We start from the raw sequence: 132,250 nt of genomic DNA, 5'->3' as shown, positions 1-132,250 counted from the left end.
AAACATGGATATTTTTAATTTATATAGTCAATTTAGGTTGCTAATATAGTCCTCTATTATTTGTCAATACGTTCCGATGGAAGAGGGGAGAGGTTTGGGTAAACTCAAAAGGAGAGAAATAAATCGCTATATTTAGCCAGCTGTGAGTAAAATTTTATCAATGTTTGCAGAAACCTATCACAATATCCATGTATTCTATATCCATAAGTAGTAAACAAGTATAAAAATAAATTGCTTCATAAGAACACGAAAGACTATATCCAAAAATAGCAAATCTATTTTTCTGTCTTTTCCCCAAATATGGATTGATCTATATTTGATAAATTTATGTACCCCCCCCCCCCCCTTCAATAATAATGATGACAAAATTACATGAATGAAATGAAAATTATTGGTGGAAAAGTTTTAACACCGTTACATTGAACAATCCAAGGATTCTTTTTTTACCCCTGAAAGTTTTTACAAATTGCAGAACAAGTTCGCAAATTTTAAGGGGCTGATCATTTACAGTTTAATCCCTCCCCCTACTTTTTAGTAGCGACGCTACTCTATAATTCGAAATGTCCGTTCGTCTGTCCGTCTGTCTGAGAAAAAGTGGGGGAAACGTGATTTTCTCGGCTTCTATGACAGATAGAAGGCTGAAACTTTTTGACAACATTTCCATTTCTAAGGGGCATAATTAACGTTAACACATCCAAGGCGGTCGGACTAATTTGATTTCCCTTGGGAGGGTGGTGGTAACCTCCCACAAATTAGTTATAGACCTTCCTGGGACTTATGAGAAGCTACCCTGTTAAGGAGAACCAGATTGGTTCAACAATTAGCGAGATCCTTTGGTACAAACAAACAAATAGACAGACAGACATCGTTCTACTTTATATTTCTTTGTTATATTATAGATTAAAACCAATGCAATTAGAGACTCTTAGATATGGCATAAATGGCCTATCATTCCATACAAAGCTAAGCTATGTAGAATACACGGTGTTTATTCTACATCGCTTTTCCTTCATTCAGACATGTGGAGGATAATAAACTGTATTTACTAGTGACTGCGCTCATAGTATGTAGGGGCTCCGTATCAAAGGGAAAGGATGTACAGAAAATTAGCTTAAAACCACACAAAGACTTGCATCTAAGAATAAAATAAAATAAAACCATTTCAGGGCCTATGTGAAGCTTCGCTATAATAGAGAACTCAATCGGTTCAGTAGCTATTGCCATGGGTTAAGCTACAGATAAAACAACCTTACTGCTTTGTATAATGGGATACTTGTCTGCAAAGTTTTATAAATACAATCTTTCATTTGTTGGCTTTAAAACTTTTGACATCTTTAATAGTTATTTCTCGCATCGTATTATAAACGGCTTTCCGCGGATATAGAATGTACAATTGTAAGATTAAAACTAGTTTTTTAGCCCCGAGGTGCCGAAGGCACGGGATAAAAAAACTGGTTTTAATCTTATGATTGTACATTTTTATATTCGTAGAAAGCTGGATATAATACGATGCTAGACATAGTTTTTTCGTATGGATGAAAACCGGTTCCTATCCACCGGATTCGAATGAATACGAGAAAATTCTTTAATGGGTTATAGTACAAACCAACTTTGTCCAAATTTTATACACCAATAATTCTATTCTACAAACGGGTAATTTTATTTTTTCATAATTAAAGGTTTACATCAGTTTATTGTTCTTTGTCTTATCCCTTAAGATCCCTGGATATACTTTTCTGGCTTTTTATTCGTAAGCACGCCAAGCTACAATTGAATCAAGACAAAAGTAAGTGCCGAGCTCTGGGACTTATGTATGGTGACATATAACCATGATGATTTCAGGTAAAACCAAAATATTTCAGCGGGATCTTTTTGAGAAAATTAGATTTAAAAATTTCAAGTTCAATTTTCACCCCTTAGGAGTTGCCGCATAATCATGACAAGCAAAGATTATTAATTTAAAATTTTGAACAACTTTGCTTTTATAAAATTTTTCATAAAACCACTCCTGAAGGGAGTTAATTAATTGCCATTTTTATCAGTTGCTTTGCTAAGGTCACGGAAATTCATCCTTAAATAAATCATATATAGAGAGGTTTTATAAAGACTTCATAAAAGCAAAGTTGTTCAAAATTTCAAATTTATAATCTTTGCTTTTCTTGTCATGATTATGCGGCAACTCCTAGGGTGTGAAAATTGAATTTGAAATATTCAAATCTAATTTTCTCAAAAAGATCCCGCTGAAATATTTTGGTTTTACCTGGAATCATTATGGTTTTATGTCTAATTTCACCATACATAGGTTATAGAGCTCGGCACTTACTTTTGTCTTGATTCAATTGTAGCCTGGTGTGTAAGGTCTATCATACTTCTAAGTATGAGAGGGGTTTAACTCTTCCTCCCCCCATTGTAAATTGTTTGTATGCCCTTGCCATATGGTGTCAACATAACATCATTATTCACCCATCTATACCCATGGAATTGGCAGCTTCAAGGCTCCTTCACAAACTATGTCAAGAGCTGTAATTTTAGAGACAAATATAATAGACTGTTAATTATTGTTAATCCGATTATGATAAACAATATTAACACTGCAGTACCCCTAAAAATATGGTGGAAAAGTTTGAAAACGATTACTTTGTACAGCCCAGTCATAATTCAACTCCCAATTGTTTTAGCCACAAATGGGAGATATTGGCAAAAATAATCTTTTGTAGGCTCTGTGGGGTGCTTGATATGTTGGTTATGCAAGATTGAGCTTGTGTTTAATTGTCAGTAGAACGTTATTCTTGATTATCATGCACATCACTAAAAAATTAGATATTGAAAAAATACCATGTTGTGAAAGGGTTATCTTGAACAGGTTATCATTTTTTCTCTTAGAATTTGAAGATATGAAACGAAATAAAACTTTAGATGGTTTGTTTTCAGGGACCCAATTGTATGGATGCCATTAAGGGGAGATTACTACTTGACGTGGGGTTAAAATGATCAAACATTTACAGCAAAGTAGTATAAACTGTTTGGGTTATCATATAGAGGGTTTATTCTTATTGTTTATTGTTTAGTCATGTGCATGAAAAGGGAAGTATTTACAAGCTAAAATTAGGTTAAATAAAAAGAATAATTGCTTGTTTATGCTATGATGTTCAACTAACTAAAGTCATTAATACGCCTAACAAACGTACGAACATGTCTTAATTATAGAGTATCTTCGATAATTGAATTAGTATCTTGGTGTGTCAAACCCATACTCTGAACCAAACTAAGTGACTTTTTGGGGAACTTATTTCTCTGAATCAACCTTATATCACATCAAAATTGTTCGGACGATTCCATTATATTCAGAATATCCTTCCGCCCAACCCCGCCCCATATCCAAAAATGCTGTGTTACTTAAGAGCTCACAAATGGCAGATTAAATTTTTTAGTATTTTAGTTGCAGCTACTCAAGACACTTTATGTATGGTTACTAGCGGCTACGCCCCTAGAGGCCTCTAAGGGCACTTAAGAAGGAGAGAGTCGAATTTAATAACCCAATTTCTTATTTTAGATTTTAAAAAAAAATATAAAAAAAATTTGGGGGGGGGGGGCGAAAATTTTTTTTTTTTTTGGGGGGGGGGGGCATGCCCCCCCACTCATTTTAAATTTAAGTTCAAAAAATTAAAAAAAAAAAAATTTTGGGGGGGGAATTTTTTATTTTTTGGGGGGGTTGGGAGAAAATAGTTATGAACCTTCCCGGGACCTATGAGAAGCTTCCCTGTTAAAGAGAACCTGATCGGTTCAGCGGTTAGCGAGATCCTTCGGTACAGACACACAGATACACAGATACTTTAGTATAAGGATTTGAGGAAGGGGGGGGGTGGGCGAGCAAGTTTGACATGGTGTAAAAGGAATATGTAAATAATAATATCTTAATAACATAACTTACGGTTCATATCATAAGAAGGGAAAATTTTTATTAGATTGATAAATTAGATTTCCTATTTATTAGCTATATTCAACAATTATTAGTTCTGCAAATATACTGTACGGTATGTCAGTTTTAAGCAGCTTATAGTGCATATAAAAAATGACGTCATACTGGCCTACTATTGGTCAATTGAAATGTATACTGCCTATCATAGGTCGTTTGTTTTTTTATGAATTCATTATTTTATAGGCACTATAAGCTGCTTCTGTAAGGGATAAGACAATGGACAATAAATTAAAATACACCGCTATTACGATGAACAAACTTACCCCTTTTGTAGATAGTAAAAGTAAAAAATCATAAGAACTGGTTCTAATTCAGCCGATATTTATCGGTTTCAAAGCAATACTGGAAAATTTATAATTGTCTTACCTAGGATACAAAGAAGTCTTTTTTCGTTTGTCGAAAAGATTTGCTACTTCAAAAAGGAATTGGGGATACATTAGGTTACAGTATATGGGGAGGGGGGGGGGGGGGGGAGTGGAGTATTCCTCCCAGATATATTTCATATTTATTCCTTTTTGATTAATTTTCTTCAGCGAAGTGGTAAATAAGCTATCACAGGATTTTCATATCAAGAAGGTTTATATTTTCAGTGTGTCCCACAAAAAAATTAACTTTTTTATTCTTTTAATTAAAAAGCAACAGAAACTGAATAGTTCACAAAAATAACTCTACATTTTAGTCTAGAAAATGTAATTTTAAAGGAACACAGTAATAGTGTCTGACTGATTATGACGTAACAAAAAAAAATTAGCCAATGAGAGGCCGTTATTGACCAATGGTAAAATTTATAGTGGCCTCTCATTGGCTAATTTTTTTGTTACGTCATAATCAGTCAGACACTATTACTGTGTTCATTTTAAAGGCATAAAGTAATACAATAGCTGCATAAAAAAAAATAATTGAAAATATAGAAAAACCAAGTTGCAAATCAAAGAAAGCTCTGCAAGTGTCTTTAATAGCAAGAAAATAACAATAATAGTTATTTTTGCATCGTATTTTTGACACCTTTTTGCGGATGATAAATGAAAGATTATTTCCAGTTTTGTAGGTCCCATTTTCATCATTTCTGTGTTAATAGGAGTAAAGAAAAATTATGTTTTTTGGGTAAAGATTTTTAGAAAGGTTGGAATAAGAAATTGACATAATGTCTTCATCGTATTCATTCGAATCCGGTGGATAGGAACTGGTTCTCATCCACACGAAAAAACTATGTCTAGCATCATATTACATCCAGCTTTCTACGAATATCAAACTGTATAATCATAAGATTAAAACCATTTTTTTTAGCCCGTGCCTTCGGCACCTCGGGGCTAAAAAGACTGGTTTTAATCTTATAATTGTACATTCTATATCCGCGGAAAGCCGTTTATAATACGATGCGAGAAATAACTATTTTATTAATTTTCTTTAAATATCTAATTGTGTTTATTTTTGGTTGTAAGGGGATTTTAATAAGAAGGTAGGGAATTGAAGCTAATGTGATAAGAAGGAGAGAGAGAGAAAGAGAGGGGACAATGGACTGTCTATTACACTGGTCCCCAAAGTCTTATATTTACATTTTCTTATTCGTTGCCTCAACAACTTTGGGGACTTTTATTCTGCTTTTATTCAATTTTGATTATTTGGTTTAAAAAGTCAGGTGTTCAACTGTTTTAACCACTAATTGTAATTTATTGTAGGGAAACTTTTTGTGTATAATCTTTGGGGATGTACATCAATTTATTGCTTTTTGTCCTATCCCTTTAGATCACTGGATAAGAAGAAACACTCAAGCCATTAAATTATCAGATTATTTGACAAAGACCAAATTGCTTCAAAATTGTGTCCAAAATGATCCATGTGACATCATAAAAATGAGGGATTATCCATCTCTTTTTTAGTGGTTTTTTTCCCACTTCTCCTCTCATCTCCCTCGTTTTTAAGACGTCACATGGATCATTTTTGACACAATTTGGTCTTTGTCGATTATTTAAGCAATTTGAAAAGCTAAAAATCCTTTTTCCTTTTTTTGGACACCATGTATATTATTAAAAAGATAAACAGGGGAATTTACTTTTTATATACAAACCATAATTCTAAATATTTCATTTAGAATTTTTGAAATTTTCAAATTATAAACAATTTTTTGAAAATGAAGTCGCTGAAACGGCTATGGGGAACGGAATTACAAAAACAATTTTGTAAAAAATCTCCCAATATCATATTAAAATATCTGCAAATTTTTCACTCCATAATTTGATTTGAAAGAACTCGCCCACCCCCCACCCCTTACCGTCCTTATTTTTATAAAATTAATGAAATACAAGCAGTAAGGTAGTAATGACTAACCCCTGTAGGAGGCCAGAATCCTACGGGACTACCCAGTATAACCTAACCCCTGTACTCCAATAGTACTTTAAGTGAAACAACTGAAACCCCCGCATTTTTAAAGACAATTGTAATTGATAATAATTGTAGAAGAAAAATCACGAAACCTTTACACGAAATCCTATTAAAAAGATTATAAGATTTTTAAATCACATATAAAATTATTAGAAAAATACAATCTATAGTTTTTTAAGGGTTAAATCATTATTTCTTTATTTGTTTTATTAAAACCATTTCATGAATTTGAAGAAATTAAATTTAATAGTTTGTATAATTCTTTAATATACCAAATATATTCACGCAACCTCTGAAATATATTTTCCAAAATACAAATTTAACCTGCATATACGTCTACAAATTACAAAACAGTAGATGGATGTTTGGTTATCTGTGCGCACTGTGTGTGTCTTTAAGGTATAAAAACATAATTCGGTCATCTACAGAAATAGTATTAAAATTAAGGCAATTCAATGAAAGGAAAAAAACTTTGGATTTGAATTTGGTACTTGGTATAAAGAGCCATCCAAAATTTCCTTGACATGAGACTTGGAGGATTTTTACACTGGCAGGATCACAACTTGGAACCTTGTACATTTAAATTTTAAATTATTTGAACTTATGTAGGATACTTTCTTTCTTAAATTAAGTATTGTACGTGACTAAACGCTTTGTGGAAGTGACGACACCCTGTTTTAACTCAGTACCTGGATGGAGCAGTAATTTTAGCTGATGTCCTATGGCTGCTAGAATTGAGATATTTACAGACGTATGGACATTCTTCTAATGATTAAAGAGTTGCTTTTGCTCTCTAAATTGTGCTTAACTGTTAGATCAACTATCATGCAAAGTCTTAGATAGGAAGATTCTAAAATGGCTAAATTAACCATCAGAACTATCTGCCATAGACGGACGTAAGGACAGACCCTAAAAGTAGAAAAGCTTCGCTTTTAAAAATATAAATGTTTTATATTGTTGTTGACAAGAAAAGTATAATAAATATAGAAACAAACATTTTCTATGCTAATTTTTTATATATTATTCCCTTATATAAACATTCTTTTTATGTTGGTGCTCTTAAAAAAAGCTACTTCAAATAAATAGCAAAGTAATAATTTATTACAATTTTTAATTTACACCCCAAGCATTTAACATTTAAAAGAACTATTTAATTGTCGACATGTGTATAAAACAATATTATGTAGTCTAATATCGTAAAGAATGAAAGAAATCTTATGGTATATCCAACAGATCTATAGTATAGATTTATATACAACCAACTACCTCCCTTTCTTTTTCAAAGACCTCTTTCGTCTGCTTCTAAATTTTTTCTGCAACTTGGCAGTGTTAATATAAGCGACAGCATTGGTTGATTTTCAATGACCCAATAGAAGGGTTGCACAAATAAAGTAATAAAGTGGCTACGCTAGAGTTTCAGCTGCATGTGAGTAACACTATTCCCCCTTGCAACCACCCCTCAACTACAATTGTGTACGACTTCTTGCTGTGTACGGTTTGTAGTCACGTGTTCGCCACTTCCGGTTTTTTTAGCAGGGGTCGGGGGATAGGAAAGACACTTTACATTCAGGGATAATTCAGTTATATGGTTGGTTGTCTGATGGTTCTTATTTTATAACACCAAGCTTAAGCTTAAAATGATTCCATAAAAGTAGCAAGCAAACGAATGAGATAGCGAAATTATAAAACTTTGGGTACCAGTGATATGTATTGTCCCCTATCTCATTGAGAAAAATAAATGTTGTCTAAATAATGATCATATATTTATTTGAGGCAAAATCATTTTCTTTTTGTATGTACAATAAGTACATGCTTAATCTATTGAGAAAAATTAGTTTTACTACCAAAAAATCTTTTTCTTTTTAGAAAAGCTGATTGTTGGTCCTTTATCCCTGACTGGAAGCTTATCCCTACTTCCGTTATATTCATACAGCCTTCATTATATCTTCTTAAAACAAAATAATCAAAAATATTTTGGGTTTATTTTTATTAAGATTTCTGAAATAGTTAATAATACCTATACTATTACATTACGTTGTATCGTGTTTATTGAAAAAGACAGTTCAGAAAAACGTTCAAAGCTTTGGCACTTGATAATAGAGATGCTTTGCTTGAATTATTGTATTTTGTTGTCATAGGATTTATTGTTCCCAAAATCAGATGAATAGGATAATATTATCACACAGCAAATCGGTGCCAAAAAGTTTAACATAAGCCTATTTTAAAAGGACGTATGGACTTTCTGGTAATTATTATAGAGTTGTTACGTTTTCTAAATCGTACGGCCTGGCCTTCATAATATAAAAGCTTGGGTATAGTCCCTTTCGTAACATCGCACCTTATGGGGCGATTCTTTGTATTTCTAGCCCCTGCGGTGGGCTCTAACCCTGCGGGGCCAATTACCTAACCCTGTGGGGCACTCACCCAACCCAATATAACCTAACCTAAAATAACATATAAAAAGCCATTTTAAAAATTCGACGAATCGCCCCTTATGGGGCGATGTTACGAAAGGGACTATTCCCAAAAGCTTTACTTTTAAAAAGGGGAATTACAGGGTTTTGTGGTAATTTATCGGTATATTTACTAAGCAGAATTAGATATATTTCTATAAATATGTATTTCTGAATGAAGCTCAACTCTTTGATTTTTCAATCAAGGAGGTTGTTAGCTTGATATTGCTGCGCTACCAAAGGACATTATTTTTCCCTCTGTTGATAAATGTATATGCAGAAATGACGAATTCAATGATTTCCTGTGTGAGAGAAAAAAGTTGAAATATCATTGGAGTTTAAAATGACCAAATTACCCCCCCCCCCCCTCACATTAGTTTTAAAAAATTATAAAGGGGGGGGGGAGGGTTAGTTTTCATTGGTATGTTCATTACTCTAGGTCAGATTAGGTTATGGTATATTGTGTAGTGTTAGTGTTAAGTCCCCTAGTATATTTAAGTATATTTCATTTGTTTATGAAGGATATTCAATGCTCAATGCACGAGGCAATATGTATGAGATCACAATTTTTTTCTCGCCTTTTCTTGTTGATTTCAACCTAAAAGGACTTGAACCTGATAACCAGTGGATGAATTACACTTCGCGACAGGGTGAGGGGGGGGGATGCATGAGAGATAGGACGATTGAAATGAATGGGAAATTAATGTTGAAAATTTAAATATTATTCCCTTTCTTATGTCATCATTGTCATATATTTACATTTCATATCTTTTTATTAACCATCTTTCTATCTATCTATCATGAGAAATTATATTTCTCTTTTGATATTTTTTTTTCTATCTAGACTGTCTACCTCATATAAAAGTAACAGAATCTGTGTCTGTCTTTTTGTGACACACAGAAAACTGTCCCGAATTTGTATTAATTTTGAGGAACAAGACTCCAGTGACGTCATATTTTTCTTTCCCGAAAAAGGGAAGGGGGGAAGAAAATCTCTTCAAAAGAGATGGGGAAAACCCCCTTTTCTCCCATCTCTTTTTTCTTTCCCCCTTCCCTTTTTTTTCTTTCCCCCTTCCCTTTTTCGGGAAAGAAAAATATGACGTAACTGGAGTCTTGTTCCTCAAAATTAATACAAATTCGGGACAGTTTTCTGTGTGTCTCTTTTTGTCTGTACCCAAGGATCTTACTAACCACCTAACCGATAAGGTTTTGTTAACAGTAAAGCTTTTCATAGGTCCTAAGAAGGTTTAGTAATAAAACACATAGCATGCATTGCTAATAAGGTACTTATGTAGCCTAAACCTACTATCAGAAATACTTCAACCGCGCCCTCTCCCTTTTTAAAGATTGTTGTCTGACTATCTGAAAGTGAGCGTGTCTGTACCGAAAGATCTCGCTAACTGCTGGTTAGATAAAGCCTATAGGTTTTTTTTAGCGTGGAAGCCACTGCCCTCCAAAGAGATTGCCGTAGGAAAATCTACAATTATTCGTTTTTCTCTTTAAAACTGAAAATCGAGGAGGCTTATTCAATCCCAATTATATCCACTGTTACCTTTTCTGTAAGTAATAATAGAAGCAGCCAGAATTATAAAACTTACCATGACGGAAAGTAAAATATTTTATGTAAGATTTCAACTAAAAATTATCATTTTATTCCAATTTATGCATATAAAGAACTATATTTAAACAAAATATAGATTGCGCATTTGTACGGGCCCAGTTGATTTTGTGATCCCTTACTTTTGTGTTAGAATTGATAATAATAATCTTATTATATACATTAAACCAAGCTAAAGTTAAATAAATGTTAAATTATCTATGTATTATGAAAACAACTTAGGTATAGAAAAGGGCACACAAAAATGTATTTACTTTAAAAAAATTAAACTTCTTTTGTCCAAATGATATTTTAAGTTGAGGGAACAACGCTAGGCACACAAACCTTCCCTAAAATCAAAATATCTAGTAGAAGCGCCTCTAAAAATTAAGACTTTTTAACAGCAGGAAAACCGAAGTTTTTATCAAAGACATTTACATAAAACATTAATAATAAGAATAAAGACCACACAAAATTTAGAAGCGTAAAAATTCTGAAAGTAGGATGTGTCCGACCCCAAAATTGTAAAATAACCATTGCTATCCTATATCTACGGCGTGCTAAGGAGCTATTTTAACTTAACCTACTAAAAGCACAAAAAGGCCGTTTTTGGTCCAAAAAAGGGAAACCGCTAAAAATTCAAAATGAAAGAAAATTTAGAACTTATTGAGATATAGTAATTAGTGCCAAGACCTTTTTTCATTATATTTTAAAAAGATATTACTACGTTTTTACCGGACCTATGTTAAGCTTACCTAACATAGAGAACTCAATCAGTTATTGAGATCTAAAACTTGAGACAAAAAAACATCAATACTCTATATAATAGGATTGCCTTTTTCCTTCATATTATTATTTTTTTGCTATTGTGCCTTTTAAGTGGCATAGCACTCTGCAATATATTCTGTCTGTAACACAATAAGGGAAACATGAATATCTCAGCTGCTATTCAAGATAGACATCTGAATTTTTAAAAAGCTTCTTTTCTTCATTTTACTCCCTCTTATCACTGATCAGTTAACATCTATTCTTTAACTCACTTTGTCTGTTTGTACAAATATGATTTTTTTATTTGCTACTTTTATAATCACTAGTAGCTGCGCCCCTAAAATCTAATTGCTCTATTCAAAGGAGTAAGTGAGAAAGGGGAAAAAAAGCCTAAAACCATTTTGGGACATGCGTAAGCCTTCTCTAAAAAGGATAACTCGATAAGTCCAGTTGTTATCGAAATTTTAAGCTACAACAGATCATGAAAACCTTACTTCCTTATATAATACTAGCGACTTTGGCTTCCCCCTCCCGTATATATTTTTTGGAAGGGGGCTTTCACTGGGGCTTCGCCCCAAGATTGAGGTGGGGGTTCCCCTTCCTCACTTCTTTGTTTAAGTAAATTTTTTTTCTTGTTTGGAAGGTTGGGGGGTCCCACTCCCAAATAAAATAGCCTAAAACCACCACAGGATAGGTAGGTGTATTCCCTGAAGAGTAAAACCAAATTGGTTCAGCAGTTACCGAAATCCTAAGCTTCAGGCAGACAGATGGATAGACGGGCAGGCAGACATCGTTCTACTTTATATAATAGGATATGTGGTAATGGAAGTACACTGAAGTTGAGTGGTTGAATTGGTGGGAAAGGAAATAAATAATAATTTATTCAAACATAAATCATAAGTACAATATACAATATTTTCTTATAACTGCACATTTTTACTATATTTCTATATTTATCATCCTTGTATGAAAGTAACAGAATGTCTGTGTGTCTGTATGTAGCAATTAATCTCGCTAAACACACATTTGATGTTATTTTGCTTTACAGTAAAGAGTCCTGTGGGTCTAGGGAAGGTTTGAAATTAATTTTTTTATTACAAAACTTCAAAGTATAGGGTTAGTTAATAGTTTTATGTGTGTCTAAGAACCAGAACTTGATAATGAAGTGCATGGTTACGTAGTACTATGGTCAACAAATTTTTTATTTTACTACTTTTGTCTGTTACACCTATTTTGGTCAAAGGCATTTTAATACTATTCATGCTACGCCTCTGACATAGCAGTAGAAAACGTTTAAACGTCTTTAATTTGACGTGTAGGTGGGCTGAAATTCAAAACAATTATATACCCGAAAACGAGGACAACGAGCAGTGTACGAGAAGCACTTATAAATTCTAAATTTGCTCTTGAACTTTGGACATTATAGAATCATAGTCATATTATCCTATAAGCGTTTTTTGTCTGTAGAGAAGGATCTCGCTAACCGCTGAACCGATATAGTTCTTCTTTACAGTGAAGCCTTTTATGAGATGGTTTTAGGCTATTTAATATATTTTAGAAAATAAGTCTGGGTATGGTTTTAGGCTATTTTTCTGCCCTCAGAATATAGAGCCCCTAGATGCAGGGGCTCTATATACATATATATAGGAAATTAGGAATAGTAATAATATTGCATCCCAATATTTTTTACATAATAATGTATTCCGCTTGTAGATTGACTACAAGCTTTTTCCATCACATGCATGGATAGGTGATATGAATGCTAAAAAACAAGGACAATTATGTCCATAAGTAGCGCAGCAATAACATGTTAGAAAATTGGGAATTCCAAGCCCAACTAAAGTTTTGTACCATTTGTCAGGGATCTAAAGGGCCAATGGCCAATAGATTGATGTACATCCTTAATGATGATACACAAAATTACCCCTTCTGTAGATTATAATTAGTGATTGAAAGGTTTAGATACTCAACTTAATGAATTAACCAATTAAAATACATTAAAAGTCCCCAAAGTTTTTAAGCCAACGAATAAGAAAACGTAATAATTATAAAACTTTGGGAACTAATGCAAACAGCCCAATGTCCTCTCTCTCCCTCAATATTTGAACACACATAAGTTTTATATTTGAAGTATCTAAGTAAATAAATGCGGTTACAGGAGCCATTCAAAGATTACTGGAAACCTGGAGGATAAGAACCTGCATTATCATACCTGGAATGGATTGTTTAGTACTATTATTTGATATTTTTACCATATCAAATGAGTTGTTGAAGTAATTTTAATTACTTAATTTTACTATATGTACTTGTAAAGTTAATTATTTTACATTAACTAGACTCAAAAAAATCATTTTTTAGATTTTGTGTCCTTCATCCAACATTTAGGGAATATCTCTTATTAATAATATTATGTATGATATGATATATACATTATACATCATCTTTTTGTCATGATAATTTTTACTCAAACCACTTACTATGTAAACCTAGTCTGGGAATCTCTATATAAAACTTTGTTGCTGGCATTTTATCAACACAAATATGTATTTATGTGTATCAAAATATATTGGTAACCGCTTAACAAACTCTCCTTTTTTATAGGAAATCTTTTTATTTTATAAACTAAAGTGCCCCTAAAAAGAAAATTTGAAATTTATACTAGATTACAAAAAATAGTTATCTTTGAAAATTATGCTTTGATATAATCCCTACGCCATAGTAGACCTACTAAAACACACACACACATTATGCCCCAAGAAAGATTATTTTCCCGCGTTTCTTTTCAAGGAGAGGAGAGAGAGAAAGAGTCATCATCGGTTCCGCCCCACTGAAGACTCAAGACGTTCTGACCAATGGGAACAATTCATCCGTGACGGTGACACAGCTAATCACAGGCCGTGCCCAACTTTCTCCACCAATGGGCGCCCGGCACCCAAATTCGTCTTGCCCAATTAGGCACAAGATTTGATTCTTAGGCGTTTGGCGCATTTTTTACTTGAGTAATAGAAGATGCAATTTTTATTATTAAGTTCAAAATAAATTTTTAAATATTTTCCTCTCTTTATAACATTTTTAGAATGTATAGAAGAGCGTATCAGATAAAGATTTAAATACTTATCAAGAAACAGTCTAGTAAATGTGTGACTTTTATAGACAAACGACTATACATAACTATTTATTGAGCAACTAACTGTGCTGCTAAAGTTAAAAAAACAACAAAATCTATTTCAAATGTATATTTACAACTGATAAAAATGTTCTATGTACAAGATACAAAAATATTCTATACAAAAAAATAGTTTTAAATATACTACACATTTTAAAAGGAAGAATTAGTTTCTACCACAAAATTGATAGCTTAACAAAAGATCTACAGGAATTACTACAATTTAGTTTAAATTTCTCTCACTAGAGTTCACTGCATTATATCTAACGAGAAAAGGCATATCACAGGATATAAATACTACAAGGCATGCTTTATAATATTTTAATAATATTTAAAACTATCAAATTCATTAGCAAAATTTAAAAATAAAAAAAATAAACTATAATAAAAAAATATTGATAGAAATAAAGAGAGAAAAATATGATTATTTGTGACATAAGTAAACAGGCGTTGTTATTGAAAAAGATAGATAATAAGATAGAAAATGAATAGAGAGAAAGATAGAAAGAAACTATTGTGAAAAGATTGCACATATTTGGCTTCAATTTTGATGAGTTTGACTAAAACTATTGCAAATTTTTCAGAATTCTAATATAAAAAAAGGGAGTTCAATGAAAAGTATGTTTGAGCATAGCTTAAATGACAAACATTAAATACCCTCCCCCCTTATTTTCAAATTATTAAAAAAATCTTGGGGGAGGGGGTCTGGGATTCACTGTTAGACAAAGCAATTTGTAGGAAATTAATTTTTTGTTAAAACTGAAAAATTTGAATGTTCAACAAACTCATGATTAAAAATAAGTCTCTGCTCTACAAAAGGCCATTATTATTATTTATCAATAATATTTTTTTAAATAAAGTACATTTTACTAATTTTAAAACACTTGTTCAATCCACGATTCAAAACTTTTATAACTTAAAATCTTAAAAAAAAAAGGTATTTCTTGATTAATATTTTTATAAAAATATGGGATCTTGAGAAAATGGAGTTTGATATTTGAATTGAACAAATATTTCAAATGGAATAATGACTTAGGTAAAAGTTGCATATGTAAGCTTCTAATACAGGCGTTGTAATTAGGTCTTAAAATTATTAATTAATATTGAATAAATAAGCTAAAAAAGTTTTTTAACTTGATCTTTAATCTTAATAAAAATTCATAAGACTAATTTTTGGTTAAAGAATAGGTGCTATTTATAAATCTTTGGTAAAGGGTGAAAAAAATGCCTTTTAGACTTTGGCATTTTATGGTCTTTGAAAGGTTTCAAAATGCCTGAAAGTTTCATTATAGATATCCATGTCCAAGGTGAAGTTACATACAATTATGCAAGTTTATCTTTTACTAAAAAAGGTATATCTATCTATTAAAACATCCAAGCATCTTTTACATACAAAAAATATTATAGACTTTTGTTCAATAGAGTTTTAAACACACAATAGACGTACTATCAAGTATGTTTAGAGTGCTATAGAAATATTTTTACTGGTGCTGTATAATTTTCTTTGGTTTATCAGCTGCACGTAAAATTTTAGATTCAATAATTTATGATCTAAAAAAAATAAACAATAATTTTAACTAAAAAAATAAGCATGTAAGCAAAAAAAATATATAAATAATAAAATTAAAACTAGCAAAAAAAGACTAAATTTTTTATACATTATGAAAACTGGTAAAATTTTTTAACTGGTATGTTTTTGAAACAAAAACACTGGCATAATAAAATGTTTTTTTTGTTTATAACTTTTATTTATAACAAAAAGACTGTCCGAAACTTGGATACAGGATTGTCTGTTTTATATTCTTTTTATCACTTTGTTAGAAGACCATTGGGTGAATGGCTGCCATAGTTGTAATTGTAGTTGGGATATTGAGAATAACTAACAGGCGTTGAGTAATAGTCAGTGGTGTGAAGTCCTGAAAAAAAATAATAATTAATTGTATTCCTTAGTTTACAAAAAGCCCTAGTTACTTTTATTTAACAATGTTTTGACCGAAATAGCTTAAAACCTACCAGTAGTCAAGTTACATATAAATAGCTTAACTGAAAAATATTCCAACGAATTTTTTTCGTTTTTGAAATATTGTTCAACTTGCATATGTCTGTTAACCGAAGATATTACCCCATATTCTTTTTGATTTTAATATTTTTTCATCGCACACTTTGGAGGTTGTTATCCTTGTAATTCTAGGTGAGATTGAATAACAATACCTGTATTAAAGGTTGAAGAATCTGCCAGGATGGGAGAAAACATTGAGGGCTTCAAATCTTGCATTGTTATCGGGGTCAGAGGGGCCAGGCCACCACCTTAAAAAAACAAAAGTTAATAAAGAAAGGTGAAATAAAATGGAACCATATTATTGACATAAACTATAAATAATGTGAATATAGTTTATTTATGAAGATTTTATAAGTAATTTGCTTACATTTAAATTAACTTCAATTATTACTTTTAAAAACTCATATCTACCTAACTATATATGCCTTTGTAGAAATAATTTTAAATAAATCATTGTAGCTTAACATAATAATGAGAAAAAAATTTAATTTTCACCCAAGAAACAACCTAAAACCCAAAAAGTTGCCCAAAAACCAAATAAAAATTTAATTTAAAAAAACAAAAGAATTAATTTAAAAAGTCCTTCTACGATTGTAATGGGCTTTTAAAAGGTGTCACACTTTAAAAAAAGACTATTGAAATAAAAAAAAACAAGAATTAGTATGACCATAATTCATTAGTTTTATAATTAACTATAGCATATTTAAAGATGAATAGAGGCGGTAAAAAAAGCCTAAAACCATCCCAAGACTTATATTTAAAAAAATAACATCCCAAAGTCAACCCGGAATGTATGTGAAGCTTTCCTGAAATGGGAAACTCGATAGCTTCACTGATTAGCCCCATCTTAAAGGACAAACCAAAAATTGGGAATAGTCCCTTTCGTAACATCGCCCCAAAAGAAGCAATTCGTCGTATTTTTAAAATGGCTTTTTATAGGTTATTTTAGGTTAGGTTAGGTGATTGCCCCACAGGGTTAAGTAATTGGCCCCGCAGGGTTAGAGCCCCTTGCAGGGGCTAGAAATAGGAGAAAAGCTACTGTGAAAAATACGAAGAAACGCCCCATAAGGTGCGATGTTACGAAAGGGACTATACCCCACAAATCTTTATTACTTAATATAATAGAATATGTTTAAAATAAAAAAAAGGAATAAAAATGTTTAATAAAAAGGTTTTTGACCAAGGCTATCAGTATTTCATCCTTATGTGAGACAATTATAGAGAAGCTACACATCTCAGCTCCATGTATATCATTTGAGAATGGTTTCTAATAGTAGTGAGAATTTAAATAGTGTCATGGGAATAAAAGGGAAAATATATTCCCAAAAATTATTTTTCTTAATTTTTTTTATACTGAAACTTATAATCAACAATCTTATGATATCAAACTTAATTTTTGTTTTCGATTTAAGTTTAAGTTATTTTTACAATTAAAAAAATAATAATAAATTTATCTGAATATAATACTTCCTAAATATTAGGGGGCATATCATCCCCTTTAAAAAAGCTAAGGAAATGACTATAACAAAAATAAGATTTTTAGGGGACAAGATTTTAAATCCCCTTTTTGGATAGTGATACCATAATCGGTGATTTGGGAACTTGTATTCTGAAATTGTAATCAAATTGAAGCATTTAATATTTGATTGTAGTTTTGTAATTTTTATCCCCCTTTATAATGTTATATTATATATCTAATTTGCCTTATTTTTTGCTCACAGACAATAATTTCATTGTCATAATATAGGACTAAATAAGCATTTTTTCTTTTTTTTTAGAAAACCTTTTCTATGGAAAGTTTTTAAACGGATACTTTTTTATTCTAATCTAATGAATTCTCACACTGTACTATGGTTATTTAAATGATTTTTTTGTCTTTTTTGAACTTATTGTTCATTGTTTCAAGCTGAATTTTTCATAATGAATTAGAACCATAATGTTACTTAACAATAAAAAAAACTTTATTATATATATGTGTTCATTTGTAAAAGAAATGAAATTTTAATAGGTAAGAGGATTTTTTAGGATTCTACGATTAGCAGAAGCAAATAGACAAAAGTCAAATTTTTTTTGTCATTTTTAGAAAACAGCATTACTAATGAATTTAAAAATGGGACCTTGTAGCCTTTTAAACCCGAACAATGGCAGAAAAAAATTAACAAAATGATTTTGCACTTTTCAGATCTTTCATTAAAAGTGTCTTTGGGCTTTTTAATGGTTAATTTAGGTGTTTTATTCTTATATCTATCTATCCATGCTAGATAACTAATCCTATAATATAAAGTGGTAAGGTTTTTTTTTTGTATGTAGCGAAGAACCTCAAAATCCTCAGAACCGATATGTTTTTAATTTACAGTGAAGCTTGTAGGGAGGGTTTATACTCTCCCAATAAAAATTGATACCCCTCTAAAATACTTTTTTTCTTTCTTTTTAAAAACTTTAATTAACAGGGGGTGGGGGTCAACTTCTTCCCCACTTAAGTGCCCCTAGAGGCTTCTAGGACTGGGCGTAGCCGCTAGTATTTCATAAATTACTAAAAATATTTCTGCTATGTAAATTGCGAGACTTAAATAGCAATATGTAGATAGAACTTTTAGTCAACAGTTATGCAATCAAAGGGCTTTTACATATCTAACTTTAATGAAAACCTACCAATAGAGTATGGCTGTGACATGTTGATACTATCATACAGAATATCCCCAGTCACGGTGGTACCGCCTTGCACGGCGTGGTATGCCTCAAACGGCGGGTGCGGCGGGGGGTAGGGCGAGGTTGAGTTGGGCGGGGGCTGCCCGCCAATTTGGCCGTTGGAGTGCGGCGTACTGGGGGCGTGCAGTGGTGGCATGTCTTGGAGTTCTCCAACATTGGGGATGCGCTCCTCTTTTATACCTAAAAATAAAATCATATATAAAATTTGTTTGTTTTTAAGATGGAGGAAAAAAACATTTTCAGGTTTAACATAAAAAGGTTCTGCTTATTTATATAGTGTTATATCTGAATGTCTATCTATTCATTTATCCAACTAACTGTCTGTTTGTCAGTCCTTAAATCTGTCTAAATATACCTGGACTCTGATTGATATGATGTGTGGGGGAGGGAGTGCTCCACCTTGCTGTGCCAGTGCCCCACATGCCACCCACTGGGGTGGTGCTGTACCCTACGGGCTCGTAGTGGGTCCTCATGCGTTTCAACTCGTCCACGTCCAGGCCCCCATGCATGTCGCGGATCTCATCTGAAATTTAAACAGTCATAAGCATTACAGATATTAATACAGACAGACAAATTTACTGTAAGATGGATAGATAGTAAGATGTGTAGATAAACAGATATAGACAGAAATACAAGTAGACCGCAAGCAATATCTATTCAATTACAGATATTAATGCAGACATACAGACAAATTTAATAAAATATGGATAGAAAGATAAACATATAGACAACAGACTAATAGAAATTTAAGTATACTGCAAGCAATTGTATTGCTTTGGCCGTTTGTCATGTGTACTTATGCTAGCTGCGCCCAAAATGAATATAAATTTCCTTGTTTCTTTAGAATCAAAGTCCTTGAATTATAAAATAAAAAAAAAAGCTTAAAATCTTTTATTTATCTTTAAAATCTTGCATATTCGTTTGTTAAACTTTTAATTTACTTTTTTATTTTTCTTATTTTTTTATGATTATGATTTTTTTATATAATGAAACACTATATTTTAAAGTACAGCTGCTCTATAACTAAGGTTTATTTATCCAACTTTCTGTACGTCAAATTATCATTTTTGTAAAGTTTATAGGGGTTAATTTTTACAGTAGCTAAAAGGTAAAACCTAAGGGTGTATTTATATTCAAAGGAACAAGAACCATTTTATTAATAAGTAGCACAGTACTAACTGACTAAAACAAGAAAAGTAAGCTACTCTATAAAGTTTAAAATCTTTATTGTTGTTATAAGGCGCTATAGCTATGTGCTTTAATAAATAATGAATGTAAGTTAGTTAATAAAAAATTGGGCAATTATTTAAACATACTTTAATTTTTGAGTGTCCTAAATGCACCGTACAAAACGACAAAACGGAAAAATAATCTATAGAACAGCTTTGCTATAGAGAAATAAGGGAAAAATATGATTTATTTGAAGTAAAAGGGGAAAATAGTACATACATATATTTAAGAATAGTGCCTTTATGAAAAATCATATACCGTAGCAAAGATTTTACATTTTTAAGACTTAAACGCCCTAATTCTTACTTTCTACTTATTCTAGTGGCTTCACCCCTAGCCTTTTCTTATTTCTTAGCCTACAGACAACCAAATCTTTAATTACTTTACTTTTGTCTGAAAATTCTAAACGTTTAGCCAAAGAATTTCCTACTCTTACTAATGACGTCATACTCCGAACATATCAGCAGTATGTAATATTCTATAACAAATCTGCTACTAGTAACGTCGCGTTGGCTATCTAATTTTTCTATTTTGATGTATATGGTCATTTTGAATGTTTAAATATGTTTATTTTCTTGTTTTCCCAATTTAATAGCTATATTTCAACATTTAAATTGAAATGTTTTGAAATTTATGAAAGAATTTAAAAATAGGGAAAATTTTTTGTAGCTGTATTTTTTTTGAGTAAAAAATCTATGAAATAGCAATACCAATGAGAAAGGATACCTGCCCTAAGATCTTTATAGAGAAAATATTGGCTTGATGTAAATTCCAAGTTTGGATAAAAATGAATTACTACTTCTGTAGACTAAAATTATTGGCGTAATAGTTTGGACACTTCTAGTTTGTACCAACCAATGAAGATGAAATAAAAGTATCCAAAGTTTTTACTTCAACAAATGGAAGAACTTTTATATAAAAGTTTGGGTGCAAGCATAAATTGCATCTAATTTCATCATATTATCCAACCCATTTTTAGAGAAACAAGGATGACAACACTATTAAAGCAAAGCACTTAAACGGTAAGACAAACGGACATTAACACTTGTATAATGTCAGAACTGAATAATCATAATATAAAAGTATAAGAGTCGAAGCAAAATTGTAAGTAAATTTGTTGAAAAACTGATTGATACAGGATAATGTTTATGGACATACTTACATTTTTAGGACTTGATTATAGAGTTGCTTCGCTTACAATATTGTACTTTGTTGTCCCAGGAATCAATATACCAAAAATCAGATCAAACGGATAATTAGATCACATAAAAATTTGTTGTTAAAAAAGTAGAAAAATCAACATGTTTAAAATGGACGTACGGACATTCTGGTAATGATTATAGAGTTGCTACGCTTTCTAAATCGTACCAAACTACTACAGAAATCACCATGCAAAGTTTGAAATCGATAGGACAATTCTAACATGCCTAAATTAACGATAAAAAGCTATCTGTCTCGGACGGACGTACGGACAGACGGACCGACCCTAATTATAGAAAAGCTTCGCTTTTAAAAAGCTATTAGAGGTTAGGGTCGATGTCATCTACTTACCTATTTATCTATCTATCTCTCTACCTTTCTATCCATGTGTCCCCCGCTGGCTCACGAGACCAGGGAAGTGAGGACAGATAGTTGGCACGCGGCCGGAAGTCCAAACTACTTCTCGATTGAGTAAGATGTCGGAAATTTCCGACATTTTCGCGTCAAGGCTGTCGATTTCGGTCGGGGTAGGAAAGTTGGCCGTTATATATAAAATATTTTGCTTTTTTGTAGCAAAGCTACTTTATGACAATAGCCTGTTCCATACGTTCGCCAGATTTAATAATTAAGAAATTTTATTCTTTAAAAACCTAAAGCAATTGAAATGAGTATTTGATTAAAGTGTCATATTAAGGGATTTATTAACAATAAATGTCAAAATTAATCAAATATATTTGTTTTCTTATTTAACTGCAGTTTTATTTTCATAATAAATGAGCATAATATGTTCCTAAATGTGTATATGTCCTGGTATAAATCAACCTTCTTATAAAGCCCTGAAATTATAAGGAATACATCTTCCTGATTTTCCATTTATCTTGCGACTCTTGCTTTTATTAAAGAAGTATTACTTTTAGGATGATAACAAGAATGATGAGAACCATATACATGCCAATAATATACCCATAAGAGTCTATGGAAAGTCAGTTTTAAAATGATTTTTTCCCCTTAATTTTTAGAGGATTTATTGCACCTAAAAAAATTCTGTTTTTTTTTCTAATAAAATTGGAAATATTCTTCGTTTTGTTAATGATATTCTTCAATGAGAACATTTTTAAAGCATTCTATTTAGTCTAAAATGTTATCATAATTTCATAAAGTTAAATGAAAAACTGTGTTTTTTTTTATATAGTGAAAAGTAATAAATTGAACAATATTTATGAATTTTTTATAAAAATCTTTACAAGTATACATTTTTTTATCCTTAAAAACTGGTTTAGATGGAAATGGGTATGGGTTTGGATAGGGGGGGAGGGGTGATAAACCCCCCACTGGGGTAAAACAGATTTATAAATAACTTTTCTACCCAAAAATGTTCTCATTTATTAGGAAAGGAAAGAGTATAGCTACTCTATAATTAAAACTTGTAGTTTAATCTTGAAAGTAGGACGTATTTTGTCCATATACTTTGTCAGACACGTGACATTGATAAAAACAGAAGGGGGGGGGGGGAAATGTTTTTGCCCAGTATGAGTAAAACTACACTACGACTTTCAGACAAATGTTTCAGAGTTTGTAAATAGGGTTAGTTTTGATTAAGCTAAGCTACTGTACTCATGGATACTATCGTTTCTGTAAGTAAATTTCCCAAAATTGACGATATTTATGGCAATAAAAGACAAAAGTAGGGACATTCTTTCTAAAAAAAATAGTAAAAGAGGCTAGATAAAGTTTTTAATTGAAAGAAGCATTTTCAACGAACATCTCTCAATAGCAAAGCTACTTTTTAACTCAAATTGTCTGTCCGTCAATCCGTAACATGCTATTGCATGTTTTTTATACATACAGCAAATAAGCATCTTCTTTGTTTTAAAGAACAACCATCCTGTTAGGAAATAATAAGTGCTTAAAAATTATTGTAGTGAAAAAATAGATGTGTTTTTCTGGAGAGCCTTAATGGATATTTTTACGCTAATAAATTGATAGATAGATAGATAAATAAATAGATTAATGGAAAAAGAGTTTTAAAATTGGAATATAAATGAGAGAAAAATAGAGAAAGAGAAAACTTAGTCTTTTAGAGTGATAGATATAGATAGCGAGAGAGAGAGAGAGAGAGAGAGTGAAATGGAGAGATAGATAGAGAGATATAAAGGAAGAGAGAGAGAGAGAGAGGGACAGAATAAATAGAAACAAAAAACAGAAAAATAATTGGTAGTGAGGAAGGGGGGGGGGTGTTCTAAATCTTATCTTGAATTGAGGTAAATGACAACTTTTACCTATTGAGAGAGTGTAAAAGAAGAGATAGAATATAAAAATAAGAGCAATATATCATTTTTTTCCTTTTTTATGATAGATTTATGTTTTATTAACCAAAACAAGTTTAAAAAACAATTATTGCCGTTGCTATCTTAATATTTTAAAAGCGCAGCTACTCTATTTTTCTTTTTAAAAAAGTAACATGATGTCTGTCTGTCTGTCGCAAACTGCTTGACCGATATGACCGAGATGAAAAAATTACACCATAAAAACAGAAAAATAGAGAGATAGGATGATTTTACTCTAAAGCAAGATTACTGATTAGTTGTTTGAACTGGCGAAAATATAAAAAAATGTTAAAGAAAAGCGTTTAAAAAAGTGAGATAAAAAGAGATTGAGAGATGAAAAACAAAAGATTTAGAGGCAGCTAGGAAATGTAGTTGCGAAAATGATAGATAAACACGCGAAGAAAGGCGTTAAAAATGTTTAATAGATGGAGACATAAAAAAAGTACATAGATAGATATATGGAGGGTGAGAAGCGTGATTATTTAGCAATTAAAAGAAATCTTTGAAAACAAATAGTGAAAAAAACGGTAGAGGGGTTGAAGGGGGAAAGATGAAAACATCTATAGAAGCGAAGTTCAAATAAAAAAAAATACATTTTATCTAAAAATTAACCTAACAAATAAAAAAATAATTAAATAAAAAGCTGAAAATTGGTAGCACAATTCCTTTTTTATATGAAAAGACTATAATTGAGGCTTTTTAAATAGTGACAGACAAACGAAACCCCAATTATAGAGAAGCAATGCTTTATAAAAAGAAAGACAGAGAAAAGATGTGAGAAAATGTGATTAGTTTGCAATTAAAATAAAGAATGTGTGTGTGTGTGTGTGTGTGTGTGTGTGATGAGTAATGAATAAAATTGTTTAAAATTGGGCATGGGAGAAAATTTAAATTTTACCCACACACCCTTCCAGGAGACGAATAAGGTTTAAAGAAAATAATTATAATAAAATTTATAAAATGTAAATAAACAAGGAAGATTTCTTTCTAATTAGCGCAGAGTAATAAGAGTTTATATTAAAATAGTATCAGGTACAAAAATGTAGCCAATCTTCGTATTTTAAAACTTTCAAGAATAATTGTAAAAACTAAATTAAAATTGTATCCTTGCTTAAAAGTAGCAGGATGTCTGTACATGTGACTTTCTCTAGATCTCACTAACCGCTGGACCGATATGGTTCTTCTTTAACATTGGAGTTTTTTATAGGTTCAAGGAAGATTTATAACTATTTATAGGGATGGTACCCATTAGATTAACAATGACCACCCCTTTTTTTTCAATGAATTTTTACTTTTTCTTAATAAAACAAAAATTAAAAATGGGGCTGGGTCTTTTAGTACATTGCCGTTGGTACATAAAAGCCTGTTGGTTTTTTTTCCTCTTTAATTCTACTTTTTATTTTAGATTAACACTCCGTATTCTGTAATAATGAGGAATAAGTGTTACTCACGAACTTACCCACACCTCATTTCATGGACAAAATTAACAAAACTAACAAACATTGTTTTAGCAAAAAACTTCACAATTTATTTCGTTTCTAATAGTGCAGCAACTCTTAAACTTGGTCAGGTCCAAAGTATGTAGTCAATAAAATATGTTTAACAATAAATATTTCAATAAAGAGGCCAAAGGTTATTTATCTCGGACAATCTTTGATAGCACAACCTTTGGCATAACGTTCCAACTTGAAACAACTGATAAAAAAAACTAACCTTCTTCGTCGCGTTTTCTTTTCAGCAAATTATCATTAGCGTCAGCCTGGTGGATTCCCAGTATTCCATTAATACTGTAGGTCGGATGGCCGCGCATACCTGGATCCGACAGCCGCATACCGGTGGCCGCAGGGTCCTGGAGGCCGCCGTTGTGGTGCAGGGATGTCGGGCTTGAGCTTCCCTGACTTTGGCTTTGCTGGCTGGGACAGTAGCCGCCCATTTTGGCCCGCTCAGCCGCTTTGTTGCGGACAATTCTAAAAATTAATTAATTCAATTTCAGATATGATTGCAATTTTTCTTTATTTTGTATGTAGTCATATTGTCTGTTCTTCCGTTTGTCTGTTGTTCGACCTGTCTGTTTGTCTGTATCTCTATCTGTTATCTGCCTATATTTATTATATTTGTCTGTCTGTTTGTCTTTACCTTTGTTTTTTTGTCTGTATATTTGTTTGTTTGTCTAAATGTCTGTCTGATATCTTTGTCTGATTATAGTATATACCTGTTAATACTAGAAACGCTGGGGACTGTCTCCTGATTGCAGACACCATCAGCCAGCAGCCTATCCCTAATCTCCCAGGCGAACATGGTAGGGTTCTCCTTCTTGTATTTGCTGATTGCATCCACAACGTGTGGCGTGGCCACCTTCGGTTTGCTGCCCCCGATCACGCCAGCCTTGAAATTGCCGGTTTCGTAGTATCTGAAAATTAGTTTCATTTGAAAAATAGAACATAATAAAATGCAAAGCTAGAGAAGTAAAAATCCGTAAAAAAAATGTTGAAAAAATCTTCGAGTAATTATTTTGGGGAGAAATTTTTGTTACCTGGATAAAATTTTGGACACGCAACCATGTGAAACTCTGAGCTGTCTACTGATATCACAAGGTCTGACTCCCTGGTGGGCCAGCTCAACAATACGCTGACGGACAACGTCAGGCAGTGGTCGGCCGTTCACAAACACACCGCCAAGTTGGTTCACGCCGCCGTGACCTAAAAAATGAAAAATTTTAAATTTAAATACAATAAAAAGTTTTGAATCCAATCTTAAAAAATGATCATAACAAAGTCTTTTGGTGCTGCCAGGTACAGCTTAGGAGATAGCACAAACAATACTCTAAATTGCTGCTATCTATTGACAATTTAGAGTTTATATTATGAAGTTTAATCTCATACAAGTAAAATAATATAGACTAAGAATTTATTTACTAACTAATTATAAGGTAAAACTTTAGTGGCATTTGTTTATCCATGCCCCAACAGAAAACCAACTTCTCAGATTACAATCATTATTCTGGATTCAATTTCTTAGAAAATTTCCCAAAATGTTTATAGTGTTATCCCGCCACCTCCTTCTTAACATACACAAGTCTTTGGATAGTTTATGGCTATTTTCCTGTCCTCAAAACCCACCTTCGAACACAGACCTTCTAGAGGCTAGGGTCGCAATCGTTAGTAACTTAATCAATAAAAATCTTATAATACAATTATATGTGATGAGGGGGGGGGGAATAACCAACCAACTTACATTTATGGGAAATTATTCTCAAGATGTGATATGTTGTTCACTTTAGAATCCCTCCCCCCCCTCCCCCCTCCTCCCAATCTAATTCATTTTCTGGGCTTAACCCCTTGGGGAATTTGCAGCAGGGGGACATGGAAGGTCCATAGAAAAGTTGTATTTTCTTAAATTAATTTACTGCATGCAAGAAAACTTTTTGCTTATATTTGATTGGCAGAAAAGTTGATGAAAGTTCCCAAAAATGTATTTTTTAAATCAAAGATCTATCATAATCCATGAGATTGTTTGAATCGAGGGAAGTTTCTATTTGTTGCATCTTTTTTTCCCTGGGGAATTGACAACTTGTCTATCTATCTATTTTTAATCTGTGGGGACTTTATATTTGTCTATCTATCTATTTTTATTCTGTGGGGACTTTATATTTGTCTATCTATCTATCTTTATTCTGTTGGGACTTTATATTTGCTTATCTATCTATTTTTATTTTATTCAAGGGCACTAAATATCTATTTATTTATCTATCTATCTAATTATTAATCATATTTTTTAAAAAGAAAAGCAGAGTAAATAGAAAAGGAAAAAGTGATAATAAAAAAAAGAAAGATAAATAGATCAAGAGAGAAAGAAGTATGGTATAGGAATTAATATAACAGAAATAGATAAGGTCTAGAAGAAAGATTGAAAGAAAAAGAGAGAAAGAGATAAAAAGTGATAAGGAGAGCTAGATAGATATATATAGAGAGAAAGAAAGAAGGAGAGCTAGATAGATAGATAGACAGAGAGAGGAAGAAAGAAATAGATAGATAGAGTAAGAATAGTAAAAAGATTGGAATAGAAAGATAGAGAATAAAGAATAAATAAGAAATGCATAACCAATAAACTGACTGACCAAGCTATATTTCTATCCACTCTAGTATCTCTTAAATTATGTAACATGTTGCTAATATCAAATAATTGATGTAACACAGACATTAGTTCAATTATAATTATACAAGGATAATTTTATGGATAAGCACCGAAGCAACAAGCAACCAATTTTAATTTGAAATACATTTTGTAAATGCAGTTCAAGCCTTTGAAGTGTTTGTTTGAAAGAGTGCGTAGATACTGTAATCTATAGATCGATTAGATCAGATGTGGACGTAAATGCATACCTTAATTATTTGGTAGCTGCGCTATTGAAAGTACGATTATTAACATTTTTATCAAAGTAGAGAGAAACATATTGTCAGTTCTGTTCTACCGTTCGTTGTTTTTCTCAGAAAAATTATTCTTTATTACACAGAATTTTAGTGAGTGAGTGTATGTGTGTGTATTTGAGTGGGTATATTACCCACCCTACAAATACCACTTATACTTACAAACCAATTCAGCGGGGAAATCTATCCAAACTTACCCCCATAATATAGGGTTTTGCAACAAATGTCAAAATGTTGGTTCTAAAAACAGATAGATATTCCCAATAAATTGTATCTTAGATGACAACTCCCCCACCCCCCTCTGCCCCCGAAATGACTCTTGGACATTATTCCCCCGCCCAAAATAATTGTATTACATCGAGCAAAGGGGGAAAATTGGCAAACGCTAACTTTATATCATTACGGGGTGTCCCACCAAAAAGATAAAATCTTACTCTTACTGTACAAAGACAGTTATAACCTTAGATTTAACAATAAAACAAAATATTTTAGATCAAAGGAAAACAAAAAAATGTAATACTGTAAAAACATTGAAACATTATGTCAATTTCAGTAAATTCTTTTTTCCAAAATCCTCAATTAACATTAACTTAAAGCAAGTCTATACTATAAGTCTAAGGAAAACTTGATATACAATATTGTATATTTTTTTATAAACTGTTGTTAAATAAACACATTAAACAGTTTTTAGTAGCTAGGCTATCAGAAATATAACCAACCATATTTTGCAATTTTCACTTTTTAAAATTTTTTTGAACATCCTCTCTGAAATAATAATATGGGGAAAGAGAGGGAATTGAGTAATGAAATGGTCTTACTGACTATATTATACACGGGGTGTCCAACAAAAAAAGGAATAATTTTAAATCATTGATCTGTAAGCAATGAAATTTTTACTTTTTGTAATTTATTAATCAAAGAAAATTTGCTTTTTTATCATGCAATTCATTAACTTTAAAATTTTCTTTACTGTGATTCATTCTTTTTTGAGACATCCATTCTTCTATATATGTATATTGAATATATTAGTCAGATTCCATTAAGCTCAAAACATTAAATAAAACCAGATACTATAGACATATATGTTATATTTATAAACATAGTTTTGAAAACCTTTAAATTTTAACAATCATAAGAGTTTTGTAATGAAAATAGACATGGGGGACATTGGAAAGTTAACTACGCTGGTTTTCAAAGTTTTATTGCAAAAAAACTTTATAAAACTTTGAGGACTTTTATTAAATCCCGATTGGGTATTATAAAAATAGCATTGTCTTGGCATACCAGCAAATTATCTTATTGCTGTTGGTTATTTTGTTTATCACAAGTTTTGATTTGCTTTAATTTATCATCCATTGTCTTATCCCTTCAGAATCCTGGTTTTACAGTGAATTGTTACAATAATAATTTTTTTTTCAGAACACTTTTGAATTTGTCCTTTAAAAAGACCAACTGTTTTAGGTATCTGATTATTTTTACAGATAAAACTAACAGTTCTAGAGATTTCCCGTGACATTAGTATGACAGTACTGTATAGGCTAGTATATATAGTAGTTATGCTGTCACAATATGGCATTTAAACTACACTAGAAATAATGTTTAAGATTTTATCTCAAAGGTTTAAGACAAATGTCGCTCCTATCATCATAATATCTAAACAAGAACGATTATGCACAACATTTTTCCACCAATAATTTCAATCTAAGAAGGGGTAATTTTCTTTATCTTTATCTGGGATGTACTTCAATTTATAGTCCATTGTCTTATCCCTTTATAACCCTGATAGTAATGAAATTGATTTCAATACAATAGCATCATTATAAAACAAGTTATAGAGTTGCTACTAACATTCCAATCTGCAAATCTAAAAAAAAAACTATTATGTTCTTTATGTACAAAAATGTTAACAATTTTTATATGAGTGTAAAAAAGCTTTAATATTTTTTATAAAGCTTCTTTTATGTTCGTAACTACTCTTATATAGTTTCTAAGTGGTTAAATTCTTATATAATTATTATATTAAATTGTGCAACTTATACCTAATAAAATAATTATTTCTTTTTAAATTTAAAAAAAATGAAAAACGAGCAAAATTTACCCTAACAATAAGACACCCCCATTATCAGTTGACCATTTAAAACATGTTAAGTCATTTAATTAATGATCCACCCCCTCCCACCCTAACAGCAGGGTTCGAAACCCACCGTTTTGAATGAAAATATTTTTGAAAAGATATTAATTTGCTACAAGTTATATTTTCAATACCATATGACTATGAGTTATTAATGAGTTTTTTTTTGAAAATGGGTTAAACAAGTAGACTTACCTCCATTGGTAGTGCAGCAATATTAAATCTGTATGCGACAAATGGTTCGTTAAACACTGAACCTATTGCATTCTCCTTTCCAGAGAATCTTAATTTTGGTTCAAGGGATTTGTTTTGGGGAGAATAAACCTCCAAAAATATTGAACAATCCCAACGAAACCAAAACACTTTTAAAACAAATATTATATCAAATGGAAAAATTTAAAAAAAAATTTAACTTTAAAATTTATTGTATTGTGACAGAAGTCTAAACTACACTTAGAATGTTCTGTGATTATAGTTTTTAAATGTTTTTAAAACCATATTTTTTGTTAATGGGCACCTGCCCTAAAAAAACCTATACTTGATGATTGAGTAACTACACAGGAAGTTAGATAGATAGATAGAGAGATGGATAGTTTAATAGATAGATAGCTGGATGGATAATAGATAGATGTATAATGATAGATAAAAAGATATTTGGATGGATGTTGCATATGATAGATGGATAGGTAGTTAGATAGAATAATAGTATAAACAACAGTAAAATAAATTCATAACCCTATACCATGTTTATATGCAAAATATTCAAGTAAATTAAACAAGTCTATACAGGAGTGTTCAAGCACGCGGGACTAAGCGGAAATGCACATAAATTTACTTATTTAAATATGATACTAACATTATTTGGGACATATGGATGTATCTAATCATAGAGAAGCTTCGCTACCAACAAAAAAAGGACAATTAAAAAGAAAATAGGAAGTAGGAGAGAACAATTTGGACCCTAATTTTCAACTCAAGACACATGTAGTTTTGGTTGTAGGATGGACTTTGTGGCTTTGGTAAGAGTGTAGCTACCATATAAGTAACATTGTCCGTCAGTCTGTAACGTATACCTTATTCCGTGGTTCGGTAAAACTTAAGACTACATTATTAAAGTCTTGCAAAAGTTTCATTCTTTTCATTAAGCCAACTGTTGATATAAAACTCAAATAATTCTTTAACAGATTTATAGTACAGATGTATATACATATAACTACCTCCCCCCATTTTCCAGGGACATTTTTCGTCTGCAAGCAAATTGTTTTCTGCTACTTAGCTGTTTTAATATTACCGTTATCATTGGTTGATTTTCAAAGACCCAATTGAGAGTTGGCACAAGGTCATTGCGATAGGGAAATACAGTTATTTAACCCTTTCTCCCTCTAGTGTTTTACTCTAATAATATTTTGTGTCGTGTGCATTGGTGTTTTTTGCTACTAGCAGCGCATCTTATGTTGCTTATTGTTCTTGTTTGTGGAATGGGTGATAAATAAGGACACATGCAGCAGCAGAAGTAGGAAAGGAGGTGGTTCACCACAATACATTGTGGCTTTTTTATTTGGGCCACTCAATCAGGGTAGTGGGGATATGGCACCCGTGGTAAAAATAACAATCCCCCAATCCCTTCCAACTTTTTTTCAAATCAATAGAAAAAAAGGCCGAAGTGGACTGATATAGTGGTACACAAAGTTTTATTAACACTTTATCTCATTCATTTGACTAAACATTGGATACATTTTAGAAAACTAGGTTGGTTTCTTTAAACTATCGGATTTAAAACTTTTCTATTACAAATCTTATTCTACAGTAAGGTTAATTTTATTACTATTGGGAATGCCCATCAATTAATTGTCCATTGTTTTATCCCTGTAATCCTTGAGTTGGATGGACAGATGCCCTGGACCCACTTGTTTCCGTTTTCATAACAATCCCCCCCCCCCCATCCACTAATTAATGAAAACCCGATATTTTTAACAAGGACAACTACGTCCGATACAAGCGCAGTAAAAAACAAGCCTACGTCATTAAGCATAACCAAATATCACCATTTACTACACATTCATAGTACATACAGTGCTAAAACTAGCTGAAGGACGTATAGACACGACCTAATTATATGGTAGCTACGCTGCTAAAATTACATAATATTAAGACAACTTAAATAGGCTTTCAACCAAATTTTTACTTAATATAAAATTGCTAAAATATCAATAAGGAAGTTGATGTCCAAAGGAAACATTTTCTTATAATTTTTTTTTCAAATGTTATAGCACAATAACATGTCATAATTGATAATACAACTGAAAATTAACTTTATCTGACACCCTTATTTTCAACTTACGGAAAAATGATACAAAACTTGACACCCTATGTCCAGTTCATAGGTGATAACATATTGGTTCTGCCTTATCATAAATTATCCACTGGGAAAAATACAAATATCACACAATAAAATAAAGGCAATCTAACAGTAAGATAGAGAGGTGAATCAGGGATCTAAAGGGATAAGACAATGGCCGATAAATTAATGTATATAAACAATGATGATACACAAAATTACCCCTTTTGTAGATTACAATTAGTTGTTGAAACGTTGACACTTAACTTAATGAACCAACCAATCACAAATTCAATAAAGTCTCCAAAGTGGTTAAGCCAACAAATAATAATTATTTGGGGACTAGTGTAATAAACAGCTCAATGTCCCCTTACCCACTGTAGATGAATAATGAGAGATAAAAGGTAGACAGAAAGAAAAAAAATAGATAGATAGAAGGTTTACCAATAATAATATAGATATGAGGAGAGAAAGAAAATATGATAAATGGTTATAACTGCATTTGCAAAATAAACAAGGATACGCATGTCAAAAATTAGCGAATAGGTTAAATAATTATTTTATATTAATGGCTTAAGCTTCTTGGTCTTTGTATTCAAAATTGAAGGGAGGAGAAAAAGACTAAAACCATCACATGGTTATAATTTAGAAATAAAATGGCATAAAACCATCTCATAGGATATGTAAAGCTTCTTTAACATACAACAACTGCATTATAAATTTAACAAGTGAAATTTGCAGAGTAGCTTCGCTACTAAAAAAGAGAAAACTTTAATCATAGTTTTGAAAGCAATTTCAAATAAAAGATTAAAGAGCTTTTATTTGTTAAATTGTAAAACAAGGCAGTAAAATATTATATTGGGATGCCCTTAACTAAAATCTTAGTGTCCTTTAAAATCTCGCAAATTGTAAGATTTTCCTTCATTAGAAAAGCGTCATTTTTTTGGAATTATTAGAGTATATCAACCCTTCTAAAATAATACTCCTTATTACCTAAAAGATAATAATGTTGAAGGTTGTGATGGGGTTTAGACACCCCCCCCACCCATTATTGACAACATTTTCAAAAATGTTTTAATGTTTATTCGATTCCGTACTTTTATCTACAATTGCTAAACTGGTGTGCATTTACAACCGCATAAGGTGCCATCAGTAATATGTTTTCTTCATAGTCGCAAAAAGGCACATTAGTAAATATATGAAAGAGGATTTTTTGACAGAGGAAAAATTATCGTAAATGTAGGTTGCTAACATGAACATCACTTAGTATTCAGTACGTTTATTCAGTAGGCAGAGAGGGGATGGGGTAAAGGAGGTGGAGGGGCGGATCGTTGTTTTAGCCAGCTAAAAGTTTCACTTTATTAGAGTACATAATAATCTGGTTTAAGATCCAAGTAATAACAAATCCATTATTGTTAATGATGAAAGTAAAAATGTTAGGTACAGTTTATGCTGTTGTAACAATATTTTGGCTATTTCAGAATGTGATATATTTGCGTGATTGATGTGACACCGACTAATGTATTGTTTGATTTATCAACAAATCAAATCATTATATTATATTAATCTATTGATGAACTGGGAAAATTTTAATTAAAATCTCAGAAACGGATAGTTTTTAAAAAAAACAAAAGGTAGTGCAGGTAAGAGAAAAATCTAAATTAGGTTTAAATTTGTTTTAAAGTATCAATAGGTAGTTTATAATATGTACCCTCTTTTAAAAAAAAAAATTTTCTATTGCTTTTACTTTATCTCTCTCTCTTTTTCCCCTTTCTCTTTTTCTATCTCTATCTCTCTCTGTCTCTCTGTCTCTCTCTGTCTCTCTCTGTCTCTCTCTCTGTCTCTCTCTCTGTCTCTCTCTCTGTCTCTCTCTCTCTCTCTCTGTCTCTCTCTCTCTGTCTCTCTCTTTCTCTAATTCTCTCTTTCTCTCTCTATTATTATAGATTGAGATAGATTTATAAATAAAAACAAGGATGACAAAAGTACAATCAATGAAAAAATACCATACAAATAGATAATAGTGGAATGAAAAATCTTTAAACTTTAGATTTGCCGCCAAAATGAAGCAATCATGTAACTCCTTGTCAAAATACAAGCAGATTATTGGCTGTCTTCTGAAAGAGAATACACTTTATTGGTGCATTTCAGCGACAAATAATAATTGTGAAAATTCAAAATATGCTGAAAGCTAATTAAACTGTAATAAAATAAAATATATAAAAATAAGACGTACAGACCACCAAGGTTCCACGACAAACGTAAGAGTCCCAAACGTCAGAGTGGAAAAACATCAGAGTGGACAAACGCAAGAGTCCCAAACGTCAGAGTGGGACAAACGTCAGAGTGGGACAAACGTCAGAGTGGACAAACGCAGGATTTTTGGGACAAACGTCAGAGTGGACATTTTATAAGTAAAACGTATGAGTCTCGATTTTATAATCATTAAAGCGCTGCGGCTAGGTAGGCCAGGGTGCTGAGTGCTGCAGCCAGAGTCATTTTCTTTATGATTAGGTTAGGTTAGGTTATAGGCTAGGGGGCCGAGCGCCCGCGGCTAGGCAGGCTAGGGGGCCGAGCGCTGCGGCTAGGTAGGCCAGGGTGCTGAGTGCTGCAGCCAGAGTCATTTTCTTTATGATTAGGTTAGGTTAGGTTATAGGCTAGGGGGCCGAGCGCCCGCGGCTAGGCAGGCTAGGGGGCCTAACTGTCTATCTTTTGTCATATAATTAAAATAGCATAGACTCTGATGTTTTACTTAAGCAATGTCCACTCTGACGTTTGTCCCACTCTGACGTTTGTCCCACTCTGACGTTTGGGACTCTTGCGTTTGGGACTCTTGCGTTTGGGACTCTTGCGTTTGTCCACTCTGACGTTTGGGACTCTTACGTTTGGGGTAGGACCACCACCAAGACAAATTATAGAACAGCGTAGCTTCCAATAATAGTCGACAATAAGTAAAGTTCAAAACAATTGACAACTATTAAAGACGGTTTTGTTTGACTTTTATTTTACAATAGCATGACAGTAGAAATGCTACATTTCTTACCCCCCAATGACGATGTTAAATTACTTTACTATAGCTGTTTTAGAACCCTCCTTGGAATTAAAGTGTTGTGAAGCAATCAATTAATTATGACACACACTACGTGGAGTTATTCAGGGATCTTAAGGGATAAGACAATAGATGGTACATTTATATACATGCCTAATGATGATAAATAAAATTGCACCTTCTGTAGATTACTGCTAATTTTTAAACAATTAATCAAAAAGCAAAAAAGTACCCAAAATATTTAAGCAAACGAATGAGATAACGTGTTTATACATAAAAGTTTGGGTACCAGCATAATTTACATTACATTGTCCACTCCTTCCAAGAAGTTGTACTACAATCATATACAGTAAAACAGTAAAAAAGAGCAGACAACAAAAATTATTTTAAAATTTATTACTGTTTGATATTTTATCTTTGAGTGTTGTAATTTATCTTTGAATCTTGTCTTATACATAAACCTTATTATTTATAGATTAATTAACAATTTGGTAGATTTACGCGCGCTTCGCGCCTCTTGCTGTGCATTCCATTTATCCATCTGACAGTCATAAAACAATTCCTTCAACAAGTCCCCTTACTCAACACTCAGCTATAATTGTGTAAGGAAAGGAAAATAGAAGAAAAATTTAGCCCTATTTAAAATTGAAATGAAAAACTAAGCTAGAGGATTAAATTATCTTCAATCTAACAAACCTTTAAAAAGTACAAAGAGCTTAAAATATTGAGGATAAAATTATCTTCCATTGATCTATCCAAGAATATTTTACTGTTTTACACACGGTATCAGATGGGTAATGGTCGTATGCCCCCCCCCCCCCTGGGGAGGGAAGGGGCAGTCATTCAGGTGAGACAATAGAAAATTGTAGGGGGTTTAGGGTTATAAACCAATATATTAGTTAAAAGCAAAATTGCTATCTATCTGTCTTTAAGTATGTATCTATCTATTTCAATTAAAAATGATCAAATAAAAACATTAGATTTTAAAATTCATTGATAAACCCGTTAAATAGATTCATTTTGCGAAAACATTAAAAGTGTCGAACTATGACGTCAGAAAAAATTAACAATTAACCAATTAGAGGCCGCTATATATTTTACCACAGTGAATACTGGCTTCTTATTGGTTAATTGTTAATTTTTTTCTGACGTCATAGTTCGACACTTTTACTGTTTTCTCATTTTGCACTATTTGTTTATCATAACAATTGTCTTCTGAGTTTAAAGTGTTAAATTTTCTCAAACAAATAAAGCAATAAAATTATAAAAGTAAATTTAACTTGTATTATTTGCAGCTTAATTGGTATCAATTAATAGGAAATTAGCATTTTAGCAACAGTTTAAGTCAATAATCAAATACTTTGGTAATAAAATTTATAAAATTCTCATTATATGAAATTCTAAAAGCATACTTGACTCCTAATAATATCTTATATATTTTTTAAAAGAAAAGTAGTCCAAAATGACTTATAGGCGATATAATGATTTAAAGGAAAAAAAGTTTTACAAAAATGGTTAGGTATAGAATATATGTAGATTTTATGACAGGGAAAAAATTGTCGTTAATTTGGGTTGCTGACATGAACATCACTTATTGTTCAATTCGTTCATCCAATAGAAGGGGGATCTATGGGGTAAAGAGGATGGATCGTTATTTTAGCCAGCTACGAGTTTCAGTTTATTAGGGTACTTAATAATCAGGTGTTAGATCCAAGTAATAACAAATTCATATTTTCAAAGTAGCTGCGCCAAATTCGATAATGTTTGGTCCTTGTAGTTTAACCAATATCAATAAAGTGTGAACGGTTTTTTGCCGCCAGATGAAATTTTTTTTTTAAATCTAGAAAATTGACAATTATTCTCAAAAAAATAAAAATATAAGAGTAGTGAGGAGACATTAGATTACAATTATATACTAAAAATTTTACACACGTGTTCTCCTAGTCGTTCGCTTAAAAACTTCTATTAGATTTTGAAGGGTTGAATCAATCAAGCTGGTTCCAAACTATTCCACCAATCATTTTAATCTATAGAGGGGGTAATTTTGTTTATCATCCATTGTCTTATCCTTTAAGATTTTTGAAGAATTGTTTTTTAAAGTGTCTTTTTCATAGCATTATAGAAGTCCCAACTTTTTATATGAAGATTCATTTAAAGACCAAGGCATTCCCCCACCTCTACTACTATTCGAACATGTTTTAGAATACAACAAACGGTTTTTAACGTCATTTGATAATAAGAATACTTTTACCAATCCCATCTTAGAACTTTTTATTGGCTTATTGTGAACAAAATTTAAAGGCTGTAAATTACTAACAAATTAAAGTATATTTTCTTAAAGTGTGAAAATTTAAAGACTATCATTAAAAGAAAGGTTTCATAGCATAATAGATGGATTATATCATTTTATGTCTTTTAAAATCAAGTAATTTGAAATTGGCATATCTTACAAAACTGAAGAGAAGGACAGACCGACAGACTAACAAGTTATCTTAGATATTCACTGATTTTCAAACTTTTAGTATATAATCCTTACTTACAACTCTTACTAATAACATAGCTTTTTAGCTTTCAAATTTTATGCATTTTTTTATCGTTAGTACGTAAATTTAAGATTTTAAATCTCTAAAAACAGAAGAACACTTAATATGAATTCTAACTTAATCATTAGAAATAAAAACATAAACTTCTTGTCAGTTATGTTGTTTTACTTTTTTTGCTTTTAGAATACTTCATTTTGCGTTTTTTGCCTTTTTTTGTTTGACTTAGTTCGTATTTCGTCATTTTTTCTTAGAAATTTGGAGAAAATTGGATGTTTCTAATTAGGCGCTGAAATTCTATACACACGGACTAGGGGATTGCTTCCCGGTGGAAAAAATAAGAAAAATATTTAAAAAATATTTGATTTTTACACCCTATCTATTATTAAGGCATAGTTAAATAATAAGGCATAGACAACCCATACTTTGATTAAATGATGTTTGTCCAAAAGTTTTTAATTGTACGTTAATAAGTTGCTTCTGTTTTTTGGCCATGACATTACCTGTAAAAAAGTATGTAGACAAAATGTCATTAGCTTATCGCTATGTCGAAAATATGTCAGCTGATAACACTTTTGTTTTAACCTTGTATACGACATTAATAGTATTAATGACGTCATTTGTAAATATCAGCTATGATTACAACCCTAGGGTCGATAAAAATCATTAGAATAGTATGTCTAAACACTGTTTCCATGTTAAACAAGGTGGTATTGTATTGACAATCCTTTTCCTCCCTGTCGCCTAGTGTATAGAGTTCTGTATTGTTCTTAGAATGGAAATTTTCCTAATTAAAACAAGGTAAAGACACGGACATTACTGGTAAATAATCTTTTTATCAGTTAGACTTTCTCCTTAGCGCTGACAATTATTATACCTCAGAATTTCAGATATTTATTTCGACTATTTAATATTAAATGAACAGGGTTTATGACTGAAATATTATCATTATAATATCATTTAAATTATATAATTAGTATTGGTATTAACATTAGATAAAAATGACCATAGCTTACATAATATCAATATATATTACGATCATTCCAATGACATATTCTTTGTCAGTCCTGTTCTTCTATTTGTTTATCAGAATAGCTGTCTATGTTTAGTTGCAAGGACAGCTTGGAAAACGATATCCGGCCAAAAAAATGTTTAAACAAGGATATTCTTTTTGCATTAGTATCGCAGAAAAAAAGTTGAAATTTTAAAAGTTTTATGCTGTTATATGTTGAAAAGTTCAATTTTAGTTTAACGTAGTGATAGACAGATAGGCATATAAACAGTGAAGATAGAGATTTATAGACTAATTGACCAGGGAGGGAGGGGATATTGGACTGTATATTACAAAAGTCACCAAAGTTGTATAATTACGGGTTCTTATTCGTTAACATAACAACTTCGGGGGTAAATCTTTATTTGTTTGTTCATTAATTTTAGTGTCCAAAGGTTCTAATCACTGATTGTAATCTACAGAATAGGTAATTTTGTGTATTGTCATTTAAGATGTACATTAATTTATTAGCTATTGTCTTATCCCTTTATATTCCTGCCATTGACACACATTTCGACAACAAATTTACATGCATACAGCCAGATTAGCTAAATAATAGGAAGTCTGTTAACCTAATAACAAATTTTTGTGTGTTTAAAAGAAGCAAATTATAATTAAAATTTGGGCGGGGTCCACAATTTGTATATTTTTCCCAGGAAATAAAAAGATTTGAAGTAGGGGGGGCCGGGGGGGGGGGTATTATATTTTTCAATATCAGGGCTCTTTTACATATCTTTCTTGTTGGTCTGTGTGTCTGCTTGTGAATCCGTAATGCATTTGTGTATTATAAGTCAAATATAACCCAACAAGCGGAGTTGCCCCTAGCATGGGGGACTGAGCCTTAAATCAATCCAATTGTAAAATTTGAAAATAAAATGACTAAAAAATACTGGGCCTTTAAAAAGCTTTTTTATCCTAGTCGGTTCAGTGGTTAACGGATTAACAAAATCTAGAATTATTCACTTTTTTAGCAATGGACTAAACAAAGTTGATTATTTTACTTATTCTTTTAAAATACTTATTTATTTATTAATACAGTTTCAGAAAAAAAACAAGGATTACAACATTTACAAGTAGCGAAACATCTTATTTCATAAAGTAATGATTATATTTTCAATTTTGTTTTGAATATTTTTAACTAGATTTAAAATAAGGGGAAAGAACAAACCTATCATTTTATGATTAAAATAATAAACTAACAGATAAATTCAGTTTAATAGTACCTACCTATAAAATCTATTAATATATGTTATCATCTTTTGAGATTGGTATAAAGAGGACTCTCCCCCCCTCCCCTTCCTTCCCAATCTTACCCCCAATTTGAATAAAACATGTATACGCCCTTCCGGCAAGAGATGCTTAAAACCAACGTTTTCTCATTGTTTGTAGCGTAGCTGCTCTATATGTTTATGATTGTTTGTCAGTAAGTTCACATCGTGACTGTAGCGTAATGGGTTCGAATCTCGCCCTAAAAGTCGGCATATAAGACGTTAAAAATGGTTTATACTGCTGCTATGGTAAAAGTAGGAATAATACCTGTGCACAATGCAGATGTGAAGCATAACCATGCACGCTTCAAAACAAAGGTCATCCAATCAAAGGGATGGTTGTCTGTATCTTATAAAGTTAGCCATTCATTGTTATCTACAGCCCCCCGAGGTATTAATAAGGTAAACATATTTAATAAAGATAGCTTATTTGATATTTGCAGAAATAAACGCTATAATTTGGCAGGTATTGTGTTTAAAATGATTTATTTCCAAACTTTTTTGTAAAACTAAACCACAACATCGCTGTTGAAGCATAGTGAGTGTCTACAAAAGAGCAAAAATTTTATCCTGTCAATAATAATCTAAGTATTTTCTGTGTTCTAATTAAACATGCAGATAATAATAACTTTTGTCTGATACATGATTATTATTTAGATTTTTAAATGATATTCTTTTTATTTTAGATAAACTATACCTTCAATTTTTGCTGAAATTTTAAAAGTTTGCTTTGAAATAACACTTTGAGCTATTAACAATAAAATTGTAAAAAATGATGATTTTATAAAAAAAATTAAAAAAACTCACAAAGAGTTTCATGTTAAGCAGCTTACACTTTTTATAATCTGGCAATTAGATAATGTTTACTCAAGAAAAATAGTTTATTTAACTATTTATCTACCTATCAATCTATCTTTCAATCTGTATACACTATACATATGCATCATGCAACTTATTTATCTAACTTTATTTTGTCTATCTATCTAAATATATGCTAAACTCTGCATTAAAATGATGAATTTTCTATCATACAAACTATCTGTATCTGTCTTTCTTTTTTTCTATCTATCTATCTATATATCTGACTATTAATCTATCAATCTATCATGCTCTCTATTGAAGTTGTATATTCTAATGTTTTAAAGCGATTATGCAGTGTTTTTGCTTCAAATTTGCATCAAAATTTACTAATCAGCTTACCATCAACAAGAACTGGGAAAACAAATAAATGGGCCTACTAAACATCGACAAATATACTTCTTATTAGTCTTTAAAACTTCAGTACAACCAACCATTTGTGAACAATGAAAGTACAAAAAGTCGTGCACCATAAAAAAACACAAAAAAATTCATAGAAATAAAGCAGGTTTCACTGAGAAAGAAAATATGTTCCAAAACAATGTTAAGAAATGTTTTATTTCTATAGGAGGCTTCTTTTGCTATCTTTTTATTTGTAAAAAAAAACAAAATTGAGACATCTAACGGTTGAGTATTGAACTAAAATATTTTCTCTGGCAGCCAACCCGCCAAATATTCTACAGGATACCATGCGAAGAAATTGTAAAAGATATTTACACTCACGCTGCTTCTTCTTGTCGTCCCCGCCGCCCTTGGACGTGTCATACTCCAGGGTGGTCATCTGACCCACCATGCCCCCGTGGTGGGGTGGGGCCCCGCTGACGGGGGGGCCGCACAGCCCCCCGTTCATGGGAATCTCCATGGTAATCATTTCATCAACCTTAAAAAATATTCTTATATAAAAAAAAAGTTTCTGAAAATATTATCTGTCTTTGTCTTTTAAGTTTGTCTAATTTGGCAGACTTTAAATATCTCAAACTGTCAATTATTGTCTGTCATAGTTTCTTACTAATTTTTTTCTTGTTTGTTAGTCATTTTTACCTTTATTTAATTATTTATATATTATCATTTGAATATGGATAACTATTTCTTTTTAACTATCTCTCGAGTTATCTAACAATTGTCTATATGAATAGATTATGAAAGACCTGCCTTTCCTTTTTTAGCCCCTAACAAAACCCTGTGAACACCACTAAACTATCTACATATGTACCTGATGTATAGGGAAGGAATAGGGAGCAGGTTGTCTGTCTCTGGAGTCTGGATCCGGCTTCCAGGTATACTCTTCCGGCACCTGCAACAAAAAGATGTCCGTTAATATCCCAGAAACTTCTGGTTATTATGATTTTTTCTTTTAGGGTATTTTTATTCTTAGGTATTTGTTTGCACGATCTTTTATTCGAAGTACTAAACATGCTTTCTAATGAATTGCGCCTGTTAAAGGGCTAAACTATTCCCCTACTAATATAATTTAATGTCACGCACCTGACATTACAAAACACACTATTATAGATATACGCACAAATTTCAAAGTACATAGGAAAAACAACAAAAAAATAGTAATTACATCATATTTCATTTCCAAAATCATTGAAAATATAGATACTTTAGAAAAAGGAAACTTATATTAATAATAACATTATTGGGATAGCGTTAGATTGTAGATTGGGTTCCTGGTATTAAAAAATGTGGATTTTTTTATTACGTCTTAATAGGTTGGTATACACAAACATTGTATAAAAATAATTTTAATTGAAAGAAGGAGTAGTATTTATGGTTATTATTTACTTAATCCCTTAAAATCCTTAATAACATTTGTTAACTTTTATTAGATTTAATTTTTGATCAGGCTAACTAGTTTAGAAATAACTTTGTGTTGACATAATGAACTTTTGTAGTTAGTCACATGCAAAGTTGGCTATAAAGAGCAACTCCTAGTTTTACATTTTGAAATAAAAATTGAATATTAGATTTGGAAGGGAGACAAAACAAAAAATTATTACAAATACATACCGGTGACATTCTGTAAATATGAAATTTTAATGGTTTACGTCGACTAAATGGCTTTTAATAAACTGAGCTAGTAAGCAATGATTTAGATATAAAAGTAGGTTTAAGAGAATCTTTTTAAAGATAGCATGATATTATCAAAAATAAACATTTAAGAAATTAATTTGTTTTATCAGAAACAAAGAAATTTATAAATATGATTCACTAATAATCATTATTAAGGCAAAGTTTATTGTTTTTCTGCATGTTAGTCTCAAATAATATGCTATAAATTAAAAAATAATTATTTGATTTTAGACATAAATACGCTTTTGTCCTTTAGAAACATAATGTATTATGGGTCCTTTTTATTTTTTACAAATCTACTTTCTTATGTAGTTAAAGTCTTTTTTATTTCTTTATATTTTCAAGAAATCTATTGCTAGCTCATGTCTATTGTTTGTCGATACAATGATTGCATATTTTTTTTGTATGTATTAAAAATGTGTTTAAAACATTATAAAATTGTTGCTGCAAAAAGTTTAATTCGATAATGTATCTAAATTATGCTAAAAATTCAACAACAAAAAATATTCTAAGTGATTGATAAAGGTAGGCCTTTTATATTTTCGTGCTGTTATTGAATCAACATAATAATAAGATTATGATATGATCATTAGAATAGCTTTACGTGATGGATGCAGGTTTTTAGTAGTAATGTTTAATATTGAACATATAGCCGATGTGAAAAACAGATATCTTAGCTTATATTATATCATGTAAGATGACATGAATAAAATGCATTAAATCGACAAACAAAAGTATATATGTCAACTAAAGCCCTAAGTTTTAACCAGGTTTTTAAGATAAACGTAGCATAAATGCACTTCACTTAATAATTCTACCTCAATCTATATCCCAAAATCAAAGCAAAAAATTGCTAATCTAAAAGCAATTTGCAAAAAATATGTAACATAAAAAAACGCAAGCTATAAACATGATAGGTAGCAGTTTAAAAATACCCAGATTTTTAAATATTTTTCAATTTTTGTGTACTTTACTACCTAATAAATATACTTTATTGAATTCTTCATCTGTCCTATTTCAATAATTAATTATTTAGAAAAATCCTCCATAAATGTTTTTAAAAATATTCAAACCTGTTACTTTACACAACAAAACATGAGATAAATCCACAAAAATAAAACTAATTTTAACTTTTTTTTTAGAATTGTTGAAGTTTTTGAAAAATTATACAATTCTGTCACTTCAGCGATACGGGTGGATGGTTTTTAAGTTACTAATTTATCTACATAAGAAAGGCAAGAGACATACAAAGGAGAGGGGGGGGGGCTACCTATACATATGTTACAATAGGGTCGATGACAAATTAAATCCACGCTGTATCACGGGTTGGGGGCGTGATTGAAATGTGAAATATACTCCTTTGATTAAACTCAATTTACGGGTTTTATATAATTGCAACGTAGTTATAAGACTTTTGGTAGCAATAAATTGAGACGTTGGGTATCCCTCTAACTGAACCGATTTTTGATTAGTCAACGGTCTAAATTTGACTCGGCCAGGATATGATTAAAAGCCTAAATCGGCCAAGGAATAGCCGATTACAATATTTTTAAACTTAAAAAATTAAAAATAAAGAGCTAAATGATTTATTGCGTCTTTCTCTTTTTATCGACAGACGCACTTGGATATATTATTTTCATAATTAATTATATGTATTTCCCATGTTAACGTCACCTTATGTGTAAATTTGGTGAGCTACGTTATTGAGTAGCGTTGTTAAGTTAGGATGGAAGAATTTTGTAATGAAAGCAAAAGTGGGGTAGAGGATAAGGGATGGGGTAAAACGGGTTATCATAATGTTTTATTTTCTTGACTTTAAGTTAAACTCTATCTACAATAGAGACAAGGGGGGGGGGGTACCTATGTGACTATCTATCTATCATTAATCAGAGAGCTCCCGGTTTTAGCCCCTCCGGGAAGGGAGGGGTTTATTTATAAAGGATGGGTAATTTGGTTGCATGGCAATTTGCAGGGACCAGGGAGGGGGGGGGGGGGTAAGGATGAGACAGAAGTGGTTTAAATAGGGGAGGGGGGGGGGAGACTGATTACCTCACCTTTTCCGATTTTGTGTCTGTTAACAACCTAACGACTTCCCCTTTGAATTTTTTTTAGGAAACTTCGGTAGTTCAGTAGCCCACACACACACACACACAGACACACACACATACACCAACACACACACACACACATAGGTGGTTCCAATGGTCAAGAGTCATGTTTATACATAGAAATTAGGTGCGCATACGTTCTGAAAAAAATGTGTTTTAGGTAAAAGATTTTGCAACAAAATTACATCATTTACAAAAAGTTTAAAATACAATTGATAGAGTCTACAAAAGAATGTAGGAAGGGTTTTATTAAAAAAATACTTCAACACTGTATGTATAAAAAAGTCGTTTGTAATATTTTTTCTGTTATAGCAAGAAAAATTCTATTTTTTCCTTAAGATAAATACAGGTCTTCTCTGAAACTCTGAGTAATATTTAAATCCATTGCAAGATACTTTACTTTTGAACCAGCTCTTTCTATATTATTTGATAAAACTGATAGAAAAACGTAAAAAAAGGAATTTTGTATCTTTTTCTCTAGGTTGATTTGACTTCAACTCTAATTTTAAAATTTGATTTTTTAACAAATTGCTTTCATAATGACAAAAGTAATTGGTGTACTAAAAGTTTTAATACTTTAAAATAGGAAAAACGCCCCGTCTAATAGAACAAAGTATCTTATTTTGTTGTAATTGTCTTTAAATCTATTGAAAAATGCTTTATTACAATGCCAAACAGTTAAAGTATCTGGATATTTAGTGGGAGCTTTTTTGTGAAAACACCGAAAAAGTCGCACACACACATCACTCGTTCATAGAGTTCACGAACCATCCTAATATAAACTCACACACACAGACGGACAGGCGGACGGACAATCAGACGGACCTACAGACAGACGGACAGACATACAGACAAACGGAAAGTATAAATTATTCTATTTCTAAGAGACAAATCGTAGAATAGGGCATATCATGAATTTAAAAATTAGAAATAACGGTGGGCATATAATGAATTTAAAAATAGATAAATGCTACTTTAGGTTTTTCTGTTTGTTGTATTAAAAAATCTCGCGAACCATCGAACCGATTGAGTTCTCCATTTAAGGAAGCTTGAAATATGTACTAAGATGGCTTTAGGCTATTTTCTTAAATATTTATCTTTCCTTTTATACTATTTCATATTTAGAATACTGGATAAAGTTTAAAAATTGGACAATAAATAAGGAAAAATTGAAATAGGGGAATGCATGACTAAGCAACAGATTAAATACTTAAGGGGAAAGGTTTTAGAACAAAGGGGGAGAAAATGTTTTTACATGGAAAAGGGGAGAGAGACCTGTTGATTTCTATCTCTTTTCCTTTTTTTTTCTCTCTCTCTCTCTCTCTCTCTCTCTCTCTCTCTCTCTCTCTCTCTCTCTCTCTCTCTCTCTCTCTCTCTCTATTTCACACACACCGGATATGGGCTTTGGCCAATTCAAATGATGATAGGAAGATAGATAGATAGATAATTAAAATAGATAGAAAAATGGATAATTGCTAAATTTGTCTGTATTTCTGTAATGATAAAATAAAAATACTTTTTTTAAATTCTAGCAACTGAAATTAAATTTTATTAAAGTAAAGTAGCGAATTTACGCTATATATAAATTCTTTCCAATGGTTTATCAATTGCCAACTTGCGATTTGACGTTTTGTATCAAATTCATTAATATACTGGATATACAAGAATTTTTACATATTTACTTTTTTTATATGCAATCTTAAGTATAAGCGCAACTCATGAGCATAATTGTCCTTGTTGCAGAGGATAATTTCAAATTCTATTTGTCGGATGTCCTGTTTTATTAATAATTTGTTTTTTCTCTATTTTCCCCCTTTTTTAATAACCATGGAAGTGGTTTAGAAATTTCCTTTTTTAATTTTAAAATTATGATTTTTATATAAAAAGATTGTATAGTTTACATTTAATAGGAAGTTAAAATCTCACGAATGGAAGTTTATCTGTTGTTGATTTTTTAATAAGGTTAATGTTCACAAAGATCTCTGGAATGGCTAGAGAAATAAAATTTTTATGGCTGTTTCTTCTTGATAAAACTAGGTGATTAAATAATAATAATACAGTTTAACGTTCTTACCTAAATGTAAAATTGTAGAGATGTTACTCTTAGAATTTGTGCTTAATACTTCTTGTAAATGTTCAATAAATTTAATTTTTAAATCAATAAGGTTATTCAATTCAAGAGTGCTAATAAACATAATAATAATTTAATTGAATAATTTTAATTGAATTTAATAATTTAAACTTAATATAATTTTCTTTAGTGATAACTATAAAAGCATTCCAAAGCCGTAAGTTGTTAAAACTTTTATTTTGCTATTTTTACCTATTTTGGATGTTTTATGTGAACATACATTTTGATGATTTTTTTCGCTTTATGGAGATGTGATTTTTATAGGGAAATTTCAGTTTTTAAATCAGTCATAAGGAAAAATTATTATGTAAAGGCACTACGCCCCATGAGCAGAATAGCTATTTATCGCATCGTATTATAGACAGACTGTCGCGGATAAAAAATAAAAAGTATCAGATTAAAACCGTTTTGTTAGCCCCGAGTTACTTTAATATTCGTGGAAAATTTTCTGTAATAGAGAGTTATACATGATTTTTTACTATGGCTAAGAACCGGTTCTAATCCACCGGATATTAATTGGTTTCGAAGGAATAAGAAAAATAGATTCTAATTGAACAATTTAAATTTGGTAAATAACATATGACGTAAGATAAAATGTCATTATTAGAAAGGTGTTCTACTTATAAGATTAATATAGACTATATAAATATATGTGTTTACTTTTCCGCCATTTAAAATTCACAGCTTCAACGTTTATTTTCTTGATTTATAGCAATTTTAATGATAAAAAAGCAAAAAACATTACATTTTGTCAAAATGATGATCATTAATAAAATTGTAATATAAGTATTAAATTTAGGTGCCAGAATAGTTTTCTTCAGTTAAACTATACCTCCCAATCCATTTATGTTCATTCATTTACAGAACATGGTATTTTTAAATTCATCTTTCCCCCCGAGGCAAAAGATTTTGGTGTAGAAAAAATAATAAAAATGTTTGTGGTACTGTAATTAAATAACAAGGAAGATAATTAACAAAAAAGACAAAAAAAAATTAAATAAAAAATCCTTATATTAAATTAACAGGATGTCTGTGTGTTTGTTTGTACCAAAGGATCTCACTAACCACTGAACCGATCAGGTTCTCCTTAACAGGGTAGCTTCTCATAGGTACCAGAAAGGTTTATACCTATTTTTGGGGAGGGTACCACCACCCTCACAAGAGAAATAATAATAAATCGAAATTTTTATTTCAAGTATAGAGACTCCTACCTAACATTGCGAGGTATCGTATAAATAGACTCTTACCCAACATATAGTAGAACGCAACAAAAATCCAAACATTTAAAGTGCCACTAGAGGCTTCTAGTTATAGATAAAGAAAAGAGGATTAATTGTAAACAAATAAAGGAATATTAATATGGCAAGAGAAGAAAAAATATTTTGCATCAAACTTTTTAACCAATGAAAATGAACAATACTCTGGATACAAGTTACGTTTGCATGGCTCAAAAATAATTGTGAAATAATCCTGTTTTAAAGAACTCGTATTCGACTAAATAGAGCATGAAAGGAAGTACTGTCAGACAAAAGAATGTAAATTATAGAGTGGCTACACCCCTGTATAATAAATACTTCCTTGGTGAAATACTGATTGAGTAATGTTAGTAACTTGTAATCTACCATTGCATTCCAAAAGGTCAGAAAATAAGGAAGAGAACTTATTTTCCTCCCAGTATTTGAAATAATTTTTTTAAAAACCCTTTCTTGTATACCTTTCATTTATACTATGTTTGTGTATTCCTCAAGCCAAGTGACTATAGACACTATTCAAAAGACATCCAAGGGTGGGGGGGGTTAAGTCGGAATTCCCCCCCCCCAATTTTTTTTCATTTTACCCTCCCCCCCCCATTTAAAATTTACCCCTACCCTGGGCGTGCCGTAGGCACCCAGTACCATACAATTAAATTACCCCCCCAAAAATTTTACCCCGGGGGAAAATTTGGGGGGGGGGGGTAAAAGAAAATTACCCCTGCCAACAGAATTCAGGGGGGGTAATTACCCCCCCAAAAACGAATTACCCCCCCCCCCAAAAAAAAAAAAAAAACTTGGACGCCCCTGCACTATTCATATTTATATCTTTAAGGCCTTTAAAAAGATGCAGGTAATAACAATAAATCTCTTAATTCTTAACCTTAAGTAACACTGTCTTGAAACTGACCAATGTCTAAAAATGAATGAAGTACTCACATAGATCAACAAGAGAGAGAGAGAGAGAGAGAGAATGAATGGATATATTGTCAGGATGCAAGGACTAAGGTTAAAAAAAATTATCTTCTAGTTTTTAAGTAAAAATGGTAATTTTGAATTTTAAAAAGTAAAACAGTAGCTGGACTAACAACCTTTAGAAGTAAAAAAAATGAAAAATTACTATCCTACAATATAAAGTAGTAAAGTTTTTTATTGTCTGAAGATAAAGATCTCAAAAATTGATTGTCCGTATCGGTTGTACTTGTCATGTAAGCTTTATAAATATCTTATGTACCCTCAACAGGCTAAGGGCTAAGTAACTAGAAATTTTATAATGAGCTAGAATTGCAAGTCTTTTATATCAATACAATATCCCTGAAATAACACAAATTACTGTTGATTCGTGAATTGCGCCCTGGGGCACACCAACTCAGCTTTCATGGGAATTTTTAGAATAAATGGAATAGTTTTACAGGCTTTTTTCGGCAACTTTACATTTGATTGGATTGATCGGTTTTTTTACCTCTTTTTGTCACAATCATAAAGTACCAATGCATTTATTTGTAATGGGGAAGGTTTTGGGACCGAAACTCTTCCAAAACTGCGTTTTGACTAACGCATGATTTCTTCTGCTGCTATATCAGACAAGTGACAATATCAATGAGAGAAGAGTTATAAACCTTTCCAGGACCTATGAGAAGCTACATTGTAATGGAAACCCATATCGGTTCAGCGGCTTTGAAGATTTTTCGGTACAGACAGACTCAGATCATATTACTTTTATGTAAGGATATACTGCAAAAATGGTTTGAGGGGGGTATAAATAAGGGACACGTAGCTGTATGAGGGAAAATGTTCTTTTTTCCGCCCTTTCTGAATGAATGTGTCTCTAGATGTACTAAAAGATGGTTTTAGTGGATTTTTGACGTGTTCCCAGTTACTTTTTTAGAACCACTGTGCGTCCATTCTTATCATTTGATTTATGTTATATTTGTATTTTTTAATATCGTGATTTAACTCTTCTTATTTATATATTATTCTCATTTCCAATTCGATTTTTCATAACAAAAATATTAATGCCTTTAGTGGATCTAAATAATCAAAAGAAATTTCATTCACCAAAATACACTTTGTTGACACTTCCTACAAAAACTAAATTTACTTTTTTAAATTTCTTCACTTTGAAAATTAGATCTACATATACACATAATTGTCTATAAAATCAAAAGTTGCATCACCCATCACTTTTATGAGATGGTTGAGGATGTCAGGAAAATATCATAAAACCACCCACAGATATTGTAAACCTCACCTGAAAATATCGCCAATTTCTGAGAACTTTATCTTCAGACAAAAATACTTTATATTATAGGATATAAATTACAATGCCTCACAGTGTTTTGAATTTAATGATAGCAAAGAAATGAAAATTATTAGATTTATGCTTATTTGATAGATTAGGTACCAAATTCATAACTTAATTACACACATAAATCAAAAGAAAATACATTTTATGTAATAATTTAGTTTTAGTAGCGCCGCTTCTCTGTAACTATAGTTTGTTAGTACGTTTGATATATTAAAATTTTCTCATTACATTTCTCGTTAAAGCTTCTAAATTAGCTTTAACTGTCCTTTTTCCATCGCCTGCTATGTTTTTTGTTTGTTTAAAAAACGAGCATTATCTTTTTACAAAAGTAACATAATATCTGTCTGTCTGTGAGTCTATTTTGAGTTTTACAGAAAGATCTCACTAACTGCTAGCTGTATCAATATTGTTTTTATTTTTATTTATTAAAGCTTCTTATGTGTTCCGGGAAAGATTTGTTTTTTTCCTTTTTCGTAAAACTCTTTTAAACCAATGTGTACTTTTTTCCCATTTAACCAATAAACAAAAATAGTAGATTAGTCACGTTAGTCTAAGCTTGAGAAACTACTTTTTTTCGTAGCGCAGCTTTTCTACAAGAGTATTATTGTCGTCCATTGCTATACCGTTAATAGTTATTTCTCGCATCGTATTATAAACGACTTTCCGCGGATATAGAAAGTACAATTATGAGATTAAAACTAGTTTTTTTAGCCCCGAGGTGCCGAAGGCACCGGCTAAAAAAACTGGTTTTAATCTTATGATTGTACATTTCTATATTTGTAGAAAGCTGGATATAATACGATGCTAGACATAGTTTTTTCGTATGGATGAGAACCGGTTCCTATCCACCGGATTCGAATGAATACGAGAAAAAATATTTATGTAAATTTGATATAAGCAAATACAAAGTACACACAGCTGAACAAAATCGTTCGTCCTTTTGGTAGCTTAAAAACTAGATAGGTCATTAACCCTTACAGATCGGGGTGGGGGGGCTCTAAAAGCACCCCCCTCTAGTTTTTTCAATGTCATTTTTTTGTAGGTAAGATAGAGAGCTGTGACTTCATGACTTTTTAAGTTTGGTAATTATACGTCGGCAAGAGTTGATCTTATAAGGATATCTGGTCTGTGTCGGTCGTGGTGTCAGGTCAAAGTCGGTTAAGTAGCACCAAAATTAGAAAAATTCTAAATAAATCTTATTTTCTATAAGATGACTCTACAGCTTTTTTAATATTTAGCGGCTGGCCGCTAAAGGCGGCTAAGAAGCGGTCTTACCGCTATGACTAGAAAATGTAATTTTCTCTGCAAAAATTTCACATGAACCACCAGAAAAAAACCGATCTGTAATGGTTGAAATCGCCTGAAGCCTTTCACAGGCATTTACAAAGCATCCCTGAAAAGTACAATCAAATCGGACCAGCAGTTTTCGAGATCTTAAGGACGTATTAATTCATTATTCTCTAATCTAATCTTCCTAAGGATATAATTGTTCTTGTTTACCCTCGTACTTAAATTACTTAAAAGAAGACATACAAAAATATCGACTTTCGGGTAATGATTATTTGAGGAGTAGCTTTGCTAATATAAAAGTATTACAACAAAGAACGGATATATGATAATATAATCTTGCTATGAGAGGCTATTTAAATAAATTACCAATAATGTACCTAAAACTCTGTTAGGGAGAGAAAGAGAGAGAGAGAGAGAGAGAGAGAGAGAGAGAGAGAGAGAGAGAGAGAGAGAGAGAGAGAGAGAGAGAGAGAGAGAGAGAGAGAGAGAGAGAGAGAGAGAGAGAGAGAGAGAGAGAGAGAGAGAGAGAGAGAGAGAGAGAGAGAGAGAGATAATTAGAGAAATGTAAAGAAACAACGAAATAAAGACTGAAGGATACGGCTACTTATAGAGAGGCTTCGGTTCTAAAATATGCAACTACTATTGCAGTGTTTAAAAGATATCCTATAACAGTAGTAGAACATTAGAGTAGTAGTCTAGTACAGACTGGGATTATACTGTCATACAGTAACATTTATTCACCTCAGGAACGTGCTTAAAAATAATTTAAAAACTACGATAATTAATGAATTTAGGAAATTAATTCATTAGGCAAAACACAGCAGTTATTTTATTGCAGATTTTTTTATCACTAGGGTTTTTGTTTTAAATGCTCAAAGAAAGCTCGTTATAGCCAGCTTCGAAACCGATTGATATCCGCAGGATTAGATACGGTTATCAGTCATGATGAAAAAAACATGTATAGCTTCGTATTACAGACAAATTTCCACGAATATTAAAATAAAATTATAAATTAAAACCAGTTTTGAAGGCATAAACCTTTAGCACATCAGGGCTAACAAATCTGGTTCAAATCATATAATTTTGCATTTAATATCTGCGGAATGCTTTCTATAATACGATGCATTAAGTTTATATTATGTGGGCTACGAACACTGTATTTAAGCCATAAAGTCAACAAATTACATAACGCCAGGTTACATTTTAGTCTGATGTTGATATAATAAATGCAACAACGTTCAATAGGGGTACAGTGTCTTTCTTTGCATGAGAATGGATAATTCAAAATTTCAACAAGAAAACTTAATTTCCATAATTAGCGTACATAGGAATAAAATCTGATATTTTTAGAACTGGTGTATGCATGTACTGGTCTGCAGGGGTGCGTACGGGACAAAGCGGGATTTTGTAGTTATAGAAAGGTTGAGACGTTCATTAATAGACGGACGTACGAGCATACATTAGTTGTATAATAGTTCAAATATTATAAAAATTGGCTATATATGGATAATTAAAAAGACACAAAATCACCAAATAAATTAACCCACAACCACGGAAAGGGTAAATTATTCAACAATTTAAATCATGGGATATTTTTCTTGTCCCAATATCCAAAAATCAGATCAAACGGATAATATAGAACACTTGAAAATTTGTTGTTAAAAAAGTAGAAAATTCAACATGGACGTACGGACATTCTGGTAATGATTATAGAGTTGCTACGCTTTCTAAATGGTACCCAACTACTACAGGAATCATCATGCAAAGTTTGAAATCGATAGGACGTACGGACGGGTGGACGGACGGACGGACGGACCCTAATTATAGAAAAGCTTCGCTTTTAATAAATATAAATAGTTAAAACTTGTCTCTTTCCGTTTAACCCACAAGTGATAGACGCAAGACATTAGCAAAAGTCATAATTTTTAAGTTTTATTCGTAAGTTGTGAAGCTTCTCTAAAGCTAACTATCATTGAATTACATTTCAGATTACCATAATACTGTAACTTGTTGTCGGAGTAGGTAGAGGTTTCATATCCCAGTAATTATCTATGAATTATTAAGGTATCTATGAGCGATAATAGTTATTTCTTTCATCGTATTATAAACGGCTTTCCGCGGATATAGAATGTACAATTATAAGATTAAAACCAGTTTTTTTAGCCCCGAGGTGCCGAAGGCATGGGAAAATAATTTCTCGTATTCATTCGAATCCGGTGGATAGGAACCGGTTCTCATCCATACGAAAAAACTATGTCTAGCATCGTATTATATCCAGTTTTCTACGAATATAAAAATGTACAAACATAAGATTAAAACCAATTTTTTTAGCCAGTGCCTTCGGCACCTCGGGGCTAAAAAACTGGTTTTAATCTTATAGTTGTACATTCTATATCCAAGGAAAGCTGTTTATAATACGATGCGAGAAATAACTATTTTTTATTTTCAACTATTTGATCTACTGTTCTTACTTTAGCTCCTTTGGATGATACAATCCTTGTTATTTATTTGTCTTTGTCTTCTTTAAATTAACGAGTAGATAGATAAGAAAATAGAAAGATAGATAGGGAGATAGATAGACATACATATATACAAACAAACAAACAGATAGATAGATAATTATTTGTTAATCTATGAATACGCAAAATCCCGTTATTGTAAATTGTCATATTAATGAAAACATAGACATAGAATAATTATGTTGGTTGAATAAAAAACAATAAGACTTTAAATGAATCTTTCCTGAAAAGTTTGAAATCTAGTTTCAGCCTTTGTTAGCTGAAAATTGTTGGATAAATTTATTCAATTTCAAAATAAAAATCTTAAAATTTTCTCCTTAGTAGTTTAAAACACTAGAGGGGATAGGGTTCAATAACTGTATGACCCCATCCCATAGACCTTGTGCCGACACTCAATTGGGTTTTTGAAAATCAACCAATAGTGTTTGGAATATTAACACAGTCAAGTAGCAGAAAACATTTTGCAAGTAAAAGAAAAAGGTCCTTGGAAAGGGAGGCAGGAAGTTATCTGTATATACATTTATACTATAGATTTGTCATTAAATCTACCAAACAATGAATTTAGCTTATCATAAATTGAGGTGAAGTTTAATTATTTATCTATTGTCCTAGCCCAGTTTTAAAATTATTAAAATGATATTTTGAATCTATAGAAATAAATAATCTATGTTAAACATTATGAAGTTGTCTCACTAGCTTATTAAACAATAATTAGAGAATAAGAAAAATATTCACAAAAAAAATTATTGAACTAAATTAATAAGCCCCCGCCCCTATGATCTAAAGGGATAACAAAAATGGCAGATAAATTGATCTATAACTCCAATGGTGATAAATAAAATTACCCCTTCTGTAGATTACAATTAAGTTTTGAAACGTTTGGGCAATTAACATATTAAACCAACCAACAACAAAACTAACAAAACTGGTTTAATCTTACGGCGGAAAGCTGTCTATAATACGATGCGATAAACAACTATTCTTTCTTGTTTTACTATTTGTTTTTAAGAATACTTATCTGTATATGATTAGAATTATGCAATATAGCAACTACAATAAGGAAAAGCAAGGGTTTATTGTAGCTAATTAAAAAAAGCAATTTATGCTATGTAGCCCGCAAGATACGTTAAATTTTGATTAGGGTTGGGCCGGATATAAGTACAGGTAGGCCTGTTATAAATAAATCCTTTTTCAGATAAAGTCATGACCTCTAAGGATTATTTAGTCTAATCAATGTGGAGACAATGAAGTACTACCTGTGCTGGTTTATGAAACCAGGAACAACCCCATATCTTACTATAAATGTCATGCTTCTGACAAAGCAGCAACATGTATAATTTAAATACTCTTACTGTAAATGTCATGCTTCTGACATAGCAGTAATAGGTATAATTTAAATACTCTTACTATAAATGTCATGATTCTGACAAAGCAGCAATAGGTATAATTTAAATACTCTTACAATAAATGTCATGATTCTGACAAAGCAGCAATAGGTATAATTTAAATACTCTTACTATAAATGTCATGCTTCTGACAAAGCAGCAATAGGTATAATTTAAATACTCTTACTGTAAATGTCATGCTTCTGACATAGCAGCAATAGGTATAATTTAAATACTCCTACTGTAAATGTCATGCTTCTGACATAGCAGCATTGGGAACAATTTTGAGGTCACTAGTATGATGCAGTAAGGTTCGGACTCGACCCCAGAACCTCCTCAACATTTTTCGCTGTTAGTTATCAAGCTATCACATTCCCAGGATATGATATAACAATTGAATCATCAATTATCGACGATTTTTATTGTCATTTACTACCATGAAATCACAATATACTTACAGTCAATAAATGCTTGACACTGCACTGTTATACTAGTGTCACAGAATGATCATTGGAATGGCGTTATGTGTCTCTGTAAACTAAGAAACCACACTTAAATCATTTCTTAAACCGTTTGCAATTGTCCAAAGGGAAAAGTGTAATAATAGATATTTCTCGTATTCATTCGAATCCGGTGGATAGGAACTAGTTCTCATCAATACGAAAAAACTATGTCTAGCATCGTATTATAACCAGTTTTCCACGAATATAAAAATGTACAATCATAAGATTAAAACCAGTTTGTTAAGCCCGTGCCTTCGGCATCTCGGGGCTAAAAAAACTGGTTTTAATCTTATAATTGTACATTTTATATCCGCGGAAAGCCGTTTATAATACGATGCGAGAAATAACTATTATCTCATCGCGTATCATAGCAGTTTTTCGTGGATATCAAAATGAAAAATTTTAAGATTATAACCAGTTTTGTTTGCCCTGAGGGTCAGAAGGCAAGTGCTGACAAAACTAGTATTAATTAGTATGATTTTTAATTTAATAAATGTGGTAAAGTGTCTGTAATACGATGCTAACATGATTTTTCAGTATGACCGAGAACCGGTTATAATCCAGCGAATATTAATCGGTTTTGAAGCAAAACTGGAAAAGTAATTAATGAAACTTGACAGACGAAGATTTAAGTAGAAAAGCTCATATAGATTTAGCTGCATATTAAAAGTTTTCATAAAAAAGAAGATGATTAAAGTCCCTCCACAGATTATGACGTCATACGATAGAATAACCAATGAGAGGCTAGCATAAATTTGAAATTGGTCAATTACAATGTATACTTGCCTCTCCTTGGCTATTCTATCGTATGACGTCATAATCTGTGGAGGGACTTTAATCATCTTCATAAAAAACTTAATTGATATTTAGTAGAAAATTGCATAATGAAAATCTTCAATAAGAGATATAAAAAATCTTTTAAATTTTACGTAATTCCGACGTAATAAAAATCATGAATATAAAATTGTTAAAAATCTATTGAATTTTGAGAAAAATTCGTTATAAATAATTTTATATTTGATTTTCTTTTGAAATAAGTTATGATTTCAATAGCGGTTCAATTTTTGCATAAGTTTAAATTGGGCCTTATTCAGGAATCTAAATGGATAAGACAATGTCCCCAAAGTTGTCAAACCAACGAATAAGAAAACGCTATTCTAAAACTTTGGGAACTAGTGTAATAAACAGACCAATGTCCCATCCCTCCCAAGATTTATTTCTAGACGAAATCTTTTGTATCAAAGCTACTCTAAAATTCTTTAATCAGAGAGGGAGAGGGGGGACTTTTGAGGGCCATTTTAACTTTGATAAGATAATAAAAAATTAGTTCTATATCTCAATTAAAGTATAAATAAGCAATTGCAATAAATAAATAACAGTAATTAGTATAGACTGATCAAATATTATGCTACATTATATGTAAATTCAAAAATCAAAATTTTATTTACTGACTTTTTGTATCTGTAACAAAAAGCGTAGCTACTCTACTACTATGGTTTCTCTTTACGTCAACTATACTGTAGTAAATTTATCAGGAATGTCATATAAGACTTTAATTTTTTTATTAAACTTTACTGTTATTTAAATAATTTTACTGCTTTGTAGCCTATTTTATTTTGGTAAAATAAGGTGCTTTAAAGGTTTCAGATTATATAATGTATTTTCTTTAAAAAATTTAGGGGTAAAATGAGTGGTTTTAAAGTTTTCGGGGGTAAAAACTACTTAACCCCCACCCTTAGAAATCTATGATTTGGAGGTTATTTAAACTTTAATTTATAGAAATAAAAATAATAAGTGTATTAGTCTAGTTACTAAGTCTAATGTTAATAGAAATTGATCCGTTTGTCGGTTCTATTGTTTAAATTATAGAGTTGCCTCCGAATATTTTTAATTCATAGTAATGAATTTATTATTACTTTACACCAGGTTATCATGTACTTTAATGAAGTGAAACTTGTAGCTGGCTTAAATATCGATTTGCCTCGATTTCCAACCCTTTTATACCATCCTTTCTCCTCATACTGCATAAACGAACTGATCAATAAATGTGGTCCATGTTAGCAACCTAAATTGACGACAAATTTTTCCCTGCAATACAATCATAATGGTTCATTAAAAATGTGCATGCTAACGGTATCGAGAGGGAGGGAGGAAGGGGATAAAAGATAAAAGAAGATAAACTTTATCTTATTTGCCAATTATTTTAGAAGGGGGAAATTTAGTTTATCACTTTTAATAATGCAAAACAATTTATCGTTCATTATATTATTCCTTATGAAATTTATGTTAGAAAGGAAGGACGTAATCATCATTTTAAAAATCTAATGTGACACTTTGACATTTCTTGACTATAGGATCTAGCATTAGTGTAATTCAAAAGTAAATGTTTTTAAATAGCTGCCAAACTATAGTTTTCATATGTCAATGGTTAAACAATTGATATATACAACATGGATATTGTACCAGGGAAATTTTTACCTTAATTTGATATAGTCCTCAGATTATGGCCGGTACGTTCCTCCATGGTAAAAGAAGGGGATAGGATAAAGTCATAAGGGGGAGGGATATCGTTATATTAGCCAGCGGGGAAAAACATTTTAGTAGGATATGCGAGATCCTCCCACAATATCCACGTATTCTATATCCATTTAGATGAATAGATAGATAAATGAAAAGTAAATAGTTAGGTAGATAGAAATATAGATATATAACTAAAAATTAGGGTTGGGCCGGATACTTTTTTGGCCGGATACCGGATATCCGGCTGATTTCAAATTCCGGATATCCGGTAACCGGCCGGATATCCGGCCAAGGCCGGATATCCGGCAAATATCCGGTTATCCGGCCAAATTACCGGATTAGTAGGGTTGGGCCGGATATCCGGTGTGGCCGGATATCCGGCCGGATATCCGGCCATTTTCAATATCCGGCCGGATACCGGATATTGAAACTATCCGGCCGGATATCCGGCTCTATAATTTTTTATACTTTACACCAAAAATCTCTGCTTTTTAAAATCTTAAATGGCTATAATTTTCTTATTATTGAAGCTAGAAGAACATTTTTTCTGAATAAGTTTAACTTTATGTAAATTTGTATAAGATTTTTGAAGAAATTTTTTTTTACTACTTTAATATCTGGTAATTTGGCCGGTTATCCGGCCGGATATCCGGTAATTTGGCCGGATAACCGGATATTTGCCGGATATCCGGCCTTGGCCGGATATCCGGCCGGTTACCGGATATCCGGAATTTGAAATCAGCCGGATATCCGGTATCCGGCCAAAAAAGTATCCGGCCCAACCCTAATTTTTAGTTATATATCTATATTTCTATCTACCTAACTATTTACTTTTCATTTATCTATCTATTCATCTAAATGGATATAGAATACGTGGATATTGTGGGAGGATCTCGCATATCCTACTAAAATGTTTTTCCCCGCTGGCTAATATAACGATATCCCTCCCCCTTATGACTTTATCCTATCCCCTTCTTTTACCATGGAGGAACGTACCGGCCATAATCTGAGGACTATATCAAATTAAGGTAAAAATTTCCCTGGTACAATATCCATGTTGTATATATCAATTGTTTAACCATTGACATATGAAAACTATAGTTTGGCAGCTATTTAAAAACATTTACTTTTGAATTACACTAATGCTAGATCCTATAGTCAAGAAATGTCAAAGTGTCACATTAGATTTTTAAAATGATGATTACGTCCTTCCTTTCTAACATAAATTTCATAAGGAATAATATAATGAACGATAAATTGTTTTGCATTATTAAAAGTGATAAACTAAATTTCCCCCTTCTAAAATAATTGGCAAATAAGATAAAGTTTATCTTCTTTTATCTTTTATCCCCTTCCTCCCTCCCTCTCGATACCGTTAGCATGCACATTTTTAATGAACCATTATGATTGTATTGCAGGGAAAAATTTGTCGTCAATTTAGGTTGCTAACATGGACCACATTTATTGATCAGTTCGTTTATGCAGTATGAGGAGAAAGGATGGTATAAAAGGGTTGGAAATCGAGGCAAATCGATATTTAAGCCAGCTACAAGTTTCACTTCATTAAAGTACATGATAACCTGGTGTAAAGTAATAATAAATTCATTACTATGAATTAAAAATATTCGGAGGCAACTCTATAATTTAAACAATAGAACCGACAAACGGATCAATTTCTATTAACATTAGACTTAGTAACTAGACTAATACACTTATTATTTTTATTTCTATAAATTAAAGTTTAAATAACCTCCAAATCATAGATTTCTAAGGGTGGGGGTTAAGTAGTTTTTACCCCCGAAAACTTTAAAACCACTCATTTTACCCCTAAATTTTTTAAAGAAAATACATTATATAATCTGAAACCTTTAAAGCACCTTATTTTACCAAAATAAAATAGGCTACAAAGCAGTAAAATTATTTAAATAACAGTAAAGTTTAATAAAAAAATTAAAGTCTTATATGACATTCCTGATAAATTTACTACAGTATAGTTGACGTAAAGAGAAACCATAGTAGTAGAGTAGCTACGCTTTTTGTTACAGATACAAAAAGTCAGTAAATAAAATTTTGATTTTTGAATTTACATATAATGTAGCATAATATTTGATCAGTCTATACTAATTACTGTTATTTATTTATTGCAATTGCTTATTTATACTTTAATTGAGATATGATAACAAAAATGGCAGATAAATTGATCTATAACTCCAATGGTGATAAATAAAATTACCCCTTCTGTAGATTACAATTAAGTTTTGAAACGTTTGGGCAATTAACATATTAAACCAACCAACAACAAAACTAACAAAACTGGTTTAATCTTACGGCGGAAAGCTGTCTATAATACGATGCGATAAACAACTATTCTTTCTTGTTTTACTATTTGTTTTTAAGAATACTTATCTGTATATGATTAGAATTATGCAATATAGCAACTACAATAAGGAAAAGCAAGGGTTTATTGTAGCTAATTAAAAAAAGCAATTTATGCTATGTAGCCCGCAAGATACGTTAAATTTTGATTAGGGTTGGGCCGGATATAAGTACAGGTAGGCCTGTTATAAATAAATCCTTTTTCAGATAAAGTCATGACCTCTAAGGATTATTTAGTCTAATCAATGTGGAGACAATGAAGTACTACCTGTGCTGGTTTATGAAACCAGGAACAACCCCATATCTTACTATAAATGTCATGCTTCTGACAAAGCAGCAACATGTATAATTTAAATACTCTTACTGTAAATGTCATGCTTCTGACATAGCAGTAATAGGTATAATTTAAATACTCTTACTATAAATGTCATGATTCTGACAAAGCAGCAATAGGTATAATTTAAATACTCTTACAATAAATGTCATGATTCTGACAAAGCAGCAATAGGTATAATTTAAATACTCTTACTATAAATGTCATGCTTCTGACAAAGCAGCAATAGGTATAATTTAAATACTCTTACTGTAAATGTCATGCTTCTGACATAGCAGCAATAGGTATAATTTAAATACTCCTACTGTAAATGTCATGCTTCTGACATAGCAGCATTGGGAACAATTTTGAGGTCACTAGTATGATGCAGTAAGGTTCGGACTCGACCCCAGAACCTCCTCAACATTTTTCGCTGTTAGTTATCAAGCTATCACATTCCCAGGATATGATATAACAATTGAATCATCAATTATCGACGATTTTTATTGTCATTTACTACCATGAAATCACAATATACTTACAGTCAATAAATGCTTGACACTGCACTGTTATACTAGTGTCACAGAATGATCATTGGAATGGCGTTATGTGTCTCTGTAAACTAAGAAACCACACTTAAATCATTTCTTAAACCGTTTGCAATTGTCCAAAGGGAAAAGTGTAATAATAGTTATTTCTCGTATTCATTCGAATCCGGTGGATAGGAACTAGTTCTCATCAATACGAAAAAACTATGTCTAGCATCGTATTATAACCAGTTTTCCACGAATATAAAAATGTACAATCATAAGATTAAAACCAGTTTGTTAAGCCCGTGCCTTCGGCATCTCGGGGCTAAAAAAACTGGTTTTAATCTTATAATTGTACATTTTATATCCGCGGAAAGCCGTTTATAATACGATGCGAGAAATAACTATTATCTCATCGCGTATCATAGCAGTTTTTCGTGGATATCAAAATGAAAAATTTTAAGATTATAACCAGTTTTGTTTGCCCTGAGGGTCAGAAGGCAAGTGCTGACAAAACTAGTATTAATTAGTATGATTTTTAATTTAATAAATGTGGTAAAGTGTCTGTAATACGATGCTAACATGATTTTTCAGTATGACCGAGAACCGGTTATAATCCAGCGAATATTAATCGGTTTTGAAGCAAAACTGGAAAAGTAATTAATGAAACTTGACAGACGAAGATTTAAGTAGAAAAGCTCATATAGATTTAGCTGCATATTAAAAGTTTTCATAAAAAAGAAGATGATTAAAGTCCCTCCACAGATTATGACGTCATACGATAGAATAACCAATGAGAGGCTAGCATAAATTTGAAATTGGTCAATTACAATGTATACTTGCCTCTCCTTGGCTATTCTATCGTATGACGTCATAATCTGTGGAGGGACTTTAATCATCTTCATAAAAAACTTAATTGATATTTAGTAGAAAATTGCATAATGAAAATCTTCAATAAAAGATATAAAAAATCTTTTAAATTTTACGTAATTCCGACGTAATAAAAATCATGAATATAAAATTGTTAAAAATCTATTGAATTTTGAGAAAAATTCGTTATAAATAATTTTATATTTGATTTTCTTTTGAAATAAGTTATGATTTCAATAGCGGTTCAATTTTTGCATAAGTTTAAATTGGGCCTTATTCAGGAATCTAAATGGATAAGACAATGTCCCCAAAGTTGTCAAACCAACGAATAAGAAAACGCTATTCTAAAACTTTGGGAACTAGTGTAATAAACAGACCAATGTCCCATCCCTCCCAAGATTTATTTCTAGACGAAATCTTTTGTATCAAAGCTACTCTAAAATTCTTTAATCAGAGAGGGAGAGGGGGGACTTTTGAGGGCCATTTTAACTTTGATAAGATAATAAAAAATTAGTTCTATATCTCAATTAAAGTATAAATAAGCAATTGCAATAAATAAATAACAGTAATTAGTATAGACTGATCAAATATTATGCTACATTATATGTAAATTCAAAAATCAAAATTTTATTTACTGACTTTTTGTATCTGTAACAAAAAGCGTAGCTACTCTACTACTATGGTTTCTCTTTACGTCAACTATACTGTAGTAAATTTATCAGGAATGTCATATAAGACTTTAATTTTTTTATTAAACTTTACTGTTATTTAAATAATTTTACTGCTTTGTAGCCTATTTTATTTTGGTAAAATAAGGTGCTTTAAAGGTTTCAGATTATATAATGTATTTTCTTTAAAAAATTTAGGGGTAAAATGAGTGGTTTTAAAGTTTTCGGGGGTAAAAACTACTTAACCCCCACCCTTAGAAATCTATGATTTGGAGGTTATTTAAACTTTAATTTATAGAAATAAAAATAATAAGTGTATTAGTCTAGTTCCTAAGTCTAATGTTAATAGAAATTGATCCGTTTGTCCGTTCTATTGTTTAAATTATAGAGTTGCCTCCGAACATTTTTAATTCATAGTAATGGATTTATTATTACTTTACACCAGGTTATCATGTACTTTAATGAAGTGAAACTTGTAGCTGGCTTAAATATCGATTTGCCTCGATTTCCACTTCAATTTTTACGTCAATATGATATAGTCCTTAGATTTTGGTCAGTACGTTCCTCCATGGTGAAAGAAGGGGATAGGATAAAGTCATGAGGGGGAGGGATATCGTTATATTAGCCAGCGGGGAGAAACATTTTATCATGGTATGCGAGATCCTCTCACAATATCCACGTACTCAATATCCATTTAGATGAATTGATAGATAAATGAAAAGTAAATAGTTAGGTAGATAGAAATATCGATATATGCCTAAAAATGCCAAAAAACATAAAAATCTTTTTTTCCTTGTCTTCTTTTGATATGAAGGAATTTGATTTATTTTGCTTTATATATTTTTCATATTTTTTATCTCCCATTCATTATTGGATAGAAGTTGTTAAATAAAAATAATAAAATAATGTTAAGCACTTTATAAAAGTATTTAATGACCTATAACATTTCATTTATGGGTCTGTAATTGAAATGAAATGGAAGGGATATAAAAATAGCTGGAAACCATTCCAGGACATATGTGAAGCATATCTCATTGATACTAAAAACCTGTATCTACTTTGATTTAACACCTTTGAATTATAACAACAAATATTAAACAGGAAAGGAAATTATAAATCTTTCTCTCTCTCACACTCTTTCTTTCTCTCTCTCTCTCTCTCTCTCTCTCTCTGTCTCTCTCTATCCCTTTCTCTCTCTCTATCTCTCTCTCTCTCTCTCTCTCTCTCTCTCTCTCTCTCTCTCTCTCTCTCTCTCTCTCTCTCTCTCTCTCTCTTTCTCTCTCTCTCTTTCTCTCTCTCAACCTATCACTTTATTTTTCAAGGATAAAGCGATTGGCCGATGGGAAATGATAATACCTTCACATATTACAAAACAAAAAGCTAATTAAGTTTTTTTGGTAGTGGTTTTCAATATATCACAATTCCGTCAAATTTTATACATAATATATATGTATATAATCTTTTACGGACTAACCGTTAGACACACATTGAGAAATACCCTAATTGTATATTGCTTCGTTGTCAAAATTTAAAAACTTAAAATTTGATTTGGGAGAAAATTTTAATCCATCCCTCTCTTCCTGTATTTTTATTCTCTTTCTCTCTCCCCTATCTATTTCATTTATATAAATAAAGAGAGATAAAGGGAGAAGTAATTTGACAAATATTATTTGAAAAATAAGGGTATTCTTTAATGAGTGGTAATCCTATTATATAAAGTAGTAAGGTTTTTTGTCTGAAGCTTAAGATCTCAATAACTAATGAATCGATTGGATTCTCTATTTAAGTTAAGCTTCACATAGGTCCTGGTTTTAAGATATTTTATTTTCCGATTTAAGTCTTGGCAGGGTTTTAAGCTATTTTTCTAGCAGCTCACTGCAACATGGAACACAGAGCCCCTAGATGCAAGGGGCGTAATCAAGGAAGGTTATAATTCAATTCTGTCTCAGCGTTTTTAAAAAAAAAACAATAGAAAATTATTAATTATCAGAACGTGCTTTTTAAAATTGGATTTTTTTCATGAGGGTGCAAGGGGTTTAAGTATGGATTTCTGTAAAAAAAAAACTCTTTGTTATCCATCTATCCCTGAATATTTCTGTCATTGACCTTGAGTTTTAGTTTCCCCTTGTTTTTTTTTTATTTGACATTATTATATAGTATTTGAAGGGTGTGAACCTACCCTTCAAAACCATTTTTTCTCACTTCCTTTGGAGGTTTCGTCCCAAAAAAGGGTAAATCCTGAATTGATGAACATCCCAGATATGATGACCAAATAACCCCTTCTGTAGATTTAAATTATTGGTGGAAAAAGTTTGAACCAATCAATCAATATCTTTATATATCTTTTATAATTAAGTATGCCTAAATTTTTAAAGAAGAAATATGATGTTTTCTAAAATTCTGTAACACCATTGAATCATCCGTTTTCGAGATCCGTTTTAATAATTTAGATCTTTCTCTATGCGTCTTTTGGCTTCTTTAGATAAATTAACAACATACCTGAAAAAAATGAAGATTTTTCTATGAATGGCAATAGCCCAAAATTATCCTAAAAGCTAAGTGAGGCTTCCCTAAAATGAGTAACTTTATTGGTGCTTTGTTTAGCAAGATATCAATGAGTAGTTCAAAGCATCCAAATGTATTCGAAAGTGGAAGAAGGGCGCGAAAAATAGCCTAAAACCATCCTACTTTTTAAATTGTCTATCTATTTCAGATCAACCATTAATTCCATACATTAGAATTATAAGAATTATATTCATTTTTCTATCAACTTATCTAAATTGCAACCCAGCTGTCTATCTAGCTATCTAATCGCTAACTATCCGCCAGCAACCACCTATTTGACCCTTGAAATTATATTTGAACCACAAATGTTGGTTTAATATTTTAGCCCGAGGACATCATATTAGTCCGTGCCATCTTGTTTGCTCCATCATAGACAAATTACTTTACTGTATCAGAAATTTAGACACCATGGTTTTCACATTAAAAATGCTTTTTTGAACCCTTTACGAACGAGTAATTATAAAATGTAAAATATTACTATAGATTAGATTAATTGCTAAATAAATAACTTATTTTTATAGATCAAACATGAGATTATATTTGTGTATTAATAAGCTTTCAATATTAAACAAAACAATTAATGTCATTCCCTCTATTTTAAAAATCATATATAGCACAAAAAAAGTAATTACATTTAAAACTAGTATGTTTTAGCTTTCCAATAATGCACTTGAAAATTTATCCTATTAATACAAACTAAGCAATATTTTTACACATTTTTGCACAACCTTTATTTAGTCGTATTTTCACAGTAGCTTTTCTCCTATTTCCAACCCTGCCGGGCCAATTTCCTAACCCTGTAGAGCAAATAATAACATTTACCTAACATAAATAACCTATCAATAGCTACTGTGAAATAACGACGAAACAAGCTACTTCGTATTCTCTCCATGATCCGAAATATCCAATCTATTTTCTTCTTTAGACTATGTTTTGTATCTCGCCTTGGGTTATTTGACTAACTTTTTATCTGCTTATTAGTGCACCAATAAGCAAAACGGTCCCTGTCATTCTAACTTAGAAACTTTAATACAAAAACAACATGAATACAATACAGATGGACAAAAATACAGATATACAGACTAACAAACAAACAGACACAATGACAAACACGCATAAAGCAAACCATTAAAAAAAACGACAGACAAACACACAAAAAACCGACAGACATATATGAATACAGCCAGCAAGACAAAAAGACAAACACTATGACCGATAAAAAAAGACAGATAGACAAACCTAAAAAACAATCAGACCACAGACAAATTAATAAAAAGACAAATGCTTTAGCAGACATAGAAAGACAAAACAGACAGAAATTTAGACAGACAAGTTATGATACTATCTTAATTTTATTTACGATTATACTAATGCTATTTTATTAAGGCCCCTATCTTAAAAAACAAGGATGGCCCTAGGCTCTTCCTATAACACTTAACTTTGTGTGTTTTATAAAGATCTTTTAACCCCAATTTTCATTGGATTACAAGACTAGTATTCTTTTAAACAAATGGAAGAACTTAAAAGAACAAGGATGAAAACATCCATAAAAGCGAAGCACAGAAACGGTAGGACAAGCGGACAATTAATAGTTGTATAGTGTCAGAACTGAATAATCAGAATATAAATGTATAAAAGTCGAAGCAAAATTGTAAGTAAATTTGTTAAAAACTGCTTGATACAGAATAATGTTTATGGACATACTTACATTTTAGGACTTAATTATAGAGTTGCTTCGCTTATAATATTGTACTCTGTTTTTCTAGGAATCAGTATACAAAAAATCAGATCAATCGGAAAATTAGATCACATAAAAATTTCTTGATAAAAAAAGTAAAAAAAATCAACATGTTTAAAATAGACGTACGGACATTTTAGTAATGATTATAGAGTTACTACGCTTCCTAATTCGTACCTAACTACAACAGGAATCACCATGCAAAGTTTAAAATCGATAGGACAATTCTAACATGCCTAAATTAACGAAAAAAGCTAACCGTTACGGACGGACGTACGGACGGACCGACCCTAATTATAGAAAAGCTTCGCTTTTAAATATATAACAAGAACAATTAACTTAGAAACATAATATAAGGGTAGGGACATAAGACTGTTTATTAAACTAGTCTCCATAAGTCTTATAATAACGTTTTCTTGGTCGTTAGGCTTAAAACTCTTGGGAACTTCTATTGAATTTTGATAGGTTGGTTCATTAAATTGAGTGTCTAAATGTTTCAACCCCTAATTGTAATCTAATTTTGTGTATCCTCATTGGAAATATGCATCCATTTATTGGCCGTTGTCTTATCCCTTAAGATACCTGAATACAACTAGTTAAAATCTAAATCTTTTAGCTTTAAATGTTATCAAAAATATATTTAATTTGCTGCTATGTCGGCTAGGTACATTATAAGTAAGTGATGCCAAAATGCCTGGGCGTACCAACAGGTCTTTAAGACTTTTGTATGATAATTTATCTAAATACTTTCAACGTTGGAGTAAGAAGTTGCTTGAAAGGGTAACTATAGACCTTTAACACCAAAGTAAGCGAAACAGGGAAGAAATAAAAGAGATATAGTTATGATTAATATTTTTCTTTGCGAATCTTGATCCCTATTCGGACCTAACACCATTTAACCCCAGCAATCAAAGGGCTCATCTCAATGTTTGTTTGAATTTACTTTTTAATTCCTTTAATTCACCTTTAACCCCATTTCATTGAACTTTTTAATCTCAATTAATTTAATTTTATGAAGATAAAGCATTTTCAATAAATGTTAATAATCTTTCATTTTCATGTTGACACGACGCTACGCTTCTTATGGATCTTGTCATACTTGTTTCCAAAAATAGCATGAAAAAAATTGTACATACAAGTTCATTTCGATAGTTTCAAAATGTAATCAACAAGTTTATTCCCGCTTTACATGCAGAGCCTCTAAAGACTAGGGCCATAGCCAATAGTTAGATATAATTTAGGGGTGAAATAATTTCTAACTTCCTCGTATTGTTTACTTCCTATAGTTCACTGAAGCATGCTTCTATTACTTCCCCTGTCCAATTTTCCCATAGCATCTTTCATTATCAGACCCTTAGATAATTTGTTAATAGGTGATTGCTAAAAGTATATATAAAGTAATAGTAGGGCATTTGGTTTGGTAAATAGTGAATAGATAGAACGAACGAAAGATAGATACATAGATAGAAAGATATTCAATGTCTATCTTATGAATAAATAAGAAGATAGATATATAAACATTTAGTTAAACAGATAGGTGGACATTTAGATAGATAGATGACTGCCCCTCCTATTTTTATGCACTGATGCTTTCAACTTAATGCTTACTAAGTATTGGGGATAAGTATTGTGAAAAACAAAATAATAGAACGAAGCAAACAAATATATACGGATAGTTGCATAGCTTAAATAAAAGATACTTTTATAAGCGACAACACACTTAAACTTTTAGGCTAATTTGGCAACTTTGGGTTGATATCATAAGGACATATAGCTCTTTGAAGCGACTTTTCTCAATAATTTACTTTGTCCGTCCGAGACGCTATGGGTGAAATTTGATTCTCTTGGGTGCTACTGAGGATAAACGACTGATTTGTAGAGTGTTGATACACCTTTCCAAAGAGGATCCAGTACCAAAATTACTTGGTCCGTCAGTCTGTTGTTCATGCTTATAAAGGTTTTTAAACATCCTTTCTTCTCGTCCTATTTTCACCCTTTTTTTGACCACAGAATATCTGCTAAATAACTTACTATGTTTGTTCAAACTTGACTTTTTGTGCTACTTATGGATTTCTCCATCCACTTTCTAATTGATTTATTTTTGGGATATTTATTCATGGTTCTGTGATGGAAAAGTAACTAGTGCTTGGAAAATATGCTATACAATTTTTCCCAGGAATAAGTCAACACACTATCCACAAGCATCACAACATCCATGAATGCAAAGCGCAACAAATCGAACAAACAAACATTGATGATTATTTTTATCTACCTTTTTAATACTCCTCATAAACTATTATTCGTTTCATTGGTGGGAACGTTTGGACACTGTAATATTGTAAAACCTAATAAAACATTTTAATCTAAAGAAATGTATTACTTGTTTTTTAACTTTGGGGGTGAGGGAAAAGGGGATAGCCTGATATCTAGTTGCCGAATGTGTACGCAGTTTCCTGAGTGTTTCCTCATCCTAGCTCAATATTTACTACTAGCTAAAAAAGCTTCAAACTTCAAAAAAAAAAAATCAAAATTTAAAAAATTCAAATTTATAATGTATATTGTATAAATCGTTTACACATTCAAATTTTGATTTTTTTAAGGGAAGTTTGAAGATTTGTAGCTAGTAGTAAATATTGAGCGAGGATGAGGAAACACCCAGGAAACTGCGTACACATTCGGCAACTAGATATCAGGCTATCGAAAAGGGATGTATATTATTCACATTCCACACCGCCCATTATTAGGGGAAAGAAAGTGATGTAGATTAATTTGAGAGCCATTGTCCCATCCTCCCACCATGGCACTGTGTGGGAATTTTTGCCTGCTTTCACGAAAAACTACGAGGGATGCTATGTTGTGGAATTATGAAATATTACGGAAACTACAGAGCTTCTAGAGTGTCAGACCCTTCATAAAAGATTAACCACTCCTGATTAGGATTAAGATTTACATAAAGCAATAAGATTTTTGTGTGTCCTTAAAGATTTTGCCAGCCACTGTCACCTCACTGTCACCATAGATGCTAGGGGCGTAACAATATAGAAGCATATATGCTAAAAAGAGTTAGGTACATAACAATTGTATTAAGAGTAGGGGGAGTGCTTGTACCATTAAACAGGCTTAACTCATTCCCCAAGCAATATGCAATATAGACAGAAAGATAAAGGTCCAACAATCGAAGAGTAATACAAAATAGTTTCCTTCAAATATTGCACTTTTTCTTTATTGATACCAATTGCAAGTATAGAAAATTCATACATTTTTAAATAGAAATGTTTCTACTTTTTGGAAAACAATAAAATTTGTCTCAATAATGAAGATATTAGAATGGTTAAAAGGAAAAATAGGGAGGTACATAGTCATATAGTCCTAATACTTAGGCAGTCTATAGTCATGTTCTTTCTAGTTTCAAAAGGTAAATAATTATACCTTTGTTTAAAAAGAAGGGGGAGGGGCCGTAATTATTATTAATATGTAAGGGGAACAAGAGAGAGAGAGAGAGAGGATACGTGATGAAAAGATAAGTCAATTTTTGGTTATTATAGGATGAGAGAGAAAGAGGTGTTTTAACAAAAAAGTAAAATTTTCATTATAGTTAAGCATGCTTGCTAGTTCCAAATTTCTAGAAGCACAGCTACTTTATAATCAGTGTATATCTGCACGTCATTTTGCAACCTAAGTATTACAAATTATGGACTCTTTCTTGATTTTTAAAAGTTGTATAACATCATCATATAACAATATGTCATATTTAATGATTTATTAACAATAACATTTAAAGTACTGTTCACTTCTTGTTCATGTAAATAATGTTATCTTTTTATTGCTGTGCTGTTATTATCAACACAATAATGTAGTTGTGTGAATAAACACTAGTTTGGGAAAAAATGAAAATACTCGGGGAGGATGAAATAATTTCATAATTGAAGCAACATACAACAAAATTAAATAATATTTTATATAATAAGCTAGCATGGATTTGGACACTTATTTTAGATAATTAATAGTTCAATGCTTTCAAGCTAAAGAATGAGAGACGGTTATTTTTAAAATTTACATTCCAATTTCTCTCCCTTTTAAAATCATAGATGTCGTAAATAATATCCTTTTTATTAAAGCCTTGTAGTCAAAATAAACCCCTTGAATTGATTACTGACAGAATGCGAACACAGTAAAAGTGTCTGACTGATTATGACGTAACAATAAAAATTAGCCAATGAGAGGCCACTATAAATTTTACCATTGGTCAATAATGGCCTCTCATTGTCTAATTTTTTTTTGTTACGTCATAATCAGTCAGACACTTTTACTGTGTTCCAGAATGCTGACAGTTTTGAGAGAGCTACATCTGGCCTCTACAACTCATTCAATTTGATTTCAAAACTCTGTTTACTAGTGGGTTTTAGAAACCAACGGTTCAAAGTAACCAAAGTTTTTTAGCTTAAGAATAAGATAATGCAGTTATAAAACTTTGGGCACCATTGTAATTGGCCTCTCCATCCCTGGTCTGTCCTGTTTTACTATTTATTTTTATGATTACTTGTCCTAGGAAATAATTATAAGCTAGTGGTCATGCGCGTATGGGCAAGTAAATTACATATTTTGGGTAGCGCAGCTACTCTAGGATTTGTAGCATGCTACATATGTATATAGAATACGTGGATATTGTTACAGGGGAGTTTTTGTCGCCAATTTAGGTTGCTAATATAGTCCTCAGATCTTAGTCAATACGTTCTTCCATGGTCAGAGGAGGGGATGGGGGTAAAGTCAAAAGAGGAATATATCGTTATATGAGCCACCTGGGAGAAACATTTTATCAGTTTGTGAGAAGAAGGGTTAGTTGTCTATTGTGTTTAATTCGTATGGAAACTAGTCCTTTTACTTCTGTAATTTTTGTCCTAACAATTTCTAGCTTGTTATTTCTTCGTTACATATAGACTTAATTGTCCTTGTTTTAACCAAAAAATAGGGAAAATATGAAACAAGTGAATTATTTTAATAAGGGAAACGTTAAGCTTCAAACTATATATATCATCTTTGTTATATAATTATATAGACAGATAATTAGATGAACATTTAGTTAGGTAGACTTGTCTGTAATTAAATAAAAGTGGTCTTGGATGACATGGTAATATTTATGTTGACTAAATGCTATTAATAAAAGCAGCTATTGCTGACATATTTTAGACATAACGTTTTCTAATGACATCATGACTACACACTTATGTTAATATATTATACTAGCGGTTTTGCCCCTAGCCTCTAGGGGCTTAGCCCCAAGAGGTTTTATTAAACTAATTTTTCGTGTTTTATATTTTAAAGAAAATTAAAAAAAATTTTTTTTTGGGGGGGAGTATTTTTCATTTTTTGGGGAGGTTATGGGTGTCCCACCCCCCAAGAAAAAAGTTATAAACCTTCCCGGGACCTATGAGAAGCTACCCTGTAAAGGAGAACCCGATCAGTTCAGCGGTTAGCGAGATCCTATGCTACAAACAAACAGACAGACATCGTTCTACTTTGTATTATAGATAAGAAATTTAATCAGGGATTGAGTACATAAAATGTTGGTTTTTACTAGCGACTGTGCCTTAAGCATCCAAGGGAATGATGACATAATATTAAGTTTGCCTAAAACCATCCTAAGGCATAAAAATACTCTGCAACAATCTTCCGAGCCCAATGTAAAGCTTATTCAAAATCGAGAACTCAATCGATTCATACGTCAGAGAAATCTTAAAGAATCAAAATAACAGAGATGTAAATTGATAAGCCATAAATTCATATACATCCCAAATTCTTTCACACAAACCCCCCCGGGTATTTACCCCCCCCAAAATAAAAAATGCCTAATAAAAAAATTTCTTGCGCGCTTCGCGCGCATTTTTAATACTAAATATCTAATCAAATTTAAATTACCCCCCCCCCTAAAAAAATTTTACCCCGGGGATAAATTTTTTTTTTTTTGGGGGGGGGGTAATTACCCCCCCCCCAAGCAAATTTTACCCTCGGGGTAAAAATTTTTGGGGGGGGTAAAAAAAATTTCGGCGCGCTTCGCGCGCCATTTTACCTCCCCCCCTTAAAATTTTTTACCCCCCCCAAAAAAATTGCTTGGACGTCTATGATAATAATAATATAATATTTTTTACAATTTAAATTAGAATGCTTTATATATTCAGTCGCAATTAGTAATAATAGTATTTTACTTATTTTTTTCCCAAAACATTACAATTTATATCTACATTTGACATCTTCAAAAACCATTTATTATACTTCCAGTACCCCTCAATTCTACCCCCACCCCCTGTTGGTTGAAGGCATCAATTTTCTATCTATCTATCTGCCTTGCTGTTTAAAATGGTATGACTTTTCTGCATTTAGGGTATGTTTGTCCATCATTTTTCTGTATTGCAGAGTTCTAAAAGTAGATTTAAATTTGTTAAAATCGCCCTAATGTTTTTACACCCAAAATCCAGTTTCAGCCATTATTATTATTATGATAATTTCATAAGTATATTTCATGTTTACCTGGTTTTTCCTATTAGAGCTTTTAAATGGCGATCATTTGGAATTTGGGTTGTACCTTTAAAATTACACTTTTAGGGCAATTTAAAGCTATAAAAATATAAGTTTTTGTTTGATTTCTCAAGAGTATCATCTTAAATGTTGAAAGCACTGCCACTCTTTAAACTTTAATGTTTGTTATGTTAATATTTCATGGACAAGGTCATCCTTGTTGAGTCTATCTGTTGATATCTGTTGTCATCAATTCAGCAGCAACTTAGGAAACCCCTTCCCCCTCATCAAATAAAATAAAAGAGACAAATATACTACAAAAATCAACTTGGTAACTATCAAATTTGTTAGCATTCTAGCGGTATGCTATATGTCAAGTTTTATGTCAGCAATACTGCGTTAAATAAAAGGCCCCATGGCTGACATACTACATTTAATTATTCAAAAAGAATGCATAGTTTGAAATAATAAAATGTTATATCTGATCGACAAAAGTCATGCAATAAAATTATTTTAGCGTTCAGATTTGGAACGTAATATGCTAAAAAAATTTATAAATATCTTTTTTTCTTTTTCATTTTTAGATTACTTTTCTCTTTCACTGTAAAAGCATCAATTTTTACCTTTATACCCCCCCCCCCCCACCCCCTAAAGTAAGGTAAAGGTAAAACAAATTAAAGGGGGGGGGAGTACAATTATAGTATGGGAACTTTTAGAGCGGATGTTGCATAAAGTGGACTACGCCTTGTCGACCAATCTACACCCCCTCCCCCCCTCCCCCCCCTCCTTTATTTTGGGAAGTATAGATAGATTTGAAACAACATTGTATTTCTTACACAAAATTGAAAAAAATTGAAAAAAAATTTCTAAGAGGATAACGCCCTTAAATCATAATTATTGAAAATACTACTAAATTTGTTATTTAAGGGTAATTTACATATTTTGAAAATCTTTAAAATGAGAAACACGCATGCAGTTATCAAATGAAGAAGCTATTATGTAAAATTTTTAAAATTTCCCATAATTATGAGAAAGGACAAGGGGCGTAAGTCATTATGGAGGGGTGGGGTTGAATTGATGATTAATACACATACTAACATGTATTATTAGTAGAGAAGCTACTTTCAAATTTAAAATGTCCGTCAGTTCGTATAAATGAAACTTGTTTGTAGAATTGTGATCATCACAGATGCTATTTAAGATGGATCCTTTTTTGGAAGATTTTTTCAGACAATTGAACATTTTTTGTTCGTCCATTACACTTTGATGGAGCAAGAAATTAGATTTTGTCGGCTGTTATTAGATGTAGATATCTAAGTTTTATGCATTATAACAATTTTTATTTATTTCTCATTTGTACATTTTTATTATTTCAATATTGTTTTACAAGTATGGCCTTCGTTAAAACATAAGTTGTCATCCTTGTTTTTATAAATAATTATTAATATACTGTTAATTACGTGTTGCTTGGTCCAAGGGGAGGGTTGGGGGAGGGTAATCCCCTCACCCCTAAATATTTTCAATTTTAGTTATTATTATTTTTTTGGGGGAAGGATTCTTATATAGAAACATACCAAGATCAATAGGAGTAATTTCTATGATATTCTTCTGGTTGGTTTAAGGCTATTTATTCTTTTCAATAAAAATTAATACAAACCAAATATGTATCTGTTTTTGTTCGGGTTCACAAATAACGCTTACCTGAAAAAATTAAATAAAATGAATATTTTAGAAAACCTCTCCTTGGTTAAATTGAAAAAAGTCGTTTGTTGAATGATTTCAAAAGTAAAGTCAATTCTTTAAATTTATTTGCCTTTATCTAATTGTATAAATCTAATCTATAGTTTCTCTGCTTTTTAGGGATTATACATAATAGTCACACGAGGGCTTAAAGCAATATTCATGGGAGGTGGGAGACCCCCCTCCAAAAAAAAAAAGCCTTAAACCATCCAATGGCTAAGATATAAAAAAACTTTAGCATAAATCAATATTTTCTAAAAAGGAAATCTCAGTGGTTAGCAAGATTGTGACGCACAGGTAAAAAAACTCGGGTATACTCCTTTTCACGACATCCCTCCATATGGAGCGATGATTTTCTATAGCTCCTTCAAGGAGCTATAGCATAGCCTCTCATCATATGGAGCGATGTGAAAGCCCCTTTTAAGGAGCGTTCATATCGCCCCTTATGATAAGAGGCTATGCTATAGCTCCTTCATGGCCTCTTAATAGCTCCTTTAAAGGGGAGTTCATATCGCCTCTTATGATAAGAGGCTATGCTATAGCCCCATAATGGCTCCTTCATAGCCTCTCCATCGCCCCTCCGTAGTCTCTTACCTTAATTTACATAATACAACCCACTTGGTGGCCCCTACATCGCTCCTCCATCGCCCATTTATCGCTCCTTCTCCAAATTTATATTACATTGTACTTTGATGGCCCCTACATTGCTCCTACATCGCCCCTTCATCGCTCCTTCTCCAAATTTATATTACATTGTACTTTGATGGCCCCTACATCGCCCCTCCATCGCTCCTACATCGCCCCTTCATCGCTCCTTCTCCAAATTTATATTACATTGCAACTTGATGGCCCCTACATCGCTCCTACATCGCCCATACATCGCTCCTATATCGCCCCTTCATCGCTCCTTCTTCAAATTTATATTACATGTACACTTTGATGGCCCCTACATCGCCCCTCCATCACTCCTACATCGCCCCTTCATCGCTCCTTCTCCAAATTTATATTACATTGTACTTTGATGGCCCCTACATTGCTCCTACATCACCCCTTCATCGCTCCTTCTCCAAATTTATATTACATTGTACTTTGATGGCCCCTACATCGCTCCTACATCGCCCCTTCATCGCTCCTTCTCCAAATTTATATTACATGTACATTTTGATGGCCCCTACATCGCCCCTCCATCACTCCTACATCGCCCCTTCATCGCTCCTTCTCCAAATTTATATTACATTGTACTTTGATGGCCCCTACATCGCTCCTCTATCGCCCCTTCATCGCTCCTTCTCCAAATTTATATTACGTTGTACTTTTATGGCCCCTACATCGCTCCTACATCGCCCCTTTATCGCTCCTCCATCGCCCCTTCATCGCTCCTTCTCCAAATTTATATTACATTGCAACTTGATGGCCCCTACATCGCCCCTACATCGCTCCTACATCGCTCCTCCATCGCCCCTTCATCGCTCCTTCTCCAAATTTATATTACATTGCAACTTGATGGCCCCTACATCGCTCCTACATCGCCCATACATGGCTCCTACATCGCTCCTCCATCGCCCCTTCATCGCTCCTTCTCCAAATTTATATTACATTGCAACTTGATGGCCCCTACATCGCTCCTACATCGCTCCTACATCGCTCTTCTCCAAATTTATATTACATTGCAACTTGATGGCCCCTACATCGCTCCTACATCGCCCCTACATCGCTCCTCCATCGCCCCTTCATCGCTCCTCCTTCACTCCTTCTCCAAATTTATATTGCCTCTTAATAGCCCCTTACCTTAATTTATATAACATAGCCCCTACATAGCCTCTCCATCGCCCCTTAATAGCCCCTTATCTTAATTTATATAGCATAGCCCCTACATAGCCTCTCCATCGCCCCTTAATAGCCTCTTACCTTAATTTATATAACATAGCCCCTACAGAGCCTCTCCATCGCCCCTTAATAGCTACTTACCTTGATTTATATAACATAGCTCCAACATAGCCTCTCCATCGCCCCTTAATAGCTCTTTACCTTTATATATATAACATAGCCCCTACATAGCCTCTCCATCGCCCCTTAATAGTCTCTTATCTTAATTTATATAACACAGCCCCTTCATAGCCTCTCCATCGCCTCTTCATCGCCCCTTACCTTAATTTATATAACATAGGCCCTTTATGGCTCCTTTACAGCCTCTGTAATTGTATTGCCCCTTCATTATAGAAGGTAGGGCATTAAGGTAAGGAAGGAATGTGACCCTCTACAGTTTTAAATTTAAGTTTTAAAAGGATGACAAGGATGACAACATTTATAAAAGAAAAGCTCTGAAACGGTAGAATAAAGTTTAATGAACATTAACAATGTAGAGTGTCAGAACTGAATAGTCAGAACATAAATTTAAAATTCGAAACAAAATTGTAAGTAAATTTATTGAGAAATTGCTTACATGCAGGAAAATGCTTAAGGACGTACTCACATTTTTTGGACTTGATTATAGATATGATTCGCTTATAACATTCTATTTTGTTGTCCTAGGAATCAGTATCCCAGAAATCAGATTAATGGGATAATTTTGATACATAAAAATTTGTTGTAAGTTAATAATTAGTATGCTTAAAATGGACGTACGGATATTCTGATAATGATTATAGACTTTCTAAATCGTACCTTTCTACTACAGGAATCACATGCCTAAATTAACGAAAAGAGCTAATTGTTACGGACGTACGGACTGATCCTTATTATAGAAAAGCTTTGCTTTTAAAAAGTTAAAAAGATTTTTTGAGGGGATGGGGTAATATTTTCTTGGGGTGAATTTTCTGGGAGGGTGGAGATACCCTCCCTCGAAATAATTATAAACCCTCTATGAACTTAAAAGAAGCTTCACTGTAAAGGAGAACCATATAGGTTCAGCGGTTAGCTTTTCTACAGACAAAAAAGATCACTTTATATAATAGGTTATGAAAAAGGAAAAAAAAGCAAGATAACAAGGATAACAACATTCATAAAAGCAAAGCTCTAAAATCAGGAGGTCAAACATAAATTTTGTTAAAATTAGCGTAAATCTATAATACAAAGTAGAATGATGTCTGTCCGTCCGTCTGTCTGTCTGTCAGTCCCTTAAGATCTCGGTAACAACTGAACCGATTGGATTCTACTCTTCAGGGAATATACCTATTGGTCCTGTGGTGGTTTTAGGCTATTTTCTTGGGGGGTGGGACACCCCCAACCCCCCAAAAAACAAAAAAATACCCCCCATTTTTTTTTTTGCTGAAGATTTCCTTGGTCCTATTAAGAATTTCGCCAAAAGCCCCTAGAGACTAGGGGCGAATCCGCTAGTATAGAATATAGTAAAAGGGCATAACTTTATTTTTAGTATTTGATTATAATACTAAACCTTGTTGTCCTAAGAAACATTACTCCAAAACCCAGATGAATGGGACAATGATATTATACAAAAAAAATGGACGTACATACTTTCTAGTAATGAATATAGTATTGTACCCAACTGTTATAGAAATCATTCTGCAAAGTTTGAAATCGATAGGATATTTATAACATGTCTAAATTAAAGAAAATGTCGTCTAACCGTTTGGACGTACGGACAAACCAATCCTTACTATAGAAAAGTTTCGCATTTAAAAAGGAAAATTATAATGAAAATATAATGAATTAATGAAATAAATATAAATAATATAATAACATAATGAAATAAAGAAAAAAAATAAACTAAGAGAATGAAATTTTTTAGTTAAATAGAATATTGAATAAGGATCATATAATGGACAAACAGACAAAGTAAGTTATAGAGCAGACTTTAAGAGAATATGCTATTACTCAAAGATTATCACGAAACCTAAGTCTTTTGAAGCATAATTGAGAGACAGACAAAATAATTTATAGACTGGATGTACATATGTCATGGGAATATTCACTAAAAATCTCAACAGTCTATCTTTAACAATAGCAGAGAAAACCACATTCTCAACTTAATGAGAAGAGCAATGACGAAAGGACTAACCCTAATTGTAGAAAAGTTTCTCTTTTAACAAAAAAAGTATTTTTTTTGGTCTGAAGCTTAAAAATTTCAAAAACTGACTAAATTCTCCATTTAAGGGAAGCTTTACATAGGTCATGGGATGGTTTTTTGCTTTTTCATTTTCAGATTTAAGCCCCTAATTGGTTTAGGCTATTTTTCTGCCTCCTTACATTAAAAAGAGCGCAGCTGCAAGTGAATAAGAAAAGAGAAATATAAAAGAAGAATACATGTTATCCTATTATATAAAGTAGTAAAACATAAACAAACGTTGGAGTGGACAAACCTAGGAATGGGACAATCGTCCGAGTGGACATTGCTTATGTAAAACGCAGGAGTGTCTTTTATTTTATTTATAAGATAAAAATCTTTCAAAACAAAAAAAATAAATCTTGAATATCTTTTCTCACAGACTGAAATTTTAAAATCAGTCTGACAGTTTTCCAAAGTAGGTAAGTTCTATCGAAAGGCAAAGGTTTGAAACAGATAGAACATTTCATTAAACTAAAACATATTTTTTTCTCACATTGTTTACAACTGTCAAATATGTTTTTTTATATGCCTAACCCCTGCAGGGGGCTTATTTGTATATTTATATCTTAACCTAACCTAACCTGTGTAGAAATAACTAAACAAATGTTGTTGAAACCTAATTTTTAAGATATTATACTTACACTTCTGCGTTTTACTTATATAATTTCCACTCCGACATTTGTCCGAAATATCCTGCGTTTGTCCACGTTAGTAAGGCTTTCTGTTCTGAAACTTAAGATCTCAATAACTACTAAACAGATTGGGCTTTCTATTTCAGGTAAGCTTAATATTTGTCTTGTAATGGATTTAGGCTATTTTATTTTAAGTCGAGGGATGGTTTTAGGCTATTCTATTTTAAGTCCTGGGAAGGTTTTAGGCTTTTATTCATTCCCCTTTGAATACAATGCCAATAGATGCTGGGGGCGTAGCCGCTAGTCGATATACAAAGTTTTTTTTTGTCTGTAGCAAAGGATCTCGTTTGCTGCTAAACCGATATGATGTATGTCTGTCTGTCTATACCGTAGGATCTTGCTAACCGCTGAGTCCTGAGATGATTTTAAGATAGTTTATTTTTTTTCCTTATAATAAAATAACAGGATATTTGTCCATAAAAAGCGAAGCAATATCTTAACTTTTGTTGTTGAAACTGTTATTCAGTTGATTATACCAAGGATCTAAAGGAATAAGACAATGGCCGATAAATTTTTATCCATCCCTAATAAGGATACACAAAATTGCAACACTACAACCAAAATATGACAAAAGTCCCCAAAGTTTTGAGCCAACGAATTAGAAAACTTCATTATAAAACTTTGGAGACTATTGTAAAAATTGCCTAATGTTTCCTTTCTCCCTGAGATTATACAGACTATCCTTAAACTAATATATACATTATAGTAACAGGATGTTTATCAGTATCAACTGAACCGATATGCTTCTCCTTTACATTGAAGCTTTTACTCGCAGGAAAAGTTTTCATTTTGGGGAGGGGACCAACACTTTCAGCCCCCGGAAGGTATCTCCACCACATCTATTCATTAAAGTACTCCTAGGGTCATCTATGGGATTAGCCGTTAGTGACTTAAAAATAAGTTTAATTCAAGTGCATTGATATATTTTCCAAATTAATATGGTAATTTTGAATACATTTTTCATGAAAAAAAAAATAATTTGCCAAAGGCAGCCAAAAAATAAGCAGCAAATATTTCAAAAATGCTCTGATAATCAGAGATCTACAGGGATAAGACGATTGTCGATAAAATGATATATATACATATATACAGTGTGTTTTTTTATGAGAACTTTTTTGAAAGCAATTTTACCATACTTATAGTTATCAGAATTTAATGATTAATGGCTTATTCTCTTCTTTTTTTATAACCATTAATAGAAAAGCAAAAAATATTTCAGTTTTTATTCAAAAAGTACAGTAAATTAAAAACTTGGGTGTCAACATCTAAAAATGGTTTTAGCGCATTTTTCTTATAATCAAATCTTCTACCTTTGCAAGAATGGCTGCAAAACGCTTCAAAGTTGAGATAAAAATTTATATAGATACTATTTGTGACATGTACTAGAACATTTTAAAATTTGAAGGCCATATCTCAACCAGGGAGGGAATACTGGCCCCCCAATGTACTCCCTCCATTCTTGGAAAGGGTAGAAGATTTGAGCATAAGAAAAATGCGTTAAAACCATTTCTCGTATTCATTCGAATCCGGTGGATAGGAACCGGTTCTCATCCATACGAAAAAACTATGTCTAGCATCGTATTATATCCAGCTTTCTCTACGAATATAGATATGTACAATCATAAGATTAAACCCAGTTTTTTTAGCCGGTGCCTTCGGCACCTCAGGACAAAAAAACTAGTTTTAATCTCATAATTGTACTTTCTATATCCGCGGAAAGCCGTTTATAATACGATGCGAGAAATAACTATTTTAGATGTTGACACCCATGTTTTGAAATTTTGAATTTACTGTACTTTTTAAATAAAAACTAAAATATTTTTTTGCTTTTCTGTTAATGGTTATAAAAAACGAAGAGAATAAGCCATTAATCATTAAATTCTGATAACTATAAGTAGATTAAAATAGCTTTCAAAAATGTTCTCATAAAAAAAACACTGTATATATATGTATGTTTATATATTAATTATTCCCATTGATGATTCACAAAATTACCCCTTCTTTAGTTTAGAATTAGTGGTTGAAACATTTAGACACTCAACTTAATGAACTAAACAATCACAAAACAATAAAAGTCCCCAAGGTTGTTAATCTAACGAATAAGAAAACGGTATTATAAAACTTTGGAGACTAGACAGCACTCTTGGATAAGCCAACTTATAACACTTTGGGAACTATCCCAATCCTCCCTGGCGAAATGACAATGAGATTTTTTGGTAAATTTGTGGCAAACTTTATTCTTAATAAATTAGCACTTGCCAAAATTATACAGGAGAGATATTTCATTGAAGAATAAATCTTTTTTTTGCCCAAACTTTTCGTCAGCCAATAATAACAGATAAGTTAAACATTGTAAAAATAATATAGTAACTTAACTCGAGTTGTCAACGGCAGAAATTAGGTCCTGAGATGGTTTTAGGCTAAGTCCTGGAAAGGTTTATAACTATTTTATCTGTATTTCTTAAAATAAATTAACAGAATCTTTGTCTGTATGTATAAATGTCTGTCTGTACCGAAGGATCTTGCTAACCGCTGAACCAATATGGTTCTCCTTTACAGTGAAGATTCCTATAGGTCCTGAGATCGTTCTCCTTAATAGGGTAGCTTCTCATAGGTCCTGGGGAGGTTAATAACTATTTTATTTTAATCCTTATAATAAAGTAACAGGATCTTTGTCTGTATGTATGTCTGTCTGTACCTTGCTAACCACTGAACCGACATGGTTCTCCTTTACAGTGAAGCTTCCTATGGGTAATGAGATGGCTTTAGGCCATTTTATTTTTAATCCTTATAAAAAGTAACAGGATCATTGTCTGTATGTATCAAAGAAGATCGCTAACTGCAGAACCGATATGTAGGAGCTATGTTATATAATTAAGGTAAGGGGATATTAAGGGGCGATGGAGAGGCTATGTAGGGGCCATGTTACATAATTAAGGTATGAGGCTATTATGGGGCGATGGAGAGGCTATGTAGGAGCTTTGTTATATAGATTAAGGTAAGGGGCTATTAAGGGGCGATGGAGAGGCTTTGTAGGGGCTATGTTATATAGATTAAGGTAAGGGGCTATTAAGGGGCGATGGAGAGGCTATATAGGGGCTATGTTATATAAATTAAGGTAAGAGGCTATTATGGGGCGATTGAGAGGCTATGTAGGGGCTATGTTAAATAAATTAAGGTAAGGGGCTATTAAGGGGCGATGGAGAGGCTATATAGGAGCTTTGTTATATAAATTTAGGTAAGGGGCTATTAAGGGGCGATGGAGAGGCTATGTAGGGGCTATGTTATATAATTAAATTAAGTGGCTATTAAGGGGCGATGGAGAGGCTATATAGGAGCTTTGTTATATAAATTAAGGTAAGGGGCTATTAAGGGGCGATGGAGGAGCGATGTAGGGGCCATCAAAGTGCAATGTAATATAAATTTGGAGAAGGAGCGATGAAGGGGCGATGGAGGAGCGATGTAGGAGCCATCAAGTTGCAATGTAATATAAATTTAGAGAAGGAGCGATGAAGGAGTGATGGAGGAGCGATGTAGGAGCGATGTAGGGGCCATCAAGTTGCAATGTAATATAAATTTGGAGAAGGAGCGATGAAGGAGCGATGAAGGAGCGATGTAGGAGCGATGTAGGGGCCATCACAGTACAATTTAATATAAATTTGGAGAAGGAGCGATGTAGGAGCGATGAAGGAGCGATGTAGGAGCGATGTAGGAGCGATGTAGGAGCGATGTAGGGGCCATCAAGTTGCAATGTAATATAAATTTGGAGAAGGAGCGATGTAGCAGCGATGTAGGGGCCATCAAGTTGCAATGTAATATAAATTTGGAGAAGGAGCGATGAAGGGGCGATGTAGGAGCGATGTAGGGGCGATGTAGGAGCGATGTAGGGGCCATCACAGTACAATTTAATATAAATTTGGAGAAGGAGCGATGAAGGAGCGATGAAGGAGCGATGTAGGAGCGATGAAGGAGCGATGTAGCAGTGATGTAGGGGCCATCAAGTTGAATGTAATATAAATTTGGAGAAGGAGCGATGAAGGGGCGATGTAGGGGCGATGAAGGAGCGATGTAGGAGCGATGTAGGGGCCATCAAAGTACAATGTAATATAAATTTGAAGAAGGAGCGATGGAGGGGCGATGTAGGAGCGATGGAGGGGCGATGTAGGGGCCATCAAAGTACAATGTAATATAAATTTGAAGAAGGAGCGATGTAGGAGCGATGGAGGGGCGATGTAGGGGCCATCAAAGTACAATGTAATATAAATTTGGAGAAGGAGCGATGGAGGAGCGATGAAGGGGCGATGTAGGAGCGATGTAGGGGCCATCAAGGGACTAAGATATATATAATAGTGAAGGGGCCATGAAGAGGCGATATTTAATTAAATAGCCCCTTGGGATAAGGGGACATACCATCTCCTCTTTAGAAGGGGCGATAAAGGAGCGATAAAGGATCATTTAATCGCCTCTTAGGGCAAGGGGCTATTAAATCGCTCCTTTCAAGGAGTCATAACATCGCCTCTTGTTATATGGGGCTATTAAATCGCCCCTTTCAAGGAGCCATTACATCGCCCCATGTCATAAGAGGCGATCAATTAAAATCATCGCTCCATATGGAGGGATGTCGTGAAAAGGAGTATACCCAAAAACTCTACTACTTTGTATTATAGCATAAAGCTAAAACCATAAATTAAAATGCTGGATTAATTATCTGTAAAAAAAATTATGAGAAAAAATAACAAGAAAATACTGTCCTTTGAAACTAAAACAGACCCTTCAAAATGGTCCATTTTAGAGCCTAAATGTTTTAATCAACATTTTAGCCGCTTGTTTGAAAAGGTGCTTATTATTCTCAACCAAACAAGAACGAAAATGTCCAGACAAAGCCAAGTTAATCATTTCTGTTGTAAATTATAACAACATTTCTCTTTGGGCTTCAATATGCCATAAACCATCAAATATGTTGATTTATATCAATATACAATTTAAAGCGTATTAAAAGCATATTAGCAACATTGTGCTTTAAAAAAAAATATTAGACAATTTTACGTTGACTATTTGACTGTAAAAAATGGTCATTGCTGATAAGATATTAACATATCGAAAATCTAATGGCTACATAACAGAAACAAAACAATTCACTAGTTTAGCTTATAAGATAATGAAGTATCAACAAAGTTTACTATAGAGGTGCTACACTTCTTAAAATTAGAAAAACACACTACTCAATTTTTTGGTTAATTTTTGTACAATTTTGTCTGGTTTAAAAACAATTTAGGAGCATCTGGACCAATTTTAACCCTTTTTTGTTTCAAACTTTTTTTATAATTAACATTTTTTACAATTAATTCAAGCTGTATAGTGCAAAACCTTGGTAACTTCGATAATGTTATCATCCTATTATATAAAGTAATAAGCTTTTTTTTCTCTGTAACGAAGGATCTCACTGACCGCTGAACCGATTTAGTTCTCCTTTTCAAGGAATCTTCAAATATGTCCCTGGATGGTTTTAGGCTATTTTATTTTCGGATTTATGTCTTAGGTTGGTTTTAGGCCCTTTTTTTTGCCATTTCCTAGCTCTTAAAATACAGAGCCCCTATTTGCTAGGGGCGCAGCCGCTAGTATCAATATAAGACTATAGTATATTATTATTAGAATAACCGTGCTTTATATAGGTGATATTAGTAAAACTATTACATTGAAAACTTCACGTATAGAAGTCCAAACAATGGGTTAAAACAGTATGCTTATAACAGACAAGAAAATATATTTATCCATCTATCTCTTTATCTACCGTCATATTTAAATACTTGTAAGTGGGTAGTTCAATATCTATTCATTTACTTATCTATCTGTATATCTGTCTATCCATCTTTCTAATCTTTTTATCTATCTATCTATTTAACCTAACTCAACAATAGATTTACAATGGTACATCTCTGTTTTATTTCAATGAGGTTTTATTGAGTAATCATCATTAAACTCACAACTATGGAACAAGTTTTCTAAAAAACAATTTGCACAACAGATAGGGATTTTGAGGGATAAGACAAGTTAGGATACATTAGTGTACATTCCCAATGATAAGGAACAAAATAACCTCTTTTGTACATAAATATTAATGGTGAAAAAGTGTGGATTAGTTTGAACAGCCAAATATTTTAATATGTGCCCAAAGCTTTAAGCCAACAAATTAGATGTTTTTACAATTTGGATACCATAATAATTTACAGTCCAATGTCCTTTCTCCTGTCAAGACAAAAACGAGAAACTTCTCCAAAGATTAACCATTTACTTTATGCATTCTGTCAGTCCTGTCCAACCTTTTGTTTAACAAAATACTCATCCCTATACATACATTTTCATCAAACATGGGTTGATGCCATTTTAAAGTAGTGTTTCTGCAATTCAGCTGGAACTGATGAATATAAAACTGGCAACCTTAAACCTAGGATGCCTTAAAACTTTATTATCTATTGGTCAAAAGGTTTCCAAATCTAAATGACAACATCAAATACTTTAATTGATGGAGTACAAAAATGTCTCCAATCTTGTAAATGATGATTTATTTATGCTATTTTTTTGATTGTTGAAATGTGTTTACACTTTCTCCCTCTCTCTCTCTCTCTTTTTTTTTCTCTCTCTCTCCTTCTCTCTCTCTCTCTCTCTCTCTCTCTCTCTCTCTCTCTCTCTCTCTCTTATATGTTTCCATTGTCTCCTTGACTCTTAACATTGACCACCTGTCTTTGCCAGGGATATAAAGGAATAAGACAATGGTTGATAAATTGTTGTACATACCCAATTATGATACACAAAAATAGGGACTCAGGTAAAGGACAATGGCAATTTTTTTCTTCCCTGCTGCTGCTATACTTTAAGCAGCATTTAAGTTTGGTGCATATATTAATTAGTCTTCCCTGAAAAGACCATAATTTTATAGTCCTTTGTTGTATCCTTCTATCCCTGAATTTATTCTAAAATTTAAGAGCACTTATTTGTTTCAAGGGCATGGATAAAAATTCAAATTCAAATGTTGTCACGAAGTTGTAACAAATTACAGTAGGGGTAATTTTGTTTATAATAATTCGGACTGTCATATCTATTGTCTTATCACTTAAGATTCCTGGAGAAAGTGGGCATTATTAGACTGTAAATTATACTGATAACTAAAGTTTACACAAATGCGTTCTCTCATTAGTTGGCTAAAAAAATGTAATTAATTAAATCTAACAATGTCCAAAGGTAGATATAAATTAAGAACAATATTTAACTACTCAATCTAAAATTTTTTTTTAGAGTTTATTCTCTATCTATGCATTTTTAGAATGTTTTATTAATGAGAAATGTTTTATTGGGCTACTGAGATACTCAACGTGTGCTTCATTAGAAAAAAAAGACATTAATGAAAGCCATAAAAAATCTTCAAAAAGTTGTATCCTTAAATAAAAGTAATAGAATGTCTTTCTGTACCGAAATATCTAGTAACCACAGAACCGGTATGTTTCTAGTTTAGAGTGCCGTTTTTAAAAGCGAAGCTTTTCTATAATTAGGGTAGGTCCGTCCGTCCATCCGAGATAGTTAGCTTTTATTTGTTAATTTATGCATGTTAGAATTGTCCTATCGATTCCAAACTTTGCATAATGATTCCTATAGTAGTTAGGTACAATTAAGAAAGCGTAGCAACTCTATAAACAATACCAGAATGTCCGTAAGTCCATTTTAAACATGTAGATTTTTAACTTTTTTGACAACAAATTTTTGTATGTTAAAATTATCCGATTCTTCTGATTTTTTAAAAACTGATTCCTATTACAACAAGGTACATTGTTATAAGCGAAGCATCTCTATAAACAAGTCCCAAAAATGTAAGTATGTCCTTAAACAGTATCATCTATTCATGCAGTTTTGCAACAAATTTTCTTAAAATATTGTTTGTACTGATGCATTAATATTCTGCTAATTCCGTTCTGACAATCTACAAGTGTTAATGTTCGTTTGTCCTTCAATTTCAGAGCTTTGCTTTTATGGATGTTGTCATCCTTGTTTATATAGGTCCTGGGTAGGTTTCATCTGCTTTTGTAAAGGAGAGCAACTCTATAACTAAAATTATTATTTGAAATGTTTGGCTACTGCTTGTTCATACAATCCACTCAACATTTAATATTTACACGTATTATTTACAGTATCATGTACAGTCCAATGTCCCCTCCCTCCTTGCTATGTATTAGAAAAACTTTGTCATAAAAAAAAATATAGCAAAAATATATAAGCCTAAATTAAAACTATGTTCAAAAGTCATCAACATTCAACACTCGACAAAATTAGGACATCTGCCTTCTTGATTTTTTTTGTCACAATTTTACATAAAAAATAGAAATATGAATTTTTACAGAAGGGTGAAGAAGAAACAAATAATTTAATGCACAACCATTTCTACTTTTCTAAATCAAAAAGAATTACTCAGATATTTCATTTTGGGAGAAGATTAAAATATCTCCAAAGGTCACATCCTGCATACAATATTTGTTTAAAAGTGGTTATAATAATTTAAACTTAAATTTGGACATTTTTAACAAAAACAAACAATTAAAAAACAAGGAAAATTAAGTTAAGTAGGAGTAAAACCTTTTAAAAAAGATAAAATAACCTTTGTTTTAGGATTTAAGGACAAAACTAAATATTTAGCTGTTAGATAATGTCCGATCTCCATTCTTATATAAAAGTAATATGATTTAATAATTATTTCATGTGATGATATCACTATAAATCAAAATATAACACAATGTTTTAACATGTATATTGTATATATAAATATATGTATTATGTAATATTATCATGTTTAATCTATTTATGATTTTTTCTAGTAAGAAGAATAAATCATTTAAAACACACAACACACCTTGAGAACGTCAAAAACCTAAAATGTGATTAAATATAATCTTTAACGTAACACAATGATGTAAAATCAGAGATCTTAAGTGCTAGAACAATAAACAGTAAATTGGTGAAACCCCCTGATTAAGATAAACAAAATTTCCCTTTCTGTAGACTAAAATTATTGAATGTTGGGTTTGGTTTAATAGTGACCAATCAATCAAGAATTTTTGTTAATACCCAAAGATTTTAACAAACGAATGAGATATTATATATATAAAACTTTGGGTACCATTTTAATTTACAGCCAAATGCTTAAAAACACAAACTTTATCGTTTCCGAAAACTCGTGAAATGTAATTAAATACGTTCAAAGTAAAATTTAGATAAGCTTCGTTCCTAAAATACATTTTTTGTTATTACTAAATTTAGGTATTAAACAATTGTTATGCAAATTTGTATGTTTTATTACGACAAAAATTAGCAATTTTAAAAACTGTATGCTTAGTTAAGACACTTAAGTTAGAATAATACACTTTCCAGTATGGCTTCGAAAACGATTAATATCACCGCTGGATTAGAACCGGTTCTAAGCCATTTCTTTGGCCCCTCGGGGCTAACAAAACTGATAATATATTTCTATTTGATAACTAATCTTAGATTAAATTCTAAAAATTTAATAGAAATATAAAACAAATATTCAAATTAGAATAATTAGATTGACAGATGAACTTACAAGCGTATAGATGGACATCTTTTGACAGAAGTATAATGGTCGAACGGACCTATTATTACTACACTATAGTGTAGCACAGCTGCTCTTTCAGAACTTTGTCTGTACAGCTTATACGATTATGTTAGTTTATTATGACGAGTAGGATGAAATGTCTTTGATAATAATAAATCGCTGATCTAATTATGCACATTTGGGACTTTCAGACAAAGATCGCACAATCAAAGAGTTGGTTGTCTCTAAGACGTTTAGCCTAGTAATCATGCACTTCGCAATTATTCTACCTATATTTAGTTTTGTTTGAATACTTCGCTACTTATGGATGTTGCTATCCTTAAAAATTACAATTATTTACTTTTCAGCGTAAAAGGAAGGGAATAGTTTTCTGAAGAAAAATGGAAAAGTAATTTTAGAAGTATATCTTCTCTTTAATTTAGGTATGAAAACACAGGTAAATTTACAAAGCCCTGGTATTAAATAATATAGGCTTCTCATTTATTTGTGTGGATTCTCACAAGTATAACCATAATAGTTAACTTTTTTATGGTATATTCAGTTTATTTAATGGTTGTTTTTGTCAGTCGTTCTATTTATGGACAGTATCATCCTTGTTAATAATTATATTGTTTATATTTGTTTATAGGAATAATTATCCAATATCTCTTATGAATGGGTAGTTATTGCTAGAAGTCAATAATTTTTAAATTGGTCATATGGTTGTTAATTGTTCTTACAATCTTACTAATTTATAGATTTAGAAAAACTGTATTTCAATTATCTCTTTTTCCTCTGCTTGTTTATTATTTTCTATTTGTTTTAGATGTTCTCTTTTGTTTTTGATTAAATTAAAGCTCTTGATCTTTTCTAAAAAAACTATCCATCTCTCTTTTCTGCTCTTTATCTCTTGCTCTTTCTCTCTTTTTCTCTCTCTCTTGTTATTTCTTTTTATCCCTCTTTCTCTCCTTCTCTCTCTCTCTCTCTCTCTCTCTCTCTCTCTCTCTCCGTCTCTCCCTCTCCCCCTCTCTTTCTCTCTCTCTTTCTTTTTTTTTTCTCTCTCTCTTTTTGATACATTTATTTTTATCAATCTGTAGAATTTTAAAAAATTATCAGTAATGCATGAACATATAGCATCATCCCAGCACATATAAATTGAGTGTCATGTATATTATTATTGACACATATACAATAGTTCAGTATATTACACTTTGCGCCGGTTTTAGGGATTTTAAGTTACATGATTATAACAATATGAGAACAAACTTTACTAGACTGTGATTAAACTGTGATTCTGAACACAAAAAATTGCTTTTTTAAGAATGGGTTAGCAGATGCGCAACGTTTAAGTGTTGATAAAATATTGTAAATAACTTTTTTCTTTTGCTAATGTTTATTTCAAAGTTTTTGAAACTAATAAAAGGTGAAAAGATTCAACTTTTTATTATTCCTAGACAGAAGACATTTCTTTTTTATGCAAAGATTTTTTAAATTTAGGTATGTTAATATCAAATGCAAACTTTGTTCAAAGATTTTTGTAACTTTTTTTTTAAATGGTAAGTCTTTGTTGATTGTTTTGCTATAATGACTAAATAGATTTTTTTTGATTAGGCAATTTATTTCTTAAACTTCCTTTATAATATTATTTTTCTTTCTTTTTAATTATTATTGACTTTTCTCTGATTATCTCAGCCTTGCTTTTAAAGATGTTGTCAACCTTTTTTTTGTAGGTGAAAAGCCTAGAAACATAAACGGGCACTTAATATTACCATAAACAGTTAATACTTACAGATAAATCATGGTTGTCTGCATAGAAATTATAACTTTGTTGTAATGTTTGAACACCTTTTAAACAATAAAGAATAATAAAAATATTTGACCCTTTCACTCTTTTATTTTATCTCAATCTATCCTTCTCTATCAATCTATCTCTCATTTTTTTGTTTTCATTTCTCTTTTTCTTTATATTGAGTTCCTAATTTCAAAATTATATTTGTTATGTTTTTCTATTCTTTCTCATATTCTTTCTTTTTTATTTTTTTTTATTCTAATTGATACTAAAATCACAACTCTTACATGCCTAAATTAACAAAAAAGAGCTTTCCGTTACGGATTAATGGGAGGCCTATCCCTAATACTACACTGTGGGCTAGAATTGAATCAAGACAAAAGTAAGTGCCGAGCCCTGGGACATATGTATGGTGAAAATAGACATAAAACCAAGATGATTGCAGGTAAAACCAAAATATTTCAGCGGGGGCTTTTTGAGAAAATTAGATTTGAAAATTTCAAGTTCAATTTTCACCCCCTAGGAGTTGCCGCATAATCATGACAAGAAAAGGAAATATTATTTATTTTCAATTTTGAACAACTTTGCTTTTATGAAGTCCTTCTTAAAACCTCTCTATATATGATTTTTTTAGGCTGAATTTTTGTGACCTTTGCAAAGCAAGTGATATAAATGGCCATTTATTAACTCCCTTCAGAAGTGGTTTTATGAAGAACTTTATAAAAGCAAAGTTGTTCAAAATTTAAAATAAATAATATTTGCTTTTCTTGTCATGATTATGCGGCAACTCTTAGGGGGTGAAAATTGAACTTGAAATTTTCAAATCTAATTTTCTCAAAAAGCCCCCGCTGAAATATTTTGGTTTTACCTGGAATCATCTTGGTTTTATGTCTATTTTCACCATACATAGGTCCCAGGACTCGGCACTTACTTTTGTCTTGATTCAATTCTAGCCCACAGTGACTAGAAAAGCTTTTCTTAAATTATAGGTTTAAACTTTAAAATATGTTATTCTCAGCCTTATAAAATTATTATGATTATTTCATTTTATATGAACAAAGTGTGCATTACACAATAGCGAATAAATCATAAATAGTTTAAGTATAAGAATAGAGTGGACATGAACTATATGTAACTCTGCGCACAGGGTGGGGACCTCTTCCAATGTTGTAATGGGTCTTTGAAATCAGCTAATAGCGCATGAAATATAAACACAGACCAGTCCTTACAAAAGAAAAGAAAGCAATTTGCTAGCCGACGTAAAAGGTCTGGATTATACATCTATACTTACAAATATATTATTTTAAGAATGAAAAAAGAATAGTTTTAATTTCTGCTGTTTTAATAATATATATATATTATAATACATTTGTGGAAGTGAACAAACATCATTACATACATACATTAATAATGATGAAACCTATTATAAAATTAAAATACATATTACCCAGGGAGTAAGGGAGGGGACAATGGATCGAATATTCAATTTTTAGGAGTCTCAGACTTTGGGGACTGGCTTAAAGGGAATGTGCAAGAATTTAGCAGTTTCTGACTGAGTTTGGGGACTTGCGATAGAATGCCGCTACTCGTTATGTATGTTTTGAATATTGCAGACGGGGAGAAGGGATAAGGGAAGTGGGGGGAAGGGAAATAAACACTCGTTGTGTTAGTTTGGAATGTAGCAGACGGGGAGAAGGGAGAAGGGAGGTGGGGGCAAGGGCCAAGGGAAATAAACAGAATAAAAAGGGGCAGTCATATTCTTGCTAGCAGCTGGCCGGGTCCAATAATCTTTTAATATAAAAATCACACCAAAAAACCTCAATATATTTCATCAAAAACAAGTTGTGATTTCACTTTACATGACGCTATGGAAATCTATTATTCATTTAACAATCCCTTAATAATTTCCTACAAATTTATTGGATTAAACTGGATTTCATGCCCTTTCTTTGATAACTCTTATATTGAATTAATTGCCCATTGTCCCCTCCCTTACTCCCTGCATATTACCAAGGCATAATGGGTTATTTGACATAGCAGCTGTTTAATACCATTTATATGTTATTATAAAGTCCTTCTATACGGTAAAGTGTTTCAACACACTAGCAGAGAAACTAATTTTTCACTATCCTATAATATAAATTAGTAAGTCTTCAGCAAAGGATTTCACTAACCGCTGAACTGATAGGTTCTCCTTTAAAACGAAGCTTCTTAAAGGTCTAGGGTAGGTTTACAATTATTAAGGAAAGGGTATATCCACCCTCCCAAGATTAATCGCCCCTAAAAAAAATTTCCCCTTAAAATTAAAAAAAGCTTAAACTCTGTGAAAGTTAAAATGAAATTAGGATCGATTTAGGGGCGAAGCCGCTAGTGATATAAAAAGGGCCAGAATACTCTACTCTTGTTTGCTATTTTAATGGATGAAGATTATCCGTGGATATTATGACAGTGGAAAAATTTTCATTGGTCATTTCATTCAAGTAAAAGGGAAAGATGGGGTGGAAAGGAGGAATCGTTATTTCAGCCCAAGTGTCTCACTTCAATAGATAATATAAATGTTGTGTAAGATCAAAGTAATAATATGTACATATATTGCTATTGTTCTTTTTGTGGATCATTTTATATGTATATTGTGAATAATGTATTTTGAAAAACTGCATGTCAATATTAAGTTAGCCATTATATTTAATGGTAAATAATAAATTCAACATTAATTTTACGGAAGTGAAAAAATACCAACTAAACAACATGCATTACAATATAATGGGTAAATGAACGTCTGTGCGTCTGTCCTTCTGCCCATTGTACTATTATTAACTTTTATTATTAATAAGTAGCGCAGCTACAATAAACTAGAGTAGGTCAATACTTCCTTTAAATAAATTTAGCCCCTCCACTTTACATTTTAGTAATAAAACGGAAAAGAAAGTAGGGCATTTTTTTAACGGGTTACTTCTCTTGGAAGGGTAGAGGTAAATTCCCCAATCATTGTTATAAAGCATAGCTAAAATGACGTCATACGATACAAATGACCAATGGTAGGCCAGTATACTATGTAAATTACCAATGGTAAAAAATATTGTATTGAATGACGAAATGTTTCATTAGGCACAATTTGATGCTTCGAAATGTTGAAAATACTTGTGGGTGGTCATTTTATTTATTAAATGACCCTAAAGATATTATGTAACAAATTAACAGAAGAGTAACAATGCAGAACAAACTGAAATCAAACTGTTATATTTCATATTTAATCTTTAAAAGAACGGTCGACTTTTAAGTCGTGATTTTGCTATCAGAATTAATCATTTAAAACCTTTTTCTTTCAATGAAGATTAAGTTTTTTTTCTTCAGTTTTCTAAGCAATTCATTTTTTACCGTCCTCTATAAATATTTTCTCTGTCAAAAATGGAGGGGGAGGGTGGGGGGGGGGGCTTTAAAAAGTACAATTCAATAAAATAGGAAAATATCTATTTTTCTGATTATCATTCTACTTTTTGTTTTTTTAATAATAAAATGACAAACATCATCGAGTTGATTTATTTATAACAAAAACAATTATATCCATAAGTAGCAAAAATTAAGAAATAAAGTAAAATATAGGATAAAGATTTAGTTAAGGTTCAAATTAATTTGACTCTTGAAAGTTGCATGTTTGTTACAAAAATAAATGAATATACTTGGGTATTATGGGAAAGGAAAAATAGTCGTCAATTTAGCTTGCTAACACGGAAATAATTCAATTGTCAGTTCGTTCATCTAATGGAAGGGGGGTGGAAGGGGTCAAGAGGGATGATGGGAGAATGGTTAATTTAGCACATTGCTTTTTTTCACTTTATTCGAGAACATGTAAATCTGGTGTAAGATCAAAGTAATACTATATCAATTATTTCAAACAGACGAACAGTAATTCTATTTTAGAGTAGCTTCGTTACTTTAAAAAAAGTCGTTCGTCATTTTAAAACAATTATTTTCTATGTAATTAGTAAAAAGAGTGTTATTCAATATAACCAAAATTTATAAGACTCTAAATAATATTTTTTTTATTGTGCTCTAACTGCAAAGTCAGGCGTGTGACAGTAATTGAAATTTAATATCTTCTATAAAACAAATACAATAAGTTCAAAATTGCAAAAACCGTATTTTTAACTGTGTTGTTGGCAGCATTTAAAAAACACCTAATTTTTCTGCTGCTTTGATTTTTTAGTTTTCATCTTTTTTGTTTATATCTATTGAAAAAAAAACTATAGTACAAAGTACAACATTAACTGTTTGTAGCAAAAGATTTCATCAACAGTTCGAACGAAAAAAACTTTGTCCTTTGTACCCATTGATAGCATTAGCGACGTCTTCTTTTTAATCGTTAAACTCTTTTTTTTTTCATTTTATTAGAAGATAGATGAATGGATAGTTATTAGTTACTAGCGACTATGCTCCCCCCCCCCCCCCCCCTCCAGAGGCCTCTAGGGGCACTTGATCAATTAGGGTGGAGGGGGGTAATTTTTTATAGGGGCGTTTTCTCTTGGGTGGGACTCTACCGCATTAAGGAGAACCCGATCGGTTCAGCGGTTAGCGAGATCCTTCAGTACAAACATACATACACACAAACACACAGACAAACAGACAGACATCCTGTTACTTGATTATAAGAATTACACAATTAGAAATGTAAACAGAAGGATAGATAGATGAATATATAAAGAAAAGATAGATGTATAAATAGATAGATAAAACGTGAATGATCTATTTGTGACAATTAGTCAAAAAGGATGATTCAACAACAATTTTGTAGACATTCAAAATCTGGTAAAATCGAATATAACGTTAGTTGTCGATTATCTACGCCCCTAGAGGCCTCTAGTGGCACTTTAAATGTTTTTATTTTATATTTAAAATATGTTTATATTTCTAGGGGCGATTTCTTTTGGGAGGGTGGTGGTACCCTCCCCCAAAATAGTTAAAACCTTTCCGGGAATATGAGAATCTACCCTGTTAAAGAGAACCCGATCGGTTCAGCGATTAGCGAGATCCTTCGGTACAGACACACAAACAAACAGACAAACATCCTGTTACTTTAGTGTAAGGATATAATGTCAATGGAATAGCGACATATCATAAAAATAATATTCAGCAATAACCACTTTTAATGTCGATATAAACCATACAAATGTATCTGGAAAGGAAATTTTTTATTTAGCGTTAAATTAAATTGGTGTGCACTCTTGACTGAGTTAATACATGAAGGGAAAGGATTCCACGGACAAAAAAATGGATTTTACCCAAATGTTTAGTAAAATCCATTGGATTTTTACTACAGTAAGACAGTAAGTTACTGTCTGTTTTAGCAGCCTACTGTACTGTTGATTACAGTTACATAATATCTTTAATACCTAATCATCTTACCCAGTTAGGGATTGGATCCAAAGTTTTCTAAACATTATCCCACTCGTTGGCTAACAAGCTTTCTTTATAAAATTAAATGTTAAATGACTAGTACACAATTGTAGTGTTCAAACCTCTCCACCAATAACGTTAATAAGTTAGGTAATTTTTATGTACAATTCTTGTGTTTACAAATAATTGACTCATTTTCTTATCCCTTAAGATCCCTGATCTTTTAGCACACCTTTAACATACCTAGAAAAGTAGAACAGTTTTTAAAAACATTATAATTAAAAAAGTTAGGATATACTATTGTATGGATTAATATGCTCACTTTACAGTGAAGCTTTCATAGGTCCAAGAAAGGAATTGTTATATCTATTGTAGGAGTACGTACATCCATTCCAAATCCCCAAGGAAATAAAATTTATATCTATTTTTTAAAGTGCACTTAGAGGACTCTGGAGTCGCTGCCACTAGTACATGTTAATATATTTAATGTTAATATTTAATATTATTAACATAAAAAATCAGTATTGAGAAGTACTAGAGACACTATTATTTTAAAAACCAGACCATCGGGCATTAACCTTAAAACTTATTCAAACTATTTACAGACGAATTTTATTATAAATTAAAAAGTCTTTTAATTAAGCAAGGTAAAACTATGTCCGATAGATATTTAATAGTTATTTCTCGTATCTTATTATAAACAGCTTTCCGCGGATATAGAATGTAAAATTATAAGAATAAAACCAGTTTTTTAAGCCACGAGGTGCCGAAGGCACCAGCTAAAAAAACTGGTTTTAATCTTATGATTGTACATTTTTATATTCGTAGAAAGCTGGATATAATACGATGCTAGACATAGTTTTTTCGTATGGATGAGAACCGGTTCCTATCCACCGGATTCGAATGAATACGAGAAAAAGATTTTTTTGTTTTTGTTTGCAGGGATTTAGAGAAAGGACAATGGGCAATTTTATTTTGTAACAATTTTAGAGGTGTTGAATATTCGATAAGTGAAATGGTTGTAGATTAGTTTTATCTACGTTTTCAGATCTCCATCCTGGATCGGTCAAAAAACTTCTAAATTAAATTTCTAAATGAAAGGTTTAGAGATGATTTAAAGATTTAAATTTAAAGACACGATTCTTATGTAATTTGTCACTTATCCCTTAATATATTTATAAAATAGTTGTTTGTCTATCCGTCTGTCTCTTCTTTGTTTGTCAGTATGTCTGTTTTTCTTATTGTTTGGTTACCTAGTTATCTGTCTGTCCAATGTACTGTCGATAAATTGATGAATTATGAACAATGTTACACCTTCCGTAGATAAAACCATAGAAACACTGCTTGTTTAAAGCCGACCACTAAACTTTATGAAAGTGCCCAAAGTTTTTGAGACAACAAATAAGATAACATGGTTATAAAACTTTGGGTACTTATGTTATTTGCAGTGCAAAGTCACCTCCCTCCCTTATTATCTTTCCTTGTTAAAATTATTACAACAGCATAAGCTGGCCCATACCAATTGTTTCCCTTTCATCATTATTTTGCTATATTTTATTTTTGCGAATATGAATTAATTTGCAGAAACGTCCTCGTCCGTGTGAGTAAATGATTGCACATTTAAAATTAGTATGATAGTATTTATAATAACTTACTGCTGAGCTATTTCCCCTCTTTTATTGTTTTAAATCTTAATTTCATTTTAAGAAAAAAATGGATAGGTTATAGAAAATAAAATTATTTATAAACATATTCTAAAAATTGTGATCCCCCCACCCCCCCCCAAAAAAAAACAAACAAAAACACCACTATAAAACTTAACTTTCATTCCATCATATATGTACTTATTACGGAGTAACACATACAAAACCTAAGCTTAATAGAACGTGCGTTGCAATGCAAAAAACGGTGTAGAAAGTTCAACCATTTACTGTTTCTTTAGTTCTTAAATTTTACATTATAACAGTAAGCTTATTTGAAAAGTTTTGCTGTTACTGTACTGTCACATTATTTTACACAAGGTCCATAGAAATAATTTCATATTGCACCTGGTTCTTATACAGGTGATTAGCCCCTGTGAAGATATCTACGTGGTTTTAGAACATTTAAGAAACTTTTAGTAGAGATTATCTATCTTTATTTCTTCATATTTTTCTTATTCTTACATTTATCTGTGTATTACAAATCTTTCACATTGGCCATTTATCAACAATCTAAATTTAAATGCATAAAAAATAAACGAAGGTTAATCTTTTTAGGGATGCTATTTTTTTGTGAGGGGGATGAAAGTGCCAACCCGCTAAAATTTACATTCAACTATACAAAGATTCATTGTAAAGGGAACCCATATTTGTTCAGTGATTGGCAAGATCCTACGGTACTACACAGACAGACAGACATTTAGTTTATTTATATTAGTATAATGTATATTTAATTTTATCTATCTATCTATCTATCCTATGTCTAAAATTAGGTAGATACCATGAATGTTATTTGCACCTGTTTATTAAGTTTGCGTGCCTCTTGAATAAAGAAACAAGAAAAAGTTCTTGGATCGTGCCTTAAAATTCTTCTGGGATATAGGGAGAGGTTAATAGATGACAAAGTCACTTTCCTCCCAAAATCTTATTCGTAAATTCTGCTTTTTTAGGTGTTAAATATTGAGAGAATAATGTATTTGTAGATTGATAAAAACCATCATCATACCCTCCCTGACTTACATATTAAGAGATATAAGTTTTCCGGAATTTTAATGTAGGGAGTAGATTTGAAATCTGCATCAAATTTTAAGGATTTTTTATAAAATTCGTTTTTTGTAAAATTCTTTATCTAAAAGCGAAAATACATTTTAAGTTAATTAATTTTGACCAATAGGATAGGTGGATTTTAAACTACCTGCGCTCTAATTGGTTGAATGATGTACGACATCCAATCAGAGCGCAGATTTTTTAAATCCACCAATCACAGATGCCAAAATTAATTAACTTAATTTGTATTTCCGCTTTTAGATAAAGAATTATACAAAAAAACGAATTTTATAAAAAATCCTTAAAATTTGATGCAGATTTCAAATCTACTCCCTACATTACAATTCCGGAAAACTTATATCTCTTATTACATATACAGAGGAAAACCATTCAAAGAAAGTGTTCATATATTCCAAACTTTATTTTTAATAGCGAAGCTACTTTAGCGTTTAGATGTGTCTGTAAATAATGATCATCTTCTGTTTTTAACTCTTTTTTTCAATCTTTAACTTTACATCTCTTTTTATGATTTAAGTACTATTTTGTCTTTATATTTTCTATCAGTGGAATCAGTTTTATTTTTAAAAAAATACTTTTTTGTAAGAACACTCCTGTTAAAAAGTAAGGTAACAAATTAAATAAGAAAGTAGGAAAAAAGTTAAGTATTAAGCATTCAAATGCTGCTTTCATACTTAAAAGTTGAATAAATATAGCGATGCATGCAAAAAAAAATTTAATAAAGTAAGAGCAATGGGTTGGACCTAAAAAAGTGCATTTCCACATTTGATTAGGATTTTAGATAAATGCCGAGCAATTAAAAAGTATCAAATGTCCAATAAATTATAAATTTCCGTCTCTAAGGACATACATACATACATGTATGTTTGACTATTAATTCTTATTTTGAAACCTTCATGTAAGATAAATAATATTTGACTGCAAATGACAGGTGTTTTTTATAGCAGCGAAGCTACTCTTTTATTGATATTTGTATGTATGACCTAGAGAACAATAGAAATATTTTTCATTCCTTCTTTATTTGTTTATTACTTTATCTATCGACCTTTTTGATCTTCCTGTCTATTTCGCATTCCCTTTCTATCTTTTTTTACTTTTTTCTCCCTTTTACCCTCTTTCTTTCTTTCTTTCTTTCTTTCTCTCTCTCTCTCTCTCTCTCTCTCTCTCTCTCTCTCTCTCTCTCTCACTCTCTCTCTCTCTCGCGCTCTCTCTCTCTCTCTCTCTCTCTCTCTCTCTCTCTCTCTCTCTCTCTCTCTCTCTCTCTCTCTCTCTCTCTCTCTCTCTCTCTCTCTCTCTCTCTCTCTCTCTCTCTCTCTCTCTCTCTCTCTCTCTCTCTCTCTCTCTCTCTCTCTCTCTCTCTCTCTCTCTCTCTCTTTGTGATTATTATGATGCTTGTTAACTTATTATAAACTCAAAAATGCTCAAATCATCCTACACATAGTTATATAAAAAGTTATATTTAATTAAGTAGAGCAAAAAATACTCTAAAATCAAAGTAGTATATCATGAACAGTAAGAAGTTTTTTTTAGGAAAGACAATTATGAGAGCTAAACAAGATGGGAATTATTGTTTTAATGAGCGCCGATAACCCCCCTCCTACTGCCCCTATAATTTCGAATTCATTTGAAAAATAATGGGGTTATCAGTGCTCAACAATGTACTTTGTGAGAAAGCACCGAATTACACTTATACATATATCTATCATGGATGATTAGTGATTACAAGATTGACAGGCACCGTAAGCATTACTGACATAATAACATACAGACCATTAGATATGACTTGTTGAGTAGCTTCGCTATTACAAAATATTTTTGTGATTATTCATCCGTCTAGTTTTTCTAAGAAAATAATGAATTGAACATTTTTTATGTTAGAGGTATTTTCATAATTTCAACTTTTTTATAATTTTGTTTTACATATTTCTAGGAGGTATTCATAGGGATTGTCATCCAGTCATTTTTAATTGTTTTTTTTGAATGGAGGTGTGCGTAAGTTGATTTTTTTCTGGGGTGATTTTTCTTGGGAAGGGTAAGGTACCCTCCAGCTCCCCTGGAATTTAAAACACATACATATGGATTCATATTAGAGCATCCCAGTTTTTGGTGTTAAATCCCTTGAATTAAAGCAATTTTAGCCGTCAGACTTTCATATGACTGCTTTTAAGAATGTCTTTTGTGATATTTTTTCTGTGCTTATTTTGAACATTTTTGTCCTTGCTTTATGATACAAATGTCAAAAGTCAAGAAATTCAAACAAAAGATCCAATGAAAAAATACAAAAAAATAAAATTTGCAAATTGCTTTTGTTTGAATAAAGATTTATTTTTTATGAATACAAAAGATATATTTTAATTCATTTTTTTCATATTTTTTGTTAGGCTTTTCTATAGCTTGGTTTGTTCAACTGACAAATTGGTGAACTAACAATAAGCTATATTTTCATTTATGCTTAGGTATATCTAAAATTTAAAATTTGTTATCTTAAATCAATCAAAAAATGATCATTTCCCGTTAATATAAAAAATTGAAATTTATAAAATTTAAGTAAAAGGACACTATTAATATTTTACTATATATGAATCAAAACTACTCTTTAAGTTTTTATATGGTTGTTTGGTTGGTAGTTTAATCTCAAGACCATTCTCAACAAAAAATCACTAATACACATTAAGGGTTTACTTTTAAAATTAATCCTCTGTATTAAGATCTGGTAAACCACTTGTTTTAGTTTTGGCTAAATTAACCCCTTGGGTAGGTTTTAAGCTATACTGAAGGGGATAGAAACCTTCCCCCTTCTCCCGAAAAAGTTTAAAATAGGGGAGTTTACTTTTAAATTCGGCTTTTTTAGCCTAATAATTAACTTAAAATATATCAAAAAGGAAGTTGGCCCAAAAATCAATTTTCATCAAATTAATTATGTATTTTTAGGGAGGGGAAGAAATAATCTAAAAAACAAAAGGTTCTTTTCTATTCAAATTATTTCAGATCACCAATCCTTTGATTTTAGGCCTTTGTTCTTTACATCTTAAGTTCATTAAAATTTGATAGGCCTGTTTTAGGTCCTGGCATTCCGCTACACTTACCGTTAGTGTCTTGCATCTGTCATAGCAGCTAAAGGTACACGTAAAAACTTTTCATTATGACGAAGTTTTGGGCTGCTGAGATTCGATTCGAACAAATAAACTTATTGATACCTAAAGGTTAGCCTACTTCTTAAAAAGTAAAAAATATGAAATAAAGATGCCTCTTTAGAATAACTATCTCTATCATCATATATATATTTATATATTTTTTTAATATAATAAGATAATGGGTTTTGTGGACAGATGTATATAATGATATATTTATAGATAGCTGGAAAAAGTTTAGAAGATAGGTCGAAAATTTAGAAATGTTTTGAGCGAGCATAATCTATACGTTCAACCGCTTGGCCGTTAGCAGCCTTTAAAGTTCATATAATTTTGGAGATAATAGTTACCAGTAACATTTTACAGTGAAATCCAAAATTGTACATCTTAAATTGATAAAGCATTAATCTTCGGATATTTTCAATTCATTTAGCAGAATTTTAGCTGTAACAATTAATTAATCTTCCATAGACCTCTTCCTGTATATCAAAACTCTTCCTAATTTCAAGTGAAATTAATGGAAACCTGTAAAAAAGGCTTAAATTGAATAGAATAAGGAAGCAAATTAGAGAAAATGTTGTTTTCTTCAAAGGACCCTTTTTGACTTCGGTTTAATTGCTAAAAAGGGCGAATCCAAAACTTTGATGTATTGGACCTTTCCAGGACAAATAGAAAGTTTTTTTATGTTTCTTTTTTTCGTTTAAACAAAACTTAGAATGTTGAATTTGGAGAGATAGAAACTAGATAAAAAATCTTCACCATTTTCAACTGCACTATTTACATCTGCCAATGACAGAATTAGTTTTATACGCATTAGGTGAAAATGAAGTTGTCGTACATTGTCCTATCCATGATAGACATGTAATAAACCAAAACACTAGTATATCTATAATACAAAGTAGAACGATGTCTGTCCGTCTGTCTGTCCGTCTGTCCGTCTGAAGCTTAAGATCTCAGTAACTACTGAACCGATTGGGCTCTACTCTTCAGGGAATATACCTACTGGTCCTGTGATGGTTTTAAGCTATGTTCTTGGGGGGTGGGACACCCCCAACCCCCCAAAAAAATAAAAATACCCCCCCCCAAAAAAAAATATAAAATTTTTTTTTTACTTTTTCTTTTTAAATTTAAAATACGAAAAATTAAGTTGATCAAACCTCTTGGGGCAAAGCCCCTAGAGGCTAGGGGCGAAGCCGCTAGTCCTTTTATAAAGTTCTTTTTATGAGAGGGGGGGGGGGTCGAATGGTTAGGTCCGGTGAAAATGTATTGAAAATTTACTTAATTACTTCCCCCCAAACCCCCACCCACCCATTCTAAATTAGCGTGCCTACTCTATGATAACAAATTTTCGTTTATTTATCTGAAAATAGACAAAAGTAATTTCTTATTGAATACTATTAAGGATATGTAGATATTTTACATATTTAAGATCATTTTTACCAACGATCATCTACTTATGAACTAACTTTGTGAATATGTCTATTGGCAATGATAGAAAAGGTTTAGGCTTCTGACATTTTTTTTTGAAGATTCCTCTGACAAAAGAGCATTTTGTCAGTATGTACATTTATATTTTTTAAGCTTCATTGCTTAGAAATGTTTTTATCCTTGTTTATTTCCCATTTTATTTTTAAAAGTATTAATTATCTATCTATCTATGTTTTCTATTATCTACTTAATTTGTTTGTATACCTTTTTTCAGCGATAATTACTCAAAAATGGCAGGGACAAGTTTTCGGAAAACAAAGATCGAAACATTGCCCCAATTATTTTATTATGTGTGGTGCAAGGACGTCTACAATTTTTTTTTTAAGGGAGGGGGGGTGGGTTGTCTTGGAATAAAATAAAGGTTTTCAATGGTTTTAACCCCAACACTTTTTTGGAGGGGGTAACCCCGCTTCCTCGCCTTGGGTAAATTTCTTAAAACTTAAAGACAAAAAGTTACTTAAACTTTAGTTACAGACAGGGGCGTCCAAGCTTTTTATTTTGGGGGGGGTAAAAATTTTTAAATTTGCTTGGGGGGGGGGGTAATTACCCCCCCTGAAATCTGTTGGCAGGGGTAAATCTAGTTTAACCTCCCCAAAATTTACCCCCGGGGTAAAATTTTTTTGGGGGGGGTAATCGCCTCATTACCCCCCCCCCCTTGGACGTCTATGGTTACAGAAATCAACATTTCTAAAGACTAAAGATATTAATTCTATTATCAAACGTCCAGGGAGTGAGGTGAAATTGGTCAGTAAATGATACTGTCACCCCATGTTTCTTTTATAGATACGTAATCTCATTCGTTGGATTAAATTTCGTCGAGAAATTTTATTAAATCTTAATTAGTTAAAAACCAACAACTTTTTAATCAATAATATTTTAAATCAGGAAGGTTAATTTTGTTTATTGTAATTGAGAGGATGTTCATTAGTTTCTTGTCCTATCCCTTCAGACCCCTGTGTTTTCTCTGAAAATCACAATAGTTCGTAAACATTATAACTACAACATACCTAAAAAGTTTAAGAAAAATTATTAATAGATAATTTCGCTGTTTTTATTGTTCTGTACGTAAGTCACAAAAGTAGACTGAAATAAGTAAAGTCGTTGTATTTTTCTTGTTTATAAAGCACAACGATCTGTATAGATCATAGCAAATAAACAAATAGTGCAATACATTGGTTGTATTATTGTAAATTTGTCAGGAGACAGATATTCAATAGTTTGAGAATGTACTAGGGCAAATAACCAATGAAATAATCATTATTGCTGTATAGTTGAGTATATATTTGGGCATAAAATATCTTTTTCTTGCACATTTGTCAAAATATCTACAGAACTCGAGAAAAAAACCATATGCATAAAAAATGTCGTGTGCAAAAGCGGACTCAAAATTACCTGCACAACTTTTAAGCATAATTGTTATCTATTTGTTCAAAATATGTACAAAATTGGAGAAAAAAAACCACACACAAAAAAAGTAGTGTACAAAATCGGGCTCCGAATTAGGTGCACGACTTTTGGCCATAATTGTTTTTTTCAGAACATCCAATCTTATCCTTGAGTCTACTTCCGATGGGCGAAGATTTCTATTCAATGATTTTATGAAAAGATAAACGGAGCAATTGTAATACAGTAGAATTTACATTTTCATACTTTACTAGTGGCTTTGTAGGTAATCCCAAATAGCTTAGTAGAATTGAAGGAGGTTGCTTCCCCCCTACCAAACTGTATTTTTATTTTAGAACAAAAAATTATTTTGTTTAAAACAGTCTTTTCTTTATTATTCTTTCTTGAGCTGATATTTTTTTTTAAACAGGAAAATTTGAAAAACCTACTAGAAAATTGCTGCAAATAGCAAAAGTTTTTGAGATACTAATGAACAAACAGATAACTTATGTAAAGTTTAGTTATATCCATTACATATAGGCACACCCACCCACCACCCACAAACACACAACCACACACACACACACACATATAGACAAAAGCACATCCTCTAATAGGCCCTTTGATGTGGTTTATTATTTATATTTCTCCTTTTGTTCTAACTTTATTATTATGATTTATCTCTAATATGATTTAATTATTTCCTTAGCTATTGAACTTTTAGTTGGGAAGGGAGGGGACATTGGACTGAAAATTACAGACAGTTATATAAACACGTTCTCTCATTCGCTCAAAGTTACCAAAAATACAAACTAGCTGTGTCCAAACTTTTAACTAATAATCGTAATCTATTGAGGGGTTATTCTGTTTATCACTATTGGGGATGAACATAATTTTATCGTCCATTTACATATGAGATCGCTAACTTTTATTAGACTCTGTCATAAACTTACAAACTCTTAAAGGAAATAAAGTAAAAGTAAACTTAAATACAGCTTAAATAAACAATAGTTAATTGAAATACAGAAATAATTTATTTGTATGACACATTCAGAAAATGTAAGTTAATTCCAGGAAAGCAATAATAAAGTTTAAGGAAAATACAAACCTTTTCAAATCCTGATATTTACGAGTTACCAAAGGGTAATACTAATAATCTGATAAACCCGTTGATTGGGGAAAAGAATAATTTATCGCCCACTGTTCTTTCCCTGTAGTCCCAGTCATATACGTGTATACCACTAGTTTTTTATATTACACCATTCGTCTTTATGGCCATACGTACTTTTATAATTGTAGCATAGCTTCTCTATATCATTTTCTGCATTTGATATATCCCTTAAAATCAACAATCATATATAACAGGCTAAAATTAAGACATTAAACGTACATAAACTAACTTGTGTCCTATTTTGAAGTATATTTATTTTCATTACTGAGCTTCTTATAAGAAGATTCTCCTTGTTGAATTATATTAGCCTCGATGATGGCTGTCCTTGTTCTTTAGTAAACCAAGTTTTTTTTGTAAAAATGTAAAAAAAAGTCTTTTAATTGCCTCTGTATGGAAAATGAGGTTTGTATACTAAAAGGTTTAAAGAATGTAAAAAAAAGCACCAATAGGTCATTGATAAAAAAAGATAGCTCAAAATATGCCAAATAAAAACCAAGAAAAGAAAACGAACAAGCAGTTTCGTATCAGGAATCATTTTTGCAAAAGTCAAATGAATTGGTTAGTTATTCAATGTAAAAAATTGATGTCCAAAACAAATTATAAAATTGCTAAACTTTCTACTTTGTACCTAGTTGTTATGGGAATAAGCATACTAAGGTTAAAATCAAAAGGCTAATTCTAACATGCCTAAATTAGCAATCAAAGCTAGCCTTATCGAACGTATAAAAGCTTCACTTTAACAAATACAGGCAACCAACTATCTTAAATTTTCTAACTTTTACTTAAATACATCATGAAAACTTCACAGCGTAACGTCGGCAATTAACATAAATTAATAAAAAATTAACTTAAAATTAAGTAAAGGTTAAATATCACAAAAAATAACAAGATAAAATTTCTACAAAAGTAACGCAGCGAATTATTTATTTTGTAAAACTAAAGAGTTTGAGAAAATAGTTGAACAAAGGTGATAGATTGATAGAATAAAACAGACCTAGAAGCATTGCCAGGAAGATAGATAGATGGATAAATAGGTAGTAGATAGATAAAAGATAGATATATACAAAAGAATAACAAGGATGACAACATCCATAAAAGCGAAGCTCTGAAACGATATGACAGACGAACATTTACTATTGTTGAGTGTCAGAACTGAATATACAAAATATGAAAATATAAGGTTTGACAAAATTATACGTAAATTTGTTGCAAAACTTATTAAATGCAGAATTCTGTTTAAGGACATACTGATTATAGAGATGCTTCGCTCATAATATTGTACCTTATTGTAATAGGAATCAGTAATCAAAAAATCAGATCAATCGGATGATTTTAACACATAAAAAATTGTTATTAAAAAAGTAAAAAAATCAACATGTTTAAAATGGACGTACGGACATTCTGGTAACGATTATAGAGTTTCTACGCTTTCTAAATCGTACCTAACTACTACAGGAATCACCATGCAAAATTTGAAACCGATAGGACAATTCTAACATGCCTAAATTAACGAATAAATGCTAACTATCTCGGACGGACGGACGGACGGACCGACCCTAATTATAGAAAAGCTTCGCTTTTAAAAAGATAAACAGGCGAATAGGTAGATAGATAGATGAAATGATATTTAGGTAGATAAATAGATGAAAAGACAAATAGAGAGACAGATAGAAATTATATAATTACAAAAAAGGATATATATGTTGATAGATATAGATAGATAGACAGGCAGAAAAGTATTTAGTTAGATAGATATCACGGGGCATAGAGACAGAAAAAAAGACACATAATAAAAAAGGAATAAAAAGTATCTTAAAGACAAAATTGGAATGTGGTAATAAAAAAGCAATTAAACAATAATACTTAGCAATTTTAGCCATTTGGCCAAACCAACTATTAGAGTTTTTTAATTTAGAGATAAAGGGTCTAGTAGATGATTTTGTACAGGATAGCCTGAACCTGTGAAACCTGGAAGCATTTGCTGCAATAGTTTATGTTTATATAATAGTTATTTATCGCATTGTATCATAAACAACTTTCCTCGGATATTAAAATTAAAATCTGAAATTAAAACCAGTTTTTTTTTACCTGGGTTAACAAAACTGGTTTTAATTTTATAATTTTTATTTTAATGTTCGTAGAAAATTGGCTTTAATACGTTTGGAGGAGTTTATGGAGAAGTTTTAAGAATTTCGACAAAAAAACATTTAGTTGTATACTGTAGGTTGTCAGGGAGGAAGGGAGGGGACACTGGATCTAAAATTCATATTTCTGACAGACTTGGACTTTGGGTACCAGAACACATGCAACTTTTATTATTTTGGCAAATTTCAAAGACTTTGGGTACCAGCGCAAAGAATGCCGCTAAAAAAATTATTCCCAAAGCAGACAACTCTTACTGAACTAATCAATACAAATACTAGCAGACAATTTGAAAAAAAATTCTAAAACAAGTTTATTTTGGTTTTAAAAAAAAATAGTTTTCTTCTGAGATTGGGTGGGATAAACCAGAAATTCTACTGTGATACTTATGTAACTATCCATTCTAATCAACCCCTTGTCAAATGCGAAAACAAACCCCATTTATGGTATTATTTTAAAAGAAACTGCCAGTACTAAGGTCATGCCTTTTATGATAAATTACAGACTATTCACAGGAAAATAAGACAAGATAACCTAATGTTAAACACTTTTCTTTTAGTGTTTAATAATTTCTTATTATACAAATCTAATAAAGATTGCTATATCTAATTTTTTGGAATTTTCCACATATATCTGGTTTTAAAGATATTGAGTTAGAACTCTAAAAATTGAATTAATTGCCCATTGTCCCCTCCCTTCCTCCCTGGTAGGTTGTAATAATGGCAGGTTCCTATTGCAACAAAACTTTAATGTATATAACGCTGTTCTTATAATGATATTATAATCTATATTTAAGATTTAAAACTTATTTACTTTTTCTTTTCTTTCCTAATTTCTTTGAATAAATTATAAAAATTGTCTTTCATTAATTTCGCCTCCAGTTTGTGTGTGTATGTATGGTATGTGTTTGTGTGAGTTTGTGACTTTAGTGCCTTAAAAAATGACAAGGTTGAGTGAATTTTAATTTGGATTATAAAAATTTACTATTTTTAACTGTTTGGTGTTTTTTCTTACAAGTTGAAACATAAAGAAAATCAAGTATCGTACAAGCTAAAGTTACTCAATGTCTGAATGTATGCTTTTACCGTTGAAACAGATCTATAGTATATATGTATATACAGACAACTACCTCCCTTCCTTTTTCAAAGACCTTCATTGTATGCTTCTGAAATATTTTCTGCTACTTGGCTGTGTTAATATATGCGACACCATTTGTTGATTTTCAATGACCCAATAGAAAGGTTGTATGTACAAGATGGTTGCGATGTGGAGATACAGTTATTTAACCCTTTCTCCCTCTAGTCATCATCATCGCCATTTATCTCTTCTTTCCAGAGCGTAGGCCACGCACAATGGTTCTCCATTTATCTTTGAATTGGGCCTCAGTAGAGGCTCCACTGAAAGCTGAAAAATTCTTTTCTCTCAGTTCCTCAAGAAATTCCCTCCTCCAGGTTGTTTTTGGTCTACCTGGTTTCCTTTTTCCTGTGAAGGGGTCCCAAGTCAAGGCTTGATTGGTTAAATCATCATGCCCTTTCCTTAGAGTGTGCCCAACCATCTCCATTTTCTCTGTTTTATTGTCAGTTTGATGTCTGACAAATCACTGTGCTCTAAAAGCTCAGCATTTGTGATCTCCCTCTAGTGTTTTACTCTAATAACGATGAACAGTTTTACAGGGAGTTTTGTATTGGTCTGCGGTAGGTTTTAGCCTATTTGGAAATAAGTTTCCCGAAATACCAAAGCTTATATAATATAAATTTTGTTGGTTCTGTTTTACTATTAGTTTTTAAAATACTTAATTCCTTAACTTTTATGTGAAGTACCTAATTTAAAACTAATGAAGTAATATTTTATTGTTTTATTTATATTAATTATCGAGACATACTGTAAAGTGTCAAAAGCGAAGGTTTTTAGTAATAAATGTATGTCTGTATGATTATGTTTTACTTTTAGTGTTTTAATCATTTTTTAAATAGTTTCCTGTTAATTGATAATAATATTATTTTAATGAAATAAAATCATTGGATTTGATAAAGATCATAATTCTATTTAGATTTTACTATTTACTTCAAAACAAAAAAAAACATAATAGAAAAATATATGATTTATTGATTATGATAGGATTTTAAAAATTCTGTTAATTGGTTTTGGAAATTGGTAGATTATTATTCTTACTTATTATTGGAATTTAAAGAGGATATATGCATTTCCTCATACTCTAAATGAGATTTTTGTTATTCGTACCCCCCGCACCAAAAAAAAAAAAAATATATATATATATATAAAACTAATGGGTTAAGCCCTCTTCTCCTTGCAAGGTTAATTTTATTTAATATTGATTGGCTAGTTCAAACTAGCAAATTCCAAGCTTTTCAGTCAATAAACAAATAACAAATGGGATAATATTGTTTATCAGAATTGGGGAAGTAAATAGGTTCATCACCAATTGTCTTATCCCCTAAGATCCCTGATTAATTATTAGAATATTGTCCCTGTCTTATTATTATACGGAGATATGTAAAATAGGAAGGTTGTCATTTCCTAACAGTTTGTTTTCAACCTTAGTAGTGATGCAAAATTTAATAAATACTGGGTGTACATGTGTCTACATATTCAGTAAGATCTCATAAACCACTGGACCAATGATCTTGATATCTTAAAATTGGCCCTGGAAGATTTTGGGCTATTCAGCAAGCTGTTAAGACCTAGCTAAACATTGGGATCTACTGCAGTTCACGGTAAAATAATGCTGGTAACGAATATTGCCAAAAATTTATGATTTTTAAAGGCTGCTAGCTGCCAAACGGCTGAACGTACAGATCATACCCGCACACCATTTTAAGCGGTATAAGAAGGCCTGCAAATAATCTGGAATAGCCAAGATCCAATGATGCATAGGGAAAGCTTCACTGAAGAAAAAACGCGTAAAATAGGTCTTTTTCGCGCATTTCTCTGCACTGCTAGATAATTATGCATTATTGATTTATGGCTATTTCAGATTATTTGTAGGCCTTCTTATGCCACTTAAAACAGTGTGCGGGCATGATCTGTACGTTCAGCCATTTGGCAGCTATCAGCCTTTAAAATTCATAAATTTTTGGCAATATTCGTTACCAGCAATATTTTACCGTGAACTGCAGTAGATCCAAACATTGAACCTTCTTCATTTCTAGGAGGCTTTAAATTGGTCATCGGATGGTTTTATGCCAGTTTATTTATAATCATAAGTTTTTTATGTCTTTTGACTTCCCTACGTCCCCCAAAACTTTCCCAGAGCTAAGAAGAACCAATTGGTTCGGCGGTTAGCGAGATACTTCGGTTCAGACAGACACAGATCCTTTTACTTTTATATCAGGATAATTGTAGCACCTATTATGTTTATTATTATGTTGTTTGGTTGTTTATCGCGTGCCACTCATTGGCTTTTCCAGATATCTTTTGCAGGATGGGGGGGGGGGGGGGGGAGAATAACATTAGACAGGTCAAACGGTTTTGCCGAATATTGAATTTTTTACAACTTGTTAAAGTCAAAGGTAGCTTTTTGAAAACCTTGATTTATCTAAATATGGCAACAAGTTTTGTAGGTATCTTATTGGACAAACATTCAACCAAATTCTCTAGCTTAAAAAAACCAGTTGTCTTTGACTTTTAATTCGAAGAATAAATCCGCTAACCATATAACAGAAAATAATCGAAAAATATTATAATGGAAGTGAGTGGGGGTAGGTATGTTAATAATAATAAGGGGTGTGTTGGGGAGGGGGTGACAATAAATATTTCGACTACTTAATGATTTTGATTTGGGGATTATAAGCAGGGTTAAGGACTCTAGGGGGGGGGGGGGGCGGAAGGAGTGATAGATTCCATTGATTGTCGTTGCAATAGGGTTAATTTAGACCTCCTATCTTCTAAATATAAAATGTGCCTTCGTCAGCTTTGGAAATGATTTGTTAAAGGGGAGAAAGCCTGATTTTACCTAACTAAACTAGACGTAGTTCTGCAATAATATTTATGGTTTTTGAGTATTTTAGAGTAGCTGCGCTACTACAAAGGATTATTTGGATGTAAGGGAAAACAAAAGGGGTGGGTGCATTTATAGGAAGCACTGATTGATTGATTGATAGATAGATCCACAATAAGTAGTAGGAGTCTAAACAAGGATGGCAACATTCATTAAAGCGAAAGGGGATATTATTAAATTTTTATTTTGTTCTAAAGTTGGCAAGAAGCTTCATTCCAAAATTTTTCATCATATAATATATGAAAAATAATTTAAAATCCCACTGGATACGCTCCTAGAGGCCTCTTAGGATTTCTTTCCGGAAAGTGGAGGTTCACTCCCTAAACTTAGTTATGAACCTTCCCTGGAACTATTAGAAGCTTCCTTGTCAAAGATGACTATAGTGGTCCAGAGGGTAGATAATAAGCTACATACTGACAGACAGACAGACATCCTGTTTCTTTCATATCAGAATATAATAAAAAAAACTGTGTGAATAATCCTAGAGTAGCTACGATAATACTAAGTACTAAGTAAGGACAGGAAGGAAAGGAACGAGGAAGAGGATAAAGTCAATCCGATGGACTTAGATAGATAGATAGACAAAGATGTTTGTCTATCGTTGTCTTATCTTATTATTTTATCTGTTTGTTTTCAATCTTAGTATAAAAACATAGTTGGTGATTTTTTTATCTGATTATTTCTCTCTGCCTTTCTCTGTCTCTCTACAGAAGGGATAATTTTGTTTATGATATTTGGGGATGTACATTAGTTTATCTCCAATGTTTTATCCCTTGCGATTACTAATTAAAACCAAAGTTTTAATCGGAAACAAAAATTTAAAAAGGAAATTATTAATTTAATGCTAATAAATATTTATGGGAGATAAGGATTCTAGAAATTAAATAGTAGATAGGACAGGAAAGCTTTTATGCTGCTGCCATGTCAGACGCGTTACAATAAGATTTAATTTCTTGAGAATGTATAGGCTTGACATAAAATTTACATGGTACATATAGGTTAACTGTCGTAAATATGGGTTGCTAACATTGATATCATTTATTGGTCAGTTCGTTCAACAAGTAGGACTGGAGGGGATGGAGTAAAAAAGTGGGTGTAGGTATCGTTGTTTTAGCTAGCTACAAGTTTCCATTTATTATAGTTCATGATAATTTGGTGTAAGATCCAATTAATAATAAATCCATTGGTAGCGATTACTTTTTATAACAGGATCATAATTTGTCAATTTTAACCTCTTTTATAGTTTTAAACATCTACACATAAAGTTGGAATTGTATGTCAACACTGAAACTTTACTCATTAACATGTTCAATTAAGAGTTAAGACTTCCAGACAAAAGTTTCGTAAAAAAATATTCTTAAAAGTACAATTATCTATCCTTGAAAAATAGTTGTTTTTATATTTATTTATGTATTGTTTTTAATAAAATAGTAATTGTTAATTTAATACTAATTTATTGTACTTCCTTTAGGTTATAAAACAAAAAAAAATACTTTTGCTAATTTAAAATTCGTTTCTTGTCCTACATATAATGCTAATATGTTCGTTAGCTTTAACATATAATAAAAAACAACCATTCCTATCCCTAGCGGATAGCTTTAGCCACGCCAGGCTCTCAGTCCTAAAAACTAAACCAAATAAATAAAAAAAATACTTACAGACGGAAATTATGAACGAGATATATGAATAACTATTTGTATGAATACATTTACTGAATAGGCTTTTATTATAAAGAAATATACCTCTATATGTATACTGTATGTATATATTGATTAGAGGGTCCACGAATTTATCATGTTGGAACATAGGAACAAGATTTTATTAGATAAAATTAGTATCCACGAGTAGGGTATCACAGAATCAGGAATATATCTTTTTTGAGAGATAAGATAAATTAATGTACACCCTTAATTGCAGTAAAAAAAATTCCAACTTTCTGTAGATTAAAACTATTGGTAGAAAAGTTTGAAAACTGTTAAGCAACCGAATCAAATTTAAATTGGATATCCTCTAATTTAGAATCAAAGAGTAACAATTCTATTAAAAACGGCTTCTTCAAATTTGGATAATGTAAATTTTGGATGTATAATTTTAAAACTATTTTTAATGTTTAAGAGTTGTTTCACTCCTAGCTTCTTGGATCTTCTTTTTCGAAGGGCTTTAAAAATAGTTTAGATCCATCAAAATGTCTTAAAATTAATAACTTAGTCTGATCTGTGGCGAGAGAGATAGTTACGGACAAATAATACAAAAAATACAGGATAGTCTGGTTTTTGTACTCAAATATCAGAAAACTTGTGGAACCTCTAATGTTTATATATATTTGTATCAGGAAATAAAATGACAGATTTCGGATATAGAATCATACAATCAACCTTTATATGTATATTTTCATCTATCTAGCTATATATTCATTTACATATTTGTCTAAATATATTTAGAATTATATTATTTTTATCTATCTAATGCTATGTATTTATAAAAATAAAACTAGTTACAATGCCCTAACATCTAAGGATTTAAATCTGCAAACATTATAGCAAAAAACCATACGGGGCCCATGAAAATCTTCCCTAAAGTGGATAGCTCAATCGTTTGAGTAGTTTTAATAATTAACAAAATTTCAGTAAAAAAACAGTTATGTTTTTTTTCAATATTGCTGTTTTAATTGCTATTAAAGCGTAATTGATGTAATTTTGGATGATTTTATCCTTGTTAAAATAACATTCTTAAAAAGTGAGAAAATAATGTCAACACTATTTTTATCAGCGTTTAAGGGAGATGTATTTATTTGATTTTTGATTGGATATTTTATTACTTAGATCTTACACCAGAAGGGATACTCGCAGAGGACTAAACGATACCCCCCTTCCAGCCCACTTTACCCTACCCTTTTCCCTTCTAATGGATAAACGAACTGACCAATAAATGACAGGGAAAATAGCAATCTAGTCAATAATCCAATCTTCATGGAGAATCTTTAAGCATAAAACATCCATAACGATTGGGCTGCTTTTTAGGCACATTTTTACAACTTTTATCATTAACATTGATTTTTAAATATCCTTCCCGCAAAAAGACCAATTATACTTTTTCCTTTTTCGATGGTTTTTGTGTCAATTTTTCTCATTTTTTATCATCATTAATTTTCTTTTAATAGTAATGAATTATTTAATTTAACACATCTTAACTCTTATCTTGTGGGGAACTAATTGGTTTAAGAGGGTGGGGCGGGGGGGGGGGTGAATCTTTAATCAAAGTAATATAAAAGAATACTAAATTCTCTTTCAAAGACTTAGGTTTTCATTAGTATTTGTTGTAATTTTTCTAGCCTTTAAACTAAACTTACAGAAAGATATAAGCCCTAGAATAATTCAATCAACTTATTTTAAAAATTTTTTTAGCTGACTGCAGAACGTTTTAGAAATAAAGAAAAACAACAGGTTTACTACTTTTAGACATTTGACTAACCATTAAGCTAGATTTCCGAATCCTGCGGTGCTATCCTAAACAAAAAAATAGCTTAAAACCTACCTTACTGGACGGGTTACCATCATGCGGGGGCGGACATAGCTCATAATATTGCCCGCCTTCTGCCATAACAATTCTCAGTACACCCCCCTAGAAAAAAAACCGCCCGCCAGCAAAGGGTTAAGTAGATTTTTCTCCTTTTCTTCAATTCTCCTTTCTTAACTTTAAAGACGATGGGAAAATTATTAAAAATTTTCTCAGATGCCTCCGAACAAAAATGTATTATTTAACAAATACACATATTAATCACTCTAAAAAATCCTTAATCAACATAAAAATCACTCTAAAAAAGTTGGATTTATTATTTTTTATATATTGTTTTAAAAATTTAACATATGGTTTATTTAATTATAAAATTTCAGGTTGTCACTGACGCGTGAATTGTGATCCTTATGACTACGTTCTATACTGCCTTACGCCATTGCTAGCTATCTATCTATCTATCTATAAAGATATCAATCTTTCTATCTGTCCCTTCAGGCGTGCACTGACTTCCGTTTAAATATCAACATTGTCAAATGCTCTTATTTAAAATGTAAAAGAAATATATAAATATGATTCTCATTGTCATAATATCAATATTAAAAAATCTAGAATGTAATCACTATTTATTCTATTGTATCAATATTTTGTTATTAAGATTACTAAATCAATATCTATGTTCAATTTCAAAGGTTTATGTTGATTATACGACTTTATCTTAAAGTGGGTATGGCTGACATTATATCGACAAAGCGGTAGTTAAATGACATTATGCCAACATATGTGCCTATGTTGTCGTAATAACCACACAAATTTTGACAATTATAAAAGTTGTGTGGAAGTAATAGCTCACCATACCTGCAGTAACTCTCAGAGGTAGAGAGAGTGACAGAGCGAGAAAGAGAGAAAGATATAAAAAGGGAGAGAGATAAAGAGAAAGAGAGGCGAGGGAGTGATTTGAACGAGTTCAAGATAATATAGAGTGTAGTGTTCATACGTTTCAGTCAATTGGTTTTAGCAAAATTAGCGTCAAAAATTTACAAAAAATATCCCAGTAATGGCAACTAATAGAAGCTCTAAATAATAATTAAGAGAAAAAAATTGAGTAAACTTGTAAACGAATTCGTTAAATGTCGAGAAGGTTAGGTTTTTAAAATTTATTCCAAACCGCGTCGTAATCAAAGACATAAAAATGTTTATTGGTATAAAGTGGGAGTGAATTCACCAGCTAAGAGATATATTTTTCTAAAATATACAGTAGGAACTTCTAGAAAAGTGTTTGCAATTAAATAATTTGTAAAGAGCATTAGAACACCGTTAGGTTTATAAACACAAAAATGAAATTAAACCAGTCTAGAAAGGTTGTACAGGTTAATTTTCTACTGCTAAAATATTACTTTAAAAATCTTCCAAATCGTGGAAACACTTTTAAAAGTATATAGCTCTCTTCTTCTCTTTAATAACGGAGGGGTTCTGATGTAACATAATGCAAGTAATATGACAGTACACTAAATGGTTATCAAACACTGTAAGTATAATGCCATACAAGCAAACTTATAACCATTAAACTAACTTTTATGAAGTAAGGGGCCTGTACATTTTTTTTTCAGAATTTCTGAATGTTAAAAATTTCGGATTTTTGGTAAAACATTATAAGTGACTGTGGTATAACGTTCGTCTGTCAATTCTTACATTTTATACTTACTTTCTTACAATAACTTTCGACAAATAATACTTTACTGTTATCATTTTATATTAAAATATACTTAGCTTTTTATCAATTCGCAACTTATAAACAAAATTATTTTTGTAATCTTATCTTTCTTAAATTTTGATATTTCGTACCAATTTGAACATTCTAACCCTGTATGCTGTTTCATTAACAATGAATTTTTTTTATCAGAATAGAGTTATTCAATTAATGTAATGCAAAGTAATGTTTTACATTGGACAAAAATACGACGTAAATCTCAATCAAAAAGAGCCTAATCAAAATCAAATTAAAAATAGTAAATAAACTCATTGACTGGAATAAAATCATTTGAATAGTCCGAAATTAATAATATTTAATTGTATCTAAAACCCTGGCGGCAAATTTTGGCGGCGACCATAGACCCCCCTTTTTAATGAGAGTACAATATGCCCCCCTTTCTTTAAATTACTTGGTTTGTTAAATCTGCCCCCACATCATTTAGAGGAGGGGGGGGGGAGGGGTGAGTTATAAAGAAAAGGAACTAATGTAATCCCTTTCAAATACTCTTGTTTACAATTGTACGGGGGGGGGGGGGGCGGACGTTATAACCCCCCCCCCTAGTAGGGCTTCTTGAATTACAAGGAAAAAGTGAAAAGAAGAATTAACACCTGTCCCCCCGCGCCCCCTTATTAGCCCCCGCAATTTAAGAAAGTAGGGGCAGACCATTTAAGAGGAGCAGGGTTAAATAAATTGGTTAGCTTTAAATTTAGCAAAAGCGTCCAGAGGACAGAAAAATCAAACTTGCTTTTATTTCTTCGATTAAACCCGATCTTTACTTAGGCATAATCTAAACATCTTGTGTAAGGTATTGTAATCAAACGGTTGGTTGTCTGCAAGAAGATGATCTTTTGAACTTACACAGTAATATATGGTTGTAAACATAGTTTCTGCTATCAAGACAGACATCAATCAAAATAATTTGGAGAATGTGTTGGCTAATAAACAGGCACAACTCAATCTACTAGACAATTAAGACTTACAGTGAAAGATCGCTAAATTTGTTGTCTGTATGATGTTGACCACAAAGCAGGAACTTCAAAAAATAAGACCTTGTGGTTACTCAGTCCTCAGGAGGTTCTCCAGGTTTCAGGTTCACCAAAATATGACCTTTTTTATCCAGGTTAGAAATAGTGGTTTTGAGGAAACGCCTTGTTCAGAGAACCATGGCAAGATTCAAAACAGATCTTACAGATTTTAGAAATTATAAACCAGGGGAGATATATAGATAGATAAATAGATAGTTAGATAGATTGATAGATAGATAGATGAAAGGTAAGTAGATAAATTAGATTTATAAATACATAGATAGATTAAAAGTAGATACTTAGAGAGTGTTAGGTAGAATGTTACAGGTATAAGATGATAGAAAAATAGATTTTATTCAAATGATTTTTAGAAAAAGATAGAAATTTTACCGAAAACAATCAACTATATTTTACCAGATTAATACCTCTGAGGACAATTAAAGAACAACGTAGGGCCAGAACTTTATAATAGGCCTCAAAGCACTAACATCCAAACTATTGCAGATATCCAACTCTCCGATAACATTACCTTTGTCTGGCAGTCCTAACTGTACATGGTAAAGAGTTGCGAATGTGTTTGGCCGAGGCATTACCCTTACTTTTACTATTAAAATCCAAGTTAATCTAACATTGAATCATTGAATCATAACATGTGGTGGTTTTAATCTATTTTCTTGGTGGTTGTGACACCCCAAACCCCCCCAAAAAAACAAATAAATCCCCACCCCCATTTTAAAAAAAATTTACTGAAGATTTCCTTGGTCCTTTTACGAATTTTGCCTTAATTTTTTTAATCACCTCTTGTGGCAAAGCCCCTAAAGGCTAGGGGCGAAGGTAGAGGCCCTAGAGGCTAGTATTGGAAAAATTACCATACACATTAATTTATAGAGTAGCAAATCATTACTATGTCCAATGGCATACCTTTAGACTAACGAGGTATGAAAAAAGGATTCCTTACAACCGCTAGGCGTTAAAAAGGCGCTATTCGACAAAGCGTAAAAAGGGCACTTAAAACCCCCAACCGTTAAAATTGCGCCTAAAACCGCCAACCGTGTAAATTGCACCAAAATTAACGGTAGATTGCAGAAGTCATAATCCTTAAGTATCAAAACAATGCTTCTTAAAACTATTGTTGTATTATCAAAGGATTCTAATTACAGAGTAGCTTCCCTGAAATACCTAAAACGTAGTCATCCATGTATCAAAAAGATTCCCAAAACCACTCACCCCCAAAAACTACGAAAACTACAAGGCGTTAAAAAGGCGCTATTCAACGAGACGTAAAAAAGGCGCCGAAAACTGCCAACCGTTAAAATGGCGCCAAATTTTAACGGTTCATGGATAAACAAGAATTAAAACTTCATAAACTTCGCAGCTAATATAGAAAGCGTTCATAAAAATATATATTTTAAGCCGTTACTGTGATTCTACTTGACAAATAAATACTAGTAAATATGTAAATTTGAGGCATTACTTAAAATCCTGTTAAGTGTGTAGTAGTATGTAGTGAGATGTCTTTAAACTGTCTGTATGTCGATGGAATGTCAGCCAGTACAACTTTACATTAAAGCCATATTGTCGACATAAGTTCATAGTATACAAACAGTTTTGACAGGGATTTTATTTCGTCTAGAAATAAATTTATTTTTCTTGGATCTTACACCAGATTTTCATGTTCTTTAATAAAGTAAAACTTGTAGCTGGCTAAAATAACGACCCCCCTCCATTCACTTCCTTTACCCTATTCCTTTAACTGCTACTGGATGAACGAACTGACCAATAGAATATTTACATGTTAGCGACCTAAATTGTCGACAATTTCCCAAAGTCATTATATCCGCGTATATTCTCTATCCATTCGTCTGGATGTCCAATGAACAAGAACAAATGAAATTAAATCATGTCCCAAGTAGCGGAGCGTTAAATTGACTTTTTCCTTCATACTTTTATAGAAACATTCTAAACAATTTAGTATTAATTGAGATACAACCGAAATGATAAACAAAATTCTCCTTTTGTAGATTAAAAATTTTAATTGAAAAGTTTAGACACTATTAATTTGAACCAATCTATTAAGATTTTTAAAAACTTTTAAATAAAACAATACGTAAACAACTTCGATTATAAGTCTTACTTAATTAGTTTAGAAAAAAATCATATTCATCTAAGTACTTAAATAGATTGGTCTCTTGTAAATTTTTAAATTATTAATAATACACGTTATGCTTATAAATATAAAACTTTATGAAACCAATATAAAATTACTTTCTATAAATGTAATTAAGAACAAGTATATTAAAAAAAATGTAATAGTTTTCGCATGCTATACATGAGTTTTCAGTATAGCTGAAAATTCCAGCGGATGTTCATCGGTTTAAAGCCATTAATTCTACGTTAATTATCATTTTAGATATTTAAAAAGTCGGGCGAAAATAAAGTTTTCTCTAGATGCATTATTCCCTTCCTTGAAAATAAGTTATAATTTTGGTTTTATAACTATTAAAGTTTCTATCTGCAATATACTTTCTTTCTACGAAAGTTAGAACGTTTGACTGTATAGATATTCAAATCTGCAAAACGTCTCTATGCATTATTATATCTTGGTATAGGTTCTAAGCAGGGAGTGAGGGGACATTGGACTGTATATTATACTAGAACCCAAATTCTATGAACATGCTCTCTCATGCTCTTAGCTTTTGTTATGCATATTAAATCTTAATTAGCTGGTTCTAAAAGTTTCCGAACATTTTTCTAATAAAATTAATCTAAAATAAGGGTAATTTTGTTTGTCATCATTGGGGATGTATATCAATTTTATCTCCTACTATCTTATCCCTTATCCCAAATTATTTTTCCCTTTTCTATTGGGCCTAGATATTTAGGGGCGCTGCAATTTCATATTGTGCGATTCTGCGATAATGAATTACGAAATTTTCGGATAATATTATATGCGGCAGTGATTGCACACCTAAAGATTATGCATGATTGTAGTGTTATGCTGTTTGATTTGTAATTGAAATGTGTAATAGATTTTTAATTAGATACATAGGTATTACTGTAGATACATATGTATATCTATAATACAAAGTAGAACGATGTCTGTCTGTTTGTTTGTTTGTAGCGAAGGATCTCGCTAACCGCTGAACCGATCGGGTTCTCCTTTAAAGGGTAGCTTCTCATAGGTCCCGAGAAGGTTTATAACTATTTTCTTGGGGGGTATGACACCCCACCCCCCCCAAAAAAAAAAATTAAAATATCCCCCCCCAAAAAAAATTTTTTCTTATTAAAACTAAAATTAAAATAGTGGGGTCGACTACCCCTCGGCCCCCCCCCCTTTTTAAAAAAATTTTTCTTTTAAATTTAAAATACGAAAAATTGGTTGATCAAACATCTTGGGGCAAAGCCCCTAGAGGCTAGGGGCGAAGCCGCTAGTTAGTATATAAAAGTAACAGGATGTCCATCTATCTCTCTGTAAAGATCTTACTGACCAACGAACTGTTTTTTTACAGTGAAGCTTTAAAAGTTTTTAGGGAGGTTCATATTTTTAATAAAAAAAGGGAACCTCAACATACCCAAGAGAAATAACCCAAAGAAAAAAAGCTCTACCCCGCAAAAAAAACTTCTTTTTAAAATTAAATTAAAAGAAGGGGTGTATCTCCCCTCCCCATTCTCAATCCCCTCTAGTGGCTAGAGGTCTTTTGGGACATAATCAATGGTAGATAGATAAATGGTAAGATTGGTTGATATAAAAAAGAAAATATGTTATAAGAATTAATAAATATATATTTAACCATATATAAACAAATATAAGGATATATTGAAATGGTTGGTGAAATTTACCAGATTAATATATATCAACAAGGACAGATATTTTCATATCAGTATGGAATTTCAGAGGAAGATTAAAGAATAAATGTATTAAGTATAGATGTGTAACCCAGACAAGTGTTGGGGACCTTTTTCGTCTGCTAGCAAATTGCTTTCTGCTCTTTTGTAGTGACTTGGCTGTGTTGATATTTCCGACGCTGATATTCAAAGGCCCAATTGAAAGTCAGCACAGGTTCCACTTCCTTATATCTTGTTTTACTATGGTGATTAAGAGACGGGACAATAAAAATTAAAAAAATATTGCCAAAAATTAGAATGATAAAAATTAATTCTTATGAAAATTAAAATTATTGATGGAAAAGTCTAAACACTTTTAGTATGTACAACCATCTCAAGATTTAGAAATACCACCCCACAGCTTTAAAGCTGACGAATAACAGAACGAGTTTTAAACTTTATTGATAAATATCCCCTCCCCTCCTTTGTGTTCAATGACTTCAGCAGAATGTGACGTACGGACAAGTCCCAGATGTATATTAACCTCGCTCTTAATAATATTTAGAATTATTCATGAAAAATTTACCTAAGCATGAAATAGCTATTTCAAACGGACAGGTATAGGTTTACTAAAACTTAAAATTTTGTCAAAAATTAGCGAATTATTAAAACAATTATATCGGTTTCTTTTTTACTGCAGTAGAAACAGTTTGTTTAATAAGATTTCTAAAACAGCTAGACCAATATATATTATACTTCAGGGTATTAATCAGCTTGAAGCTAATAGGCAAATCTACCTATGTAGAAAATATTATAGGATTAAAAATAATTTTTTTTTCTTTAATTTTAACTTATACCTTAAAAATTTTCAGGAATGCTTTGTTTGAGAGAATGTCTCATTTCTATTAATAACTAAAAAAATTTATGATATATTTCCATTTATTCAACCCTTTACCTAATTATCTTAAACCGTCTTCAATCTAATTTCTCTAATTTATTATTTCAATGTAATTGAATGTACCGTAGGAGATGTCGAATTGGGACATTGTTAAAGTAAGTTAATTTGATTTAGAAATGATATACTAATAAACTTATGTTATCCTTGTATAAAAGTAAAAAGATCTATGTATGTCTGTAGCGAAGTATTTTGCACACTGCATAGCCAATAAGGTTCTGCCCTACCGTTTTTATACGTCCAAAGTTGGTTTAAAAATATTTTGTTGTGAGAGTATTTCTATCATCCCAAGAGAGATTGCCAATTGAAAAAATTACCCTTCTAAAATTGCTTTTTTCTTTCTGTTTCGGTTTAAAGGCCCTAATGCCTTAAAAAACTAAACAATGACCAAATTGTTCTAGGAATCATTTCTGCAATGATTTCAAATATCTCAACGAAGCTATCCGTTGTGGAAGAACGTACAGGCAGTCAAGTCCTTGTTATAGAAAAGCTTGACTTAAAAATCAAATCCTAAATTATAAAGTTTTTTTTGTCTGTAGCTAAATTGCTGGTTCTAAGATTTGTACTTTTCAGGAAAGCTTCTTCAATGTCTTTGGATATTTTCCTGCTCTACCAAGCCCTTCCTTAGAGGCCAAGGGCGAAGAAACTTGTAGGATATAAACAATAATAATAGAGAAATTGGTCAAGTAAATACTAATATTTTCGAATATTTTTATGTGGCCACCAAATAGCAAGTTTTCCTATTGCGAATCATTAAAATTTATATCACAGGGTGTTATAGACAGTTTTCCTCGGATAGTAAAATGAAATAGGGTAAGATTTATTCCAGTTTTGTTGGCCTCGTGAGGCTGAAGTCCCAGGCTAACAAAACTGAGATCAAATTTTATGATTTTTATTTTATTTTTCGTAGCAACAATATGCAACGAAACATAATTTTTCAGTAGGACTCAGAACTGGTTCTATTCCAGTGGATATTAATTAGATCCGAAGCTGGAAAATGATGACTATATCTCATTAAGAACTAAAAAGGATGGTATGAATTTGTTTTATTTAATTTCTATTAGGCATTGTAATCTTTTCAGACATCTATCTTTAATAGAATCTAAGAAAGTTAAATCCTTTCCATAGAGTTTTAATAACAAACACAAAACGAAGAAAAAGACAGACAGATAAAGTTAGTTATAAACTACATGCTTATTTAAACAAGGATGACAATATACCTTATAGCTAAGCTCATCAAATTAAACTGACTAAATTAACAATAAGACATATCCAATATGAGTTTACCCACGACCAGACTAGTCACTAAATCTAAAAAGGCTTTCATATCAGAAATATTTTTAAAAAGCATAATTTAAAAAAAAACTTATAACAATGTTTAATAAAATCTAACTATTAAAAAGCAAAACTTTAATGTCCAAAAATTAAAAACAGACAAATATATTACAAAACCAAAATTGGTAATGACCACTTTTCTTATTTCCTTCCGGTCGAGTCCAGGCAGTTATTCCGGTATGGGGGAGGGGGGATTAATTCTCTACCTTTTACAAGAGGGAGGGGGAGATGGTGAGAAAGGGTTATTCCCCTACTCTTCGACTGGAGGGAGGGGGTAAAGGAAGGACATTCATTTTTCAAAACAAACCTGTCGCTTGCTTGCTTTATCAACAAGTTAGGGACGTATAGGACAATTGCGTCTAAATTTTTCTACATGATTTTTGGTATATTGATTCCTGGGACAACAAAGTATAATGTGATAAGCGAAGCAACTCTATGAGTCTATAATCAAGTCCTAAAAATGTAAGTATATCCATAAACATTGTCCTGTATTAAGCAGTTTTTCAATAAACTTACTTACAATTTCGCTTTGACTCTTATACATTTTTATTATGATTATTTAGTTCTGACACTATACAAGTGTTAATGTCCGTTTGTCCCACCGTTTCAGTGCTGCGCTTTTATGGATGTTGTCATCCTTGTTTTTCTATTATTTTTTTTATCATACTTTTTGTGTAAATCCAGACTGACAAAAAAACAGCCATAATCGTAGAGTATTTTCGCTACCATTTAAGATGGCACGCTTAAGATGAAAACAAAATTAGGTAAAGAAAGGGGTCAATTTAGAATATAATAAACAATGATACATACGACGGACAGACAGACAATGCTAACTATAGAGTATCAAGGCGACTTTTAAAAAAACGAGATGGCACACTTTAAAATCAAAAGAGAAGAAAGGGAATATTTTGGTTGATAATGAATAATGAGACGGATGGACGTACTGACGTATAGAAAGCCCTAATAATAGAGTATCTACGCCACATAAAAAAACACGAGATGGCACACTTTAAAATAAAAAGAAAAGAAAGGGAAGATTTTGGTTGATAATGAAGAATGAGACGAATGGACGTACTGACGTAAAGAAAGCCCTAATGATAGAGTATCTACGCCACATAAAAAAACACGAGTTGGCACACTTTAAAATCAAAAGAGAAGAAAGAGAATATTTTGGTTGATAATGAATAATGAGACGGATGGACGTACTGACGTACTGACGTAAAGAAACCCCTAATAATAAAGTATCTACGCCACATAAAAAAAACACGAGATGGCACACTTTAAAATCAAAAGAAAATAAAGGGAATATTTTGGTTGATAATGAATAATGAGACAGATGGACGTACTGACGTAAAGAAACCCCTAATAATAGAGTATCTACGCCACATAAAAAAACACGAGATGGCACACTTTAAAATTAAAAGAAAAGAAAGGGAAGATTTTGGTTGATAATGAATAATCAGTTTTCAAGATCTGGACTTCCTTTATCCTTTTTCATCAAGGTTCTAGAATTGGATTGGCTTTGACAGATTCTTAGAGGCTAAAGTAATGGAATGTATGTGCGTTTCTGTAAGTCCAGTAAGATATATCAAACTGTTGGAACGATCAAGAAATTCAGTGAATTTCGACTTGGGAGAGACTCTATAACCCCCCCCCCCCCCCCCCCGCCCTATTTTAATAATGTTTTTCTGAGCTGGTAATTTTTTCTTAGTCGGTCAAACCCTATTTTTCTTAATGATAATAAACGCAGCAATAATCAGAAGAAAAAAACAATATATTACAGTTATACAGTAAAAAAGTATAATTATATGTTTAAGATAGATGACATATACTGGACATAGAGTAGCTATGCTGCAATAAAAAGAAGTAAAAAGTTCTTTTGAAAAAAGTTTTTAAATTAGCTAAAACCGTCTATAAAACATTGTTTAATTTTTATTTATGTGAAATCCTTTCTTAGTTAGCTTGTGTTATATCCTATCCAATTGACAAATAACCATTAGAATAATCAGAATATGAATGAGCCAATTATGTGTAGAGATATATTTTAATGTAATTCAATCATAGCAGGGAATTATCTTTTTAAATTTTATGCCTTAATCAGTTTTCATTCATCCGTTTTAGAGAACTTACTAGACACAAACATGAAATAGGTTCTAATGCTTTTAAAAGGTAGGTATCTTACATGAATCACTAAATTTGTTGGATATACCATTAAATCAAAAGCAATGCCTTATTCCTGGGGGGTTTATAAATATTTGGGGGAGGGTTCCATCACCCTGCCAAGAGAAATAGCCCCGAGAAAAAATCGAACCCCCTTTCAAAAAACTATAGTTAAAAATGGGGGGTGGTCGACTCCCCACCCAAACCAATTTTTTTTTCCTTTTTTTTAAAATCTAAAATAAAAAAATGGGTTGTCCAAATCAAGTGCCCCGTCTTTATGATAGGGGGGGGGGGGGGGGGTGTAGCCGATTGTTGGTATTATATGTCTTAATTAAATGAGCTTTTTTATCTCGGGTGCTGATTTTCTATAATTGACTCTATTATGTTAGTAGTTTCTAGCTTGTGCTGTCTTAAATTAAAGGTTTTAAATCCGGTGATACCATCTTATTACGATCTTAAAACTTCCTTTATTTGCCCTAAAACAAGGACAAGGTATGTACATAAGTGGCGTAGCATAAGAATTTAGAAAAACAAGGACTTATATGTTCATCATTAATGCATCAATTTTACATTCGCTAATATTTGTAGAGTCGTCTTGATAAAGGAAAATCGAACACAGTAATAGTGTCTGACTGATTATGACGTAACAAAAAAAATTAGCCAATGAGAGGCCGTTATTGACCAATGGTAAAATTTATAGTGGCCTCTCATTGGCTAATTTTTTTTGTTACGTCATAATTAGTCAGACACTATTACTGTGTTCAGGAAAATCAATTATGGGGTTGATTCTTTAGTCGATTTAAAAGAAGAGAATATCAGAGAAGGAGTGGATATGGGACCGTAAAGTGTACTGGTTTTATATCCATGTTATCTATGCAATTTTGATTGGTTGGTTCAAACCAGCAGTGTCCAAACTTTTCTACAGAGGGATAATTTTGTCAATTATCATTGGGGATGTACATCTATATATCGTCCATTGTCTTATCCCTTCATTAATATACGTTTATTATAACTTTAAAAAGAAAATAAGATAAGATTTTTAGATATGATTTGAAATATCCCTCTAATAAGATTAATATTTTATGTTTCCTTTTATTTTATTCATTTTTTTCTACAAAATCTTTAGTTGACATATGCTTTCAAGAATCTGTTATTTTTGATTAAAATTGGCGATTGTTGACACATTAACTACTTGCCTTATAGTTACTTCAACAGCTTAGATGATTATCTACAAGATTTATAATGCCCATCTTCATATTTAGATAGTTTTGCAATATTGTGAAATAAAGATTTGTTAGAATAGTTCTATTATATTCAACCTTTTTATGGTATACTAGCGGCTGTGCCCCTAGTATCTAGGTGCACAGACCGATTAAGTCTTTAGCGAGATCTTTACGGACATACAAATTTTTTTTCTTATCTATAGGATAGCCTTATATTTTTCTAAAAGCGAAGTAACCCAATAACAATTCATGTTTAACCCTTTACAGTCGGGCCCCTTGCCGCACCTTAATCGGTCTGGGGAGGGGGCGTTCAACGCCCCCCTCCCCACCGTTAAGGGTTAACTGTCCGTAAGTTAAAAAATGAAATTATTTTAAAACACTAAAATTTTTTTTAGCATATTGGTAACAATGAACATAATAATCCTTGTTTATATATTTTCTATAATAATTGCTAATCAAATAAGAATAGAGGAAGTCGAGTAAAAATACGTTGGTAGCCTTTTTGACCATTGCTGGGGGATTTGTTTCGCTATTCCTTTAGTAGATTTATATCATAGTATAACAGTATAAATACATACTCAGCTAGACTGCTTTTGTTCTGTTATTACACTTTTAAAGAATGTCTTTGAAATGGTACTTTTATTAAGCCACTCAATCTCATAATTACTTGATGTTTCCTTTAACATTAAGTTTCAATAAGGACGTTTAAGTCTTTTTGTAGCATATAACTTCTAAGTCTAATAAAATTTACAAACAATATATTCATTGTTGTCACTTAATAATACTCTTAATAAAAAAAATGTTTAAAAAGGTTAAAGAAAATCAAAATAAGTTTAGCACAGTATAACAAAACAGTATTCACAATAACAGTCAAACAAATATATATACAACTTAAGTTTTAAGTAGGTGCGCCTTGGTCAGGGGAATTCTAACTATAATTTCATAAGCCTACCACCTAATGTAACAGGCCAGTAAATCACAATTCCCCAACATTGTTATGAATTAAAAGCAGACAAATTGAATAAGTAAACTTTTTTATTCTATTATGAAAAGGGCCAAATCCTAAAAAAATCATAGGCTAGCCAAAAATTTTTGATAAGAAGACGGGTTCGAACATGTGAATTATAAGGAAGCTTCTAAAATAATACTGTCTATTATCTAATGTAAACATTATTGGAGCAGGATAAATGTCACAATTTTGGGCAGCCAAAAATTCCCACAATTAAATATGTTTGGTGTTCTTCAATCATGTATAGAATTCATGTGGAAAAATAGCAACTTTATACATTAAAGTATTAAGATGTTTATCTGTATCTCTATTATTTTGTGTGTTTATATGTTACTCCCTCTCTCTCTCTCTCTCTCTCTCTCTCTCTCCCTTTTTTTTCTCTCTTGCTCTTACAACGAAAATATTGTTATATTGTTTGTTTTTAAAGCTGCGCTATTTATGAGTATAATTATGTTTATGTTTTTATGTATGAACACTTTGAACTACATGTAACTAAAGGATGTGCTAATCATAGTTGTTACATGCAATACATACATCCACACTATACAAATAAGGAAATCACAGGCAAGCATGCATAGGACAATGAACATGGAGGACAATCAACATATTATGAAATAAAGATTTTTATTTTACCCGACCCCCTCCCCAAACTAAAAAGCTTGGACATCCTTGTTAACAAAGATACCCTATTTCTATTTCAAACATGTTTTTTTAGCTTTTTTGATAAAAATTATTTTCTCAATGATCTTATTATATTGTCCAGTAAACTTAATTTTTCAAAGACTGATTCCTGAGACGATTATTATCATATGTTTCATATGCTTTATTTTGGATATAAAGCCAAGTTGGAATTGCTTTCAAGCTAAAACTTTATTTAAATTTT

The 132,250-nt window shown here is 31.7% G+C and overlaps 1 protein-coding gene across 3 annotated transcripts; it reads right to left on the bottom strand.

The window, feature by feature from the left end:
• Nucleotides 1–14,400: 14,400 nt before the first annotated feature.
• Nucleotides 14,401–118,500, bottom strand: LOC145332894 (uncharacterized). Of its 3 annotated transcripts, none has more exons than XM_080177996.1 (10): nucleotides 118,104–118,500; nucleotides 42,743–42,823; nucleotides 42,247–42,409; nucleotides 26,404–26,569; nucleotides 26,083–26,280; nucleotides 25,584–25,837; nucleotides 19,469–19,636; nucleotides 19,057–19,293; nucleotides 16,557–16,652; nucleotides 14,401–16,261 (listed from the first exon to the last, which is right to left on the bottom strand). In XM_080177996.1, the coding sequence occupies exons 1-10, from the start codon at nucleotides 118,167–118,169 to the stop codon at nucleotides 16,155–16,157; spliced, it is 1,536 nt and encodes a 511-aa protein (XP_080034122.1). In that variant the 5' UTR covers nucleotides 118,170–118,500; the 3' UTR covers nucleotides 14,401–16,154. The 3 variants fall into 3 exon arrangements, with proteins under 3 accessions (XP_080034122.1, XP_080034123.1, XP_080034124.1); XM_080177997.1 differs by having other exon boundaries at nucleotides 42,253–42,409; XM_080177998.1 differs by lacking the exon at nucleotides 118,104–118,500 and adding an exon at nucleotides 44,679–44,813.
• Between the last annotated feature and the right edge of the window lie 13,750 nt (nucleotides 118,501–132,250).

This window comes from Acartia tonsa, chromosome 11 (genome assembly GCF_053477335.1).
Source record: "Acartia tonsa isolate MP-2025a chromosome 11, ASM5347733v1, whole genome shotgun sequence".
NCBI classification, from domain to species: Eukaryota; Metazoa; Arthropoda; class Copepoda; order Calanoida; family Acartiidae; genus Acartia; species Acartia tonsa.
This window is presented reverse-complemented; position numbering and strand designations above follow the sequence as displayed.

What these genes read in the sequence shown, in the direction of transcription:
- LOC145332894 (XM_080177996.1), bottom strand. Translation starts at nt 118,169, where the DNA reads ATGGCAGAAGGCGGGCAATATTATGAGCTATGTCCGCCCCCGCATGAT. An exon ending in GTGTCCAAAATTTTATCCAG is followed by an intron (nt 26,281 to 26,403) that starts GTAACAAAAATT and finishes ACTAATTTTCAG; the next exon opens with ATACTACGAAACCGGCAATT. An exon ending in TCATATCAATCAGAGTCCAG is followed by an intron (nt 19,294 to 19,468) that starts GTATATTTAGAC and finishes TTTTATTTTTAG; the next exon opens with GTATAAAAGAGGAGCGCATC.